This window comes from Phalacrocorax carbo, chromosome 1 (genome assembly GCF_963921805.1).
Source record: "Phalacrocorax carbo chromosome 1, bPhaCar2.1, whole genome shotgun sequence".
NCBI lineage: Eukaryota > Metazoa > Chordata > Aves > Suliformes > Phalacrocoracidae > Phalacrocorax > Phalacrocorax carbo.
In genome coordinates, this window is record NC_087513.1 from 127,262,479 (window position 1) to 127,406,657 (window position 144,179).

The window sequence follows — 144,179 nt, forward strand, 5'->3', positions numbered from 1 at the left end:
GTTGCAGGAAGTCGGTTGTTGTCCCCTCACGTCATGGGACGAGCCAGGGACAGCTGGCCGCCTGGCGTGCCTCGTGGTACGCTCGCCCACTGTCGCTTCCCAGGGCCTGCCTTCGGTTTAGTCACCTGACATGTAGATGTTTCCGTGGCAGGAACGATCATCGGCCTTTTGGGAAAGAATAAAAAGAAAAAAAAAGCCCCGCGGGACCAAACACTCCCCACCCTTGTGGAAGAGGTGGTTCAGGAGCTGCCCGGGAGTCATGCCAGAGCTGGGGCTTCCCTGCCCTAACCAGAGACGTAAGTCATAACTTGATGAATATTTCTCTCAAGGGCGCTCTGCTGGTTGGTTCTCAAGTATCCTGAACCAGCCTTGCAAATTCCTGGCATTGGGGATTATATTTCACCTGATATTTTTCTTCTCTAATTTTACGCCCATTCAGTTAACTCTAGTGACTTGGCAAAGCTGAAGTTGCTTTTGGCGATGTAAATGGGGCTCTTTGCAGAGCACCCCATCTGGAGAGTGCCTAGTGTGACTGTGCCCAGGGTCCAGATCGGTGTGTAGTGCCCCTGTGGCCCGTCCCACAAGGAGGGGGAGGATAATAGATAGACTTTCCAGGCAGATACAGGGGTTTAGAGAAAGCAGGGTCTGAGGAAATGCTGTGGAGAACAACTTGTGTCTTTATGATGATTTGTGAATCCTTTCCCCTACTTAGATTTCTGTATACACTTCGCTTGCTTTATGATGAACAGCTGTGGTGGCAAAAAGCCTTGGTCATCCTTCATCTCTGCAGAAACTGTACCCTAATGGATTGGCTTGGTTGCTGTTCCAAGTAACTGATTTTAACTTTTTTCCCCCCACATCTGTTTCAAATGATTGTTCATAAGCCAAGCAGACATTCTTTTCTCTTTATTTCTTTTTTTTTTTTGACTGATAATGATATATGACTATGAATCTGTTGCTGATCATTATCTTTTCAAACTCTGAAAATTTCAGAGCTACAGTGAGTAGGTAACAAGCTTTGTGTGTGTCCACGCTTCCCAACACTGACACCTCAGGTCGGTGTTGTACCACACAAAGGGCTAGAACAATACTTTATAAAGCAAATCTTAAAAAATACGTGTCATTTTGAAACTTACTTCAGGCTTTACGATTACTTTTTAATGCAACTGTTTGAGAAGTAGACTGCCTGACTTGATCCTGTAGCCCTTTTAAGAAACTCAGGCCCCTGCCAGTAGAAATAACTGTCATCTCTGGTAAAACAGCAACTGCCAGACAAAATTTGCATCCCTTTTTTTGTACAACTGAGGTGAAATATTTGGAATAAGATTATTTTAAAAATATATACGTTGGCCTTACTTATCATACGATTGATTAAATAAAAAGCTACGTGATTTGCATACAAAACATTCTCATCTAATAGTCCATGTATTATAGTATTAAACCAGGAAACCATCAATTAGATTTTTCAAGAGAGTGATAACAAGTTCCTTTTTATTTTCAACTGCAGCAATATTCAACTTACTGAACATGATACCGTGTGCCCTTTACATGTTCTGTCATGTTTTCCCAGTTGATTGCCTTACAGTTCTAGTTCAGATGAAATATATCCTGCGTTTGCCAAGGAGGTTCCCCAGGTATTTGATGGTTCCTTGACAGAGGCTATCTCATGGATAGCAAACGTTTTCCAAACTTCTAACTTTCAGGTCTGCAGCAGTTCTTAGGCGACGCTCACAAGGTGAGCATTTGCACCTCTCTCCAGCAGCACTCTTCTGTCAATGAAGCAAACTCTTAGAAGTGAAAAAATCCAAATAGGTTTATGAACCTGTACAGACAGCTCTGTGAGTGTTGAACAGCTGTGTGCAGGCAGGATCTGTCATGAAAAACAATCTTTGTTACTGAAACGTTATTCTGAGATGTTATTCCATCTGGAAGAGTGACTGATGCAATTTGCATCCCAGTGCAAGAGCCCCTCTTCATGTAGAACTTGAAGAGTGATCACTTGAAGTGATCCCCACCTGCCTACTTAATCTGCTAGAAAAGCAGAGAATGGGCTGGGTGTAACAATGTGCTTTTTTGACTGGCTCTTTTGTAGGTTGCTAGTTAACACCTAGAATTGGATTCCCCCTGCCCCGCTCCAGTGGGAATGAGGCACAAAGCCCTACCATTTGTGAGTCTTTACAGTGTCTGTTTTTTCTAATAAATCCTTAGAATTCTATTCTTGTGAGAGGTTGACTATTTCAGATCCCAGCTATGTGTTTTAGATATCTAGAACTGAGAAGCAATAGTCATTTTTCCTTCTCTTCCTGATCTACGTGGATCAATGGCAATGCTGAGACTCCCTGCAGTCACCCAGGTTGCTAATCTCAGAGCGCTTCCCTGTCCTGCTGCCCTCTTCAAATATACTCTTCCTCACTGGGACTCATGGAATTGGCTTACTCTATTGACAGAGTGCCCACCATTACACGTGATATGATCCAGTTGAGAAAAGGGGTAGAGAAAACAGGGTCTTCCAGAATAGGACATTCGGGGGGGTTGGGGGGTGGTGGTGGTGTGCGTGGGCATCTTGTGCTTGCTTATTTTTCTGATGCAACTTCACAGGAGCCCAATCACTCCCATTGCAAACTGATGTTGACTCTGTCTTACCTGTTGGTAGCAGATTTTGAAAGACCCTGCATGCCAGAGGGTCAGAGGCAAGTGCATCTTGGTCAATGGTCAGATCTTGGATGCCTACACAGGGAAATTCTGGATCTTTTTAATTAGAGCCCAGTGCATCAGCTCTCTCCCCTCAGGAACCTGCTGGCCTGGGATTTATTTTTTTTTTTTTTACGTGCTTAGTAAAAACCTGTCAGCATTGTATGGTGTAACTTGCAGTATAGAAAAACTACTGCAGAAGAGGTGTGAATCAAAGAAAAGGGTTGAGATTCATTAATATGTTGACAAGACTGCCAGAGGCTAATTCTCACTACTAGGGTTATGGAAAATCAGATTATTAGGATCCAAGCCATACACCTTCAGTCCTTGTAGATCAGGGTGGGTGGATACCCTACCTCCTGCAAGGAGACTGATAAATCTTTGGGGGAAACCACTGCTATGGTGTGCCAGACGCCAGCAGCTGGGGTGGGCGAGGGGCTGGGGCAGCCCCTGGAGAGACCCCACGTATGAGCCCAGCTACTGGGGGATCCACGTTGGGCACATGTATGCGTCCAACTGCCCCTAACAGACCTCCGTCCTGATTCACTGGAGAAAGGGTCAGGGTGAGGCCGCTGAAGTTAGCATTCATGTAAATGCTGAGTGTGCCTGCCCCTGTGGATCTGCGTGCCCATCCATACGTATCCGTACTTGTGCGTTGCACCCCTCGGTGTACATGTACCTGTGGGGAACACATGTTCAGCCCTGCTGCTGGTCTGACCTGGGGGCATGGAGCAGCTGCAGCCTCGTCTCCATCAGGCTATGGGGTTTGGAAGCTCTACACTGTGTATGTAGCCGTAGAAATGCACTTTGGAAGGTGCAGTCATTCAGGAGAACATAGCGCATGAACCCCAGGAGACATACCAATGACAACAGAGGAATAGCAGGATGTTATGTTAAATGCGGCTAAGCTATTTAAGTGTATTCTGGTTGTGACACGAATCATCTATCCACCAAGGAGCGAAATACAGATGTTTTCATGAGCTATAAAAATAACCAAGTGTGTGAAATTCCCACGTGGTGTTGCCTGGCTTTAAAAATGAAAGCAGGTTTATTACAGCAATAAATGCAGAGTGTGTAAATGTTTCCCAGTAGTTTTCAAAGCTGTTCCTTAAAACTGGAAGTGAAAGATAACCACTTTGCTCTTTTTCCAGCTCACAAATTCTACTGACATCAAATTGGTTCTATGAGAGAAACTGCTTTGAAAAAAATCCTCTGCCCTGACAAATGAGGGGCCTATTCCTTATCCAGTGGAATAACTTACTCTCTCCCAGAGAAGAATTTGGTCTTGTCTGGGTTTTCCTAACTTCTGCAGATACGCAGACCTTTATCAAGTAGTGCCATTCTTCAGCTGCCAGATTTTTTCTCCTGCCTTTGCCCATTACAAGTAAAGACCTCACTGGCCTCCTGCAAGTCACTGCTCTAATGCTGAATACCTGCTGTGACAGGGATAGGCACACGTGTAATCTAGATAAGCTTATTAAACGTGTCATGACAGTTTCTTATGGGAAGAGGTCACCACTCATGCTGTTCCATTAAGATTCAGAAATCCCAGCACCACCTTGGGCACTGGTTCCTCTCGTGATCTTGGTCACCTCTCAGAGCCTCTGCTTCTCTGTCCCTGATTTTGGGGCAACCAGTCTGAGCTGCCTATTTTGAAACAATGCTGACCCGATATAATAATTTATAGTAATTTAGCTGGCAGCTCAGCCCCACACAGCCGCTCGCTCACTCCCCCACCGGTGGGATGGGGGAGGGAATCAGAAGGGTGACGCTCATGGGTTGGGATAAGAACAGTTTAATAATTAAAATTTAAAAAAAAAAATCAACAACAGAAATGCAATGTAAAGGAGAACGAGAGGCGTGAAACCTGGGGGGGGGGGGGAAGGGGAACGAACCGCTGAAACAAACCGCAGCTGCCCGCCGCCGTGCCGCCCCCGAGCCGCCAACTGCCCCCCCTCAATATACTGGTCACGGTGTCACGTGGTACAGAATGAACCTGCCGTTGGCCGGTCGGGGTCAGCCGCCCCCACCACGGCCCTGCCCCTCCCAGCCCCCCCCCGCCACGTGGCAGAGGCAGCCGCCCCCCCACGGTGAGGAGAATTAACCCCTTCTCAGCCAAAACCAGCACATAGGGTCATATATATATAATATGATGTAGCATCATTAAAGATATCTGGACGTCTGATAGTGCCCGTGTGCTGCCTTAGAGTTGACTTGCCTTTTTTCCATGCCTCGATAGAAGAGAGTATTTTGGAGCTCAGTTCTACAACTGCGTGTGTAGGTCCTGCCAAGGAAGAGAGGATCCGTTTCAGTACACGTTTTGGCAGATTAAGATTTTTAGTAACAGAATGTATGAGAGACTGCAGCTATTTTTATTCATGATATTCAGTATTCAGGTGTGAGAAGAGTTAGATGATGGTGAGGCACATCATGAGTGAAATATGTTCCTTCCTTTGTGTAATTATTATGTAAATATGTGTAAATTAAATAATGTATTCAGGGCAGTGTGATTAACTTTTTATTGGTAGAGGTTACACTTCATGGTTAAAAACACACCTCTTGAAGAGGTGAAAACAGTATAGATATGCAATATTGATTGGGCGCAACACTTAGATGAGACCACAGTTGCAAACAGATTTTCTTACCTGCTTATTTGGAAGGTCTAAACAAGATCTATCACATTAAACCCCATTCAGTTTTTAGCTTCCTAGTTTTGTCCAATTATACTAGTTTGCTTCTTGTATTCACAGACTTCAAAACTATTGAACATTAGCATATCTTTCAGTATTATTATACTGAAAAATCTGCATCTTACAAAGAACGCAGAAATCTTGCTAAAGCTGGGCTTTGCCTGATTGCCGTGGGAAGTTTTGTGACTAGTGGTTGTTCCTTATTGTCACAGTGGAAACGGTGCCTTTATTCGTGTCTAACTCTTCCCTAAGATGAGCTGGTCCTCTAGTTCTAGCAGCCAAGAAAGACCTGCCTCAGAAGAGATAAGTGCATTGCTTCTGGGAGATGAAGGAGTGTTGGAAAGAGAAGTGAGATATTCAGCATGTCCCAAGGCCGCCATCGCTGGCTGGCTGTCAGGGGTGTGCAAAAACTGGCATGCTTTGGCCTCTTACCTCGTGTGTTTCCCAGGCCCCAGCTGCCCAGGGGGCTCCCCCAAAGCAAGAACACAAAAACTGCTGCAAATTTGTGTTTCCTTTCATTTGATGTTGTCCCACAAACTCTCATAGCAAGGGGTGGGGGGGGGGGGGGTTGGGGGGAGGAGTGTGAATGAACATCAAAAATAGAAACAGCAACTGTGTTTTGTGCTAGTGTGCTATTCAGCAAAATCTCTCAGGTCTCTTTCTTTCATTTCCACCCCCCCCACACACACTTCTGTTTGTCAATTAAATACATCTTGATAAGTATCCCATTGTAGAAAAGAGCAAACAAATGCCTATAAAAAAGCCATCACTTTGTACTAATGGACTGCTATGGTATTAAAGATGACCTGCAGTCGATAGGGAAATGACTGGAAGCTGTCCTCATTGACATGCATTGCACTCTAAAAATGAAAACATTCAATCAGCATTATAGCATTTGCTATCAAGAAAGTGTTATTAGTTTCTAGAAATACTTAGCTTGCCTTTTGCTCTTGGCATTACACTTCTGTTGAAGTTTAATTCTCCTTCCCCGCTTCTTTCTTGTTTACTCCTTATTTTTTCATGTTGTCTGTCTGGTACAGTTGTGTGGCTGTTCCAAGTGTTTGTACCGTAGACCAAGTTCAGTGCTAACCTCAGCTTGACAGATGAAGAGTATTTTTATCTCATGATTTCCTCATGTTGTCATCTGTTGAATGAAGAGCTCAGACTCTCTGCTTCTGAAACATTTCTCTCCACTGCCCCAAGTTTGTGTGACTGGCCAACACACTCCTACAGTGGAAGAAGGCTTAGAGGAGATGGGCAAGGACAATGTCCTCTTGAAGCTCAGGGAGGAATGTAGGGGGTGATCACAGCTGTTGTAAAGGATGATGAAATCATCCCAACCCCAAGGGGACCAGTGGGTGGCCCTTGTTGTAAACAAAACGGCTGTATCAGTTGAGTGGGTCAATGGGTTGTATAAATGGCCTTGCCTGTGTTAGTCAGAAAAGCGTGAAGGTCTCCCTGAGCCAGTCAAACCCAGCACAAGGTAAGTGTCTACATGGCTCAGCCAAATACGGAGTATGAAAACTGAACAACCAACAGAACAAACTTTGAAGAGAGCAATGGGCTTGAGCTGGCTTCAAGCCACATATTCTTCCCAGCAACTGGGGATGCCCAGCATCGTGTTGGTGAACGTATGGAGACCATTAATGAGAATCCCCTTTGCATTGTGTTTCAGCCATACATTGCAATTGCTTATTATGCTTGTGTTGTGATTTCAGGGCATTGCTGTATTGTTCTGCTGTATCAAAATCCCATGTAATGTCAAATATCTTCAAGTAAGTCAATTAGGTATTAAAACATTAAATCCTTTTCCTGTGGAATATCTAAAAGAGCCTGGTCAGAGAGTAGCAAATGCTGGCAGTTTGCCGTTGGGCTGTTAGCTACATGGCTGTTCATTACTTCAGCACTAACAAATCCCACTTTTTTCCAAATTTGACTGTTTACTTACTAAACAAAAATGCAAGGCAGGAGCCATCAACTGAAAGAAATAATACATTGGCTGTTCCTGCAGGTAACAAGGGAGTTTTTGCACCTGATTTCAGTATTATTTTGTAATAAATTGCAATTAAACAGCCTTATTTTTTCTCTCTCTCTGGTGTCACCTTGATGCTATGTTCTTCATATTTTTTTTCCCCTACCTGATTGGGTGCACAACGTAATTGAGTTCATTAGTTCAGGGATTATGCTTCTCAGACATGAGCCAACATAAACATTCTGTCAAGAATGTTTATTACCTCTACCAAGAGGTAAAATGGATTTTGGATATATTCTCATACCAAATGTTAATGAAGGTGTAACAAGTATCTTCCAGGCTCCACAGGATCTGTGTTCACAAACATATTCGTTCATGTATAAGGGCATATTTACACTTTAAACAAAAAGAGGTGTAAGAGGATGACCAGAACTAGGGAAGACTGCAGCCCAAAAACTGTGTGTGGACAGGTGCTGGGGGATGGCTGCACCGGTTTCAGCTGTTATGTGCATTTGAGGTTACAACTCAGCAACTGACTGGGAACCAGCTAAGAGTAGTGTACACTGCTTCTGGAGGAACAAAACTTGTGGTAGCATCTTTAACTGATTCTGGCATTTCTGAAATGGTCACCTGAGTGTATCTTCAGTCACAAGGGTCTGTGACCAGGTAGTGATCCACCCGCCAGACCAGTGAGACACAAGAAACCACGCGGGTTTGTGCAGGAAACTTCATGCTCTTTCTCACAGGCGCAGCAATGGGAAGATTGAGGAATGGACAGAAACAAGTAACATGCGTCTGAAGAACAGAGGGTTGGGTTTTGTTTTTTTAAGTAAAGCAAACTAGTGACATTAAAGTTGATGTTTGTCTCACCTGAGCTTAAATAGCCACTTGGCTGAAGTCTGTATCTGAACTACCCGCTTTGGGTCCTCTTTTAATATGGTGAGGAGCCAGCTAAGTGTGTTAGCGTCTCTTGTAAGATAAAACATTTCACCCTAAAAGTGATTCTTTCCCTTTGCACGTGGAAAAACAAGCCACATACTTTTAATCAGATAAGTCCTACCTTAAGACTAACTTACATTCCTGTTATTGTAGGCTGCTGCTTCAAGGCGCGTAGCTGTGCAATACCCCAATTTATTGATGTCCACTTGCAGTGACTGCGGAAATGGAGAACAGAGTGAGGCAGGAGTAGTGGGGGTCCATGTGTATAACTTCTGGGTGCTGGTTTTTGTGTTACCCAAGATCATAAGTACAACTGTTTTCCTATTAAGAACATGAGAACAATAAATCGTTTTCCCTGAATGTGTCAGATAAAGAAATACTGACAGCATAACAACACCAAACTCCTTTACTTGTAGCTGTCTTATCTGGAAACAGTCCTCCTGGGCACGATATATTTTTCTGTGTTCAGTTCTGTAATAGATCTATTGTGAGGTAGAAAAGTGGGGAAAGTAAGATTAAGAACAGCTATATTTGGGGGTTTTTATCTGTTCAAGGGGGAAAGCAAGCAGTCTGTGTCCTCCTGGTTGTCCGACTGCTGTTTTTTAAAAGAAATGTTGCAGAAAGACCACTTTTTAATTACCTCTTCTGTTTTGCTCCAGACACATTGTACATAGGGGCTTTTTTTTTGTGTCTCCAATCAGAAATACATCCAACTTCACCTTCTTTCTGAGCTGCTGGCTGTGGCTCCGAGCTCCCGAGCCGTAACCATTTCATGCATTTTATTGCTAAGACTGGACTTGGGAGACAAGCTCAACTCAGAGCGGGAAAAGAGTGGCTCCGCTTTTTTGCACTAATATGTTGTAGCATATTTTCTTTGGTTTGTCACCATTTGAAAAATCAGAAATGAAAAGTCTGCAGCAGACTAAGACCCTTCATATGCTGCAGGAAGAGATATAATCTAGATTAAGTCTCTAAATGTCACACCATCACTGAAAAACCCCACTACTTTTTTTCCTGCTTTTTATTCATTGTTTAAAAATAAGGTAAGTGGCTTGATGTGCTGCACTAATTCTGAACACCACCGAAAGGTGCACTAATAGTACTAAATCTATATTACTTAGTTTTACCCATCACCTTTGACAGGTAGCATGCTGGTAAAACCCCAGATATTCCTTTAAAATGTACCTCTCAGTCATCAGGTTACGTTTATTCCCACATTGCAGTAGTACAGAATTTCTAACAGGTTAATCCCACAGCCCTTTTCAAAGGTTTCAGCTACTCCCTACAAAGAGCAACTGCATTAATTGAGCACTGGAACAGTGGCCCGTGTCTTCCAGGAGGAGAAGGAGGGAAGGGAGGAGAAGGAGCCAAGACATGAGTTCTGTGAACAGGGGAACAGTTACAGCCTGCTACCCATCCGTCGGGTTTATCACCATGACAGGTTTTGAAAGCAACAAAAATATGAATTAATCTCAAATTATATTGCTGTGATGCACGGACTTCTCACATGTAATGTTTTGCTATTGCTTATCACCTTCCAATTAATAGAGTTTTGCAATTGCTGTGCTGTTCAACTGCAGTTAAGTCATCGACTTTAGCAAAGAAAAACCACTTACAAAGGGAGTATTCATGATACGTTTCCCTGTTTTTGAATGAAACAATAATTTATATTAGCTTTTTCTTTTAAAGTTTAGTATGGTAAATTTTAAAGCTACATAATTTGCTGCATTGTGATTAATCTCTTAAATCCCTCTGAACGAAATCTAAATAAAGGAGACAACAGTTAGAAGGCAGATGTTTAACAAACACGAGGCACACATAAAAGAAAAGAAACACATCATATCAAATGTTTGCAGACATTTTTATTGAACCAAAAATGTCCTGAAGGTAACACCTGTTAAATAAATCAAATTTTAAAATATATATTTCTGGAAGATAAGATAGTGTGTGCGATACTTAGGTGTTGGCTGCAAAATATCCAGGCGTCAGCACATAATCGTGCAAACATAGTAGCGCAACTTGTAGTCAGAAGGCTTATTTTAGACAAGCTGACATTAAGAAGGCTCCCTTCTTTTATGGTTTGCAACGGCTGTATTTTGGTTTAAAAGCACAAAAAACCCTATCACACCTTAACAGCTGTTGCTTTCATTTTCCTTTCACTGTTCTGGTCATTCAGCCCGTGCCCAGGCGCCCAAACCCAGCACCCCCAGCAATAGCATCAGCCTCCGTTTAGAGCCAAGTTGCCTTTTGTGCCAGCCTTTAAAGAGCTGAAAGGGCAGGAGCGGGGCCGGGGGCAGCAGCGCGGCTGCAGCGTCCGCGACCGTGGCCCCTTGTCCAAAGTGCCAGAGGGTCCGAGCCGTCGTTGCCCTGCAAAACCTGCGCAGCTCGTCCCTTCGCGGCGCTGAAGGAGAAAGCAGAAGACAGGCCATGCATCGGCAAGAGCTGCTGCGGGCAGCCGGCAGCTCCAGCCCGCGTCACCAGCTGCACCAGCCAGCTCGTACAAAAGGGGCTTTTTGGAGGCAATGCTCTGATCCTCCAACAAAGGGGAAATCTGACAAGCGATTTGTGAAAACAGCAGATACACTCCCATGTGAAAAGTTAGGAATTACACTGTTACATGCCACAGTGCCTTTTAGACTTGGCTGGGTTTGAAAAGCCGCACAGTGCAGTTCCAAATGGCTGGAAAAATAAAAAATTCAATATTAAAGTTCTACTCCACTGCCTGCACCGGGGAAGGGATTCCAGCATAAAATTAGAAACAAGTTCTACACGTCCTCTGTAATGGTCTCTTTTGCTACTCAGTAAAAAACTGTTTTTCCTGACCCTATGGGTCTGGACGTGATGGCCCTTGCCCCCTCCCATGCTCATACCCTAGTACCATCCACGAAGCTGTCAGCCTAGGCTTGACAACAACATTTCTAAAGCCATGCTTATCACTGGTCTGTGACTCACTAGCTGGTCAAACCCCAGAAAGCTTCGCTTTCTCCCCAAGCTGCTGCCGGTTCCCTGCGGGGACATGCCGCCATCCGCCCGTCCCAGCTCGCCCAGGCACCTTCCCTCTCCCTGCTTACCCTGCCTGGCTGGCAGCGGGGTCTCCCTCGGGCTTCTCTTTCCTTTCAGCCCTCCTGCTGCTCGCTTCAAATAGGAAACAAAGAGAAGCAGGGTCAGGCTTTCATTTTTACCCCTTTCCTTTCCTTCTGATCAGACAGCAGGCATTTAGGTTTATTCATGTATTGCCAGGGGGAGAGGCAGGGAGATGACACCAGTAACATACTAAGCTACCAGGCAGCTTGAATTCTTATATATTTAATATTTGGATAAATATGAGATTGAGAGCCTCATAAGCGAACAAGGTCCCTGGGGAGAGGCTCCATTTGAGCAAAGACAGGCCGCCCGGGTCTGGGCTGAGCACTTTCTCTGCACTCTGAGCACAGAAATGCAACCCTCAGCTCCCTCACCGTGCCAAAGAGCCGGCGCTGCTCCCTTTTTCATTTCACTGTCCACAACGAACTGCGGGACCTAAGTACGTATTGGTAAAAGATTTCTTGTATTGGAAAGGGCTTGCAAGAGGTCCAGAGATTTACTTGGTCAAAGTCATTTAAAGGAATGGAAGGTATCAAAGCCTTTAGGTATTGAAGCCCTAGAGAGTAATTTATACAGTCTGCTCTGCAGCATCACCTGGCTTCTGAAGGTGTCTAACGCTGACCAGCATTTCAACAAGTGCCCATATACATACTCCTACATTCTTAAAAAACAGACAGGTCTGAAAGACGGATGGAAGACGGTGCAAGTGCCTAGAGAAACCTGATGAGTTGATCAATGCGGTGTTTGCATAACGGCCTAAAGATCAGGTAGAAGAGGCTACAGAAACTACACTTATCTCCTTGTGCAGCTCTGTCTGAGAGAAACCAACATTTTGTCCTCTGGAAATTGACTTCTTGTGCTTATAATGTCTGTAGTGTTTGTGTTCCCGGTGTCTGAGACTACAGCGAGTATTAAAAAATCTATCAACCGTACCCAACCAATGCTAAGGCAGTTGCAGTTATATGCTTGCAACACTGAAGTTGCCACTCAGCAAAAGATTTCTGTTCCTAATCGTAAGAAACAAATATAAAAGGGTTAAATTTCTGGAATATGACATAATTCATCTTGATCATGTCATTGCATAAAAGACATTTCGATTCACAGACAGGCAATGGATCTAGCAGGTACAGTGAATGAGGAATCTCAGGCTGACATGCTCATCTTTCTAGTGGTGCAGGGGTTAGTTTCACATAAGCTTTATAAAGATCCATGTCCCACAGCCCCTACGCTGAGCAGACATGCTGATATCATCAGTCCTTCACTAGGTGCAGCAAAATCACCAAGTACAAACATGCTTAGTAGCCCTCTCTTGAGGTCAGTGCTGTGCTGCTAAGTCTCTCGGTAAAGCTGAGATGAGCTGTAGGACAAAGGAACACCGGGAAGGCTTGTCTTTCCCTCTCTTACAACCAAGCCTACAAGACTCATCAAACAGCTCCATTAATCCTATGCTGGGATAATGAAATAGTTACTTTTCTAAGAAAAGAAGCAAAGAAAAATATTTTTGATAAGTTAAACACCTGGCCTCCAAGAGGGCAGCATTGAAGCCAACAGAGTTGAGGTTGTTCAGCCTGGGGAAGAGAAGGCTGCAGGGAGACCTTATTGCAGCCTTTCAGTACTTAAAGGGGGACTACAGGAAGGATGGGGACAATCTCTTTAGCAAGGCCTGTTGTGACAGGACAAGGGGTAATGGTTTTAAAGTAAAGGAGGGTAGATTTAGACTGGCTATAAGGAAAAATTTTTTACTATAGGGGTGGTGAAACGCTGGCACAGGTTTGCCAGAGAGGCTGTAGATGCCCCATCCCTGGAAAAATTCAAGGTCAGGCTGGACGGGGCTCTGAGCAACCTGATCTAGTTGAAGATGTCCCTGCTCACTGCAGGGGGGTTGGACGAGATGTCCTCTAAAGGTCCCTTCCCACCTAAACCATTCTGCGATTCTGACTCTATGACTCTACATTGCCACAATATTATCTGCCAGCAGCACAGTGTTACTGCTCTCCCCACTTCAAGGGTGAACCACAGAAACTTGCACTGTGCCCACAGTTGCACAGCATACACGTAACGCAGCTGGGAGATGGATCCGTACCTCTTACGCACATGGTGTAACCCCAGCCCTGACGTCAGGGGCATCACACAAGGAAATGCCATCACTGTTTTCTTAATCAGTCAAATAAAGCAAAATTTAGCTTACAATACTGTACAATCTTCATTCTTAGCACAAGTTATTAAGACAACTGCTGAAGGAAATAATTGCAAGCAAGTTATAGTATTGGTAAAAAAAAAACAAAACTACATGAACTTTCTAGGTACTGTTAGGAAAATCTACTTTACTGAAAGCCAGTGTAATACAGATTAACTACTTTAAGATTTACATGTGTTAACTTAGAAAAAAAAGGTTCAACGTAGGTAATAAATGCCTTGGAAATTAAGGAAAATATCCTTTGTTACATCAAAATTAGAAACAAACAAAACATATAGCTTTTTTAATGTTGTATCAAGGTAAAAGAAAATAAAACCCTCCCTGTGGACAGATACAATGCATTAGCTGGTCCTTACCAGTTTTAATAAAGTTTAAATAGGTAAATTGAAAGTCTTAAAAAAATACAGACAAGCGATGTAAAAGATGTTTGCCTTCAGTCCATTCAAACCAAGTTAACCCCCACACGGGATCTACACCAACTCGGCCAGAAATAACTGTGAGATTGCTTGGACTGAGGCTGTGTAAAGCAGGCTCAACCAAACTATTATTTTATCACTGTTTAGTGCATGAGTTTATGCTCACAAAAAATCATAACTTAAATATCACACCTGCAGTGGCATCTTTCAGCCTGAAAAAAAGGCATCTTTTGATTTCAGTAAAAATTTTCAGGGTGAAGTACAGGGAGAATGTTTCAAAACTCAGTTACAAAGGAGAAAAGAGCTCCCTTCCTCCAAAACTTCTACCAAAATCCAACAGGCGTGCCCTCTGCGTTACTGCCCCGAATTAGAGCATCTGGGAAAATAAACAGCAATCTCATTTAGTCTGCTTATGAAACAGTGAGGTCTAGATCATCACTTCGTAATAAAAATGGGCCTCAAATGTTATAGCCTACGCGTCCCTACAGCCATTCAAAGGGCAAACGGTATCTGTTTTAAGATCTGTGTTGAAAACAAAAAACAAACCCAGACCTAAACCTAAGAGCTGTGCACAAGGTGCCACCAGAGAAGACAGCTCCAGAGCACCTCCTTGGACTGTTCCTAGCGCCGGGAGCCACAGCGGTAGGTGTTACCAGCCTTGATGCCATAAGGTACCTAAGCATCTGCCTGTAAGGGTACAGCCACTGCAAGAGAAGGTGCACCCACAGCTCGTGTAGACGTAACCCTGCAGCTGGCCGGGGTCCTGGCAACTGCACCTGGGTGCTGAAGCAGAGAGGCACAGCAGTAAGGAATTGAGCTTGACTTGTCTGCTATGTTCAAGAAGCTGCCCCTGAATTAGTACAGGGGAAACCAAGACCTGGCTAAATTTTAAATGAAACTTTTATAGTTCACAGAACATAATCATTCAGTCACAGGCCTCAGAGAAAATACTTCTATTCCTTTCTGTCTGTGGGTTTCATCCTGTAAGGTGCAGGTGTCTTTCATCTTCCCAGGGAGTGTAGGGGCAGCTGGGAAACTCAGCACCTCGCAGAGGTGGGCTGGCTGATGCAGGATGATCCACTGAAAAAAAGAAACAATGCCAGGCATCAGCCCTTAACAGGGCAACCAAGTTGGTTTAGACATCCTTCTTTTTTCACTGCTCTTTTCTCATTGATTTTTTTTGTCATCTGAAGATATCTGAATTTATCACATTCATGTAACTGCGTAAAACGGTGTAGATCCACATAACGCAAGTAAAGCATTTACTGAGAACTACCCAGTACTGATTTTGATGTATGACAACTCTTAACATACTTTACAAGATTATTTATGAGAATGCAATAACTGTGGTGTCCAGCGTTCGATGTTCAATGTGCAAACTTCTGAATTATAGTACTGAAAGAGATGACAATGGAGAATAAAAAGGTATTAGACTGGAAGATATAGTTTTATTTATTTATAGAAGCCAATTTTATTTTACAGGAAAATATGGAATAAATCAGCTCTAACACTAGTGTAATTTCTTATTTCCAGCACTAGAACACCTTTGCAATAACGGAAACTCACTGAAGGGTATTAACGGAAAAAGCCTCTTTGGTGTTATGTACTCAGTTCTCCTTTCAGTAAGAAAAAGCATTTTTGTGTCCACATCTTCCACAGAGTTCAGTGCATCCTTTTCAATCTATTTATTATGTGTTTTGACAGTTCGGGCTATATATGTGGAGGAAGGTAGGGTAGACATAAGTCCAGGCACAACAGAGGATGAACAGCAAAATTTGGTGCCAAAACACGGAGGTTACGGTATCTAGTAAAAGTGATGACAAGGCATATAGAACAAGGCTGAATAACATCAAAGTAAATAGCAAATACCTAGCAGTCCATTTATTTTCTCTTTCTTCCTATCAGAAGTAATTACTGTTTAAAGATCCCCACCTGAATACCTATCATCTCTAGGAAAGATCAACAGAAATAATCACATCCTTCAAAACTGACAAGAAATAAAACTGTACCAGTTAAATTTTCCCCATTTTGTCTGGTAAAAACTGTCAATCATGTAAGATACAGCAAACAACTCTCTGATTAAAAGAGCAGAAGCAGCATATTTTTTTTTCCCCAATGAGAGAGCAGAAAAAAATCCACAGCAGATTCTATGTAAAATACAGCAATTAGACACTGGACGAACACAAAAAATGCTGTGGTTGAGTTTCAGGACCACTGGAACTCTGTTTCTTTTACTGCAGTTTACAGAATTACTAAAGCAGACACCCAGCACAAAGCCTTTTCATAATTCCCTGTCAACAGGGAAAGTTCAAATTAAATGTATTTCTTTTTCCTCAAAATTAAGCCTCTACACCATATCTCATATCTATTAACTAGGACTCCAAAACCTGAAATAAAACCAGCTGAATAAATCATAGATACCATGCTATTTTTAACACTCTGTTCATCTTCTACCAGGTAAAAAGACAGACAAATAAGGACTAAACCACCGGTAGCAGGATTATTGTTTTGATCCAATCTTCACAAGTCACCGAAATAACCCAGAATTCATTTAGCCAATTTAGTCTTCCTTTATTCACAGGACGCAGCAGGAGCTATTTGCTGGTACCTTATCAGGTACGCCCAAGCAGTGTGAGGGGTTTGGCCCACTGCAACGCTGCACAGCCTTTCCCAGCACATTCCCCTTAACCTCATTCACGCAGTCAGCACTGCTAGTAAATACAATATGAAATGTCAAGGCTTACATGTGAAATTCCCTAAACAGTTCTTTTTTTCTCCCAACACAAGCATTTGATCTGTATTGAGGAAAAAGGGCTTTCTGGAGCAATTTATCATGATGTCAGTAGGCTATTAAAGGAAAAACTGAAAGGAAAGTTGTGAAGCTGAGCTGGGTAGAAGAATTAATTTGGGGATTTCCTTGTTCTTTATGTCCTACTGTGTATTTAATATTCAAAGAAGATACCTTCTTCCCCAAGAAGCAATAGAAAATATAAGGAAAACCAGAGGATGTAGTTAGAGAAAAAGTGTAGTCATGAAACAGAGAGGGAAAAGAAAAACTGGCACTGAAGTGAACAAGAGCTATTGAAAGAGAAAAAGGGAGAGAGAAATTCTTTTTTCTGAGGAAGAAAGAATACATTTAAAGTGTAATTAAACAGAAGGCTGGCTGGCAATCTAATGCAGGTAAGGTGTCAAATAAACATTGCACAACAGTAAGGTATTTTGGCTTAGCCAAGCTGATGGATGAAATAAAGACAGTATGTCCCAACTCTTAACATCACCAGAAATGAAGATGTAGCTGAATTGCCGATACCACTAGGAATAAAGTTACTACTTACACTCTCGTCCTAGAGGCTTGCCTGAACATCTACCACACTCCTTTCCTAGCTGAAGGCTTTGCATTACATTGCACTACTGGCTGTGTTGTCCAGAACGCCAAAAGTAATGCTTTTTAATATTTTTGTGCCTTGAAGCAATAAAGAAACTCTAGTAAGTGCACCAAAAAAAAAAAGGGCAAGGCCAAGCATATGCACATTAACTCCACCTCACTTTGGGCAATTTGGTGTCCGGCTAAGCCAGCAGCCTTGTGGTCCGTCCCCCTCCGCTAACCAGGTTGCCGCCCTGCGGGGGAATGCGAGGCGAGTCCCGATGCTAACTCAGACCACGTAAGATCCCGACTGCGCTCCAGCCGTGGCTTTCTGTGCTGAATACAGATGGGGCCCAGGGCAACAGGGTCAGAGCTGTGAAACTTCAGAGTACCTAAACTGGGGGCATGACAGAGCTGCAAAAGAGAATACTTCCCACGCGGTACCTTGAAGACCTTTCAGTATGTTTTGGCTAGAGACCGTGATACTTGCGTGCAAGAACGTCCTTGTTTGGAGAAGGAAACCAGGAGGATTCAGTACCTAGTGCAGAACTGTCAGGCTCACAAGGGTTGACCCCATAACTGCTGCTAGCACAGGGCTGCACATTGTCCTTGGCCGGCGGGTCTGCACGGGGGACCGACGAGTGAACCACCCAAGCCCCGAAAGCACACACACAAACGCGGAGGTTAGGAAGTTTGTCGGGGAGGGGAGATTTTTAGCCACCAAGGTGGTATTTGATCGGCATGTTTTCTTTTACAGCATCTCCAGTTAGTCTAGAATTTATTTATACCGGAGTCCAACATGTAAATGCCATGGGTTTAACATAAAATTGTAATAAGGATGATCATAAATCAGCTAGCGGGGTAACGTTGGGTAACGATTAACTGAAAAGCTGAAATAATAGGACTTAATAAAAGCTTTGTCTTAGGGTGGAGGAAAACCCTTCATTTTCAAACAGAAAGGACTATGTGCGAGCCCTCACAGAGAGTAATAGAAACTGCAGTTTGTTGTCTGGCAGCTGGAACTGTTCTTCCTTACATACTACGTGGAACTAATGGTTTTCCAAAAATAAACAGCCGCTGTGACCTTGAGTAACAAATACGTAGCTTTTGAGGGTGGTAAAAGTCCTTAACTTTTCAGGGTTCTACTTAATTCAGTAATGACCTGCTAGTGCCTTTCAAAGGATAAATGTAAAAATCAATACTGAGTTACAGAAATTTTTGGTACCTTTCCCATTATTGATTAAAACACTTTTAGAACTGAGGGCAATGAAGCTTTTATTACTTTTTTGAATTCTTTTTTTCCTGAAAAATTCTTACTCCAGTTTTGCTGTCCTGTCTTTGCATTTACTGATTTTGCTTTGCTTCAGGCCCTTTGTATTTCAAAGAGTCTGTGATGTGAGGTACACACCAAGATTTTTGCTATTTAAATTTGTTCTATGTATTTTACTAAGTCTCCTAAAAGGACAATTGTTTAAAGGTTTACTGTGCTGGATCTGCATATTTGTCCTCTTGCCTTCATGACTTTTGGGTGAAAATTAGTAACTTTAACAATCTTAGGGGAATTTCTGTAAACAGGAATTACCACACCTCTTGTTTTTCTGTTTTATTATGAAAGAGCTCGCCGTCTTTCCTCATGTGTGTTTGGTACTATACATTTGCTGCAAACTAGTTTGGCAGTTCTGATTTACAGCATGTAAATGAACTGTTCATATGCTGATGTTATCTTTGTTTCTATTGTAAGGTAGTACAGCACGAATATTTAAATTACGATTTCAACATCTTCCTTTCGAGAATACTGTGCCAAATGCTGATGTGATAGCTTCAACAGACGCTACTTTGAAAAGCAAGTGGGAGTAACTGATTTTCCGTTTTTTAAAATGAAGCTATCACAAAATCTTCCAATAGTTTCAGGTGTTCAAGGATATTCTGTAAGCCAGTATCGTCCTACTGTTATGACCTTCAACCATCCTGTTGCTTGTCATATTGATCTACTGTTGCGTTACACTGGGTTCTGACCTGCTAAAATTCTGGTATGGCTTTTTTCCTACCTTTCCTAAGTGCTTACCTCACACACCAAATAATAAAACCATACCTGCATATTCCAACATACAACGTGCCTCATTTGCACATCAGTTGGGACTCGGCGTTTCACATGCTCATGAATAAACAAGTAGCCTGTTTCAAGATTAGCAAATAAAATCTTTCAGCACTATTATATGTTTAATTTAATTAATTAATATGAATTTTACTTAACGTTTAGAAGTTTGACAACCCTTGCACTGTATATGCTTGTTTGTTGGTGTAATATCAGCAGTCAAACAGAAAGACTGGTAACAATCAAAGAAATGGTCACATGATCTGAAATCTGTTGCCTGGTATGACAGCCATTGGTAACTTTTGAGTCGGAAGTTCATCAGTGAGCTGAAACCCAAACCCAGGTAAGGAACAATTTGTTTACTTTAAGGCTTGTGTATTAGCGGGTCACAGAGTAGAGGCATTATGTTGCACAGGAAGTGGTTTGCACCTTGTTGAAGACTAACCAGTACAAATAAGAATAGCTTGTGTTGGTAATACAAACCTATTTCCTGGGGAGAGTGTCTTAAAGAGACTTAAAAATAGGTGTCTTGAAGTTTAACTGAGACACAACAATCATTACTTAGAGAACAAGATTAAAGTTATAATACTGTGTTTTGCTTCACGATGAAGACAGGGTTCTTGCACATTCCAGATGGGTCATTCTCCCCGCTTTTCCCCTTCTTCCTTAAAAAAACGAACAAACAAACAAAAAGCTTGGGAGAATATCTGATGCCTCCAGCATTTGTAGTGTATGGGGTCTAGAAGCTTTTCTTGTCAAAGCAGTTTCTTCTGCTGAAGGGTCAATTCTTCAGAATCGTACAACTGAAGAATCAATTCTCCTTGAAAAATCAAGGTTGAGAAGCAGCACTGTCACATTCATTTCCAGAAAGTGCTGCCCACAAAAGACTGGGAGTTAGATTGTACTTATAAGCAGATAGAGATTGAAGATGATCACATAGTTTTTCAAGTAACCTTCCTTCATAATGGGGCAGCCCTTGGCTTTAGTATTTCTGGAAGAAAGAGATGTTGCTCCTGAAACGTCATGTAGAGGAGGGCATGAACATTTGCATTATGCCCAGTCTCTACTGTAAGCTGACTCCTGTTGTTGGACACGGAGTGGTAATACAGAAGGGATTTCTGTGCTAATAAACACCGATGAATCTTGAGTTCCTCTGTGTCAAACAGTATGCTCCATGGCAGGTTGTCAGTAATCTGATCCCCTGCAAGGAAGATGGATAGGACTGATGTAGTTAGAAAACTTAGCAAAAAATAAGTAGCTTAAGTGATATACTCAAAATTCCTGAAACTGTTTATGAAGTAGTATAGGAAATGTGGGTGCCGTTGAGCACGCTGACTAACCCATCCTGTTGTCAAAACAAATGGAAGACAACTCCAAGGGCTTTAGAGCTGGGAGGGAAAACACTTGTTCTAGACAGCGACAACCGATCACCAAAGCTGTTCCGTCTGTGAGCTCTTTTCTAGTTGCACAGGACCCGACAAGTGTATCAGGCGATCAGGACGCTGGAGCTGGTGGCGCGTCAGTTCTCAGAGCGCTCCATCCCTGCAGAACTGAAAAGTAACGACGCAGGTGATCCTTCCAACTGAAGCGAATGTACTTTCAAGGAAAGTCAGGAAAGGAACCCCCAGATCAGCAGCCCATGGATTTAAAGAACAAACACTACAGACAAAAAGAAGCGACCTCCAAACCGAGGTCTTCCCATTATAAAATTTAATGAGATCATATTTTCAGGTTTTGCTAACTACAATTCAACTGTGGTCTCTTTGGAATCACATTATGCCATGCTTGCCTTCTGGGCTGCCTCGAAGCACCTGGTGGTATAATTCCCTATGAAAAATGGGGTATTAGACTAAAGCAATCAGGAATCTAAAAATCAGCCATGGTGCTTAAACTCCCACTAGCAACTGCTTAAAAGATTATCTCTCAAAACTAAAGCAAGTAAGATAATAAGCCCACACAATAGGGCTGACTCTTCCAAAACAAATACGTGCCTAGGGTAACATACTAGTAACTCCAGCTGAATAATGTTGAAATACAAGACTGGGTGAAAACTGATTCATATAAGGCAGATTGGTTCTGTCCAAATAAACTAGCATTTCCTTTTCCCTGGCCTTTATCATTAGCTGGCCCAAGCCTTCAGCCTGTGCTGGAGGGAAGCTGTGGCTGACCTAACCAGACGCACAGACTGCCTGAGGCAGGGGGGCACCGCTGATCGCCTTGTCCAGCCCCCTGCTCAGAGCAGGGTCAGCGAGAGCAGGGCTGCATCCCATTGGGTTTTGAGTATCTTGAAGGATGGGGACTCCACAACCTCTCTGAGCAAACCGCTCCTGTGTGTGACCACCCTCAGAGTAAAAACTATTTTTTCTTGTGTTTGAATGGAATTTCCTGTGTTTCTGTTTGTGGCCTTTCATCCTGTCACCGGGCTCTGCAGGGAAGGGTCTGGCTCCTTTGCCTTTACTCCCTGGACTGGGTATTTACATCTGAGCTCTCTGCAAGCTGAGCAGTCCCAGATCTCTCAGCTTCTCCCCCATGACAGGTGCTCCAATCCTTTAACCACCCTTGTGGGCTGTTGCAGGACTCACTCTGGTATGTCCGTGTCTCTCATACTGGCGACCCCAGAGCTGGACCTGGCACCCAGGTGTGTCTCACCAGGGCTGATTAGAGGGGAAGGGTCACCCTCCTTGGCCTGCTGGTGACGCCCTGCTTGATACAGCCCAGGGTGCTGTTGGCCTCTTCCTTGCAATCGCTGCTGTCCACCAGGACCCCCAGGACCTTTTCTGCAAAGCCACTTCCCAGCAGGTTGGCCTCCAGCAAGTCCTGGTGCCTGAGACCGCTCCTCCCAGGGGCAGGACTTCACACTTCCCCTTGTTGAACTTCACGAGGTTCCCCTCAGCCCGTTCCTCCAGCCTGCTGAGGTCCCTCTGGACAGCACAGGAAATTCATTCCAGCTCTGTTCTTTTGCCATTTCCTGGCTTTAAAGTGCTGCTACTCATTTGCCTGCCCCTATCTCCAGGAGTGATGAGGCCTGCTTCCCTAAATGCCAGTCAGTTCTAATAATTAAAAAAAAAAAAAACCCGAACATATTGGGCTTGTATTACAGGTCTTAATGGGATGGAGTTCTAATAGCTACAGATCTGGGATTCTTTAGATGGAAAGATTACATCTTGGATGCTGATCTGGACATTGAGAAGCTTGTTTGTACAGAGATCCAATAACAGACTAGACATTGCATTAGTTTTCATTGAACAAAAATTCTTTATACATATAAAAACTCTGGTACTAACAACATTAATAAGTAAGTTCTCATCTGATAATATTTCAGCTTGATGAGTCATGAAATTTGGGTATGCTCTTATGCAGCGCAGCTAAGAGCAAGGCTGCAATTTTGCCATGTGAAAGGAAGACTCTCGAGTCTCAGGAGCAGAGGGAGAAGTCCGGTACTGCATGAGTACGTTACCTAAGGTTTCTGTGCTGCTCTGGTGTTTAAACGCCTTTTTCTCTCAAGGGGTGGGGGGTGTTTCTGAGTCACATGGCTGATTTCGATATAGGGGACTACAGACTTCGTAAAGACTATGGGTGGAGGCTATATCCTCGGCTTAATTACGCAGCCCTAGATGTGTGGGATACAACTGGGAGCTACACAGAGAGAGAACAAAGAGGAATGTGGCAGGCGCACTCCCTACATGCACCCTCCACATACACACACTCCCCCACACTTCTTTCTTAAAATAACAGAAATACCTTATGCTCCTGGATAGTGCCCCCAGCAACGTCTTCTATTCCATCAACATTTTCTTCCCCCAACGGCTTTTGAATCTGTAGCAATTACCAGGCCACAGTATAAGAGCAAAAACCGCTTGGCCTGTTGGCCCCATCAAGCAATGTTGTTTGAGACCTTTGGACCAGACCTGTATTACGACCGTGTTCTTTTCATCATCCTACCCATGTTTTCCTGCTTCTTCCTGAATACGGAGGAACTTGAGGAAATGTCAATTCTAATCCAGCCCTTGAAACCGGATGAATCACCGAAAAGCAGACCGCAGTACTGCATGCGTTTGAGCCACGCGCCTGAGCGACTTAAATCACGTGTCTGTGATACCTGTAGAAGGCGCTCTCTTGTTAAACATGTGCCAATGTGTGCTGATGCCTCACACAAAAAACATTAATGCAAATGTGTCTGAAAGATAATGGGCAAGAATAAAATGACAGCTTACATCAATTTATTTTCAGTATTTTAATAACAAGTTAACACATTTCTCAAGTAAGAATTTATAAATCTGGTAGTTTATAGAAAAAAAATAAACCAGTTTCACCAAAAGCTAACTTTCAACAGTTTGTCCCCTCCCCACTAACACGCAGTTTACAATATATTTCAGCTATGCTTGTAGAAAGTTAACAGTTGTGTGAAAACCCTAAAAAAATATTTGCAACGGCAATTGAAAAGAAAATAATGATTTTTTTTTTACTCACTGAAAAAGTAATAGGAACCGTGTTTCCCAGTAAAACTTAACTCAGAAAAGCAGCAACACCCCCCCCACCCCTTACTATGCACTACCTTTCCCCCTGCCACACACGTTGTTGGCAAAGGCAACACGTCAGCATTCATCGCTCCCAGGCTCAGTATGTCAGTGGTTTTGGCAAGAAATCATACTGGGAAGCCCAGGGCCTGAGGTGTGTGCTGCTGCCCTGGCCCCGTGTGCGCCAGAGGCCGCTGCTGCTCGTGTTCCTTGGGGCAAGGTGGGATCAGCAACAGCCTCGAGTAAAGGTAAGGGGTACAGAGACTTTTCTTCTATGGGTTCATGTTCATTTTTCACTCTTTCTTTACCTCTCCAACATAAACTGGAAAGCCCAGAAATTTTACTTGTCACACCTCACATTTGAGTATCTATAGGAGACAGGGGATTTGAATGATGTTGTGTTTTCACCTGTGCCCAAAAATCCCCTGTTGGATTTATATATGCAACCATGGGACGAAAAATGTTCCTCCTCTAACTTCTTAATTAAAAGTCACATTTTCAAAGGTCATTGCACTTGATAATAAAAAGGCAATTGATATGCATTTGATATTAAATATATTGTAGAGACCTGAACTTCTGTGCAATCCATTGCTTCAGACACACATATCTTTAACAACTTTTTAAAAACTAAGCCTCTAATCATAATTTAACTAAGAAAACCAAACTTTGTTAAAGACTATTTCTTTAAAGACAAAAATCTTTAAGAACAAACGCACACATAAAACCGTTCCCTTTAACTCCTAGTGCATTTAAACACATCTTCAAAATTCTCTGTGTTGTTCCCACATTTAACCTCGCTATCATTCTCTGCGGATCTAATGACACTATACAAGAACACCTTCTCTCTGACCGAACCAATACGGCTGGCATTGGTCACGCTGTTGGTACAAATGGCAAAGCTGAAGGTAAGATTATTGCCTCACTCCTTTACCTGTGGAGGACAAAAAGTTTCAGAGCAGACGCAACCCAGCTGTCACGCACGTTGCCCGTGAATGCCAGTGGCCCATTTCAGGTGCCAAGTGCTTACTCTTCCAAGTCAGGGTTTTGGGTTGTCCCAGCATATTTTGCGACAACTTGCTGTTAGAACTATGGACATGGAAACCGAAAGGGAGATTTTGGTCCCTGAGATATATTAAATGAGATCAAGAATGAAAGCACTGGTATTTAACTTGGAGTGGACCCTCTTTAAGGAAAACTAAGTTAGCTTCAACTTTCAAAAGTTTCACAAATAGTCACTAAAATATCCTTAAGCGGGATGACAGAATGTATGCCAATATATTTATTCTTGACCAGTATAAGTATCGGTCAAGAAAAGTGCATTGTACAGAGCAGTTTTAAGGGATATCGGTTGCTGAGGACCGAGAAGCTGTCCTGTCAATAGCACGTCTTTCGGAACTAACACAAAAGCACAAGAACAGGAAACGAGGCCTTAACCAAAAAGCCTATTTACTCCTAACTCTTTAAAGGTACAGCTACAGGCCTCAGCCTCTTAAATATTTATAACGGGCAAACTGACTACATACGCCAAAAGCCAAAGCAAACTTTTCTAACTTTGTAATTGATCATTTCAACAGTACCCTCTGGACCATATCAGCAACCTCTTTGTTGCCAAACTGGTGGCGATGTGTGCTACTGAGAACACGTTTTGAGCTAGTGTTTAAAAGGTTTGTACCGTTGAAGGTGTTTCAGACCAGTGGCCACTACAATAAAACATCTTTGGCAATCGTAGACATATGAAAGGTAATTCACAGCAGCTGGAAGAATGGTAAGATGTTTACAAAGTTCTATAGTGCATCATTAACTTTCTGTAGCGTGTTGTATAAAGTGCCAAAACCCTGACAAGGATAGCTAAACATCTGATGCTACCTCAGAAGTTGCAGGGTTTTTTTATACCAACTTTCTCAGACAAAGCTAGGGCTTGTGAAATTTTAGAGGATGATGTGAGATAGTCCACGCAAAGGCCTCCTGTGCAGTTGGAGTTGACGGGGAAGGGAGCAGAGTAATGAAGGGCCGAAGCCTTTAGTTTCAGTGCACCACTGGGAGGTTACTCAGGGACTGGCAACAGGTGGATTCAGTCACACAAGCAGTATAATCACATTGGTGGTGGAATCTCTTCAGACGACAAAACAAAACGAAACAAAAAAAAAAAAATCAGCTGCATCCAGAGAGTTCACTAAGTAGTCTCATTTACCAGTACCTTAAATAAGAAAGATCGTGCGTTAGTAACACAGCATTTACTCTAAAACATCAATAACACTCTATAAATCAGCTGAGCTACAAGAGGAATTCAGTATAACTGTCTTTGGTTTTCAAGTAATGCTGTTATAGATTAGATGTATCTTGTGACACCAGGTAAGCCATCACTTAAGTGCGCGGGATGTGCATACCGTAGGAGAGAAGAGACAACACTATTAAGACGGGTAAATTTTTAACAAGTAGAAGAATTGAAGGAAGGTACTCTAAGCTTATTTTTTTTGTGAATATGAGCTCAGCTTTCAGAAATTTGGGAAATATTATTGCAATTAACTTGCAGAACTGTGCATTGATTCCTAGATGTAAATTAGTATGTAATTCAGCAGTAACTATCACAACACAAGAAACTAAAAAGGAAAAACAGAATCTTAAGAAAAACCCCAAAGGGTATTTCAGCAGGGAGAATATAGTATTACTATCAGCACTGACACCTTATTCTGTGAGAACAGTCAAAGAACTTTATACCCCAGATGTCACATAAGATCCTGTATACGGCCAGTCCCCACGTATACCTCACTTGAGAGGTGCCAATTTAAGCATGCGAAGGCATTTCTTTCAATGTGAGTCTAATAAAATATAGTATCACTTTCAGTTAACTCCCACCCCCAAAAAAGTACAGCTACAGAAAACATTGAAAACTCTCAGATGTCTACTCCCAGAACCAGTGCGAAAAACCTAACAGAATCTTAGCATAAGGACTCCAGTTGCTACACACAACTTTCTTTAACAGTGAAATAAAACAAAATATTGGCCCTTTCTCCCCTAGGGGAGAAGAATAATAAAGATCATAAACCTGATTTTTATGAAAGTATGAAATGATATAATGAAATACAGTATTGTTCTTCATATTCAGTCATCAGGTGCTGCATGAAAAGGCAGCTAGTTTAGCAGTTCTTAAATAGGTTTTTACCACGTTAGTGTTCTCTACTCTGCCACAGCAGATTCTTCCTTTGCATTTCAGTAGCTGTAAAATCATGTCCCTGCCCTCATGTTCAACAACAGCACTGTTGCCATGCAAGACTTACTGCTGCTTCAGCACGTGAAGGATGAATTCAATCCTCAGTAGATTCAGTCCTCAAACCTACTATACTCATGACTGCGTTGGAGTTCCAGTGTTTCATTAAAAGATAAAATGTAACAAATTAATTAATGGAGTTCCTGTACTGAATTAGAAGGAAAGTCTGGTCAGCTAGTTCCGGCTTTTAAAAGCAAAAGGATATTTACCAGAGTAAATATCTAAATGTCTAAGGGGGAAGCAGCCCTGCTCCAATCAACAACACAAATTCTGTATGTATGTTCTATCCTAACACAGTGCAGCAAAACTACAACCTGTACATATCATCTCTGATGCTATTTCTTATTAGACATCATAATTTTTAAAACAAATGAGAGCTGGAAGTTTCTTGCAGCTTCTCCTGTCCCCAAGCTTACCATGTAAATAATATACCAATATATTGGTGTATAAAGTAACTATATTGGTATATATAGCAACTCTATATAGTAGCAGTAACTGTATCAATAGTTACTTTTATCTGAAAACGAGGGCAAAAATGGGTTCTGAAGGCTGGAGTGAGTTGAGATGAATATGTTTTCCACTTGTGGGTCAGAAAGGCACCGACAAGCTTAGGGAAGGGAGAAAAAAAAAACTTTATGAGTTCCAGCAGTGCAAGTTTAGATATTTATATATAGGTTACTGATTAGTTGTTTTTAAAAAGCAATAAACCCAGAATTTAAGTTGCATATATGCCCACTTAACATTGATCTTCATATAGTTTTAGGTATCCTCCATGTGGTGGAGAACCTGACTTGCAATTAATATTCAAGTTGCTTAGTTCAGCTTGTTAAAAATTTACCCATTTATTCAAAGCCGATTTTATTTTGTTCTTTATAATCGAGTTTGTCTCATTCACAGATACATTCCAGAGTCAGTAAATCAATGGCAATCCATTTTTCAGTTTGATTTTTGCCTAGTGTTTGTTTAGTTTGATTTTAGTTCCGCAAGCTCAGACGGTCTCTTCCATGCAAGGAAAATTACAACGGAGTAGTTAATTCAGGCTGATTGTGTAGAAACAAAATACAAGCACATCATCACAGGAGCCTGTGAGTCCTCAATTGTCCATTTAACTACCCCCCCCCCCCCCGCCCATCCTGCCAAAACCAAAACAAAGAAAGAAAACTAAACGACCACCCCCAAAAAGCTTACTAAGCAGCAACAGCAGCTATACTGTAAAATATTTTCTTTGGAATGAACTTGTGCAACACAACAATAAAAATGATATCACCATATAAACTTCTTTTTCTTACCATAAGAGTATCTTAATGAAATGTCTTACTTCTGGCATAAGTAACTAACACCATCATCCATATTAAGAGCTTTCTTTTAAAATAAAACATATATTAATAAGTCGAAGATGCGTCTTCATTGAATATGCACACAGTCCCTTTCCCCAGTTTTGCAGATAGGCCTTTCAGGGTCTCTTCTCTTTACACAAAATGAATTCACTTATCCATCAAGAGCAAAGTACAAAAAGAATATTCTACAGATTTAGGAGATGAAGATTTCTAACCACACAATAGTTCCAAGGGGAGCAGAAAAAAGAAAGGGGTGCATGAAGCCTTTCAGGGACAGAAGAAAAGTCTTCCCTTTATTCAAACAAGATCCTCAAAATAATTTTAAACATTATGAGAAGAAATATAGGATAGAGAATGGAACCTTATTCTAACTGCAATGCACACTGTAATGCAGGCAATGCAAAACTCTGTTTGTTAGGCTACCCCAAACTATATCCCTTTTATAAACTGTGGGTACAGTCTGCACAGCTAGACGAAGGGAGGGGAGAGTTCAAGGTTTCATGTGCATCCAACAACTATGAATTTCACAGCACATGAGGATGAATTTGAGATGGCATTCACTTGGTTCCCTTGGGTACCATATGTCTAATTTGCACCCTCAAACACTCGTGTGCATGAACAACAAGAAGCATCAGTCATTTTTGCTAAAAATAAACAGATGAAGTACAAAAAAACCCAACACTTAAACTAGCGTAGATAGCTTTTAAAGTGATCTAGTTTAAATAATAACTAACCTGAGACATACTTTGCTCCGATTAACATTATCATGCTACTCATAATAAAAAAACCCAAAGGCAGACTACAGAAGATACTAGTGTCACCTGATGTCATCCAGGGGAGGGTGTTTCCAGTCAAGCAAATCAAAAGAGAAATATATATATATAAATTGCAATATATGTGTTAAAAATCACACGAACAGCAAAAAGTAACAAATGTTGTGACATTTGCAGAAAAGTCAAAAAGATCATGCAAAACCCCCACAATAATGCAGTACAGGCTCTCAATATAAGAGTTCAAATCTAAATTCCACTGTTAGCACTACCTAGGTTGAGTCCATTTCTAGTATTCTTCTATCTTAAATACTCCTAGCAGGCAGAAGACAAAGTTTCAAAGCAAGAACTAAGGAAAATAACACTTTACCCCTGCTCAGTGTTAAACGAGATAATCACTGAGGGTAAGTTTTGATAAACATATTCCTTTTCACTTGAGCTGAAGAACAAGCTTTAGTTTTATTTTCTGCAAGGCAGAGTTTTCTATCCTTCAAAAGGAAATAAAGATTCTTAAGGAAGATACACACCAAGCACTTGGGATTTTAGGATACATAACAAAGAGTTTAGCTGTAAGGCTACTAAATCATAATGGACAATACTGAAGTGAATCCTGTTACTCGTGCTAAGTTACCTACTTCCCTTCCAAATAGCCTTGACAGAATAGTTCGTATAACCATGGTCTTAAGTAAAATACTTAAACCAATATATAGGATGGTAAAAGGAAAATTTTAGCTTTAGCTTTCAAGAATGAAGTAAGAGACTTCATGCAGCTTGAGGGCTACAACTGTGGATTATGAGGGGAGGTTTTTGAGGATTCTTCACGTAATATTTTTCATTCTAATAGTTTTTCCAACAAAAGGGAAATGAAAGGAAGGTAAAGCTCATAAATGATATGTTGTAGGATGATTTGGGACTAAAAACTTATCCTGAAATAGTGCTGAAATACAAATTCAAATTATAGATCACAGAAGACTGCAGTTTTTATTTAATTCAAACCTGACAGATGAAAAAGCCCTCTACTTCAAAAGAAAGATCTTGTTCAGTCCTCAAAAGTGTTTGTATATTGTCTGGGTATGAACAATAGGCCTATGCAATTCTTCACTGTATGATAACTTCTTGCTCTTAGCCCTTGTGCATCAAACAGATTTTGATGTGGCTATCAATCCCTCCTTCCTATACAGCAAATAATAAAGGCAAGATATAGCAAGAAAAGTCACAGGATGAAACTTTTCTCTTTTGCAACATGAGGTTATAGTATAAGAAACTTTACAGAAGCCCTGCACTGTCTTAGAACTGCACTGCATCTCTTCTTCTAGGTAAGATTATTTTCTTTTGTATAACAATGCTATTCTGCAAAACCTGCAGTTAGTCTTGATTTCACGTCCTCCATTTTTAGAGCCCTACAGGATACTGCTTGTGCCCTCCTTTCAGGAGGAAGACCCATCTATTTTCTTGCTTTGTTTCCACAGTGGTTTTAAGTAATAATTTTTAAATCACTGGAATAATCCAGAGATGATATGGACAGAAAAGGTCACCAAACTCAAGATTAACTACCTAGGCTAACTGGCTAATTAATAACACTTGACCTCCATTAATTTCTGGTTTACCATTTGGAGGAGCTTCAGATGTCTCCCAGCCCATAGATTTCATCACAGCTTTCTTCCATCTGGCATAGCGAAATTCACTTTCTGAAATTGAGAAATCAGCAAACAGAAAAGCCTCTCATTGCATATGAATACAAGTATTTAAGAAGCAAAGACTACAATATTAGCTTTTCACTCTTTTGCGCAGTATACTTTGCACAGAACAGATATTACAAAATGTTGTTTTGAATACAAAACCCCAACCAAAACCCAAAACAAAACAACCCAAAACCCCACAGTTATGCACAGTAAGGAGGAATAAGCCTTAAAAACAATTTTCTGCAATAAGATTTACAAGCAGGACAAAATGAAGAAATTGTTATTCATGTCGAGGCCCCTCAGTGTTGAAAATACTGTCTTGAAGTAGGGATTATAGCAGTAATCGTAATGGAAATGGTAATTCTGTACCAAAAATTCAGAAATAATTGAAAAGACCAAAAAGCATTTGTCTTGCAAATGGATTAATTATATCAAGTGTATGCTCTCCATCCCTAGAAGCACTAAAGAACTGATGAAAAAGATAGTTAGCTAAAAAGCAATGATTATTGTAAGCTTTTTAAAGCCAGGTGAAAAGTCTCCCCAAAACAGTCAGTCTGTCCTTTCTACATCTGTGAAAACTCACAAATGCACAGGAGCTTTAGGAGACATATTCCTCACTAAAAACTTTCAAGGTTTCTTTTATTCTACTTGCTATAAATCAAAAGCTACTAACTGCAATGCCCATTGCCAAACTTCTTTCAAAAGGAAAAAAAGAAAAAAAAAACCCAACGCATTCCCCTGCGGAGTTATGTTGTTTGAACCATTTTCCAATCTTACCAGTCGATAAATGGACAAAGCAGCAAGTGCAACGCACTTTTCCCTAAACCAGTATTACAAATCTGATCTTCAACATTTGTGAGGATATTCATATATAGCTGGTTTTATATCAGTATGTTAGACTGCAATAAAGAAAAAGCCCGACCTACTGGACATAAAATATTAAGCTTGCAACTTCTTAGATAACATGAAAGGGTTTTACCCTCCGGGTTGATCTGTGGTTCAAATCGTTCACATGTCACTGCTGTCAAATCTCCAGGATTCAGGCTCCAAATTCCAACTCCTTCTGCAGCTCCTGCTGCCATAGCAGCTCCTAGAGCTGTTGTTTCAGGCATTGATGGCTTTACTGAAGTAAATCAAAGAGAAGGCCATGATGATTTTTAATGAAGGTCACCTTGATGACATCAGAATTGAAGATTTTTATATATATATACATCTAGAACAATATGTATTTTCTACAACTGCTATATGCTTCCTTTATCAACTGCAAACCTCATTTTATTGCCGTTCACATGGTTATGAGGCTAACTTCACCTATGAGTTGTCCAAGTCTTTGAGATCTCAGATCACTACTTCCCTCAAGACTGAATCACACAATTGCCCATTTTCATACACATGCAGGGCTGCTGACCTCAACCATCAGTTTTCTTAGAGTACTCCTGTTAATAATACACTATTTTTTGTCTGATTTTATCAATCATATCCTTTCATCTACTAACTACGCATCTGCACTGAGAGCATGAGCCTTGTGTATTATGTATTATTGAGGGCAAGCTATAATATCTCTAGAGTTAAAAACTTTCCACCTAAGTGTCTCACATTTATGCATAAGAAACAACAAGATATTTTTCTAACTTGTTTTCTAGAAGCTGCATATTAGGCAATATTATTACATTTATAATAATAGTGGGCGTTGGACAAGATGATATCTAGAGGTCCCTTACAACCCCTACCATTCTGTGATTTATGCAGCAAATCATCAGTCTTCAGTATAGACGAAGATGTATAATATACTGATGTTACTCAGAGACACACTGCATCCTTAAGAATGCAAATGTATAGCTTATACTACTTGGCAGCTTGGGTTCTGCTACAGGTGTTAAAACATGTCTTTAGAAAGATGCACCCTTTTCACTGGTGCTGAAATGCTCCAGGTTTCAAGTGAGGTCTTTGAAGAGCTTTAGCGTATTGAAATTAATCCTTCAAAAACTAAAAAACATTTTTATTATTCTAGGGGGCTTCTGTGAAAGAAGTGTTACATGACCATTTCTAAAATGGCTGCATTTCTGCTGGATCAGAATAACAGTATTGTAAATTTTCATTTTCCTCAGAGAGGAACAACTCCATTTGGGTTTGTATTTCATATTATGCATGCCAAGAAAACTGGTTGCAAGATTCCCACTGTTGTTGTAACCTCTATTCCCTTCTTCGTTGCTGCTGTGGGAGGAAACAGAATGGACAATGTGTTTTGTGGGTCTTCTTTTATTTTGTAAATTAAATCAAAGGTTTGTGCAGGCAAAGGGAACAGAAAAAAGGGTATTTGCTATTTGCTGAAATGCAAGAGCAAAACATAAGCAGTGGAGACACAAATTTCTGATTGATCTCTGAGGAAGATTCTCAGGGCCAACATGTTGCAGGAAAGCATTAATCTCACTGGTTTTAAAATTGCTGGATGTTTAGAAATTGATAAGACAACTTTAAAGTTCAATATCATCATAGTGCTGTAATATTTCAACTCAAGAAATAAGTCAGTGGTTCTCTATGAAAGGGAATCTCAAAACTGGATGCAAGATCTAAAAACTTTTTTGGAAAAAAACCCCAACATTCTCAAGCAGTAGCAAAAGACCAGCAACAACAACAAAGCAAGCCGTCCAATTTGTCCTCAGCCATTACAAACCAATGTTGTTTTCAGCTTTAAAAAGAAAATAGGAGTTGTAGTTTCATCTTACCTACTGGAATACAGAGGATGTCCGATTGCAGTTGCATGAGGACTTTGTTATTGGTCATTCCTCCGTCTACTTGTAATTGAGTTAGTGGTATCCCACAGTCTTTGTTCATGGCATCTAAAATCTTAAGTGAGAGTAACATATGTTATGATTTAATTGCAGAGAAAACCATGATACCCATTGTGGAATAATTACTGGGGGTGAAATTATTGAGGTTGAAATTATTGAGGTTAAAGTTATATCCACATTTCATAAGTTAACTTCCAGGGCGAAATACAGTTGGCACGCTGGAAATTGGTTCAGTGATTGTCCCTAAGCAGCACCACCTGCACTCTTAGATGTTGGCAACACTAGGGGAGCTTGGTGTACTAGCTCTAAGAGAGATAATTGGAGGAGGCAGTGGAGCAAAGGCTCCATGGCCAAACTCATCCACAAATGACTGCAGGTCTGGCAACTAGAAGGAACCATGGAACCATGCCCTGGTCAGCACCACACACTTGCAAAGTCATGCCCTGTGGATGAAATTCACTCATTATAATACCAAAACACACACCTCCACCCCAGAGTTACCTGCCTCCAAGGAACAAACACCCCTCATTAAGCGTGCGCTCTGAATTTCTCTTAGTCTATACCTTTAAAGCAAAGTGAGGTATTTCTACACCGATCAGTAACGAAGGTATGTACGACTAGAGTCACTCAAACTCCACCTAAACGTAAAGTAGTATAAAATGACCTCAAGAAAAAGGGATGTTAGGGAAGATATCATTGCAGACTACTGGGATCAGTCCACAGGCTGAACCCCTCTTCCCATCCCTCCCACCCCCCACAACAGGGATGCCTGTTGGGTAAGACTTGAACACTTGATCATATCGAGTGATTCCCCAGGAAATGTAGAGAACAGGCTTGTTATTTTGTGTTTCAGTGCTTTTATACTTGCATGTGCTTTGCAGACAGTGCATTTATCACCAGCAATCTGATAAGAACCTGTATTTCTGTTGCTTCAATAAACTGCACTATTAGTGCATCTGGCTGTGAAGAGTCACTGAGCACGACTAGACCAATAGTGATTGTACTGTTAGTGCATCCCACGACTGGACTGACAGTGCTAAATCGGGTACCACTCAGGATCTAAGCCCAGCTGCCCCCAGCCCCTCTGACATCTGAGGACCAGCTGGACCACAAGCGGGTTTTTATTTTCTGCCAAATTTCTCCACCTATTAACACAACACCCATGAGTGTAAAATACTGACAGTGAGAGTTACATGAGTATAAAAGACTGATAACTCAGCATTTGCTGAAGAGTATTAAGTAGATAATTCCCATCCCCTATATATCAAGAGGACAAAACAGAGGTAGTGACAATACGATTTTGTTTAATATACAGCAAATGCATTCTATTTGTTACTGAAATCCTAGTGCAGGAGACTTTTCTCCTCTGATGCTCTGTATCTAGCCTATGTGTTGCTTATGTGGTCTGAGAAGAATAATTTTGAAGAAAAGCTGATGACAACTACAACATTTGTCAAAGCTAATAAAGGAAAAAGTAATACTAAATGAAGTCCTCGAGCTGATTACAGTTTGTCTAGATACCTTCTCTAATTTGATGCATTAAAGAATTGAAAAATTAAAATGTTTGAACTGGCAATCTGGAAGACACTTCAGTAGGAACTGCTGAACGTTGAACTGTTTCAAAAGAGCAGCCTCTTCCAATATTTTCAATTAATTGTTGAAAAGTGAGAACTTTACATTACATGAGATAGACTGCAAAAATAAACGGTTAGTGTAATTTTTTGTAAAGTTATGTTTCCTACTCTTGGGCACATGGAAAGCTGAAAATATATCAAAGTGCTAAACTGTTTGCAAGGGATAATTAACTAAGAGTGGAATATTTAATTCACTGATACCTGTCAATATACTTTTTAGAGAGTTTCCAAAAAATGGAAGATTTGCCTCAAACCTTATCTACTGTAACACCATGGCATTAGCTTACAAGCACCTACTGAATGCAGAATAGTGGGTTTTCTAGGGTTTTGCAAAAGCAGTCAATTAAATGTCTCATTTACATTTTTTAAAGCTAGTGTGTCATTTTTGTTGACAAAATTAGGCATTAACTAGTGCAGAATGATTTTTTCTTTTTAATTTTCCAATTTATTTGAATAAAAAAAGAGGTGTGCTCTTCTCAGCTTTAAATGATAAAGCAACATAGACCACAAAAAACCCCAAAACTGCAATGCATTCTGTGCTGTTCTGTAGTTCAGGAAGTACACAGTTTTAGAATCCTTACTGGGAAAAGTCAACATGTTTTTTTTTAAAAAAGAACAAAAAATTTGTAGGTTTGTAAGGTAGTAAAAACTACATGGAGTTGTCCAGTAGATTCTACCCGTTCCCAGAAAGTAAGTCAGCAAGGTCCCTTACCAGGAAATCTTCAAAGGAACTAAAAGAACTGCCACAGGATAAATGATGGTTAAAAATTAGAGGGTAAGAGTAAAAGGCTGGTTTTCATGGTGGCAGCATCTGACCACGGGCCTGCATTGTTCAACACATTAGAAATAACCTGGAAAAGAAGATTCATAGCACAGCAGCAAAGGCTGCTGGCATTACTAAGCTGGTACTGCTGCCCACCACTTATTTCCTTCCCGTGCAGCATTTTACATTTGACTATACTGATTTCACCTGCCTTTTTTACCATTCAGAACTTCAGCTGTGCCTCATAATCTCATCTTTACATACACATGCTGTTGGAGGCTCAGGCTTTGTTTACCACTGTTCAAGAGGGTGTTGGATCACAGCGTGCACTCAGTAGAGGTTATAAAATTGAAAAGAATGCTAGAAATCAGGAAAGGATGAAGGAACAAAACAAATCATGATCATTCCTCTGCTATCTCTATTGTGCGGAGGTTGGATGAAGAGCAGGGTACCCACTTATGTAAGCTTTGCCTAATGACAGCATTGTACAGCTCTGGGAACTGAAAAATGGAGTATTTTTCCATAACGCCTTCTGGAAGAAAAAAAAACGTAACAAGTGTCATCTGTCTGTGCAATGAAGGAGCTTTTTGGGTAACAAAGAACAGAGACCTAGGAGGATAGGATGGCATGATAAAGCAAGCAAAAACTCCAGTGAACAAGAAACTTGAGGGTTTTCCTGAAGGATGAAAAAGACTTCCATTTTAAGTGGAATTAAAACAAAAGAACTTTGTTTCTGACAAGACAGACCCAACAATGTATCTTTGAAAAATGTACATATATTTTATCTGTGTCACTAGCGCTTAATCTGTTAATTTAAGCATGTCCACATACCTAATCAGGCACTCCCGTCATTGTGATAAAACCATGTTAACTAAAGTACGAGGAAGTATTAGATCTGTGCCAACAGTTAACTTCTACCCTCACTCAGTCTGAGGGCTTTATTCCCCTCCCTCCTACTCCCAGGCACATGCCATGTCTCTTGTTCTGACATTTGCTATGCTCCTCTGCGAGGCAGCTGAGGTCATTAATTCAGCAGAAAAATAGCCCAGCAAAAAGAGGGATAATTTTCTGCTGGAAAGTTCATTGAGCTGTCACATGAAAGGGAATGGATGGGAAGAGAGACAAGGAAAGAGAGGAGCAGGCAACAAACTACCAGTTCAGTACCCTGCAACTTTACCCTGACTTCTAGTACCAGAATTAGAGATACATGCTACTTCCAAGCTCCTTCACAACTTTCTGAGGACTCAGAGGCTGTTAGCATAGCTTCAAAAGCAGATGCCTGGGTGAAATTTCTGGCTGTCTTTTTCCACCTGAGTACTTCTCACTCTATTCTACGCCACTACAGAAACAGCAAGCTGTTTTCCTCCTCTCACACAGTTTTAGCTGGGAGTTATTTTAAAACTCAATATGTTTAAATAACAGCAGTTTAAAAACATGTAATCAAATTAAGGTTTGACTGTTTCCCTTTGGGATCTAGGAACTGCATTACCCCCATATTTGTATGGAACACAAGAAGTGTAAATTAATAGTAGCTGGTAATATAAAGATTCTAATGCTCAGAACACAGTGATATCAACTCCTTCAATTTGGTTGCAGGATTCATTTCTTCTGTAAGAATTTAGGTTTGCTGTTGCAGAATGCTAGCTAAGGCAACACAAGATGTAATGGGCTGGAAGAGAATCCAGATTTCCATTGGTATGTTTGCTGCTGTCTTGCTTTAACTCATTTTTGTTCTTGTGTGCCAAATGCCACTTGAGCCATCTCCAGCACAGCAGACAACATAAAATGTAGTCTCCTATGTTGTAGCACTAATGCAACTTTTTAGTTATGGCACTGGCTTTGTAATTTTAATGTTCCTATGGTCTGTCTTTCAAAATATTCACAAAATACGTTCACCTTATTTTAAGTGCTCATAAAAAGCAGGATTGCCACCCCAAAATAATGTACTACCCAACCAGATCATTGTAGCTAAGTCCACAAGAACAGTTTTTCAATGTTAGCAACAGGTAAAGAGAATAATAGCATGCACGTACAATATAAAGCATATGATTAAACTTCATTAATTTTTTTCAATCATCTCTTTTCCCAAAGAACTACAGTCCCTGTTATCACACTAATTTACAATTAATTTAGGACCCAATTTGCCTTTACCTCTCGTGTTTGAAAGCAGACTGCTTCTAATGCCGCAAAGGCGATGTGGTTTTTATTTGTAAACTGAGTAAGGCCACAGATAATACTGTTGAAGAGAAAAAAAACCCACAGTTAGAACATACTTCTTTCCCAGACATACACTGTTACTTCAGACATAGGCCTTCTAATTCAAAGCTAAAACAGTTCCTTTGTATGAGGACTGCTTTTCAATGTTAAAAAGATTTTTGTCTCTTTAATCGAAACTCTCTCATCTGTTTTCCTGACAAACATGCTTTCAGCGTCCAGTCAATACAATTGCCAGAAATTAAAATTTTATTGCCAATCTGCATGCAAACGGATGTATATACCCACAACCACAGAGCCCCCCCCCCCCCCCCCCCAAATTCTAGTCTTCCTTTAATAAAAGGAAATATATGATCAAGGCTGTTTTTTCTTTAAAAAATAATCACCTACCATTAAACTCTTAATAAATTCTCTAGTGCTTTCCATTCTTAAGGAAAAGCCCAGTTGGGTCAGTCTGTACTCTAAAAGCTTAAAATTGTTTTCAGATCTATTCTGATCATTAGTGGCATCTGCACCTTTGAAGAGGTTTTTGGATATGGAAATTACGCTACACCTAACCATGAGTAAGCTGAATTCTGTCAATGTATTCTGAAATGCAGAGCAAATAATCATCTTTTTATTCTATTTCAACATCTGAGAAATAGTAGCATACTACACAGAAATACTACACATTTGGTGCTGGATACATGCAAGTTCAAAGATATTAAAGGACCTTTTTAGTTGTTGTCATTCCAAAGATCAGCTTTTAACAGTTAAAAAGTTAAGTGCTGTGATCTGAAAAACTGCAAAAACCATCTAATTCAAAGATTTTTTTTTTTCTTTCTTATGTACAAAAAGCATCTAAATTCTAAAGATGCAACTACTCGAAACCTTGGGAACTAGATATTCTTTAAAATCTCTTTTTCACTTTAGGAAAGTTATTTTATATTTAAATTTGTTATGCTTTTGTGACTCCCGTGGCAGGTTGTGATTCCAGCAACAGTAAGCACGCTCACAATAACAGAAAAGATAAACAGAAGGTTATTGTTTGAACCAGTAGTTCTAAATAGCACCAAGTTAATAGGACTAAGTTAAGTCTTAACAACCAGGAAAGGGACTGGAAGGAGAGGAGAAAAAGAGTGTTCAACAGACTGGAAAGAAAGCTGGACATAAGGGGAAGGAGAGGGAGGAAAAGTGGGGAGGAATTAAGTAGCCTGTATCATTTGACATAGTGAATGCAGCCGCCATGGGAATCTGAGCACTAAATTCTTCACCTCACTTTTGTTGCCTGACAGCTCACAGGTATGCAGATCTCCTCTTTCTCTTTAGTGAGATAAAAATCCTTCCAGAACCAGAAACACGTGAAGAAAAAAAGCTGGCCCTGCTCGAACTATCTTGTATTTGTCCTCTGAAATGCACAACCCAGCCCAAATGTTTTCTCTGCTCCCCACCTCCTTTTTTTTTTTTGAGAGGGGAGGGAGAGGAGGGTGAGTAGCTGAGATAGCTAATCCTTTTTCTCCCAGTAGCAGTTGCTGTTTCAAACATTAAATACAAAAGACAAACACAGTAGTTGCTTGAAGATACCACAGAGAATGATGTATCCAGATGCATCAAAGGAACAAAAACAATTTCACATACCTGAAGGACTAGTGATAGTATTCGTAAAATCAGTAAATTCCCTGCAAATGCAGTATTTAGTCAGATCCTTACCCCCTTGCACTGGGTTCCCAGTATGGCGCATACAGTCCTGAAAACGCTGGCACAAAGTAGCAGCCATAAGAAGTCCCCACTTCCGCGGCCAGTTTTTCTAATGCACACACACAAATAGCCTTCACTTAGCTTTTTGCAACTGTACCAAGACTTAAATATGACAATTCAAGCCACATACAATTAGAAAATACAACTAACTCTGGCACTCTGCTCCTCAGTAACTAGTTTTCATTTGCAACAATATGAATGGAAGCCGGGGCATAGGGCATTGTGGGAAATGTAAAATGAAAAATAAAAACAGAAAACCAAAACTGTGTACTCAGTATTCTGACCTAGATTCTGTGAGGTTTTCAAAGGGTACCCTGTGAGTAAAGAATGCAACCTTCAAAACAGTCCAAAAGGTCACACTTCACTTGCATTTAAGTCAAGGCAAGCAAGTGAAACTGGATCACCACCAAAGGGAGTTAAGAACTAAATTACCATTAATTTCAAATGGATTTAGAGTTCTAAATTCCCAGCTTGCGTATATAATCACAAGGGCAGCTACAAGGAAATCAGAAGTTTCTTAACATCTGAGTAATAACGCTGGATACCTGAACTCCCCAACATTCAAGTATTTCTAATTTTTAAAATTATATTGGAACATCTAGAACTGCCAAGGAAGTAATGTTAATGTGCAGCTCCTTCCTATAACAAGACAGGAAAGTATTTTTTTTTCTGCTTTTGTAAATTTCTCCTGTATTCAAAACATCTTTTTTAAATGGTACTTTCATACAGGCTCCCCTTAAAAAAGGAGTGAAGGCAGAAGGAAGACGGAAGGACATGTTCAGGGAAACAGGAAGAGATTATGAAGTCTCACATCACTTTAACAACATTGACAGATTGAAGTTCCCAAAACTCAAACCTTCCAAAGGTCTAGTCAAACTTTTGAAGCCAACAGGTACTGTAGTGTTTCAACAGCTGGCTAATTCATGTGACAGTAGGTTATATCTGTATGATCTGCAAAGCTTTGAATTTTAATTTTTCCCTCCTTTGAATAAGATATCGAATTATTAAAAATATGTAATTGCTTTTTAATCCTAAATCTCATTAAATCAGTCACTTTAAAACTGTTATATTTGCATGCTTCTGACATTTTCTCCTTTTTCTAAGTTTGATATATTCCTTGTTTCTATGTCACACATCAACTTGTTTCAGTTCAGCTCAAGCAGAAAACATCGGCTACCCAAATGCTTAAGGACTAATGTATTCTTAGCCAAAATGGATCACCATCCTCCACAATTCCTTTAAGAGGCAGCTTTGCAAACTGAGGTCCCTAACTCAATGGATATGAAGCCTTTTACATAAATTGTTGCATACTTAGGGCCTCAGGTTCTCATGTTTATGGCAGGAATGAATATGTAGGTTTAGGATCAAATATTCTCTAGGTTCTGTAATAAAGACTTAAATACTCTTGGCTCTGGAAAACTCAATATTATATGAAATGAGGAAACACACTGTGGGTATAGTGTCTTCCTGAGTATCTGCTTGCTAGGGAAACTACTAAAAAGCACAGACTGCAATAGAACAAAGTGACAAGGGGTTTCAAAGACTGTATTGATATGCTGTATGAAATACATATATCAATGAACAGTGATTTCATGGATGCAAAACAAATTGTTCAAACACAGCCAAATATATGGATCTTCCAGCTTTTCTTTACTCAAATATTTTGAGCTTTCATTCAACATTAAAGACATCAAGACATGGGAAAAGAAGACTTAAAAAACTGAACAGCTCCAAATTGTGAATACTCACCAACTTCCTGTGCAGTCTTAACAATACCTAGATTGTCCCTCAGCCAACGAACAACAGCACCAGCTATTGCAACAGATCCCTGAAGGAAACAAAATCACTGCAAAGTTAGGAGCCTACAACTGGTAGCTTTGTGTTCCTTCTTACAAGACTGGAGAGGAAGGGTAGTTCCAGCCTCCAACTTCAGGCTGACAGTCACAGCTTAAAGCACTCCCAAAAATGCTCACAAACAAACCATAAGATTCTTATCAGCTGGAAACTGCCATGTAAAAATGGCAGCCTGTTACAGAGGCTCCATGTCGAAAAGGTGCACATTGCATTATTTTTTTGCATAGAGGGGAGTTACCTTGACATTTCCTAAGCAGCCGTCTTGTCTAATTTAGCTATGAGGTCCAGTAGCCTCAGCCTTCTTTTTCTGACAAATTAAGATTTTTATGCTTTCATTTAAAAAAACAAGACTGATTAAAGTCTAAACACAAATGCCCAGACAGAAAATTTAGGCACTTGCATTTGCCAGCAAAATTCCTCTGTTACCTCAGCAAATGGCAAATGGCCCTGAACGGCTCCATCACACCATAGATGAATGGCATAGCTCCCGTCTCACTCCAAAGTCCAAATGGCTTTCTCCACAAGGCAGTCTCAAGTCTACTAGACTAAGCTTCAAGTAAAACAAGCATTACACTTTCATTCAAAGCCATTGCTAGAAGGAGCAGGGTGTTTTCTAACCAGCTAGCTCTTACAGTTACAAGATATGGGTTTGATTAAAAGAAAAGGCTGAATCCACATTTCTTGCCTCTCTGGGAAGTGTCTCAACCAGCAGATTGTAGATGATTCTAGCATGGATACAGGAGAAAGAACACTTAATATCTTCTGTTGATGTCATTTCTGCAGACAATATTATTAAAGACTTGGAGATGAGGAAGAAGCACAGTACGCATGCATATGTTTCAGCATGCAGAAATACAAATCACTCTCAAGACAGTTCCAGTTCTTGCTTTAAGAACATGGGTTAAAACTAAAACAAACATCTCACACACCTGCATGCAATTAAAACTCCAAAGTTTGCTAGAACATGGCAAATGCAAGATCAGCTTTCCTTAGGGAAGGAAAAGGAAATGAACACAGCCTCCCACGTCCCAGTAAAGTACTGTAAGCTACAAACTATTCTCCCAGTGAAGAACATCCTGCATGTTGTCTCTGTCTGTTTCACATGGAAAATATAGGCTCTACAAAAGCTCAATGGCAGCAGAGAATCCAGTATGGGTGCTTTGAGAATAACGATTAGATCAAGCTCACTAAGCAACATAGATGGAATAATAATCACTCTTTTGAACCCGATGAAGCTCTGGTGCCAAATAGGTGCTCAGCTGATCTGTACTTCAGAAGCAGAGCTTTAGAACAGTGAACCCTGAAGCTACAGTAAAAATCCAATTTTCTACAGAATTTGGACGTCCTCAGAGTTGTGTGGAGAACTGAGGAACTAAATTCTGGAAGTAGGCACCTAAAAGAGGTAAAAATCCCTCAATTGTTAGAAAATTTTTGTCTCAGAAATCTGATTCAGATTTTTAAAAGTTAGAATGAAATAAAAACCAAAGACATTTAGTCATGCCTTTCATTGTGAGAGGATACTGAAACACTAGCACTTTTTTCTCCTTTTTAAATGCATTTTTTGTACAAACATTTTCCTTTTTTATTTATTTCTAACGTTTATTAAAGATTTGAAAGACTGTGTAACAGAAAAATTGTTTTAGCCATCATGCTCTGAAAATATAAATGATGCAATGTAGAAATATTTTTATTAGATTACATGATACAGATTGGAGATAGAGATAACCAAAGCTACACATAAGCCTTGAAGCACACAAGCTATAGCACAAAGCTACTTTGAAATCCATGCAAGTGAAGATAACATAAGGATACTAGAAAACAGATGTAAGCAAGAATTCACTATCATTACAAGAAGGAAGAAATTACTGTACTTACCTCTAGTGCATAACAAACAGATTTGTCTCTGCCCAGTTTGTAAGCTATTGTGGTTAGAAGACCATGCTCAGAAAACACAGACTAAATGGGGAAATGGGAAAGAAAAGGTAAAGCATGAACAGAGGCAGAAAATATTTAAATAAATATACTGAAATTACAATAAACAAGAGACAAAACCTTCACTGCAAGAAAACCTAAATATGGAAAGTTTAAACAAAGTAAATTATCAGTTACTCTAAATAAACACCTAAGATAGAACCCTCAGATCACTGGTGTTAATTCTCATTTCCACAAGCTGCCTCAGATCTTTCTAGCCTACTTATAGCAAAGAGTTAGGGGTCTTTAGAAGGAGATGTGAATGAGAAGGAAGCCAAAGCTTTGCACCATTTATTCAACTACAAAGGAACAGTGAGAGAAAATGAAGGGAAGAAATAAAATAGCCAAGACAAGGAGAAAAGCATGTGGTTAAGTAACACAACACTCAGCACTTCTGGCTAAGGTTAAGAAACACGTACAAGGAAGGAGAAAGAAACTTGCTGTGAAAAGTCCATTTCAGAAACTTAAGGAGCTAGGAAATGGAGTCTTACTGAAACACCTTGAATAAATTATTACTTTCTATTATTTCAGATTTCAGTATGCCCTTTTCCATATCTCTAGTAATATAATTGTTGCTAATAAGTTTAAGAAACTAATATATAGTTGTACTCAAGAATTTAAATAAAGACTGTAAAAAAATGCAACTGACCTTCTGACCTGTATTGCACAGCAAGAAACATCCTGTTCCATACCTAGCATGAAAGCAAAGAAAAGTTAAAAACAGATAACCTGTAACTGCAATTCATGAATCCAGCTCCCCTGTGAAGAATCAGGGCACCACTTTTTGACCCTTGAAAGTTATGTTACCATTAACTGATGATAAAATCATTGTCAAAAAGTTGATTTAAAGGCAGCCTGCAGCTGAAAAATCTAGTCCCACACCTCTCTCTCTGATTATTTATGTATAATATTTGATCAAGGAGCAGATATGGCTGAGAACTCTGTGTGAATTCCTCTTTGGTGACAGTGTTTACCTACTGCAATTTAAGCCGCTTATGAAAGCTACTTTATAAAATAATTTGACAACATAAATTCAAGCTTTTAAAGGTGGAAATTTAAGAAACTTTGTTACTGTCACAAAGAGGGTATTCTTTAAATATGTTAAGTTTAAAAAATTCTAAAAATGGCATGTTTCTCATTTGAAGACCACATTACATGTATGTGTGCATATGCACACATACAAGGACACAGTTTAATAAAAGAAGTACAAAATACTTATAATTGACTCTAACTTATTCTAAAAAATTATGAGTTCCCTACCTTTTTAATAACCTGAAAATTCATAGTTTAACATAGTACTGAGAAAGTCTTCAGTTATATTTGGATAGAAAAAGGGTAAAGCAATAACACAAATAGGTTAAAAAAAAAAATATCTCATTTTTACCTTTTGGTTTAGCCGGATTTTTTTCAAAAGGTCTCTTGTGTTATAAAAGTATTTCTTATAAAAATGCTTAGTGACAATATTACTTAGAACCATGTTTGTTTTACTAAGATACAAGGCCACTAACCATTAAATTTGTGTATAAATCGAAAAGATAAAGTGAAGTTTAATTAACAACAAATATAGATAAATGTGTAATTAAATCTGTGAAAGTCCAATACTGCGTATGTACCTACATGCTCAGTTAAGCACATTGTTGCAAATGGAACAGCAAGTCATTTATGCAGAGAGCTTTTCCTGAAATTAATGTTTTATTACACCAGTTGCCTGATTTAACTGATTAGCTGTTTTAAATGAGGGCCACTAAAAGGCTAAGAAACATCCTGCCACACAGATATTTCCTCATGGCAACTTCATTCCAAAATGTAACTGACAAACCATTTAACTTTAATATCTTCACTATTTTATACAAAAGTCAGGACACTGTTTACTTTGTAGGTCAACACAGTCAAAAGGTAGAGCTGTAGTTATGTGGTAACTACAAAAGCATTTGGCAGCATGAGAGAGAACATCATACTAAATTCAAAACAGAACAGTGATGGACTGTTTATCTTACAACTATCGTTAACAACTTACGTATTTTTTGCCTGCCCATCTTGAAAACACATTTGCCCAACAAGAGCAGCAGACTGGTCACCCAAGCACTGAAAAGAGAGAGGTTTTTTTTGATTTGGGGTTTTTTTTTTTAGCAAATGTCTGCCCATGAATCACATGCATGAAAAAGGAAGATGAATAGATACATTTAACTATAACTCTAATCCATTAGGCGCATGCAGGGAAAATCTATAGAGACAGCCTGTGCTTTTTATTACTCCTGCCTTCACAAGAACTGCAAATGAAATGTGTCGTGCTATTCATGGTGAACAATTTAAGGAAATAAAAATTTACTATCTTTGTGCATGTTCTATTGGAAAAAGCTAAGAATCTGCCCAGCACTTCTGGATTATGTATATACTGAACTTCTTTTACATATAAAGCAGAGCTTGCTTCCATTTTTTAATATTACTCATTTACTTAGAGATTCTAAATTTCCAGCAGCACTACCCACATGCATTAAAGCTGTCAGCTGTATTTCACAGCCAGAACTTGATAATGAAGAACCCAGTCAACTAATAATTCAACTTCAAAAGTTTACTTCATGTTCAACATGAAATAACAAGCCATCAACTTAATTTGTAGCAGGAGTTACCCATCTTAAAGCTTTTCTCAGTGAAGATGTGTTCATGCTGCATCAGGTTCTCATGCCAGAATCTGAGCTGAAGTAGGACTTACCCCAGAAATTGGTACACCTGTCAAGGCTCCAGATTTCTGATTTGCAAAAAGAGAAAGAAAAGCTCCAAATTAGCTTTCCATGACTACAATTTAAGGCAATGAAAAAGAAGCTAAACTTGTAATACTCAAAGGACAATGAAGGGTCACGTAAGCAACACAGTTCTGTTCAGGTGTACATTGGACTTCAGCTTAATGCAGCTCATGCCTAAAACACTAAAAAATTAAGAGCAGGAAATTTACAAGTATATTTCATGCCACCTCAAGAGTTCTTAACATAAATTTTGTTGAACTCACAGTATATAGAAAATTAGGCTCAGTGTAACCTGTGCAGTCAGTGCCACGTGTAAAATGCAAAAGTGCAAAAATGGTAAAGTGAATAGAAAAAAATGTGAATGTGATGACAGACTAAGCAAAGACAGATACCTCACTTTAAGACACAGTATTGTAAGTCTCGTATAGAATTTCTTCCAAACACTACCATGTTTCAGATTTTCAGTTGCATTCTTGCAATAGGTAACATAAAAAATTTCTATCCTGACAATTTTTACTTCTTTCTTTAAACTGTTCCTTTGTGCAATTGTGAAAACACATTTTCAGTGAAGCCATGCTAGTGCATTTCCAAAGTGAATCTTTTTTTTCTTTAATCCTCATTTTAATTAACTGGATTTAAGGTAATTGAGTTTATAAATGCACTAAAAAACCCTGAATGAATCTGATGTTCCACTATAATAGAATGAATATTTGTAGACAGAACGGCCCACTTTTCTCATTTAAAAATGAGACAGTAGCTGTATTTTTTAGTTCACTATAAAATGAAATATTCAACAGCCTGCAAATTAAGGCAAACGCAGACATCAAGATTACATTTTAGAAACAATTTTGGCATGAACTCTAATTATAATATCTCAGATTTTGAAATATCCACCAAATTTATTGGTCTAGAAAGTGTGCTTTTACTAATCCTTAAACCAATGGAAATGCACAGCATCTCAACAGACTGTACAAGATACAGGTGGTCAGCCTAATGGAAGCCTTTACTCACCAGGCTAGGAGAGATTTTCTAGAGTCAGCAAAAGGAAGAAAAAATAAAAAAATGGAAGGAAAGGGGAAGAGAAACAAAAGTTCACATTTAAAGTGACCAGCTATTCTGTTTCAGTTGCCAGGTAGTACCTTTTTCCATTTACCTCACTCATTTAGCTTAATACAACTCACTCTCCCCTGACCTTCACATTAATAAAAGTCAGCAAAGACTTCTAGTGCCATCTCCATTAACAGATTAGCAAAAACACATTTCAGGCAAGTTAGAGGTGTATTTTAAATAAAAATCTCGTAACTTGTGTTAATTACAAAATGCCTGTATGTTCGTAGTAAACAATAGGGCAAACCACCAGGAAAAAGAATGCAAAATCACAACATCCACTTTATCCGATTCTAAAGCTTTTAAGAATAAAGTAGATGTCACCGTATCAAAAAAGTCGGTGCTGCATCAAAGTAACTTGAAACCTCAGCCCCATGATAACAATTAATGACTTACTCCTAAGTCATGTTCACAGCTTCACTGGAAGCAGTGTGATTGAAAAGACATCACAATACTTTTTTTACCAAGTGCTATGTAAATATAGGCAGCAAGAGGAGTTTGTTTTTCAGTCATTTCCGGTTTTCCAGTTCACAGGTACTGACTAATCTTGTCTTCAGTTATGGGGAAATAAGACATTACACATCTTGTCTGGTCTTCTTAGATCATGAAGACTAAGCAACTTTCTAGCAACTTTCATGTTTTCAACTGTACATGAAGTAAAAATATTGTGCTCTAATAACAGCAGTCTCATTCTTTTAATCTACTGATTACACATTGCATTCTGATGGGTAGTTTCTAAATGAATAAGTAACTGTAATAAAAAAAAATATCAAAATTTTATCCTTATCAGAATCCTCTCCCTTTTTCTTTTGTCTGTTTGACACTGAAAAGAGGAAACACAGATATTCAACTTCATATAAAATTACACAACAGTAGATGATGACACACTAATCATAAATGAAACAACAGTGGTCTAGAAAAAGCCATTAGTCTTAATCTATGGAAATTGTGCAAAATTTATATTGATATATTTTCACAAGATTAACTTCATGCACACACAAGAAACATACCATCAGGCCATAAATCTCAGAGGAGCTTCGTACTTTTGGAAGTATTTCCATAGGAATATCAAAGAACCTGAACACAATACAAAACAATTTATATATATGGTCAGTGCTAAATCAGAAAGCATTTTGCATTTATTTTCTTAAATAAATTTAACCTGTAAAGAAGAAAAAAACATAAAAGGAACTTCGATTTCTAGGGTTTAATTCATCACTATGTGTTTTTCCACTTGTTACAGTACGTGACACTGAATTATGGAGTAAAACAGCATATATTTGAATATTTTTAAGACATATCCAACTCTTGCCTGTAGGAAGTCAGTCCTCTTCCAACAATATCTTTGTAACATTGGTTTTAATAAATTTAAATTGAGACACTGCCATTGTAACTGCCTTACAAATTTGATTAAGAAATAATGAAACTATTAAATGTCATTGCTTCCATGAACCAGTCTTCCACCTACAGAAAAAATCAAGGCTTTCCTACTTTTATTTAATCCAGGCAGTTGTAATTTGGACATCTGGAGAACAATGAATCTTAATTATTAATGTTAACAGTAAATACAACAGTAATTGCTGAACTTAGTCTAGATAAGAGATTCTTACTATTAATTGAGTCTCTTTACATATCGCTTTATAGAATCTATTTAAATAACAATATTACTGAAAAACTGAGCTTACTGGCAGAGCTCAGGATCCCATTCCAAGGAATGAATGTTGAACAACATTGTTCTACTGGCATTGGTTACATCTGTACAGTGAACACCACCATTCTTTCCACCTGTCAAACTCTGAACAAAAAAAGTATCAACAGTATTTGCCAAGAAAAGATATGTTTACTTTAACAAATTACAAAAAAAAAAGTTTCTACATTCACAGAGCTTTCAGCTTGGGACTGGGAACTCTGATATTTCTGCAACAACTAAAGAGGCAGACCTGATATAGTGGAAAAAAGGCATGAGTGTAGAAATAAGGGTACAGTAGCACCCCCTGGATTCTTATATTGCAAAGGTGGCTAACACATCTTTCTGAAGTTGAAGATTTTTCTAAAAGCGTAAGCAAAATTTTACAGAAATGTATAAATGGTACCACAAAAAGGAAAAAAAAGCGATCCAGGGACAATAAAAGTTCATCTTGCAAGGAACTTGAATGCAATTTCTTTAGTGGCTTGTATTGACTTCACTGTGTGATCAGTGGGCATCGCATTGCATGGTACTTTGCACAGCAATCTGCATGATATGGAAATTCATTTTTAAAAGAGAGATAATAAACTCACAAATACATACCCATATAAGCCATGAATCAATAGTCCCAAACATAGCTCTTCCATCATCAACTGCTTGCCTAATCTCTTCCACATTATCCAAAAGCCATCGAAGTTTCACTGCACTAAAATAAGTGCTAAGTGGAAGACCAGTCCTGAACTGTAAAATAAAATAAAATAAAATAAAATCATTTAAAGACCGTGCAAGTAATTTCTATGAATACTGTAATTCCATATAAAAATGGTGATAAAAAGTGAAAAAACAAAGCAAAAAACTCAGAGTAATGACACAAGCTTGTTATTTAAATAAGTACTAAGCATACAGTACACAGGTCTAAAAAATCAAAATCAAATGACTGGTGCATTAATGGACAAAGATCAAAGCTGATCTAAATGCAGTTCAAAGACCATTTACGTGGAAATAGTTGTTTGCCAAAGACCTGTCTTATCTAGGATATCTCCATATGACTACACAGAAAGTAATGAAAACAAAAACGAGCAGCACGGCATAGGAAAGATGGAATTAGTTTTAATTTTAATTAAATTTAATTTGAATTGAGTTCTACTAGAACTTAAAAATCAAATAATTTTTTAAGCTTTTGACATCCATTTCCTGGCTATAGGAAAATACATAATATATAAAATATATAATATTTGTACAATCAATCAAGGAAAATTATGACACCTTTTTGCAAGCATTTTTTCCAAATAGTTAAATATATACCCACATAAAAGAAAGAACTAATTTGCTCTTTATAAAATATCTTTCCAGTTCTCAGATTGGTTGCAATTAATTTCAATATTAAGGCATAAGATGAGAAAGGATAATATATTTCACATCAATAAACCATTTTCCAAAATGTTTCTTTCTACTTGCTCGTAATTTTTGTGTGTAATGTTTACTTATCATTGGATAGGTAGCACATGATTAGGTCTCACTAACGATTACTCATTTAACTTCTCTAGTGAGGTATGTAAGGAGTGTTAACCGCTTATTTTGAGGAAAAAAAACATTTTCCAGTCTCAGATCTGTAGTATAGTATTATGCACATTTTTTATTATTTAACAAGCTAAGAAGGGACTAGAAGCTACAACTGACTGACTTTGTTTTGGGGAATTTTGAGCACACATCTCCAAAACATTATATGCTGTGGCAATAAGAGTTCAGCTACTATTTAAATATTCTCTGAAATACCTCTCACCTTAAAAAAGGCTTTGTTTTTTCCTGGAATTCTTTTAAGAAGCCGTTCAACTGTTGACTGGGTTCTCAGGTCAAGCCACACTAAAAACACAAATAGAATTAACTGATCACCTGATTTAGTACACAGAAAGTGACATATACAAGCTTCTACAAAACTAGAGTTCTTGCCAGTAAATTCATGTCTTCAATTTTAGCTTTTCATGTAGTCAAAAGAATATTGTATTGCCATTCTATTTTTAATGCACTGCTGTAAAAATTAAAAGTGGTTAGATAAAATCATTTGATTTAGAAGAACAAATGATTTAAGAAATCAAGCAGGATTTTCCACATAATAGGATATATACTTTTCTCTACCAGAGCGTGAGCAAATGACTAATACTACTTTGTTTACAGCAGATGACTGTCATTAAACTAGGAGGTTAAAACAAATTGCAGGTTGATTATTTACTATTACTACAAAAACTTTGAACTTCAGTGCTATGTCAGAGTTATCAAGGTATAGCTGGGCTTAAGACAAAGCTGTAAACAACATATATTTGAATATAGAAGAGCCCTGGTTCTTCAGCTAAACTAAATCTAGCACTTGACATGGCCTAAAAGAGTAAATCTAGACAACTACCATTTCTCAGCTGACAATCTGAAAAGCCAAGGTAAGTTAAAAATAAAACTCCAAATCAGTAAGCATTCATTAAACCTACTTAACATGTTTTTTCCTTTAAAATGAAATCAAAAGCATCCTGAAAATTTCATAAGCTCCTTCATTTAAAAGGAAGTGATTGGGTGTAAGTCGGAGCTTCATTACATGCCAGGGATGTACAAAACCACTCAGGAAGGCTGGTTTTTTTGTGTTGTTTTTTTTTTTTAAAGCCCATAAAGCAATTTATTAACAACTAAGTAATAATTTTAACAGAATAGGCTTTTTTAATTGCACTGGTGTATACAAACCCACAGCTTACCACACAGATATCAAAAAATCAAAGAAGGTAGTAGGCTAGGCCACAATGAGATCTGCACAAGAAACAAGGAAAGCACATTTCTACAACAAGCGCATTTTATGACATTAGATATTCAGAAAGAATAGTAGTTACCAATAGCATTATAAAGAGGTTCTCCAGTTGTCTTGTCCCAAACCACTGTTGTTTCTCTCTGATTGCTGACTCCAATGGCTTCAGGATAAAATAGAAAGAAGTATCCTTTTCAGAAGGTTTGTTTTGCCTTTTCAGGGTGTGAGGGAAGGAAGGGAGAGTTGGAAAGGAAGAGGAGGGAGGAACAGGTAAGGAGAAGAGGAAAGTAAATGGGAAATAAAAAGCTTCCAAATTTTTCATGTTATAATTTAGAAATATTACTTGTAAGAACTCATCATTCAACTGCTGCTGCTTAACCTGTGTGCTCTAAATTTCTTTTTTTTCCCCACAAATTGAGACAGCAACAACACTGATAGGGAAACTAGCTTTTCCCAGTAAGTCCTAACATAAACTTCAGATTTTCTTTATTCATCACTTGTCTCTGAGATTTTGCAAGATTAGGTTAAGTCTGCTTTGTAGATTTTGCATTGTTAATATTACACGAAGGACTTTTCTCATTATTCCTCCCAAACAAACTGCTATCAATTCCAATTCAACATTTTCCTTGAGACCAGCACATGCTGCTACCTTTCTATTTGACTTAAAAACTAGAGAACCTGACTCGCTCAAACGTGAGTATGTTAAAGTCCACCATTACCCTTAAGCATGTACCTTTTATGTTAGTGATGTCTATGTTCAGTTGTTGCAGTTTCTCACAGGTTCTTTCCACACATTCATGGACAGACTTCAATATTTCCTTTGGATCTTGTTCCACCCATCTTTAACAAACAGTAAACACCGGTTAATAAAAAGGCGAAAAATTTAAAAATACATTTAGGGGAAAAAAGCAATTCTAGTATGAAAAAACAGCTGAGCATTTTTACACAATCATAACTACAAGTATGTTTTACATATCTAGAAAAACTGTAATGAATTTCAAAACCTTTTTAAACAGTAAGCTGTATTTTCACACCAAATCTATCTGCAGAAAAGAAAGAATTTTGTTTTGTTTAATTCTATACAGAAGGCTTTGGCAATACATGGTAGGTCAGTTAAGAACAAACAATCAAAACACACCTCAGAGAACAAACTAAGCAGCTTCTATGGGCTAAACTGAAGACTAGGATTAAATTGTAAAAATTACCAGCTTTACCACTTTAAATGAGACTTCAAGTCTCATTTAAACTTTAGTTTTAAACTTTAAAGGTTAAACTTCAAATACGTTAATGAGTGGTCAGAGTAAAACACTAAGTATTTTTAGGTTACATAACTCAGAGCACATACTGGATATCCAATGTGGGGTTTTTATGCCATTTTTCCTACCACACAGTCTTTTATAGCAGATACTATGCTCTTAATAATTATTAATAAACTTCAGTTTTGATCATTCATACATAAAAATAGATAAGCTCTACCAAAATGTACACAAAGAAATAAAAAACCACAGAAAATTCATACCCCTCTTTAGGGAATTTCTGCTGTATCTCAACTTGATGGTGACTCAAGAGCTCTGCTGTTTTCGCATTAAAAACCTGCAAATAAATTACACAATGAAATTTTCTATGAACACAGAAGTTTAAACAAAACATTAACATTTATTCTTTTGAACAAAACAATGGGTGATAATTGATAGCAATGTTCTATCAGCAACCCAAATATCCATATAACGTGCGTTCAGATATATTAATTTTTGTGATTAAGGTGAGCAGAGAATATTCTGGTAAGCTTTGCTGTCAATTATAACTGGGTTTTTTTCTTGATGGATTGGGGAAGAACCATATTTTTTCTTGTGGAGATTGTAGAAATTAAACTAAAGATGCATTTTAGAATATACCTCTCAGTAGAATACACACTGCTAGTCGTCATAACATATTTTTAGTTCCTGATCTGATACTTTAATGCCAGAGCTATGCCTTTTCTTGGGTTAGCTCAATTTTAGGAAGAGTGATTTTGAGAGACAGATGATCACATGTAGTTTAGAAATCACAGAAGGGACCAAACTGTGAAGAAAGAAAAAGCACCATGCAGAACCCAGTTTTTTTCCAAACAAACTACAAATACAGAGCTCATGAAAAATCTGACAAGAAAAGAATGTCACTGCAGCAACACAATACATTAAAAAAGAGAAGAACATGCAGAAAAATGACTTATATTTGGATATACTGCAATAAAAAAGAGCAGAGCAGAGAATCCTGAGGGCTATACTAATGGCTGTTCTTAAGGAATACGCTCTGCCTTGCAGTGGAAGCTCAGCTAGAATACACAACGATCTTCATTAACCATCAGCGGCCTGCTTCCAAAAGTAATCTACTGTGGCCAAGCTAAGATGAAATCCAGTAAAACATCCAACTTAATTGTACAATGAGTAAGCCAGCATAACTGACTGGGCTGACACTCCTGTGAAAACGTCTCTTTCTCACTAGCACTATGCAGAATTGTTTGCTTGAAGAACATTCAGGGACCTTGAAAATAAAATCTAACAGCAGACTCCAGCGAACTGCATAACACACCAGCAGGACACCACCCTATCTTTTTATGGCAAGCAGACGAGGGTCAGATTTAGAAATCACTCCTGTCCTACAGGTACAAAATTCAGTTATACCCATCCACTTTGTAGGAAACAACTGAATCTCTTCCAGACTTCCTTGGTAACGCTCTCTTCTAATTCCACGAGTTTTAGGAGTTTCTCTCAATGCTTTTAGTCCATAAACTCTTGATTTCATTTAGATAGTACAGTTTACTCTGAAATTATTAGAAGAACTCTGACAAAGAGCAGATGAAGTTCTGATTCTCCAGTTTCTTTGAAACCTTAAAGTGTATCTTTAGAGTAAAACTTTGAAGTTTAGAAACATTCTAGTTACATATTAGAATCATAGAATAATTAGGCTGAAAGGGACCTTGAGAGATCTCTAGTACAACCTCCTGCTCAAAGCAGGGTCAGGTATGAGATTAGACCAGGTTACTCAAGGAGTTCATCTAGGCAGGTCTGGAAAACCTCCAAGGACTGAAACAGCACAACCTCTCCAGAAAACACTAAAAGCTATTTTTTCCCCTCCACTCCCCAGAAAAGAAGTCTTTAAAAGGTACGTTTGTCCTTAGTTGGAAAGATTACACAGAAAAAGCACCATTGTATTCCTTTACCATATTTACTTATCTGTGTTTCATCTACCAGCTCATGCTTGACTTGAAGCTATCCTTTTAGAAAGTTAAGCTCTGTCAGTACTGCGTGTCTGGGAGGAACTACTATAATGGGATACAGGTCTTAAAATGTCCATTTTGCAAATAGTTAACAGGAGAGATTAAGTTTTGCATATATGTAGCAAGAGGTTTTTTTTACTGTAAACTGCTTTTCTGCCAAAAGCATAGTAGCATTTACTAAGTTTTTATAATAGACATAGAAAGAGAGAAGACTTTTTATTGAACCTGTATGTATCTGACCTACTAACAATGTTAAATATCATTCAGTAATCATTCACGCTTAATCATTCAGTGTTCCCTGAGACAGAATGCAGTGCATAAGGATTCCTACTGTTAGCAGGAAATAATTACAGATTCAATTAGACAAGGTCATGCATTGAACCTGGAGCATGCGACCCGCAGGTAATAGAGTGAAGCTCTAGCACAGCAAGCTTTTTGCTTCCTTTTAAACAAACTGTTCTAACGGCAATAAATTTTAACAGAAGGAATAACACTACAAATGCACAGATTTTTCATGCCCATAGAGAAGAACTAGGTAAACACTCTCTCCTAATCCATGACAAACAAAACTGCAAGTTTCTGACATCCTCAACAAAGGCAGCAGACACTCCCTGTACCTCAGGGCAAGGGATTAAAAAGTTTCACTGAGAACAATACCATGTTCCACAGTGATAAACAGAATTCAGACACACGAAAGGATGCCAAACATAAATGAGTCATCACATTTAAACCTAGACCATGATAAACAAAGTAGGTACTAAACAGAACAAATGAGACCTCCCTTCCTTCCCTGTCCCCTCCCCCATCCCTCCCTCCCCCCCCACCAAAAAAACACAAACAAACAACCCACCCTGTTGCCAGAAAAACCCCAAAACGGTCCTTGTTTCTCTCTGACAGTGGTGAGAGAAATAGGTGACAATAAGTATCAGTAATTCAGATAAGGTCAATACATTCCTGCTGAAACAGGTTTGAAGTGTATTTCTGCCACTGCTCTTTTTCCTTTCATATTCATTAAGAACTGGTTCCAGTTTATGATACTGATGCCTCATTTTTTGTTGGGTGGGGAAAAAAAAGTCAAAGTCAGTTTGCCCTAATGGTATCAGCAATAGTCACAGGCTATTTGGACATGTAGAGCTATCTTAAACAGAGGTGATTTGATGAAAGATAGTGAGAACTGTACTGAATTCTCAGGTGAGAGATTAAAGAAAAGGAATCAGTAACACTCTCCTTCCACACCCAATAAATTATCACACAAAGAATTAGAGCTTGAGCCTTGAATCTCAGAAAAACCTACTTGGCTATGCTCTATGTAAGCAAGCAGACAAACACAAGGGTTGACCACTTAATTCAAGCTCTTCATAGGATCTCTAATATAATGCATGACATCATATGAAGGGGTGCAAACAGTTGCATGGTATGAGTCTTTATCATATTAGTGGAAAAGAATTGAGATCAATCAGTTGTAACAATTTTCAAAGAATGAAAACTAATATGAGACGATCAGAAACACGAGGCTTATGGAAGTGATGCAAGAAGCTGCACAGCTGAAAAGATAACAGTGAAAACAGATTTTAGAAGTAACTTTTTGTGACTCTCAAGCTTTGTCACATAACTCTGCCTGCAGAAAAGCTACCTCTGTTAACCTATGCTGGATCTTCATGAGTTTCCGTTGAAGTTGCAGAGTTATAGCTTTGCAGGCAAGTCAGGTCAGAGCTGGAGTTCTGAAATTGCATTGAAATCAACCTAACTGGGGGAAGGACGGCAGATGAACAATCACTCCATCCATAGCATTTAACTAGGATTAGCAAGCAGGCAGTCAGAATTTATGTATAAGCACAGTTTTAACGTGTCACCTAGAAATTGTCTTGCTTGGAAGGCTCCTGATGAACAGGCCTCCCTCCCTCCCCCTCAAGGAGGTGCTTACGATTATGGGAATGAAAAGCAAAACTACAACATAATTCAAGTGATAAAAGCTAAGAGTTAGGGAAAAATTAAAATTGCAATATTTTTAACCTTTCTGTTAACTACACAATCTAGTCATGTTGCTTCAGTAGAGGGGTGAAAGGGATTCCCCTCTGAAGGGTAAGCTCAATGAGTACTAAGTCTTCCTTATCTAAAACCGGTTTTTGTTTACTGAAAAGAATGGTTACAGTGTGACATAGCTTTATTTGAATGTTTTTTCTGGAAATGAAGTAAAGGAAAAAAGAAATAATCCACTGAGGTGAAAAAAAAGAAGTCTGTGCCTGACTGACAAACCTAGAACTTGAAGTACTGTATATGTACTTCACTTTATAAGTACTTCACTGAATAGTTTGATTTTTGCTGTTCCTAGATAGAATGCCAGAAAGACTTTACCCAGCAAATACCTTTCAAGAGATCAGGCAGTCGTTCAGCCAGTCATTAGCTCCTGATTCCAATGCTTTTAGCAAAAGAAGTTGCAATGGATTTTTATTATATGATTCTTGAATAAAATAAAATGGAACATGAGAAATGCAAACACTAGATGCTTTGCCAAATATTTTCATCAAGACCAGACTTCAGTCATCTGGGTACCCTTGTTTAGCCTACTTAATTTATTTTCTTGCTTGATATCTTTATCAAATGCACTGGTACTCAAAGGACTGCACTCCCCCTGGTAAGTCTGAATCTGTTATCCAGGTTCAACCCAACTTAACAGAAGAGTTGAGATCTCAAAAAACAATTACAGCTTATTTTAAAATAGTAGCTTAGCAAAGAAAAGATCCAAACTAGGGTCCCCAGAGGGTAAAACTACAGCATAACCTAAAACTGTATGTGTAGTGTTTGTGAGAAGCAAGGATAAATAGGGAGTAACAGAAATAAACCTAAGTTCTGGTGCTTCTTTATTGTGTATGCTCATACAGCCTCATTCACATAAGCAGGAGAATATCTCAAAACTTGTGTCCATACACAGAATAATTAACTCTGGAAGGAATCTCTGGAGGTCTGTAGCCCAGTCCACCGCTCAGGTAAGCTTAATGTTAGACCAAGCTGTTCAGGGCCTCTTGTAATCAGGTGTTGAGTATCTGCAAGGATGGAAATTCCACAGGCTTTCTGGGCCTCTAATCCAGAGCCCCTTATAGTGAAACATTTCTTCCTTACATCTATCTGAAATTCCCCTTGCTGCAACTTGTGTTCATTGCCTGTTGTCTTTTTCTGTGCATATCTGAGAAAAGACTGGTTCTGACTTCTCTACAAACTGTCATTAGATAGCTGAAGATAGCCCTTAGACTTCCCTGTGACAAAAAAAAACCCTGATCTCCCAATCTCTCCTTGCATGCCTTGTGCTGCAGCACACTGCTCATGTTAGTGACCCTCTGCCAGACAAAACAGTTCTTCAGACTCTCTTCCTGTGGGGGGACCATAACCAGGCACGGTGTTCTCAATACTGCCTCCTAAGGGCCACACAGATGGCAATAATTACTTTCTTTGATCCACAGTTTGCACTTTTCTTAATGTGGTTAATCTTCACCACCACAAGGACACACAGCTCACTTATGTTCAACTTGCTGTCCAGCAGGAAGCCAGGTTCTTTTCCACCAGGCTGCTTCTTAGCCTTCTGTCCCAAGTGCTAAACTTTGTTGAACTTCAGGAAGCTTCTGCCAGGCCCCTTCTCCAACTGGAATTCCAGTCGACTCCTCCCCTGTTTCCGTGGTCATCTGCAAACTTGGGAGGGCATTCCAACCCATACTCCAGGCTGTTGATGAAAATACTATGGGGTATCAGCCCTTGACACTGACTGCTGTGGACCACCACTTGTAAATTGGCCACCTATAATCATAAATTGGCCACCTGTAATCGCAAATTTAGACTCTGAACTGTTGAACCTTTGGTCTCAAAGGACCAGCCAGCTTTTCACCCAGACATTTTTAACCTGGTCAAAACAGTATGTCTTCAGTCTTAAAAAACTAGGTAACAGTTGCATTGTACTACTGAATAGACATGTGCAAAGTAACTAACACCAACAATTTCATTTTGATTGGTGACTTGATGAAGATGAAAGTGTTTGGAAGCACTACAGGGGGAAAAAAAAAAACATGTACAGAGAGATCAGTGAGAAAGGTATGCAAAACAAGTAATACAGTAAAAGATCTAGAGGTAATAAAAGAGCCGAGAAAACAACTCAGGCAGAAGGAACACCCCATTACACTTTGGCTTAAAATATTTAAAAGCAAAGTCTCTCTTCTACCTATAGCAGAATTCTCCAGATAGATGTGTTATTATCTGAATGACTGATGCGACTGGTAGCAGATCCCTGCATACTTTGCCCTGTTCTTCCCCTACACCCCATGTTCTGATTTAATTTAGTGATGATGTATCTTCTTTGCTCAAATCCACATAACTTTAGTATCGTAACAGTTTGATCACACTGCCAAGTTTAAAATAAGGCTGTATTTGAAATTAATTGAGAGAAACTGAGATGGATACAAGAAGAATTGAAAAAAATAACAGACACAATACACTTAAAAAAATTAAGGGAAGAATTATGGCCTCTTATTTGTTTGTGTGAGCACCTGAATCCTCTAACAGGGGAAACGTACCTCATGTAGACAGAAAAAAACCCTGACTATGTAAAAAAAAAAAATTGATGAATGCGTTAGTGTAAGAAATACCTCATTAGAAAGAACTTGTAAGAAGAGCTTGAGTATAAATTTAAAGCTTGCAGTGTCTCTTTTAGGTCTACTAGTGTTATCCTTTTCGGCTAAGAAAAAAGCCGGTGTTACAGGGAACTTTTCCAAATTATTTTCCAAAAAGGACTCCTGACTAGCATTCAAGATAGCCCACTGGTGTCATTTGTCCGTTTGAACTTTCTCTCCACCCGCAGATCTGCATTTTGTCATTTGACAATCCCATGAAGGTCGTGCTATTGAGTAATAACGGTAACACAGGTCAAGAAGATATTCTAGTCTCCTGCTTCATGAAATAACATTCCACATGGGGGAAGCATTAAAAAACCCTAAAAACACAAGGGCAAGCCAAAACATTCACCTTCCCAGTTCAACATTGTGCACATTTGACATTTTTTATCTAGTCGTTATCTCTATTTCTCTTCCACAGTGGAAATTATCACTGGGATCTAAGTCAAATTGCCATGACTTACTGGCTAGGCAACAGGACGTTTGCACAGATTTGCAAGCAGGAAGTTTATACAGTAAGTTTCATATATAATAACTTTACTTACTGTCTGTTGCATAACATGGAAATAACTAGATCCTTAGACTACAGGACTTATATATATGATTACTATACTAATCATCCCATCCTTAAACAAGCTATCTTCCTCCAGCTTGTTTAAAAACAAGCCCATCTTTTATAAGGTGTACAAGCTCAGTAAACCGGAATACCTACAGTGCACAGGATACACTGACATGAGGGTTGCAGCCTCCAGAACAGGCCTAAGTAGGTTTTAGAAAACACAGCAGAGTCATTGCTTTAACACCAGCTACTCACAGTCACCGAATCCACACGGATCTACTTCTCCGGCGCCCGAGCACCTTGCCCATGTGACTTCATTCAGGGCGAGATACTCAACAGATTTAAAACGAAAACAGCTCGAAGCAGTGGGATTTTGCAGCCCCCTCAAACACCAGCCCGAAATGCTGGCCTCCGGCTTGCTCCGGGGCCGAGAGGGCACTACTGGCGGCCCGGCTCGTTCCCCGCGGGGCGGGCAGCACTGCTCGCCCGCCAGGGCGGCGGGAGGGTCCGACCGGCGGGGGACACCGCCGGCCGCCAGCTCCGCCGCCCCCGCCTCCACCGGCGTCCGCTTCCCCCCGCGGCGCGGCAGCCCGGACCCGCCGGAGGGTAGAGAGGTGCCAGTCCCGGGCGGGAGACCGGAGCTGAGGCAGCAGCAGCGCGGGCCTGCGCGGCCCGCTCCCCCACCCTCCAAGGGCGAAGCGGAGGCCGGCGACGAGGTAAGGAGCAGAAGAAGCGGCTCCCTCCGGGCGCGGGGCCGCCGCCCGCTCCGCCCGCCTCAGCGCCCGGGGACGCGCTCACCAGGAAGCGAGTGGAGCTGGTGCCCTGATCGATGGAGCCCACCAGCGGCCCCAGCACCATCCGGTCCGACGCGGCCATGAGCCCCGCTGCGCTGCGCGTTGCTGGGTCCCCTCAGCGGTCGGTCTCTCCCTCAGCAGATAACGGCCGCACCGAGTCCACCCTGGCAGCTCGCTGCCGGCGGCGCGTGGCTGCCGGGCTGATGCCGCCGGCGGGGCGGGGCGGGGGGCGCTGCCGCGCGCATTGTCAGCCCGCAGCCAACCAGCACTCAGGGCGGGGGGGGGCGGGGCGGCGGGGCGGGGTCGCGAGGCGCAGGAAGTGCGCCGGGGTTGGGGTAACCGGGGGAAGGTCACATGACGGGCGGCGCGCGCTCGGGGTCCCACCCCGCCCCCGTCATCCCACCCTGTCCCCGTCATCCCACCCTGTCCCCGAGAGCCGTTGCCGTGAGGGGAGCTGTTGGCCGGGGGCGAGGCGCGGGAAACCTGAGGTGATCCCTGAGGGAAGCCCGTGTCGCTTGGTGAGGGGCTTCGGAGGGCTGTGCGAGGCTTCCCGGTGAGCCTGCCGGACGAGGTTCCAGGGACCCGCTCGTTGGTGTCCGGCGGCGGCGGCGGCGTTCCCCGGGAGGAAACCTGTTTCGCTTGTCATCGGGGATAGCGGAGAGAAACCCCTCGCGAGCCCGGGCGGCTTCCCCGGCGGCGCTGCCGCTCCGAGGCGGGATCCAGCCGCAGAGGGTGAGCGCTCGGGAGCTGCCAAACCGAGATGTCCGATGGAAATTTTGTGCTCAGAGCGAGTATTGGCGAGGAGGTGTTCTGAACCGAGTCACCATCGCCATGGCATTGGCTGGAAAACGTTAGCAGCCCCAAAGGGGCTTGTTTCATCTTTCAAAGCTTGCTCAGTGTGAAGCAGAAATATTCATTAATGATCCCAAAATAGGATCTTGATCTTCCTTGCTCCATGTTGGTAGCTAGTGCTTCAAGAGAAACTGCTGGTGTTGCAAGATGTGATAGAATTGCAAAAGCTAATAAAGCTGACTAACGCCCATGAGAAGTTATTTAGTGACACATGTTGCTAGTAAGTCAGCCCCCACGGACACCGCTAGATAGATTTGTCTTTGTTGTAACTCCCCATTAGTGGTAGTTGTCCAAACTCGTGGTTTGTCGACATTGCTGCCCGATAGGCAAAATCTGATTGCTGTTGCTCAGTAATGTTTAGCATGACATCTTGCCCAACACTTCCAACATACCCTTCTTTGACTGTTGGTACTTCAGCTAGCATCTAGGAGCCTTGGTTGGGATGTGAATAGCGCTGTCTGCTAATGTGTAATAGTTAGCAAGGGATTTAATTGCAGCCCACAATTACAAAATCTGAAATGAGACATACAGTTTTAGTAATAAGATCCATATTTTCAAGAGTGAGCATAATGAAACACTGGAACCACTTACCAAATATTATGAAGGATTCTCTATTATTCTAAAATGCTATAATCAAGACTAGTATTTTTTTCTTAAAAAAGTAAGCTGTAGTTCAGAGATCAATATGTGGGGGGACACGCTGCAACCCATAGAGAAGGATCCACAGCACGTCATAACGATCCCTGCCAGCTTTGCAAGCGACCCTCCCCTCTACATCCTTCAGTTGTCACAGCGTAGGCTGCAGGCAGCTTCTACTCTAAAGCCACGAGCAACAACCACAGTTGACTTGAAAAGTTTATGCAGGAATACAGCATCTCCATGCTGATGAATATTTCAAGGAAATAACCTCATGGGATCTTAGCTAAGTCTGAATTTATTAGTATAATAAATTAATGAAAAGTGTGGGTTTTTTGTTATTTCTTTTGTTTCTTCTAAAAACTGCTGTATCGTGTTTTGAACTTATTTAACTCAAGATAAGACATTACTATTTTCAGCAAAGATTGAAGTGTCAGGATCCAAAAAGGGAGGAAGCAATATCATGACTGATATATTTTTGTAAAACATGAAATACTACTGTACCTATGTAAAATTTACAAAGAACACTGGGTTACAGAAATTTTCTAGGACGTGCAGGTCTACCATTTTCTTGGGTATTGTTTATCAGTGCCTGTGCATTTTCACAGACCAGGAACAAGAGGGGTTGCAATGATAAACTGTGCCATTCCTTTAACCTGCAGCCAACAGGCAAGCAAGAGAGACAGAAGGGGGAAGAATTTTGTCAGAAACTAGAAAATATAAAGTCATCATCGAGAACAGCTTATTCTTCCTAGCTCATTCAACAGCGCACTCTCCCTTCGTTTACATTTCTATTCAGTGTTTGAAGAGAACATTTTTTTTCCTGTGGTATTTATTATACAATACCTGAGCATTACTATTGGCAGAGTTACTGGTACAGATAGTGGGCACTGTCCCAAGGAAGCTGCCTGCAGGGGAAGAAAGGGTGGAGCTGTGGCCATACCTCCGTGGTAAGATGGTGTGAGGCCGCACAGTGCCGAGGTAGTTTTAGAGGGGTTAGCTTCCTTTAAATGAAGGAGTATGGATATCTGTGTGGACTAATTTCTTCTGCTTCTGGCTCAGATCTCACCGAGGCAAGTCTACACAATGCAGCTGAAGTTGTTAGCTATTCTGTTCCCCTACTGGAGAATGTACAAAATGGAGGGGGGGGGGAAATTAAGCTCATACCTAGCAAGAGCTAGTTTGGAGCCTTGTATGTATTTATTACTCATGACGGAGAGATTTTGGAGGTTAGATATACTTTCTAAAACATTCTCAAGCCTGGCAGAAATAATGGAGGCTCCCACTGATTTTGGAAAACTTAATTACAACAAAGTTGAATTCGGTTCCCCCAAATATTACAATTAGAAAGATGGTGCTTGTTTTCAAACACCTGTGCAATGCGGATTCCTGTAAATGGTGCTCTTGTTCCACATTGTCATTCTCTGTTCCCGGATTGTTATCCACAGTGAGACAGATTTTGTCTGTTAACGTGCTTCACTGATGAGATGCCAAGCAGTTAACATACACCATGATTTTATTACATTTTCCACTGTCCTTAAGCAAGTTATTTTAACCTATATAGTAAGCCCAATACATAGTAAGATAGAAATTGCTAGAGCAAGATATGTGAGATTGGGGGAAAGGGAATATGACTGGTTCAATGTTCAAGTAGTCCGCGGCAAGGTCAAAGGTGATGGGGGTCTCGGATCAGATGAGAGGGAGCTCCACCAAGTTACTCCCATGCTCCGATTTTATAGCTGGTGTGAGCCCCTAGTCCCCACATATCTTTGTACCCAGAGTCTTAATCACCGCAGCACACCCCACTACAACTCGTGGAGCTGAACCTGGGCTGTTTGGGTAGATAAATGAGAGACGAGGAGGGAGGAAGGCCTCATGGGTCAGTGAAAATGTTCGCTCTTCTATAATTTAAAGGAGCCACACAACTAAACCCTCAACCACAAGTTGTGCTTGTGATGAGTATTTAGTTGCGAGTGGGTGACGGCTTCTTGATTTGGTTTAAATACTTCCCCCAGGGTGTTCTGTTAGAAACTGTCTAGGCTCTTGACATAAGTTTAGGCCTAATATTCTGGCAGCTGATAAGCAGTGTAGGGAGTAGCTGAGGCCTGTAATTGGAGTCTGCACAGTTGCGGCCGTGGGCTAAGCAAGGAGCGACCACCAAGTCTTCACCTAGTTCTGTCCCTCACCTCAGCCTCATCATGGTGCTCCCCTCTTCAGCAGACCCCCAACATTAGTCCAGTCCCAGGGTCGGGACCCTACACACATGCAGTTTTTTGACCTCTTGCTCTGCAGACTGAACTCAAATGGAAATTTTTTCCACCTCTGAATATAGCCCCACTGGTATTTTTGATATTTTAAGGTAGTGAACACATTTGAAACACATTCAATAAGCACATAAATATTTACAATGCATTTTTCAGAAACAACATAATTTGGTTCCTAAAGAACTATTTTCAATAGCAAATAAACCCAGTTGTTTGCTTTTGGTTTGAGTTTTTTGGGTTTGGTTTGTTTTCTTTATTTTTTCCATCGCAGCAGAATGGCAGGACGTCGGCAATTAAATTCTACTCTTTTTGGCTGGTCCTTATTTATTGACCTACAGTTAAGGACAAAATGTGACTGTGTCAGGCTACTCCAAGCATGTGACAGAGTGTGAATTGAAGAGTGGATGCCAGACATGCACGTCTTTTCTTTCTGCCTCTTAGTGACAGAGAGGGCTTGGCAGTCAAATCCTGCGCTTCCTTACTGGTGGCTGAATCATAGAATCGTGGAATCATTAATGTTGGAAAAGACCTTTAAGATCATCAAGTTCAACTGTCAACCCAACACCACCATGCCTCCTAAACCATGCCCTGAAGTGCCACGTCTACACATTTTTTTGAACACTCCCAGGGATGATGACTCTACCACCTCTCTGGGCAGCCTGTTCCAGTGCCTGACCCCTCTTTCAGTAAAGAAATGTTTCCTAATATCCAATCTTTGTGGTCCCCCAGGAGGAGCTGAAGGCAAGTGTTTTGAACTAGCCTGGAACAGGTGTAGGTATAAAGCATACAGTGTGCCAGGATAACGAGTCACGCTGTCTCTTACACCCTTTTGCCTACTGGGAAGACGAGCAGTTCTGTGTGAGAGTGCATATGCTTGCACACGTGGATAAATTCAGTCCCTCTCACTGGCTCAGGGAGCAAACAAACAGATCGTGGCCTGTGCTGCCAATTCCCTTAGATAGGTCGCCTGCAGCACCTGTGTGCAGGGAACCTTTTCATAGATTTGGAGGAAGGAGATTAGAATGAACAACTCTACGTTCTGTCTCCTCGGTTTGTTTTGGAAGGTGTCCACATACAGTACTCTGTCACCATTTGGCAAGAACAGTTTTATTGTGAAGCCATGACTGCAGTGATGCAATGAAATGTCTCGCAGGGTGTGTTTTACTTCTGACCTGATATTAGACAATATTTTTCCCTGAATTACATTTTATATTTAGAATCACTTTCACACTGTTCAAATCCTGTGCAGTTGTTGATGCAGTTGCTGTCTTTCTGGTGGACAAAAATAAAACTTAGATTAAATAAATTCACATTTTAAAGGCAACTAATAGTAAGCACTTTGAAAAGTAGCTACTAAGCCAATAACTTTACATGCATAATATTACTCAAATCAAAATGAGAAAATCAGAAAAAAAACCACCCAAGAATTTTGTATAGATAAAAATAAGCATTCTTGGGAATTAAAAAGGATAATACAGAGAAACAGAAGTATTCATTAGTGATACAGTGGATACTCTGTGCTTCAAAATCCATAACTCTGAGATACTTGGTCTTATATCTTCCATACAGAAATGTGGCAACTCACTGCAAAATATACTCCTGAAGGAGAACACACACTGCAATGAAGGGAAGCGTTAAAACTGGGTTAGTTTTCTACTGGTTTCGTAGCAGCTGTATTTTGCTAGCTTTTTTTTGTGTTGTGTTTTTTTTTTAATTATATGTGTCAAATTAATTAATCTAGTTCATGGTCCAGAAACAGATGCTATGACCAGTTCTCATAGCCGCATTCTGTTCTTTACTTTTGCTTTCAAGTTAGCAGAGGCAAGGCAACTACTGCTCAAACAGGGTGTCTTTTCACACGTATCTTTTTTGCACTTTTTTGTTTCGGTTGGTTATTGCACACTGAATTGCTGGGCAGCATCCTCAGAAAGGGCACTGAGAATTTAGCACTGATCGTTATATTGTGGTCAAATCATTTACTCTAGGTAATGAGATGGCCCCAGGATCCTTACTTTTCTTTGTCTATGAACTTCAAAAGATTTTGATGTATTATCTCTACAAAACCTCTTGTGGAAGTGTAATGCTTCTAGCATTTTTTTACAGACGTGGAGAAAGGCTCAGAGCAGCTAAATTACTGGCAGGTGGTCCTGGAGCAATTCCTTAGCAGAGCAGAGGTAAAGGGCAGCTTTCCCTCAGGTCCGAAGGCACTGCATTCCTTAGCCACTGCCTTTCTCAGGAATCAGTAACTGCATTCCGGCTGACCTCAGAGAGCACAGGACTGAATTATCTAATAATAACCAGCAGAGGCAGGATTCCACAGGGTAACTTGATCTAGCCACACCTAGGTCCTAAAAGACGTTGGTTTTACCACTGCCATCCTGACACTGGCTGTGCACAGTTTCTGCTTGTTGTGCAATGGGTCTGGTTTTGTTGCAACCCTTCTTGAGTTGTCTGAGCTCATTAATATAGCAGAAAACATACCCAGACAAAATAAAAGCAGATTGTTTTCCGCCAAGAAGCTGAATTGAATCACTTACGGTAATGAGTGCCAGAGCTGGTGCAAAAGCAGAGCTTTCCACAGCTAGGAGCATGGGAAAGGTTAAGAATAAGTCAGAGGCAGTGTGGAGGAGACTAGGGACAGCACAAAATATCCAGCAACTGCAACATCTTAGATTGCCTCAGCTGCTAACGGACCTTCATCCTCCTTATCATCAAATCAAACGTTAGTTATCTGTTGGGAAATTCTGGAGATATTAATGGCTACACTATTGTCATGAAGACTGAACTATATACTGTCTGTTTTTAAGAATAACTTTAATACATTGCTGTTTTTAATTTTACATCACAAAACTAGCATATCTCTCATAAAACTGATGGGAAAGCTCAGCTATACAGAGGTCTTCTGGAGATTCTTTATGCTCTGATTCTATCCTAAGGCAGAATGATGTTAGTTATCAGCAGTTGGAGTTCTTGGGGACTGGTAGATAATGTACGAAGACTGCCTGAGAGAGCCGTGTTTGCTCAGCTGTAAGAAGAGAAGCCCTAGGGGACATCTTACTGCTGCCTGTAGCTACCTAGTGGGAGGATATAGACGAGATGGGCCCAGTCCCTTCTCAGAGGTGCATGGTGACAGGACAGGAGAGAAGAGACACTAGTCGGAACACATGTAATTCTGTTTAAATGCAAGGAATGGTTAGAAATAAGCCACTTTTTTTTTTGTTTTTTAGCTTCCTTCCCTGACAGTCAGAGTTGTCAAACACTGGAGCAGATGCCCAGAGAGGCTGTAAAATCTCCATCCTTCAGGGTACTTAAAATGCAGATGGGCAAGGCCCAACCAACCTGCTCTAACTGGGCCTGCTTTGAAGAGAAGGTGGGACCAGTTGGCCTCCAGAGGTTCCTTCCAGCATACATGATTCTGTGGTTCTGTGACTTTTTCTGAGGGTAAGTGCAACGAACACTCAGTACTGGGTACCTGTAGCCGTGCTCCAGCTCTGTTCCCTTTAACTCCATGACAAGTCTGTAGGTAGACATCGGCCACATGCTTTCAGTTCCTCTCCATTTGTAATCTAGAGACAAGTTGGAATATGAAATTGACACAGGGGAGAGCATGAAGCTGGTGTACTTGTGGCTTACAGTTCTCAAGAAACTTAAGCTGCAGCCAAACAACCTCTTTTCTTTCCTTCGGAAGTACTGCATGCCAGTTTCTGTGTGACATGTCTCTGAGCAGAATCTGAAACAATAAAAGTGCTTTGAGCAAACAATGACCTCAGGACTGCTGCCACTATCTGCACCGTTTCCAAATGCTTTAGCAGTTGTGTGGTGCTTCATAGTCTATATTGGTTTAATAAAGAAGCTATAGGGGGCCATCCTACAGATTTTGAAGATGGAGACAGTGCCGAGATCATTCCAAGATAGACATTCACTGATGTCAGCTTTGCTCTAAATACCCTAATCAAAAATACCTCTGTGGGGCTGGGTGTTAGCAATAGGGTGAATGATATTGGAGAGCATCTGAAAGTTTTGAAATACAAAAAGGCAGATTCCCATGGACATTCAAGGAGTACAGTGATTCTTCCATTTTAGAGACTGGAGCGCTAGGAAAGCATACAATTTCAGTTAATCTGCTACTAAATTTGGCTACATTCTTACACAGAAGCATGACAGGTATGTGAAGGGATACCCCATCAGAAAAATGGGCTTGTTGGGATGATCTTCTCTAAGTACCTCAATGTCACCTACATCACAAGTGGAACTGCTGCTAACTACGATGGTTACTTCCATGCCCAGGCCTTCAAGGACTCAGAAGTAATGCAAATCCCTACCTCAGATTTCACAGCGTCAAGGGATTTCTTGCCAGAAGAGGAGCATGGGACAAGCCTTTGCTTCAGTTTTTAACTTTTGCATCAGTTTTTAACAGCTGAAGAATGGGTAGAAACTGCTACTAGGTTAATAGTTAAACAGATATATAACCTACCTGGACGGTTCAAAGTACAGGAATGAAGACCTGGGAGCAACGCTTGATATGGTAATTGGATAACCCAGACTTAAGAGTTGCTGCCAGATTAAAACTTTTTCCCTGTTTTTATGGCTCTAATCTTTTTATGTATTTTTGAGTTTTCTATCTATTTGCCTAAACAAAAGAAGAGGGTGGGTGTTGCAACAAAAACTCTGTAGTCCCAGCAAGGGCTTGATATTTACAGTCCTCTACTTCTGCGGAAGATCACTGAGTAGGTAAGAAGAGTCCAGTGGGGCCTGATTTATAGGTGAAGACATTCTGGAGAGATTGGGTGTTGGATATTGTCCTATAAACTTTGTTCAGTGTTGCTGACTCCTCCAGTAATACTGTAACATTTGGAAATACCTTCCGCAAGAGATTATGAAAATACCCTGAATTTATGTTGTGAATCTAGATGTTCTGTATGTAGGGTGAGAAATCCTTTTTAACTGGTATTGGAGAGAAATGAGCTATTTCCATTAAAAAAAGCAGTATTTAGAAGTCCAGAAGAATTCTGGGCTTCATGGAATCCAGGACTGATCCGCACTTCTGTCTTTTCTTTCATCTTGTCTCATCTTGTCTTGTCTCTTTTCATCTTCCTCCTTCCCTTCCCTTCCCTTCCCTTCCCTTCCCTTCCCTTCCCTTCCCTTCCCTTCCCTTCCCTTCCCTTCCCTTCCCTTCCCTTCCCTTCCCTTCCCTTCCCTTCCCTTCCCTTCCCTTCCCTTCCCTTCCCTTCCCTTCCCTTCCCTTCCCTTCCCTTCCCTTCCCTTCCCTTCCCTTCCCTTCCCTTCCCTTCCCTTCCCTTCCCTTCCCTTCCCTTCCCCTTCCCCTTCCCCTTCCCCTTCCCCTTCCCCTTCCCCTTCCCCCTCCCCTTTCCCTTTCCCCTTTCCTTTCCACAGTTCTGGGGGCTCACTCAAGCCATGCATTAGACCTTCTTTTCTTCTTTTATTTCTCCTTCAAGGTCTTGCCCTTATTGGCAAAGGGCTTTGAAGCCAAGCCTAGAACCTCCTGAACTGGCAACCGGATATTAAGCTCCTTAGACATGTTCAGTCAACAGTCAAGAATTGGGAGAAGTTGTGGAAGGAGATGTCAGTTGAGGAGGGAGGTCTCAGTTTGACCAGGATACGAAAGGACTGATCCAGAGTAACAGATCTTTTCTGATGGCAAGGTCTGACACTGATGTGATGGCACACATCAGCAGGAGCTCTTCCTGAAGCTTGTGCTCTCTATTTTGGTGTGTTCTAGGTTCAGAGGAATAGAGACAGAAAACACGTATAATACACAAGTTTCTTCCCAAGTCAGAAAAGTAATTTGCTGTGTAAGCTGGCAAATATAGCTCAGTGGAGACACCAGAATGAACACCAACATTTTTAAGCCTCATAAAAGATGCCTTGCTGTGTTGGATTGGGAATTATTCAATTCAAACCCAGTTCAGGATTTGAAATTAATTTGGAAGGTAGTGCATATTTTTCTTTCTAGGATTGCCAAAGCAGAACCCCAAAGCTACGCATATGGGAGAAAACAACAACAACCCACCTCTAGAGAGAGAAGAAACTCTCAGATGAATTAACTAAGAAAAACTACAAGAAAAAGACAGGAAGGAAGCTAACCTAGCTATCAATGAACATCTCAGTGAAGCTGCCCAAGACAGAAGTGCTCTTCAGCAGCAGAAAATAACAGATTGTGAGGTAAAAAAACCCTGTAGAATATCCTGAGGAGAGCATCAGAAAGTTGAAACATATCTAGTAGATATCATTAGGGCAAAAAGCCCAGTCACCCAAAGAGAAAGTGGATGTGTGGACTCAACTTCAAAGGCTGCATTTGACATTTTGATAATTTATTGTGTGCTTTCTGAGCATCTGCGGAGTCTACATATCTTAAGCATTACTTAGGAGAGCTAATCTGAAGACTGCACTTTCCTGGTGCAATGGTGGAGGAGCATGACACGCAAAAAGAAGAAAATTGCTTGTCTGAAACAGTGGCCGTTTCAGCTATTCTTGCCCGCCACCTGGAAGGGGAGGATGAACTGCTCACCACACAGTCCTGACCTAGCACAGGAACCAGCCTGCTGCAGTCCAGGAAACCCAGGGTAATGCGAGTGTTAATACCCACTTCTGTCAGAGCTACCTGGATTACATCCAAGCCTGGAGGGCAGGGCGCTGGACCAGAGGCACACTGTAAGGTAACACTTAAATATGTAGTGTTGCAGGCAACCAGAGCAGTCAGATTTGCATACTGGATTCTGAAGCACAGGCGGTTGTGCAACAGGAGGTGTTTGTTACAGACATGTATATGCAACGTAAAGATGGCTCCACCTATGCTATTGGTGATGGCTGTTTCAGTAGGTTGTTATGCAGTTCTGTACGTGGTCAGATGATGTGAATCTTATACAGTGGCTGAATGTTTTTCCAACAGCAGGTTCCTGTTTTTTCTTTAATATACCTCAAAACTTAGTTTCCCGCTCATGTTTCCCGACGTAAGTTCCTGATAACTGCAGCAGACTGTAGTCATGTTACTGCCCCATATTCCATGGCCTTTGATATTTCAGCCTACCCAGCAGGGTTTCACTAACAGAATGTACTTATATATTCATATTGCAGCTACTTGTTATTAACTTCTGTCTGATTCCAGTGATGCCTTCGGTCCGTTATCAGAACAGCTTACTCACGGGCATTTTGTTCTCTCCAGGTTGCAATGCTCTTCTTGCAGGAGCAGAAGGTCCTTAGGGGCAGAGTTGAGACCTAGGGTGGAAACGGCTCCAGCTGCCTTGTATGAGTCATCCCTATGAGTACATTAACTCCTGGCAGGTCACTTGATTCTTCTACGCAATTTAATAACATTCTAATGACTACAAAGGAGTGATTTGTCTGTATGTACTCCTTATTGAGGCTGTTAGGACAAAAGATAATAGGGGCATAGATAGAATCATAAGGCTAGACATTCAGATCATGAACACCAGTGTAGCGGTGGTAAAATTAATCTACTTATTGCAGAAGTAGAAAAATTACCTTTCTAACGACATTATAAGGTTCCTATTATTCTAGAGATAAATTCATAGCTGACTGTTCATTCTGTAGGAGATTATAATTTTGGTATAATAATACAAAGAAATTTAATTGCTAACTTTAGCCTCTTTTATGCGTTAATTTCTACCATATTGTTTGAGACGGGGAGTTAGCCTGAGGCAACACTCTGCTCAGTCTGATTTCATATGCTATAGATGTAGATTTTCTTTCTGTTCTATGCAGAAATAGTCATCTGGCTAACGCCCAAGGCACTGCACAGTGAGTACAGCACAGCTCAATGTTTCAAAAATACTTTAGGAAAATTCTTGCTCCCCCTGCAGTCAAAGGAAGATTTTGCAGTGAATTTAAGAAGGAAAGATGTGCATTTCTCCTGTGCGTGCCACCTAAAATGTGCTTGATATGTGTGTGTGTGTTTGTTTGCTTTGTTTTGTTTGTCACCGCTTACTTAAGAAAGAAACTAGATTAGAATTTTAACATCAAAATAAATTTCTCTTGGATATCTTTGCTTACTATCTTTGTTTGCTGTACTTCTGTAAACAAGATAAACAGAAAGTAAACAGAAAAACCTACTTCCATGGTGTATTTTGTACAAAGTTCTCAGATGATTAATGGTGGAGCATGTGAATCTGCTAAACAAAAGAGGACAGAGGCTATGAGAAATTGCAGAAGCATTTGAAATATAAGGAAGTGCAGTTCTAATTAATTCACAACAATATTTTAAAGCATAACATGAACTTTGAAAAGAAATGTTATTAACACTAAATAATTATAATTATTAAATATTTATAGAATCTGTATGATTTAGTAAATGTCTTCTTATATAAATGTAATATAAGTATATATAAAGTTTTGTGTAATAATATAATACTTCCAGATAGTATATTAAAATACTACCGCAACATACATTAAATGGCATAAAGTAGTAAGTGGTTTTCTGAGAGTTTAGTGCCTTTAATATTAATAGAATAATTTAGATTTGGAGGGAACTCAGAAGGTTACCTCATTACCCTCTTCTAAGATTAAAAAAACCACTTTTTTTTTTTCCTCTAGAGATTGTTATGCTATTCCTTAAGTTCCCAGAGGACACAACATCCAAATACAAGGATTTTTTTTTTGTACCTTCTCCTGCAAGGACTGATTCTTATTTTCTTTTTCCCTCTTCCTCTTTAAAATTTTGTAGTAATTAGAAGCCTGATATAAAACAGAGAGCTGTTCTGTGGCTGAAATGCTATGTTTCCCTTATACTGGTCAGCAGAAGGTTTTATTTTTTATCATTTTTACAACTGAGACAGCGTATGTGAAACAGGTGATCCCAGCTAACAAAGCACGTTTCTCATGACACCTTGCTGGGCAGGAGAGGAAGGATTTAAGAACTCCGTAACAGAATTACGCACTGAACATTTCAGATGCTTTAAAGTCAGTTCAGAGCTATACGTTTTGGCAAATAAAGGAGATTTTTTTTTTTTCATCAAAATGGATTAACTCTGATAAGTTATTTTTAGCCCTGAATATTAGCTTTATTCTCCAGGCCAGTCCCATAAAAATTGAAGGTTAGATTTATACCATTATAGAGAAAATATCTCTTGAAAGAAACACCCTGCACACTATCTTTTGGCTGTGCAAAAAGCCCTCATCAGGTAAACTTTAAATAGCCAGCCTCCCAAAGAAATCTGATACACAGACACTCACTGAAGAAGAGGTTGTTGTGGAAGAAAGGTGAGAAGCTATTTTCCCTGAATGTGTTGTGTCCTTCTGCATATAGAGCGGCTGGTGTGTGAGTACTGTATTTGTTACACAGTCACTCTGCTTCTCTTTTTTTGACTCGAATTCAGAGACTATCTTGTTTATAACAAATTTCACTGGTCATGGGAAAGTTCATTCTGCAATTTTATGAGCAGCGCTCAGTTCATTTACCTCAGGAGGCAAAGAACAAGGAACTGGAATGTGCTCTCCCAAAGAAGCGGTTCAAGGGTGGAGTGTCCATTTCTTAGCAAAACTTATAAAATATGTCTTATCTCACTAATGCAAATCTCAAGAGGCCCAAACTCTTCCTCTTACTTTTGTGCCTTTAAACATGAGCCATGTCACCTGCAGCAGGAGAATCCAATAATCATCTGTGGTTGTGGGCGTGAGGACTGGAGAAGTGAAACAGAAGTGTAAAAGGATGATTTCTTCCAGTCTGCAGGTAAAAGAGCTTCTCAATTCCCAAATGGTTTCATAACAATCTTTTTTTTTTTTAGAGGACAGGACAAAGGTCTGCCCCGCACACTACAAAGACACCCACCGTTCCTCATTTCAGCCTGGTGTTCATTGCATTAACAAATGCTTCACCATTTGAGAGATATGTCCAATCTCCTAATCATAAGGAATTCAGTTTATTGCTTAGAAGAGCAAAGGGAATAACTTAGACACTTTAAGGCAGATTCTTCTCTCCTCTCCTCCCCTCCCCTCCCCTCCCCTTCCCTCCATTATTTCATATAGCCTACCAGTACAGGTTGGATCAATCTGTAGCTGCCAGGGTTATGAATTGGGCTGTTAGTAGTTTTTCCTCTTTCCTGGGCTGCTCTAAGAGCTGTGTATGGGATGGGAAGTGCCCCTCAATCACTATGCAGAGCTGGTCAGACCTGCTCAGTTCATCCCAGAGGTCACATTGCTTGGCAGGAAAGCAATTACCTCTTCTCTGTCCTGTCATTAGCCACAGCTGAAAGGCAGCAAGGCAGTGACCAAGTAGCATCTGCTCTTCAGGAGAGCTTGTGCTCCATGCTAGAGATACAGTGGGGTCTGTGGAAAAGTGGGATGGAATTGGGGAGGTATGGAGAGGTGGCCCCCTCCCAGTCTTTTCTTCAGACTGATGTAGCTGATTCAAACACTTTGGTTAAAAAAGCAGTCCAACCCTTCAGGATAGTCGTCAGAGTCCAGGTCTTTCGTTCATACAGTTGACCTTAGCAGTCATACTCTAGAGCTCCTCAGGGCTACCAGAGAACAACATCTGTAATATGACCACTTTTCTCTGCAATCCACAGTCTGTGAGTGATAAGCAAATGACCTGCTTTAAAGGCAGCAAGCAGCCTCAATCCTGAGTCTTGCCTAGACATAATGATACCTGGTTCAAAGTACTGTGCTCTGGTACAAGGCTAAATACCAATTTCTGTGACCACCGATTGCATCATGTATCACACGTGGGTGAGTCAGGCGTGTTGTGAAATATTTCCTAGTTACTTGTAACAGTGAATACATAGCAGAATATGAGTTATGCTCCGATGCTAAGCGCCCTTATCTTATCACAGCATCTGGGTGTGTATGATTATTTTACATACTTCTATTATTTTGTCTTGCCTCGGATGACTTAGCATGAATGGCTCCTCAGTTTGGTGATGATAGAGATGTCTGCAGGGTCACTGTAATTTTTAAGTTACAATTCCGCTGTTGTAAGTAATGATGTTTGTGCAGCTTGGTGTGATACAAGACAAAAAGATTAGAAATGCTGCAAATACTGAACATCTCTAATTTCTGATGATTTATCCAGTTCTTTCCTAATAAATATCTTTTCCAAGTCATTAAAGATGCCAACTACCTAACACAAAACAAGAGATAAACAATTTAAAGAAGAAAAAAAAGGAAATAACGAACTGTGCCTGACAGCACAGGCCTACAGTTTTCAACATTTCTAGAATGCCCAGAAAGATACAAACATTCCTTAATACTGACTTAGGAGTTAAACTTTTCAGTTTAGAAAGTGCTATTCCTACCCTTCCTGGTTTCATAATTGCCCTTTTAAAACAAAGAAACAAAGAAAAGCCAGTGTCATCCAAATTGTCCTGAACTCTAAGCTTCCTACCTCTTGTTGACTTTCAAAAATCTCCCTGCTTTTTTGGGATTCTCGATGCCAGCATTCAAACTTATTCCAGTAATATCTTTTACTATGGAAATGTAGTTGCTTGGCCTGTGGCTGCCTCATTTGGCTAGCTTTCTCTTAGTTTCCAGTTTTGCTTAGTGGTTGCTGAAATCACTTGAACTTGTTTCCCTTTTGTGTAACCAAATCCACGAAATTGTCTTGTCTTCCTGAAAGTGTTATGTAAACTAGTGCTTGCTGTTAAGTGATTTGACGAGTTGAGAGAATTAGTCATGTCATATTTACAGATCTCACTCAGAAACAGAGGATGTTGACAGCGTTCGCAATATAGCCCAAATTGTCAAATACCAAAAGCTGCTTTGAGTACAAAAACCCTTTTTTTACCTTTAGTCTTCATTTTTCTCCTTTGTGGATATGTTGTTACCTCTTCGTCTAGTTTCATACCCGGCTTTTATCTGTTGTGTCATGGTGCTTACAGTCACACATTTGTATTGTATTGTACTGATCTGTTTTCACACATCACTGTTATTTTATGTTGCAGTAGCAACAAACATTCGCAGAGAAATATTTGTTGTCTTTTGTACCAAATACTACTTTTTCTACCTCCCTCCTATTTAGAATCACAGACCAGCTGAGGCAGGAAGGCACCTATGAAGATCACCTGGTCCAAACATCTGCTCAGAGCAGAGTCAGTGAGAACAGGTTGCTCAGAGCTGTGTCTAGTTGGGTTTTGAGTACCTTCAAGGATGGAGACTTCACAGCCTCTCTGAGCAACCTGTTCCTGTGTTGGACTGTCTTCACAGTAAAAAAGTGTGTTCCATTTACATGAAATTTCTTGTGTTTCAGTTTGTGCCTTTTGCCTCTTGTCCTGTCACTGGGCACCACTGAGAAGAACCTGCCTCTGTTGTCTTTACTTCCCCCATCAGGTATTTATGCACATGAATAAATCCCCCTGAGCCTTGTCTTCTCCAGGCTGAGCAGTCCCAGCTCTCTCTGCCTTTCCTTGTAGGTCAGGTACTGCAGTCACTTAATCACCTTTGTGGCCCTGCACTGGACTCGTTCCTGTATGTCCGTGTCTCCTAGTGGGGAGCCCAGCACTGGACCCAGCACTCCAGACGTGTCTCATCAGGGGAAGGATCACCTCCCGCAATCTGCTGGCAGTGGTCTGCCTAACGCAGCACTTTCTGCAAGGACACATTGGTGACTCATAATTGTAATTGTTTATTTTAAAATGTTCTACCTTATTCCTAAACGGAATCACAGAATGGTAGGGGCTGGAAGGGACCTCTGGAGATCATCTTGTCCAACCCCCCTGCTTGAGCAGGCACACCTACAGCAGGGGGCACAGGAGCACGTCCAGGTGGGGTTTGAATGTCTCCAGGGAAGGAGACTCCACAGCCTCCCTGGGCAGCCTGTGCCACTGCTCTGGCACCCTTTGTATTGTTTCTGTCCCAGTCTTCCTGAATATGTGTATGTATCTTCAGTAAATCCTCCAAGCACCACATCAACCATACTCGTTTAATTAACTCACTGAGGTCCACCTTAAAACAAATATATTTGTTTTCAGAAACCACACTGGATCCATTTTTCTTAAATTGTTTTCCTCTTATTTATGTAACTAAATAGACTTTTGCTATCAGTTTTCCTTGCAAAATCTGTTTCTGAAAAGCTGTCCATGGCACCATTCCTCCCTCTATCCCCCTCTGCCAGCTCTCATGCCCCTGGATACTGCTTCAGCAGCAAACTGCGATGAGCATCATTTCTTTGTTAGCAGACAGAACAGATGATTTGTCTGTGGTCATTCCAGCCTGTAATATTTGCTGCTTTCCCTTTTTTTGTTTGTTCATGGCATGGTTGACCAGGAATACCTAGCCCAAAGAAAACCACAGGCAGTGGTTTGCTGGCATCTGGTTTGTACGGATCAAAGTGCAGGAGCATTTTCTATTATTATCTTGGTAAAAGTACTCAGAGGATCAACTGCTTTTTCTGTTGTTGCTTCCAGATTTCCTCAGTGATCTCCACTGGAAACTTCCTGAAGCCAGTGCCTGAATTTACACACAATTTTCAATTGAGTGTTACTGACAGAGAATTTGGGATAGCTGAAGAGGTTGGTAGCTGGAAAGGTGTAAGAATAAGAAGTAAGGGATGTGGAAATCAAAGTCAAAATAAAAGCCAGTACTTGAGAAAAAAGATACAGGAAATTTGGCCAGTTACCACTGGATGGCTCTGCACAGGAATTACAGACCTGTGCCAACACAACTAATGTAACCAGACCTCTGTAATATCTCTCGGGTTTCTGCAATTTTTGTGGTATTTTGATACACTGTCAAAAGGAATTCCTTCGTAGTAGCCTGAGCGTGACTGCCTTCACTTTTATTACGTGACACTGAGGTATAGTAGAAAACTGAAAAACGAGATGTGCTGGTTTGGGCTGGGCTAGAGTTAATTTTCTTCACAGTAGCTAGTATGGGGCTGTGTTTTGGATTTGTGCTGGAAACAGTGTTGATAACACAGGGATGTTTTCGTTACAGCTGAGCAGTGCTTACACAGAGTTAAGGGCTTTTCTGCCCCTCACCCCACCCCACCAGCGGTCAGGCTGGGGGTGCACAAGGTGCTGGGAGGGGGCACAGCTGGGACAGCTGACCCCAACTGACCAAAGGGATATCCCACACCACATGATGTCATGCTCATATAAATCTGGGGAAGAAGAAGGAAGCAGGGGAGTTCAGAGTGATGGCATTTGTCTTCCCAAGTAACCGTTACACGTGATGGAGCCCTGCTGTCCTGCAGGTGGCTGAACATCTGCCTGCCCGTGGGAAGGAGTGAATGAATTCCTGGCTTTGCTTTGCTTGTGTGCGTGGCTTTTGCTTTTCCTGTTAAACTGTCTTTATCTCAACCCACGAGTTTTCTCACTTTTACCCTTCTGATTCTCTCCCCCATCCCACTGAGGGGGGAGTGAGCAAGCAGCTGCGTGGGGCTTGGTTGATGGCTGGGGTTAAACCACAACAGGAGAAAAACCCTATCTATTGCACAATCCTGTTTCCAGTTAAAAGGCCTTTGCCTTACATCTTAAAGCCTCACCACTAGTGACTGTCACTGAACCGAGAGGTACATTAGCAGCATGATGCATGATTTATTTTTAACAAAGACTCAATGCAAGCATTGCAGTTAGAGTGGGCATCATGTGGCAGGATTTTATACAGGTAGGCAGTGTTCCAGCCAGTCTTCATTGCCTTTGGAAACAGTATTTGAAACTTTTATAATATAATTAGCTAGTTCCTCCTTTGGAATCACACAGAAAATCTTGGCTTATCCCAGAGACAAGTGGGAATCTAACAGAAAGCCAGGGGGAAAACTGCTGGTATGGTACGGAGCTAGTCCTGCAGAGCTGAATAGTCTTCCTTGTCCTCAGGATGCAGACAGGTGAAACAACAAGCTCCTTCTCTTGTCAGCTGGGATTTGCTGAGGCTTAGAGCTTATTAAATCTGGAGACCTGCTGACAAGGGGATCCAGGCTCACCCAGAGGTGAAAAAACAGAAGAAGGTTCTTGGGGGGAGAAAGCCAAGGCGAGGAGAGAAAGGCAGGTGACACCCTGCTCTGCCAACATTGGTAAAACAACTTCAGGCTCTGTTGCCCTCTTCCTAGGCCGGTGCTGTGGGCTGCTGGAGTCTCCGCACTAGATACCGTATCTGTACAGACGACTCCTTTGATAAAAGGTGAAACTACTTTCCAAGGAGCAAAAATATTTCATGCCAGACCTACTGGTTAGTCTTATCACGACTCCAGTGATGTGCCTTTCTATCTGGTACATAGGATGTAATTAGCTGTTACTTAATTAAGTGAGCATATGTGAGTAATCATTTCAGACTTGTGAAGAAAAGAACGCATTTTAACATCCCTGCGGGATTTCTGTGGTAGGAAGTGATCTAAGATAGGGGCTCAAGCACTTTTTATTCTGCAGGAGATCTTTGAAATGCAGGGATTTGGGGTGGCTGCTTTATTTACTTGCCACCTGAAATACTAATTTTGATCACTTCTGTTTGCTGTGCACACTCAGGTTTACAAATAAACATAATAATAAAGATTTTTTCATATTGTTTGCTGAAATGATTTATATTAATTTCAAGCATTTAAAAAGTTTTCAATGTATGATAACCATTAAATAAAACTAAAACCAGGAGAAACCACCAACACTTCAGGTTATATATACATATTTTGTAAGTTTAGGTACTTAAAAAGGAATGATGCATCTTGGCAAAAAAATCCAGAAAAAATTAGTCACTGCTAAATTTCTTCTTTGAAAGTAGACTTTTAAGGAAATGGACAAGGTCTACCACAACACAAATGCTATGAAAAGAGCAGAACTGGTGTCTTTGCATACTGGAAAGCTTAAAAATGACCCCAGAAGACTCCCTAAAAAGATGTAGAAGGTGGAAACATCAGCAGGGTTATAGGTGCTGATAAACCCTTTATCTGAGCTGGCTGGTAAGATGGGGAAGAATACACTTAGTTGCTTAAAGACTAGTTGCTCTTTGCACGCTACCCAGCATACTGCAGTTTCAAGCTCCTCCTGCTGCTGACTGAAATGCATCATATCCTGAGGTATTTCAGTCAGCAGCAGAGAGAAAGCTGTATGCAGTATCTACAGTGTGTAGAAGTATTTCAGTAAATATAGATCTCTGTATCTGTACATAGAATCATAGAATAGAATCATAGAATCACAGAATGGTTTGGGTTGGAAGGGACCTTTAGAGGACATCTATTCCAACCCCCCTGCAGTGAGCAGGGACGTCTTCAGCTAGATCAGGTTGCTCAGAGCCCCGTCCAGCCTGACCTTGAATGTTTCCAGGGATGGGGCATCTGCCACCTCTCTGGGAAACCTGTGGCAGTGTTTCCCCACCCTTACTGTAAAACATTTCTTCCTTATATCTAGTCTGAATCCACCTCCTTTTAGTTTAAAACCAGTACCCGCTGTCACATCACTACAGGCCCTGCTAAAAAGCCTGTCCCTATCTTTCTTATAAGACCCGTTTATATATTGAACAGTCACAATATGGGACCACCTTCTATCCTTTTATTATTTGAGGCTAGACGGGTGTTAAAAAGTAGGTGACATTTAGATGTTTTTGTTTATTTGTTTAAAACCATCAAGTTCCAAGTTATCATGCTACTAGTTAAAAAAAAAAAAAAAAAACCAGAAAAAAAGAAAAGTTTTTGGCTTTTGGCCTGACATTGACAGTGGAAAGAGGGCAGCCCGCCCAGCACACTGCCTCCTGATGCTTTACAGGCCACTTGTGATTCATGCACTGCAGGATGAATAACAGTGCTTATATGTTTATGTGCCCATATGTGGTTATGCACAGAAACCACAATATACTCCCTGCCATCAAGGGGATCACTTGTACAGTAAGGTACTTTATTCAGACTACATTGGTGCAGCATTCTTTATGACCTTCATTAAAAAAATATGGGCAGAGCAGTTTGACCACTAAAGGTAAATAAAGGATTATGAATGAAGAGAGGTTGAGATTGAAGGGAAAGATCTCTCAACTGTGACAGGACCAGTCTCCTAGTTCATGTAAATGAGTGAGAGGAGAAAAGGACATGAACTGAGAAGTCTTCATTAACTGGCTATTCATTACAAGAAAAGACTAATGCTGGCAATGTAATGTAGAACAGCTTCCATATGCTGTGTCCAATACTGCCGTCTGTTCTCATAGAAAACGCCCTTTGGCCTTGGAGATTTTATCAGCGGGTGCAATGGTCTTGCTTATAATTTTCTCATATCAAAGGCCTTCCTTTTTGTCTTTGATTTTCACATTGATTAAACCTGTAAAGATGACTGGATATAACTGAAATATTCATGTGAACCACAAAACAGAAATTAAATTTAACGTGAGAATAAATTGCATATTTTATTGACTGGAAGGAGCATGTAAGGCAGCAAATGTTCCCTATTACATTGTCACTTGAAGTACAAAAGAATATTATAATGCAACAAGAAATCAGGAAATTAATGGCCCTTGCCTTTATAGATAACTAAAAGATTTAGTGGTCATTTGTATGATGGAATGAGTATTTCATGCTGAAGTATCAAACTCTGGGTGCAAAATTTGATCAGTTTAGCCTTGTGGAAGGTGCTTTGCTCCCTGACTTGGGTTCCTGGAGATAAGGCTCTGGGCCCCAAGCATAGCCAGACTTCTCGGTGCTGCGTGGGCAGTCACTGGCCATGGGCAGCTGGAAACAGAAAATACAGGTGGGCACCAAAACTCCCCCACCTTTTCCAGAGCGGCAGGGCTCTCTGTGCATCCATGCCCTTTTTTTCTTCTCGGAAATGCGTGACCAACAGGAGAACGATGCCACAACCACCTTTCTTCCATGGACAGGCAGAAGGCTGGAGTAATTCATCCAGGAGACTCCCTTCAGCCTCAAAACAAGACTTGCCTGGCACTCATTTGGAAGATGGGAATCCCCGCATTTTACCTAGAAAATTATATTAATCTATTTTCTGCTACCAGCAATGATGAAAGAGGAAAGAAAACTGTGTACGATGGAGGTTTATTCCCTGTTTAAAGGCTGATGTTTTACTCAAATAATTTATTATCCTGGTGTAATTAATGCATTGGAAACTGAGCTTCAGGCTCTAATCAAGTGTGGCATATTGGGAAGCTTGAAATATAACTGATTTTGATTCATAATTGTTCTTTATGATGAAGTACTGGATAACGTGCTTATCTCATTCCTATAGCCTCTTCCCGTCCAAAGACCAAAGGGATTAAAAATATCCCCTTTGTCATATTGCACAAAGTAATTAGAAACCAGGTGATAATCTTAAAGTGCTATCTTTAACCTTTTGAATTTCAAAATTCCTAGTTAATGGTATAGACATACTAAGTGGGATAGAGCTAAAATTGTTTCATAACCTCATAGAGCTTACTGCGTACATACTGGCTTGAATATATGTACAGGAAAGTTGATTTGTTTTCTGCACTTATTCCTACTGCTAATTTTAACAAAAAGCTATGGAATATTTGTCCTCTCAAAGGCTCCCAATTTATAATTTCTAGAATATGAACATTTCACCTACAAGTGACAGGCAGCTGCCTTTGCACTGTTTGACAAAACAGGCCCAGGCTAAGCCCAGATTTGTTGATACTGAATCTCTGTGGTAGAGCCCGTAGCTGTACAGCAGGAACTTCAGCCTTCTCTTCCGTTTATGGCAGTGTGGCATTATCAGTTACAACATACTGAGACAGACTAGTTGGATGGCATCAGTGGGCAAGGGTTACTCAGTGAAGAAATGATAAATTGTCTAGTACTGTTCTATAGAGGAGTCCCTTGAGAGCATTTTTCTGCTCTGCTTACATCAGCCAGTAATGCATCACATTCAGAGCAGATGTGGACAGCGATACAGCTGATGCTGAAACCCTGCCTCCATGGTACGCGTGTTCTGTGGAGGCTATTTTGGACTAGCTCCACTGTGGTCCCATAAAAACCCATGAGGAAACTTGCCCATGGCAAATTTCAAGTATCGTCCTAGTGTGTCCTCCTGCTGAGTTTCATCCAAAAGGAATCTGCTCCATGTGCTTCAAGAGGCAAACTGAAGCACAGTGAGGGCATACAACAGGCAGATTTGTTTTGAAAATAAACTCAAACAGAAATAGAAAGCTAAGATAGATGTACTTAGGGTCAAAATTAAAAAGGCTTCCTAGAGGAAACTCCCTGGGAGTAGAAGGAACGTGGCAGAGAAAGAAATAGGAAACCGTGCAACTTGAAATCTTTTTCTTCTCTTCTTTGGGGGAGGGGATAACACATTCTTGATGCATTGGACTTGCTGTAGCAAAGTGCACTGACAAAAATTAGTTGCCATGGCTCAGACAATCTGAGCTACCTCTACAGATAAAGAGACTGACTGAGTGACTCCCTAAGGTGCTGAAGCTTTCCCTCTCCTCTCACACCTATTCCACTGGGTGTGGGAGGCACAGCACATGTGGGGATCGTTGCGAAAGGGGTCAGGTGCCGCTATGTTGTATAGTCTCCCAACTCATTCAGCTCTGAATCTGGCCCTCAGAGTGCTACACTCAGAGCAGTTGATAAGTCACAATGTAAAAATTCATATAGGATAATGCTTCTTAGCTGAGGATAACCCGTCCAAGGTCATGAGTGAATGTGGAGAAGGTCACTAGAATAAACGAGTGTCCCCAAAGCCTAGACTGTCAGGATGTTAATGTGCAATTTATGTGACAAAAAATGACAGCTCTGCATCTCCCTTCCACAGGTGCATGTAGCTACTGTGCAGAAATAGTGTGTTTGACTTCCTCTAGAGCATTAAAAACATTACATGTGCGTGACTGGGGAAAAAAATGGCCACTTATTTTTCCCAAATCTAGGTGCCTGAAGGTAAGTCTTAAATCCATATTTAGGTATTTCTGTGAAAGTAGATTGTTTTTTCTGTGGTTCTGGATAGGTGTGCTATTCTGGCTGTGGAAGCACTTTTTAACTTTCAAAAATCTATCCGTTTGTATCTTGCTGTTTTAACATGGATTTAGATGATTTAAAATATATTTTGAAAACTCTCTGAGGACCTTTACAGAAATGCTTTTTTATACTACGGAAATAATCTCCCAACAATCTAACTGGAAATATTGAGCTCCTGTGTATGTAGAGCTCTCTGGATCTACAAAAGAGGTAAAACTTCCTAGTGATTTGTTTCTTGCTCCCCTCAATACTGTTTCAAGCAGATAAGGAAACACCAAAAAAGTGTTGGACTGGGATAAATTGACAAGGCCTGAGGTTGGTCCATAGTACTGACGAATGATCAGAGAAAAAAATACAGTAATGTTAATATTAATGTTAATGTTAAGCATAAAAGTGCTGTCCGTTACTACAGTAGCTTTGTTTCCACGGGGAGAATTTTATAGCAAAGGTACCTGTTGAGATTTGCATTAAACTACCAATTTTGTCCAGTTTTTATGCTTTTTAGATGCTGTTGGTCCTAGCACAGCATATGATTGGATACAGTCATTATTTGATTAAAGTGTTGTATGAATTAGCTAGGGATGTGGAGGTAGGGCCAGACTGACTACTTTTTCCATGCCTATGACTAAGAAGGCTTTGGATACTTGTACTGATCATATATCATATGACAGCAAATATTTAGCAAAATTATGTTAATAGAAGCATTGTACTACAGCATATTTTCTGGCTGGCAGAGTTGGAGGCTTCTGAGAAAAAGGAAAAAAAGTCCTCAATAAGGAAGTTGAAATACACTGAGAATGAGAATAAATTTCTCACATTATTGCGATGTATGGATGCCTGATGGTGCCTCTTTAAGCAAATTCTGTACATCCTACTGGGATGAATTCAAACAGTCCGCTTACATCTTTCAAATACTACTTGTCCTCTGTCCTTTAAGGAATACACCAACACCAATCTGAAAGCCTTGTTCACCGTCCATAAACCTCAAGCTTGGAAGGTGAACTCCCAGTGGCCGAAGGTATTTTCGTATGCTGCCCTGCTAAGACAAGCTGCCTGCCTGGGTATGGCAGGCGCTGGGGTACTGAGTGCACCTCGAGTCTAACTTTCCTCGTGACAGGTTTTGCAGATGCCAGGCAAAACCTGACAAACCAGCTGAGCTCTGCTGTTTGCTGGAAGCTGAGATGTATAAGGGTCTGCAAACAACAAAGTAGACCTGCCATGAAATGCATTTCTGCTTTGGCATCTCTCTCTTCCTACCTGTTTGGCATGACAGTCTTGACATGTCTAGATGTCTTGCTCTGTCAATTAAAAGGAGAATGATAGATAGTGGTTGAAATGGGATACAGCAGAAGTTGCCAGTTTCTCTAAGATTGTTCTAGCTGTTCAATTCACCAGGCTTTTTTTGTATAACAGTTAATAAAGAGAAGTCCATCTGCCTGGACTGAGTCTGTTGCAATCATCTATTTTAACAGCGCACAGTTTCACAAGGAAGTTTCATTTAGACATAAAAGAGGAAGCAAGTTCAGCAAGTTGCAGTTCAGTCAGTTATAAAACCCCCTCATCTCCTAAGGGACTTTCTTTCTATACTTCTGTGCTATAGAGGTTTAGAAATATAGCACATGTCATCTTAGAAGTGTATTTAAAAAGGAAATAAAAACAGAACGTTGCATTTTGGGGTAGGACAGACTCACAGGAGGAAGACAACAAATTTTCTGTACCAGGTCAGCTGCTTTATCTTTGGAGGTAAGAACTAAAATATACTATGCATTATATAAATGTATGAAAATGTTGCTCTTGCTTATCAAAGTCGCTCAGTTCTGTTTGTGTGGGATCACAGCTGGTAGCTGGTCAAAAGAAGATGTACTTTTTCTGTTTTGACTGCATGTCTCAGCCATTGTCCACATGCAGTTTCTGCTGCCTAAAGAAGTGATGAGACTATTTTAAAAGTGCCATTATCACAACTGTGACTGATCATGATTACAATGCAACTTCAAAATGCAAAAAAGATTGTTCCTCTGATATTTCTAAAGTATTTCATAAAATCATGCTAAAATGTTTTTCAGAATACTTTTAAAGGCAGTCTTACCAGGTGTGTTGCTTTTATTGTAATTATGGTACTTTCACTGATCTTTCTGTGCACGTTAGTATACTGTCTAAATAACACCTTCAAATCGGAGTACTCTATTTGTAGATCAGAAATAAAAACAGTTACAAGATAATAGATAAACATCAGCATCATATTACAAAAAGGTTCATAGAAAAAAAGCTGAGACTTCTCTGAAAACAAGTTTATGTTAAAAAGGATAACCAAAGAAGCTTTATTGTTCTATTTTCCTGATTCACAGTGAATTTCCTGGTTTGCCGCTAATTCACAGCTTGACATGGGTGTACACACAGAACACGCACCCTCCCTCCCCTTTTTTACACTCTACAGCAGATGTGACTAACGCTTCAATGCTTGATAGTGCACCATTTCCCTCACTCCTCCTGGGAAACCCCTTCAGCCTTTTCTGTCTTTCTTGCTTTAGCATTTATTCTTTTCAATTCTAGAAGGTGTGTTCTCTTCTATAAGTAGGCATATAAATTTATTTCCCCCTTACTTCAGCTGCTTAGATACAAAGTACTGCAGTCCGTATAGTTCAGTCATGACCACAACCAACAAGTCATTAAAATAGATGCAGAAATCCAGACATGAAATGATTTCCACCCCAGAAAGACATAAAAGCACAGTGCAGAAGTATCATGTTGTCAAGTCATCCTTATGAATGTGGAGCCCGATCCTTTCCTGCTTCACATTTCATGTTGTTGCTTGCAGCTGTGTATATGAGATGTAAAATGCTATCAAGCCAAGTTGATGGTATCCTAAACCAACTTTGTATGGGTATAGATGATCAAGAAAAGTGTGGAAAATTATGAACCAGGCTTGCTCTGTATGAAGTTTCGTGGAACTTGAACTGATAGAACAGACTTGTGTGGGAAATTATTTGAGAGCTCAAGAAGATGTATTCACCCACATACTGTTTTCATTGTATTTTCATAGAAGCCTGTCCCCACAAACACCACTTAAAGATACAACAGCACTCAAGTGTACAGTAAGAATGTATTTTTTTCTAAATGAAAGAAACCAGCTGCTCCAGAAGTTCACTGCCAACCATTTAGCATGATTAAAAATGGGTGGACACTTGTATAACAAGAACATTTAATGGTACAATAGACATATAAAGTATAATGTGTTGCTGGGGAAGATGTCTCTCCTCACTCGCTTCCTTCAGCCTGTCCTTCAAGGAGATTCCCTCATAATCTTGAAATAAAGTATTATTATCCTCTCAAACCTACTCTACTTGTTCCCCTCAGGACAGCCCATATTTCCCCATGGGACAGGTTCTCCTAGATTTCCTGTATCTCTTGAACTGGTCCAGCTTTTCATGGGAAAGGGAGCCTAGATGAGATTATCTAGCATCCTGTCCAATCGCATCTTGAAAACCTCCAGTGATGGAGATTCCACCACATCCTTGTGGATGTTGTTGCAGTCATTGATTGTTATTATTGTAAAAAATTTCTTTCTTAGATTGAGATGAAACCTTTCCCAAAGCAACTTGTACCCATTGCCCCTTGTCTTCTCCATGTGGCTCCTAGTGAAGAAAGAGCCTGTGTCCTCTTTGTAGCTGCCCTTTAAGTACTGGAGTACTGTGATGAGGTCTCCCTCCCAGCCTTCTTTTCTCTAGGGAGGACTCCTAACTCCTTCCAGCTTTCCTCATAGGGCAGGTTCTCCAGCTCTTTGATCATCCTCATGGCGCTCTTTTGGACTCTCTCCAGTCTGTCCCCATCTTGAATTGTGAGGACCAGAACAGGACACTTGAAGAGTGGCCTGACAAGCGCTGAGTAGAGTGGGATGATCACATCTCTGTCTCTGCTAGTAGTGACCCTATGGTGCAGCCCAGGGCCCGATTCACCTTTGCTGGTGCAGCAGTGCACTGCTGAGCCATGTTCAGCTTGTTGTCCACCAGGACCCCCAGGTCCCTTTCAGCAAGGCTGCTCCCCAGCCACATCAGATCCTGGCTTGTACTGGCCTCTTTGGTTATGTCGTCCCAGCTGCAGGACCTTCCACTTGTCTTTGTTAAACTTCATACAGTTCTTGCTGGCCCACTCTTCCAGCCTGTCCAAGTCCCTCTGTAAGATGGCTCTCCCTTCTGATGCGTCCACCTCACCAGTTTAGTGTCATCACCATTACCTTTACCCAAGCCAGCCCTGAGCACTGGAGACAGCCCTTATTAAATGGCGTTCAGATACCAAAGATCTGTTAAGGAAAGGCTATACTCATCCATATGCACAGTTCATTATGGTACCTTCTTCACTGTCCTGATTTCCCTGTGTTGGCTGCACTGAGGTTTCCTGGGAGCTGTTTCACACCAGCCCCAGTGGAAGGTGAGATATGGGTACCGCAACATATGCAGGCTCGTTCTCCAGCCTATCCTGCTTGCCAGGTGAACTCTTGCACGCACATCCTGCAATCTGAGGTAGATCCCAAACCTCACTGAAGGGATCTGTCCGTATTTCCACAGCCTGGAAAAGGGTATCTTAAAATGGGGAAAAGAGCTGAATCCACAGGATATGGGTTCCCTTGAGACAGGGAGACTTTGTCATCTGGGATCCCGTCTAGTAAGTCAGCTAGAATGTAAGGTATACCCTGTGATAAAACTTGAAACCAACTACCAGCAGCACAACTTTAGTGCCATTCAGAGCTTTGCTCAGGGGTCTGAAAGACAGACATATTCAAAACAAGCTTGTCTCTTCTAAGAGTTTCCATCCCCTCCTTTTGCAATGGAAAAGAATGTCCCTTTCCTCACTGAGCTGTGATCCCAGCTGGCAACACGTTCTTTCCGTTCTCCCTAGCAACTTTTCATCTTGCTCAGGTTTTTATGTAGGACACAATTTATCATATCTCTTTGTGTATGCTTCTCAGGCTTTCATTAAGCGTTTTCTTATCCTGAGCCAAGAACTCCCATTCTGTTTGCCTGCTCCCAGACTCTAATCTGAGGTCTGTATGCAAACATTGGCACCATCTCCAAGCATTATAACCCAGCAGATTTGCTGCCATTCAGAAAATACTGGCAACACCACTGGGTTCTCCACGTGGCTTGAAACATTCATCCTGCCTTTAGGCTTTTCTTCTATGGAAGAACTGAGCCCCAGGGAAGACATACGAGATTTTAAGATCATCCTGACAGTAATGAAGACTATGTCAGATAGCAAAGACAGTGTAAACTAGACATTCTTCTCCCTCTGCCTCCACTGTGATCCAGGCTTACAGAGAATGTAGTCAGGTCCCATTGCCAGGACAGTAGTCATGCAAGGAAAAATCTCTGTTCACCTCATATGCAAAATGCATCAGATCAGAATTCTAAAACGGACTGTTTTTCCCTGTATGATGAAAGTCATGAAGTTATTTTCAGGAAAAGGGAAGTGAAATCTGAATTTAAGGAGCATGAAACCCAAAATATTGAAGATGTTAGATCCCTGTTTACATTGAAGCCTGGTGCATATGTGGTATGGGAAGGGGATTAAGAGAACTGGCATGAGAAAGTGGAATTAATGACAACTGTCATCCTCCTCAGGTGTAAAATGCAAGAATTGAAGGTGACCCAATTGCATGACCAGCCGCTGGTAGTGATGGAATAACAACATGACAGGGGTATATATTATGTTAAGTTCTAGGACCAGAGATATATGCACCTCTCTTTTGCAGTCAGGATCTCAACACTGCCTTCAAAACTTCAATCAGATTTCCTTGTAGAGCTGGGAATACTGTCAGATTAGTGCAACAGCCCTTGCCAACTTCAGAGGGTAAGCTTCATTCAGCAAAACACACATTCAGCAAAACACACAACTCTGAGCGTGATGGGAGCCTAATCCTTTTGCATTTGCCAGTTCTTTTGTTTCTACTCCTGTCTCAGACAGTGTGCTCTAAAATGCTTAAAATAAGTATTGCAGAATGCAGTGCAAAGAAATGAAACCAACAGTTTCATTTCCCTAATGTATCACCTTATGACAGAAACAACATACATCTGGGCAGTAGGAAAGACAGAAGTGTCACATGCTACCTGAACACAACTGGCTCTGCGTATGTTGGTTGAGCAGTGAACAGGCCATATGTTATATTTCCACTCATTTCTCAGAATCCACATTAAAAATAAGCATAGGACTAAGTGTGTAACAATTCCTGATTCATGCTAGCCAAAGTTAGCGGTGACTTTGCAGTAAAGCCATCTGGCCATGGGTGAGTGGGGGAAGGGAACAGCCTTCGCACTGCAAAAGGGGGGGGAAAGAAGCAGAAGTGTGTGTGTGTGTAGTTGATAACCTGAGTAGCTCTAGCATTTGGCTAAGATTTCTGTGGTGGTACCTGAGTCGCAGCTAAAACCTAAAGCAACACAACAGCAACATACTGCAGGGAATCCCAAGCCCCAAACATTTTTGGTTTTCCCCTCTCATGTAAATAGAATCATAGAATGGTTTAGGTTGGATATATCACTTTTCATTAAATGTCACCTGCCTGTGGGAGATCTCACAGCTTGCAGCAGCAGAGGGGATCCAGGGTCACCAAGTGTTTGGACACATTTAATTTCCATGAATATTTCCTTCTGAAGGAAGTAATTTTCCCTCCAGCCTCCTCCTTCGTAGTGTGAAAGTGATTTTCCACCCCCGCGAGGAAAGTCTTTTCTCAAGCTGTCTTCTTCCCAACATCTGCCTAAAGTCTATATCCATGATTAGATAGGATTTTGCCAACACTTATTATTAGTGCAGCATTTTGCAGTAGCAACTGTGAGACATGAAATACTTTACTAAGAGAGTCCTTCCACTCTTGGAAAAGATAAGTCGAGCAGTTGACAGCAGCATGGGGTAGTACAGCGTGTGCCAGAGAAATACCACCTCCCCATTCACAGTTTGGGGAAAAATATTCCTGATCTGGTGCTCCGTCACAGCGGGTGTTTGGAAATAGACAGTCAAACCGTCAGATAAATGGGGTGTATGTTTGTATCTGCGGAGACAATATCCATAAGGACTAAAATTATATAGTTGGATTAAACAGTAAATGAAGAAAAGTACTCGCTGTTAAAGAGAAGTTATTTGTTCCTCTATCATACAAGATTTTTTTACTATAGAAAGAAAAAGGCAATTTTAATTTTAATTTATTTTTACTTAAGATTTTCTTTTTCTTCGCTGGACCACACAAGGACATCTTTCCCATTGATCATCTACTTGACATCTGTTAAAAAAAAGACACAGAGGTTGACTTAAGAACAATTACATGTCAGTGGAGCTGCTAAAGCTTGGGCAGAACATTTACTGATGTGCAGGCGCATGTGTGTCCTTGCTAGTGAGTCCTGATTTCATTGCTAACATGTCTATGCAGCTTTTGAGACTGAGCTGCCTGCTCACAGAGCAGAAAGAGTTAGTGACTGCTGGAACCTGATCATGCCTTTGTAGAAACACAATGGAAACTGATTTCAGAGCTGGTGATACAACTAATCCAACAGTGGAGGAGCTGGAGTATTTCTGAAGTGTGCACTTTCCTATGCATTGCACTGAAATATGTCTCTTCAAAAGTACACTGTAGGTTTCTACATCTAGGGTAGTCAGTTTAAATCCTTTTATAGTAACCGGAGAGTGATAAGCAAATCTAGGGCACAATTCATCTCATTTTGATTTAGGTGTCCAAAACAGGCCAGATGAATCATGCCTCCCAAAAGCCTTGCTTTTTCCACTGACATTTTCACGTCTACAAGTTAGAGACAATTAATTCCATCCTGCTTGGCATGGAGAAGTGCTAAGTGCTAATTTAATGATCTGAGATCTTTTTTTTAAATGGAAAGGAACCACACCTACAGTGATTTGAATGGAACAGAAGGGGTGACACTCTCAATATGAATCTCAGATCAACATAGTTCAGAGGCAGCTGACAAATGACATACAACAAAAATTGCTTCAAAGTGTATGAGAAAAAGGGGGAAACCCCTTGGCTTCTTAATGAAGTCAAAGGCAAAAATATACATATTGAACTGTAAGCTGTTACAGCAGCTATTACCACAACAAACCACTTCTTGTTCTTCTCTTCCTACCGCACTTGTTGGATGTATTCCACATGCCGTACGTTATGGTGTACAGAATATACTTGGATGTGATTAAGCTAACAGCACAGCAGGGAGACTAGCTGATCACTTGACTCACTGACACAAGTCCTCTAGAAAGAGACACTCTTTGTCATGTCCAAATTGGAAACATCTCTCCTCAGCTAGTAACAGACTTGTGAACGTAATCACCACTCAATGGTTTTGTAATGAACTAATGGTTTCTTCTTGTCATTTTTCTATCTGCTGATGGTTCCTTTCCTTTGGTGAAGGATGCTGTCAGAAGGTTACCTTTATGGAATTGCCTACCTTTGTGAAGACCTGAACCCTGAGCTCTACAGCAAGAGTTCAGCTGAGGAAGTGGTATATGAAATGAGGTCCATTAATTATTCTTCTATGGAAGAAGCACAAGGAAAAAACCTCCTTCAGAGATACAGATCTGCTGGCAAGTGCATTTCCTCAGTCTGTTCTAGAGGTAGCAGGCACAGCAGAAGGCAGAAGGATAATCTCCTACAGTCTGCACAGCACCCAGCACCCAAAGAGCAGCCGCCTCCAGCTACGCATGTCTGTGAAGGGCTGACGAGAAAAGACACCTACCTGGTTCCATCTTCCTGCAAAAGCATTTGCAAGAACTACAATGATTTGCATATAGCTGGGGACTATGTGGTGCCGATTAGCTCGGTCACGACAGATTTTACCTGTGACAGTGGCATAGGCCCCTTCTTGGAGTCCTCAGAGATTCCTCCCCCCATGGAGTCTGTGAGGGTACCCCCCAGTGACACCAGCCGCAAGCCAGTCCAAGGCTACTCCTCGTGCTGGCGGCTGGCAAGCTTGGTGCCCCACCAGCAACCTCTCTCCGACTCAGCCCTGAACGACTACCTTGAACAGAAGCTGGTGGAACTCTATAAGCAGTACATCATGGATAGCACAGCAAACAGGGCATCCCCCACTCAGATCCTGGCCTCGGAGCTTATCATGACTAACGTAGATCAAATCAGCATGCAGATATCACGGGAGAGGAATATGGAGACCACCAAGGCCAAAGACATTGTCATTAGCCGCTTCTTACAGATAGCCAGTGGAAAAATATCATCCGAAATTAGCACACCTAGCCTGCACATTTCCCAGTATAGCCACACTAATGCGTAGTATTTGAATGACTGCTGTTAGACAGCTGGTATGTTCTGCAAAGTCAGGTTTTAGTTTCTTAGGACATTTTTCTGCTTCATAAAAATGCATTTACCACCTACCACTTAAATTAAACCTTCCAGTACATATTCAATAAGTAAAAATATTGGTACTGTACAGCCCCTATCGTGGACCAGATGATTTATTGCTTTGGTTTTTTTAAAGAAGTTTTTTCCCCAAAGGCTTATTTTAGTGAGCCTCAGCCATTAAAAAAGTTTTGTAGAAAAATGACTAAGAGGATATGACAGTATTCCAGGAGCTGAGGTGCTTGCATTCTTCCCATGTGCTTGACAATTCATTTCAACTTTCCTCTGTCTGGAGTCTACCATCCTACCCCTGGGTCTACGTGAAGCCAAGGCTTACACCCATGCAAGCACAAGCACAGTCATCACAGAGCCACAGAAACGCAGGATTCAGGACATCATCTAGTTCGTCTCCGTGCCCCACACGGCTTTACTTACGACATGCCTCACAGAAATTTTTGTAATTTGTTCTTAAAGATATCAAGGGATAGACACTTTATGGTTTCTTCTACACTAACCCTAATTACATCATTGGTGTCTTCCTGTTCAAAAGTTACCATCCATTTTTGTGAGGCAAAAACTGTTTCCAAACAGACTTCATCAGCAGGAGTGTGCGTGCATACCTGTGTGCGTTGCACCCCACTGAACTTTTACAGTGGGTGCTGGCGACTTGTGATCACCACCTTTGCCAGCTGCCTGCAGACCTGCAGCTGTGGAACGGTCGTGCAGGGACAGTGACTATAATAAAGGGGGAAGAGGAAGAGGGATTCACCTCTGTTAAGAGAATTGCACATTGAAAAATAAGGGCTAATCCAAAGCCCATTTGATTAATGCAGACAGGAAAGCTGAAATGGACTGCTCAGCAGCATGGCTAACCCCTTCTTTTGTTAGGATCATTGCTGTGTCTCGTAGGTCAAGGTAATTTGAACCTGATGCATTTCTAATAGGAAAGTCCTTTTTTGTAAAATTTCACTAAGTCTTAATAAAGAAGAAGAAAAAAAATAGCTGCCGTATGGGCAAGGATGGTTACCTACTTTGAGCCTGTATAACATATAACACATTGCCAATGACAATCCATTATTGGTTGAGATTCTAAGGATATGATTAATATAAATACTAATTTATAATAAATATTCATTAAATGTTTTCAAGTTATTGATTCCATGGTGTTGTTTTGGCCTTCGTGGTTTCCTTTTTTCTTTTCCTTTTTTTTTTTTTTTTTTAAATGTAAGGCATGTTTTTATGTATCTTTCAAAAACAAATGTAAAGTAGTAAACATGTCAGTTTATTCTGCTGCTGCTGCTCTCTTTCCAGAGATTACTGGGATAGCTCAGTATATTTTCCCGCTTGTGCAACGAAGAGGTATACGAAAAACTGTTGCCATAAGAACCTTTGATGTCTGAATCCAGAGACTGTACATCTGTTGCCATAGCAGCCTACTGAAATACTATTATTCAGCAATTCAGGATAGATAATTTCTGGCATATAATATTTCCAGACTGTGATCAAATGCAATTTACAAAGAGGAAAAAAAATGCTATTTTTAAGAGAAAATAACATTCATGGTAATGCATAGGCACACGTGTGTTCTGCATGCAAAATCCATTACCAGTAGGTCTCTTGAATCTCTTGAAACTCTCCCAGAATAAAAAGATACACTAGAATCTATGAAAATGGCCTGCAGAGGACAGCAAAAATGAGGAAATAGAGTAATTTTTATGTCCTACAAATACAGAATCAGGATTTTCAAAACATGGGGGTTTTCTTCATTCCTATTGGCATTCACATCACTGAATTTTAGTAGCAGAAGATTAGTGGAAAGCAACTTGCAGAGCTGAATGAATAAATCAGTACCCTCGCTGAAAGATCTGGCACCTTCATCAGAGAACGTAATCGATTACCCACTCAACTCTACCCCTTCCACAGACCGTGCACTGCGTGAACAAAACAGCATTTTATCATCTGTTACTCAGAAATCCAGTTCTTGGTTTTCCCCCCAGCCAGTAGGGCTGTGACCGAGACCCACAGGCAGAATCTGCTCACCACAACCTCCCTTCTCAGCAGAGCCACAGGAAACAGCCACGGCAGCTGGAGAACGGGCTGAGAGGTCTGCCCAGACCCACGTAGAAACGTCCTCTCGTTTACTGGGCCCACTCCATAGCTGCTGTGTCAGAGGGCTGCAATGAGAACTGGGGGCTCAGTATTCAGAGGACAGTGCTATTATCGCAATGCACTACAGGGTAGTGGAGAAAACGAATCTTAAATGTACAAAAGTGGCCAGCAGGTCGAGGAAGGCGATTCTTCCCCTCTACTCCACCCTTCTGAGACCCCACCGGGAGTGCTGTGTTCAGCTCTGGGGTCCCCAGCATGGGAAAGACACGGACCTGTTGGAGCGGGTCCAGAGGAGGGCCACAAAAATGATCCGAGGGCTGGAGCCCCTCTTCTACGAGGACAGGCTGAGAGAGTTGGGGTTGTTCAGCCTGGGGAAGAGAAGGCTGCGGGGAGACCTTATTGCAGCCTTTCAGTATTTAAAAGGGGACTATAAGAAAGATGGGGACAGGCTTTTTAGCAGGACCTGTTGTGACAGGACACAGGGTAATGGTTTTAAACTAGAGGAGGGCACATTTAGACTGGATATAAGGGAAAAAAAAATTTTACCATGAGGATGGTGAAACGCTGGCACAGGTCGCCCAGAGAGGTGGCAGATACCCCATCCCTGGAAACATGCAAGGTCAGGCTGGACAGGGCTCTGAGCAACCTGATCTAGTTGAAGATGTCCCTGCTCACTGCAGGGGGTTGGACTAGGTAACCTCTAAAGGTCCCTTCCAACCCAACCCATTCTGTGATTCTATGAAAGCACAGCTAGTGTATGTAGAGGGCATGTTTGATTCTCACATTTGATTGATCAATCACCTATAAATCATTCCACTCTTATGCAGCTTTCTCCCAAGAAAATTACTTAATACAATCATACTTACTCTCAAGTAGAGGTCTTACTTTGTAAGGCTGACATTCATGAATTTTATTTTTTGAAAGAATTATCACAGAAGTTGATCTATTTGGGTAAAGCCAACATCAACCACTTCTTTCCCCACATATGAATGTTATCTTTCCCCTGCCTAAACATAAATTCCCATTTCATTTTGAGCCCTGTAGCGTACCTACTTCTCACATGATTTACATACCAGCCACAGCCCATCATCTGATCAGTACCAGCCAGCTCTTGGCTTTAAGGCAGTTTCCACATAAACAAAGAACTTACTTTCCACTGTGCTCAGCTGAAAGTTCATTTATATCCCTGTCCTTCCTCCATTTAAAACTAATCTCCCTCTGCACAGGTGCCGCTCAAGGTGTGGCTGTTTCCTGCCAAATGCACCTGGATAACAATTAGGCTGCTATTAGCATGAGTCAGGGTGTTACCTAAAGCCATTATTATCTTCTCTCCCTTCTCCCTCCCTCCCCTCTTCTTCTGCCTCAGGGTCAAACGTTTAAAGAAAGAGATCCCAATTTTTTAGTAGCTCTGTTAAATAACTAATTTTTAGCCAGGGGCACATCTTTTCTCGACAGGAGCTTATGAAAATGCTGACGGAGTCCCGGTGACTGGGGAGCGCGTGCTGGAGAGGAGAGTTTCAGTTCTGCCCTCACAATAATACGGCTATTATAGTAAGACTAAGATCACTTAAGAAGGCAAAGAAAATTGTAATCAATATTTCAGTAACTGGTTGATATTTTAACCAACTCAAGAAACTGATCTTAGAAGGATAGTTTATAACCACCTTCAGCATACTCGAGCAGCTTCCTTAGGCTTTTTTACAGAACCTATTACTCATTGCTGATAACATTATAGCAGCTGGGAGTTTTATCGTTTATATGTAGTGTGACTGTGCCCCCAAGAGTCTGAGCCCATCGCTGTGGCAGATGAATGCTACCTGTGTGCCTCCAGGAAGGCTGGGTGTGCAGTGTGATGAGAAAAATCCTTGGTAGGGGTAGAAAAGAGAGGGAAAAGGAAGTTGTCAGATTTGTTGCAACCTTCAGCCCCTGCATGTGTGTTTAATCCCTTGCTGGCTCTGATTTCTTGTCCATACCAAGAAGCGGAAGGGGAAGGAAAAGGAATATAAAGTACAGGCTGGGCTTTGTGCTGAACATGAAAGTGAGCATTTCATGCTCCGATTGCTGTGTTTGGACGAAGACAAAAAGTTAAGCACCTAAAACTGAAATAAATGAAGTTCTCTGTTGGCTCCAGCTGGGCGTATTGCTGGGGTTTCACCTCGGGGCAGCTGCTGCAGGGCAGGAGCAGGCTGCAACCTCCTGGATTTGATGGAGCACTCTGTTGTACAGCTTCTTCCTATTGCTACTGTCCTTTCAAGGACATTTCAAGCAATGTGGAGTTATTTTGGCCCGTCCCTCCCCTGAAGTTCTTTCTAATATGACTTTCAGAGGTAGGGCCTGCTGAGGGTGTAACCAGCTGCCAGTATAAACAGCTTGGGTGGGAGGACGGTAAAGGGACTGCAGGTTTTGTTACCATGTTTATCAGAATTGCTGTAAAATATCTTTGTTATTGATGTGGGCAGGGGAAGCGTCCCTTTTCCTCACAGATTCAAGAGGGACAATTACCGATTTAGGGAGATCACCAGGTGAGGAACTGACTACAGATTTGAAACCAATATCGAGATATGAAAGGCCTGCTGCACTTTTGCTAACTGCTGAAGTCAGTTACTTGCCACAAATCTAGTTAAATGCAGCCCGTTGGACTCAGAAAGGCAGCTGTGTGCCTGTGACAGCTGGTGTGTGTCCACTTGGCGTGTCCATGATGTTAGCAGAAGCAAATTGCCTCTGACAGACTGATATGGCTATGGATGGCGCTCAGAAGGGGCGGGAATTTCTCCAGCTGCATTAATTACACGCAGCGTGGACACACGAGGTGGCTTAAATCAGTGTATTTACACCTGCAGGTGTAAATGGGCAGGACTGGCCTCTGGTCAGTGGAGCCATGGCAACTCACATGGACCAAGACCTGGTTCCCAGGATGTAGTGTGCCAGATAAAACCATCATTGCCTGAGCAGACCATTTAAGGTTACGAAAGCATAGCAAAAAAAAAAAGACTAGCTTGCAGAGGAACAGAATTTTAGGTGAAAACAGAATTATTCGATGTGTTGCAGCATTACTTCTGCTTCTGCTGTACTAGGAAGAACTGGCTTCCCTTCTCCCCAGTATTAATGCTGACAGGATTAGGGTGACTTTAAGAATATTAAACAGGCTTTCTAAGGGCTGAAGGGAACAATGTTCCCGAGGCTCATTCTCAGACCTTCTTACATCTCTTTCAAAGCAAATGTTGGATGAACTACCTTGCCTGAAGTGGAAATCCCCCCAAGGAATATTAGCAGTGCCTCATTTTGAATTAACATCTGATTATTACTGAACTCTGTGCTGCCATTTCCCCCAGCATTACCCTCCTGCTTTATCTTTCCACAAGGCTGCTCGCTGCAGGCTCCTGTCATGTCAAAACCTCCAGCACTCCCCCAAGGTTTCCCTCCCTCCTCCTGGATGCTACCCCTGTTTGGTGGTTTTACATGCCACAATTGGCCGGCTCCTGTACTCTCTAACCTCCCCTCGCCCCTCTAACCTTCCTGGCAGAAGATGACCCTGCCTCCCCTGACGACCAGGAGAAGGACTGATAGGATGGCACAGCCAGATAGTGAGCATCTGGAGGGAAGCACTGGCAAAGGGTGAGGATGATGGGGAGACGTCAGGAGGGCTGGGGGTAGCTGCAGAGTTCCTGTGTCAGTGGCAAGGGTCCCCTGTGGAGGTGGAGAAAGCCCTTGCAAAGCTGCGTTTGTGAAACATGCTGGGAGGCAGCAAGGAGTTGACGAAAGAGATTTCACAATTTTTCCAGTGAAGACAAGTCTGAGGGGCAGCAACATTTCCAGCCACTCCCTGGCTGGAAGGAGCACCTCCATATTTAAAAGACAGCAAGCTCACCAGCTCCACCCATGGCATTTTTCAAGCTTAAAGAGTTGTAGCACCCAACTTGGGGCTTCATTCATGCCCTCTGCAGCCACAGCTGAGCAGAGGACATGGGGGGCCTATGGCCAGACCGATGCCCTACCCAGCTGCACCAGACAGCTGTATGCCAGCACAGGCTCCCTCTCACCGGGGGTGACAGCAGGGACCAGAGGCCAGGTGAGCTGCCATCACTGCAGCTGGAGCAGCAGCCGCCCAGTCACTCTGCAACCCTCCTCCAGACCCCCGTGCCAGCTGGCTCAGCTCTGACTGCCAAATATTTGGCTCCTTTGCTGAACTTTGCTTGCTAAACATGAAGTGGAATCGGAGAGCTCTTTTAAGAGCAAAAAATAGGAATGGAAAAAGGCATGAGGCACAGCGCCAGGCCATGCAGCAGCTTTTTTGCAGATTCATTTTTGTGTAACCAGAGCTAGAACGATGAGAATAAAATCATAGATGCAGGTGGACTTTGGTATTTTCGTTGATGCAGGTTCTCCAGTTTTCATCTTCGCATGCAAACTCCCTTGCCTAAAAGTGGATCCTGCTTGGAGGGTAGGGGTAGAACAGAAAAAAACAGTAATCATTAGAACAGCACCATTCTAACACAGGTAACAAACTCCAATGCATTTCTACAGAGAAACTGTTTATCAAAAGAAAGAAACATATTAAACATGTTAGAGATAGGCTTAGCCACAGTAGGATCTCCAGTTTGAAGAAAGAGAGGTTAGAGGTTGTCAGTTCTGGCACTTTAAACCAATTAATCTCAAGGTGTTATTGACCTCTTTAGCAAAAGCTGGATGAAGTGTCACTTCAGAAACACAATGCTTGACTAAAGAGGTACAGCTGAGAAGTTAAAAAAAAAATCTACTGAGCAGTCAGATTTTCCATTAATAAGGTCATATTAAAAATGCACAGCCAAGCTCTCTAAAGTCTGGAGAAATCAAGCAGAAATTTGATTATTTGATTATATGCACCTAGAATTTATTATTTTAAAAAAGCATAATCTAACAGGTAAGGAAAGGTTAGTCTATCAAAAGACACTTTCGAAATATCAGCCCAGAAAAGACCAGCAACTGATCCTGAGAGGACCTAGGCAATCACAAATCAATGTGAAATAATTATTTAGCATCAGAATGTATGTAGTATTGTTTCAAAAGTGGCCCCTGCTTTTGCATCCATCCTTGGGAAAGAAAAGTGAATCAGGAGATGGTGGAGGGGGTAACAGCTCTTACTGTGCCTCAGTGATTAATTTTTGCTGCATCACAGATGAGAAACATTTAAACTGCACATCTAGAAGCATTCATCCCTAACTTCTACTTTAAGAAATGAAAGAAAAGTTCCTTATTTTGGCAGTGTGTGGTTGCTATCATCCCTTTGGTGTTCACAGACCACAGCCAGTTTTTGGTACTGAGCCCCTGTGCTGGTGGCTCACTCAAGCACGCCTAACAGAGAGGCTTCTCGGGGTGCTGTGTCCTCCCTTGCCTGTGTGCGTCACTGGAAGTCCGTGTGGACTTGTGGAGCTTGCTCTGTGCATGCTCCCCTTGTGCTCCATCCTTCATCCTGGCTGCCCTGCCCTGTGCACGCAGCCCCTTTCCCTCTACGTGCTTTGCCACCTTAGCAGTCCCGGTTGTTGGGAAATACTGATGGCTGTGGTTCTTTGCCCCAGCAATCCTGAACCTTTCTAAAAAAAAACCCATCAGTTGCCACAAGATTCTTGGTATATTCCTGAAAAGCGCATCATGCTGGTTGTCTGTGGCTCCCAAACTGAGATGGGTTTAACGATAAATAAGGAAGGAACTGGTGGCAGCAGCCAAGAGGCAGGATAAGCTGGCAGATGCAAACAGCTGGTGAGACAAAAACTCATGTGGCCTTAATCAGCATTACCTCTACATTCTCTCCAGCACATTCTGACTGTCTTATTATCCTGCTTTTTGGGTAGACATCCAATGTCCCCAAATCTTCTTCTTTATAACTAGGTCCATGATCCTAGTGAAATTCCAGGTTCCTGCTTCAAGTGTCTCTTCCCAGATGACTCTTATCCATCTTCTAGACATCTTAACATCTTCTGAACTCAAGGAGAAATTTCCATACATGACATAACCATGGCTCAGGACAACTTCTCTCTAATATTCCCAGCTCACACTTACCAGACACTGCACATATCACTACTACATGCCCTTATCCTTGCTACTCCATGCATGTATCAGAAAGGCTTCACCTTGCTCTGCAGAGAATTTGGACCGCTCCACCGTCAGTCTCACAGTAGCCAATTTTATCCAGACCTATTCCAGCCCATGTCACGAAAACTGTACAGTCAAGGCCATATGCTAATTATTTGAAGGTAGGCAACTCAAATTGCTATTAGGATATTCAACTTCATATGAGGCTGTGCAGTTCATAACAGACAGCTCTGAGACTGAGATTGGGTGGAATGGTAGAGAGGCATTTATTAGCAGAAAAAAGAACTAGGGGAGGTTATTTTTAATTCACACGACTACTTTTGTTTTGCTTCAAACTATGTTCTAAAACCCGTAGCAACAAGCTTATAGTTTCAAATCCAGTGAGGCTACCAGCTCTTAGAAAACATTTGCTTTATCAACATCTCTTAGCAGCCTTTATCTGTGAGCATTTATTTAGTTTAATTTTATTTCCTCTGGCCTTGCCATTTTTGTCTTCTTTTACTTTGTCCTTCGGATATACCCCTTTGGCCTTGGCAACTTTTAACGTGCTCTTCTTTGAAATAACGATATCACAAGCACGTTAGACAATTGAATCAATGGTGATATAACAAGCAGCCCTAAGATAGCTTTTTGTTTTCCTTCTTCCTTCTTTAAATTCAGGCCTTGACCAGCTAAACTTAGAAAAGAAGCTAGAGATTTAGTCATTGGAAAACCAATTAAAATGATCAATTAGGACAACATATGGTTCTTAGAATACGTATGGGGAAGCTTCTTTATTTCTGTTAGCCTGCGGTCTATTGCAAAAAACATTTCCAGTCTGGGCACATAGTCCAGAGGACCCCTATGGAAAACAAAAGGTCTGGTAAGAAATACACTTCTGAAGACTGGAGCAAAATATAATGATACCTGCTAGAATCGCATTCATTAAATCAACTTGAAATGATTAAAATAGTAGATACAACCTTTTGCAAAATAATACATTACCTTCCAGGCAGGAACATTATGATTTCCTAATGATTTCATCATATATCTGAGGTACTTCTGTAGAAGTCAATTAATCTGATGTCAGTTGTCATTACATACACTATAAGGGTTATGGAACCATTTATGTATACAAAATATTGTATTGCATTTAAAGATGAAAGGCAGTTGTAAGAAGATAAACCAGTTTGAGATTACATTCAGTTTGCATGCCAATTGTCATATATTGAGAAATGAAGTTCATTGGTGACCTGTTTATTCGTCTCACAACATGATCAGCAGCATATTGGAAAAACCCATGATACATATTCTTGTATCTAATGAAGCCATACAGCTTCTGATCCTTGTCTATTAGATGTGACCAATATATTTTAAACTATATTTTAAAGTAAAGCAAAAGAGGAGGAAAAAGAATGTGTGATCTTTTTGAACATAAATTAAAAAAAATATTGAAAAGACAAATTTTGTTAAAAGCAAGTTGTATCATCTTTACTCCAATTAAATAGCACTTTTCATTGCAAGTCATTAGCTCAATGGACTGAGTCATGAAACAAAATATTATTCAGTTTAAGTAAGGGCATCAGATGCAAGCCTTTAATACAGAAAATTTGTCAAAATATATGAACAGTTCCTTCAGTGACGTGATCTTAACTTGGAGAGATGCTATGTGTTCAGGTGCTCCTGCTTTGACTGAGGTTCCCAAAATGAGACATCAACATCTGATAATTCTGGAGGTAGCATGTTTTCATGCATCTGCTGTTGTTATTATTAATTGATTTATTTATTTTGTTTTTGATAGATGGGATAAGGTTAGGCTGTGAGGAGGTGTGACCCTATCTATTTTTATTCATGTTTGATGACATGGAGGTGGGATAGCAACAGAGGGATGAAGAGAGAATAATGATGTGGTTAAAGCAAGGAATTAGTAAAACAATCTTCTTAGAAGGGTGGGGAAGGTTGGCCTGAATTTGTCAAGGATGTTGTAGTGCTTGAGAATGCAGAAGCTGAGAACTTGAGCAAGAGACATCTGTATCTGTTGATGGACAGCTGTTGTAAATGGCATGCAGAATATACTTATGGTAAAAGGAGAAGTGAAATATGTAGTTGTTGGGAAAACAGAATTGAAGGGTTTTTTTAATTGTTGTTTAGACAGAAGAGAATAAAAGTTCTTTGTACTGTGAAGGTAAAGGTGCAGAGATGTTCAGGAGAAATGCAAAAGGAATTATATTGGGGACAAGAAGCCATGGAGACAAACAGAGGAGATCAAATGAAAAAAGGAAAAATTGTAGGAGAACAATGAGAGCAAGAAAAGGTATAGTGTCCTGGAACTGAAAGGTTGAAATGTAATTTTAATTTGGGGTGCGTAGCATTTCTTTTAGGAAGAAAAAAAATGGAGGGGTAAATAGGAAAAAGTGTGATAGCAAGTAAAAGATGTGAAAGAGTCTGGAGCTGTGGTCAACTGAGTTGCAAAAGTAGAGTCATTTATCTAGGAAGACTGAGGAGCCATGACTGAAGCACAGGGAAGATCAACAATTATGCTCATATGAGAAAGGAAAGAGGGTGGGAAGGAGATATCTTAAGATGAAAAAATGTAATTGAACTGGAAGAATGCGGTGGCCATACAAAAGGTTGTGCTACTGTTGGCTAGGGACAAGTGACAAAAAAGCCCAGGCAATGACTAGATTGGAAAAACACAAGTGCAAGAGATCAGAGGAGAACCAGTGTTTGGTGAAAACAGCTCTAAAGAGCTGACTGGGGCTGCTGAATGGTGTGGTGAAATGTACAGCAAAGGGGTTGTGTGAATAATTACCATGGGAGCTGTAGTTAGGGATGAGACATTGCCAAGAAAAAAGTGAAACTAGAATGAAATTGGAGAAAAAGACTGATGGGTTCAGATCACAGAAATCGGTACGCATGAGGAGAGAACAGCCTAAAAAGTTGCATTCAGATGAAGAGAAAGAGTACAGAGACTGGAAATGTTGAATAAAGAGAGAAACCTGAGAGGCCCAGGAAGCACATTGGTCCAAGATGCACAATGTAAATCTGCAAGGAAAGGCAGCTACATGAGTAGGACCAATTTTCAAGACATAATTCCTTGAGACAGCTAGGAGCTGAAGGAAATGTCTAGAGGCTTCAGATGCATACTAACTTTTATAAATGAAGTGGTCATTCCACAGATGGTAAGAGAACAGGAGGAAATAGAAATGAAGAGATGTAATGGTTCCAATATAACTTGTCATTCCACACATACAGCTTCCACTTTCTGCTAAAATGCAGATTACCACCTTTCAATATTTCCTCTAGAGATTTCTCTAGAGATTTTCCTACTGTGGAGTCCAAATATCAGAGAGACTTAAAGAAAGTAGAATAAAGAGGAGGTTATGATAGTGTGCCAAGACTCTCCTGAGCTACCTAAGACATGAAGTCATACTTTCAATTTTCGTCTTGAAAATGAATCAATGAATCACAGAATGGTAGGGGTTGGAAGGGACCTCTGGAGATCATCTTGTCCAACTCTGTGCTTGAGCAGGGACACTTACAGCAGGGGGCACAGGATTGCATCCAGGTGGATTTTGAATGTCTCCAGAGAAGGAGACTCCACAGCCTCCCTGGGCAGCCTGTGCCACTGCTCTGGCACCCTCACAGGAAAGAAGTTTTTCTCATATTCAGGTGGAACTTCCTGTGTTCCAACTTGTGCCCATCGCCCCTTGTCCTGTCATTGGGCACTCTTGAAAAGAGCCTGGTCCCATCATCCTGACACCCACCCTTTTGATATTTATAGGTATTGATGAAATCCCCGCTTAGTTTTCTGTTCTTCAGCTAAACAAACCCAAATGTCTCAACCTTTCCTCATAAGGGAGATGCTCCAGCCTCCTGATCATCTCTGTAGCTCTCTGCTGGACTTGCTCAAGGAGTTCCACATCCTTCTTAAACTGGGGGGCCCAAAACTGGACACAGTACTCCAAATGTGGTCTCACTAGGGCAGAGTAGAGGAGGAGGATAACCTCTCTCGACCTGCTGGCCACACTCCTTTTAATGTCTCCCAGGATACCGTTGGCCTTCTTGGCCACAAGGGCAAATTGCTGGCTCATGGTCAACCTGCTGTCCACCATCACTCCCAGGTCCTTCTCAACAGATCCACTTTCCACCATGTCTGACCCCAGCCTGTACTGGTGCATGGGGTTGTTCCTTCCCAGGTGCAGGGGACCTTGCACTTGCCCTTGTTGAATTTCATGAGGTTCCCCTCGGCCCAGCTCTCCAGCCTGTCCAGGCCTCACTGGATGGCAGCACAGCCTTCTGGTGTATCAGCCACTCCTCCCAGCTTGGTATCATCAGCAGTCTTGCTGAGGGTACACTCTGTCCCTTTGTCCAGGTCACTGATGCACATGTTGACCAGGACTGGACCCAACACAGACCCCTGGGGAACACCGCTAGTGACAGGCCTCCATCCAGGCCCTGCTCCATTGATCACGACCTCCTGAATTCTGTTGATGAGCCAGTTGTCTATCCACCTCACTGTCTACTCATCCAACCCACACTTCCTTGGCTTGCCTGTGGGGCTGCTATGGGAGACAGTGTTAATGCCTTACTGAAGTCAAGATAGACAACATCCACAGCTCTCCCTTCGTTGACTCAGCCAGTCTTGCCATCACAGAAGGCTATCAGGTTGGTCAAGCATGATGTTCCGTTGGTGAATCCATGTTGACTGTTTCTGATAACGTTCTTTTCCTCTACATGCCTGGAGATGACCTCCAGGATGAACTGCTCTATCACCTTTCCGGGGATGGAGGTGAGGCTGACTGGCCTATACTTTCCCAGGTCCTCCTTCTTGCCCTTTTTGAAGATTGGAGTGACATTGGCTTTCCTCCAGTCCTCGGGAACCTCTCCTGTCCTCCATGGCTTTTCAAAGTGATGGCGAGTGGCTTGGCAAGGACATCCATCAGCTCCCTCAGCACTCGTGAGTGCATACCATCGCGGCCCATGGATTTGCGAGGATCCAGTTTGCCTAGGTGATCTCTGACCCAGTCCTTCTCAACTGATGGTAGGTCTTCCTTTCTCCAGATTTTCTATCTCTCCTCTGGGGGCTGGGATGCCTGAGGGCCAGCCTTAGCAGTAAAGACTGAAGTAAAGAAGGCATTCAGTAACTCTGCCTTCTCTGCATCCTGCGTCACCAGAGCACCCACCTTGTTCAGCAGCCGGCCCACAGTTTCCCCAGTCTTCCTTTTACTGCTGATGTATTTGAAGAAGCCCTACTTGTTATCTTTGACATGCACTGCCAGATTTAATTCCAAGTGGGCCTTGGCCTTCCTCCTTGCATCTCTGCACACCCTGACATCATTCCTATATTCTTCCCAAGTGGCCAGTCCCTTTTTTCACATACTGTGAACCTCCCTCTTCCGTTTGAGTTTCTCTAGAAGCTCTTTGCTCATCAGATGGAGAAGAGAACAGAAATAGCTAGTAATTTCTCATTCCTTACTCACACTTAAAAGAGAACAGTCACGCTGATCAGAAAGCTTTTCCTAGTCAGAATGCCCTGGAACTATTTCTAACAAGTTGGAATTACTTAAATTTCTTTTACGTGTGCTACATTCCACACCTGACTTGTCCGCTTCTCCATTATCTCACTCTGGCCTACCTTGTCCCACTGAACACAGCTGTAGTATTGCTTGCATCTGCTGTAGTGGGAGCCAGAACTATGAATGCTTTTGAAAATCAGGCCTCTGGATTTCAGCTGGCTGTGGGAGTGGGACACAGCAAAACAACCAACCAACCAACCAAAAATGCTTCAGAGCAGCTTGTCCCGATTAAAGGCATGCTACCACAGAGGTCTTGGTATCCAATTTCATGGAACCTAATCCAGCACACCACAGTCCTTACAGCCTACTGTAGCTGCATGCTGTTTTTCAGCCTTTGAAGGAATAGATTTATTCAAAGCATAGATTTTGTATTTGTCTTCATTTCTACATTATAGACATCTGTAGCAATGCAGTCTGGAGGCAACAAAATGACAGGCACTACGTCCAGATCCATTTGCAAAAGGAGGAATTGAGTTTGCTTGTAAGGTAGAGAGAATTGAAGACTCTCTGACACTATATTCTTTCATTGTTCAGACTAAGTGATGAGTTAACCTAATCTTGAGATTTCACAGCACTTGATAAATAAAGATCCATATCTTTGACAGAAAGAAAGGTCATAATTTTGGTGTTCCTTGCATGGCAAGCCTTGTAAGGGGAACAGATATTCTGCTGAGTACTTCTCAATTTTAATAAAACTAGAAGCCATGGTTGCTCTCGACCTTGGCAAATACCTTATATAGATACTGAAGAAGGAAAACAAGATAGTTCATTGCTTTTGAGCTGCGAGCTCTAAGGGAAAAGAATAGGTATGCAGCACTGTAGGCAGAAAGCATGTAGAAGTTACTGAATCCTGCCTTTTTTTCTCCCTGATCTGAATTTGTAGCTGGATGCATTTCTATAGAAGCTCCAGAAAAGCTATATAATATGAACAATATTTTGAAGGCATGTTTAGTACTGTTCCTTCTCCATGTGTTGACCAAAGGCTTATTTTTGAAGTCTTCCTGATGCACATCATTAGAAATAATTTGAAGCAATTTTGTATCCTCATGCAGTTTGTATGTAAATTAAAAGAGGAAAGGCCTACTACATCTAGCATGACATATTTTGATGAATGCAAAATGTCAGCTGGAAAGCTCCTCAATTCTTCAAAGAGGAGTTCACTGTTCAAAAATACACTATAGAAACAGAAGACCTATTAGAGTGTCTATAGGAACAAGTAGGAACTCAGACTGATCCCTAGCACCTTGGGGAATAAAAAGATTTCGGGTCACTGAACTGTCACCTCTTAATTGTATATTCCAGTTCCAGATCTCCCTATGGAAAAAATAGATAACTCTTCATTAAAAAATAATTATTTTAGAAGTATCAGTTAATATCTTCATACAAGTGAAATACGAGTTGGTATGGGAATGGAAGAGCACTTTGACAGCCTTCCATTCTGTTAAGCAATTCTTCCGAAGTGTATTGCAGTATGGAGAAGCAGATAGTTTAAATTGACTGGCCTCCATATTTTTTCTGCCTCTCATTAAATTTAGACATGACTGCAGTTTTCTTTTACAAGAGATAAGGAGGGACAACAATCTGAAAAAATGATTATAAGGTGAAGATTGTGGGTGGGCAATAAACACTAAGCATTTTTGTGCCTAATCACGGAAACGAAAACAGGATCAAATGCTCAAATGAAACTAAAAGTGAGGGATATTTAAGTCATGCAAAGGAAACACAGTTGGGAAAAAAAACCCTAGCAAGTTGCCTTCAGAACCCCTCCACTTGCAGATTAAGCAAAAAATTATCTGCTTGAACTTTTCCATCTTACATGTTGCATTTATCTTCCATTCTCAAGAGGGAAAACACAGACTCTACCATTATTTGCAAACAGCTAGACTAATTGTTAAGCTGATGTGCAAAGGATGCTTGAAAGCATGAGAAATATTTTATTTGATTGTGATTATTTATTGGCAGTAAACTGTGTGTATACCTTTCAGACACAGGTGAATTTTGAAGCAAATATTGCAAGTGAAATGAGAGATGGAAGCTGAATTTTATATCTACTGCAACTGTACAAACAAGGACTAAAATAACCTGCAAAGATTAGACCTTTAAATTGTATTATTTGAGTAAAGAGTTTTTAGAGAAGTTGACACATTTTCTTTGACAGCATTCAGTACCTGAACCAATAAAAATGTATCCCATAATCACCATCAGTAATTAGTTTGCTGATTCCTGTTTTTGTTTATGCTTGCAGAAAATCCAGGGAGGATAATGTTATGTTCTTGCATTTATTCCTTTGCAAATATATCCTCATGAATTCCTATTGGCTTTTATTCCTTTTTGAATTGACTCTGAACAGCACACTGTGAGTACTTGGCTGAGGTTCAAGCTGTGCATGCCTGTTGACCATATATATGGAGTCAGGTAGCATTGATTTCTTGCCCTGATTGGAGGCTTTCCATAAGCTACTGGGACATCAAATCACTCAGAAAGAGGTAGCAGCTAGAATGGATTAGGCAAGTTTAGAAAATTTCAAACCTCTCCTGGCCACACAAGCCTGTGCGGAGCATCTTTCCTAGAAAGAAACAAATTAGAGTCAAGAGTTATCAGTTGGATGCAAAGTTTAGGTTTTATTTTCCCCTGTCCCTTCCACCCAAAGGAAAGGAATTCCTGTAGCAGTGGCTGGGCTGCTCCAGGAGCAAATGCTTCCTCCTCTGGGCTCTCCAGCTTGAACACCACCTTAAACGCAAGCAGCCTACTCAACATCTTCAGTGAATCAGGCGTGAGAGGCTGGGATAAAGAGTGCAATTTAACCATCCAGGGCTTTGGAGGTTTGGAAACTGTCCTAAGCAGTGTCCTGTATCATACCGGTTGTGTTCTTTCTTATGGGAGTGAAGAACATAGGAACATGCAACTCGCTTTCCACAAATATTTGTGTGAAAAACATTGATATTTGCAGAAAACTAAAATAAAAAGGATCAAGCTCAGGCAATGTGAGATATTTTTAAAGCTGAGCAAATGGGAGCTTTTGAGTTAGTTTCTCATCTTCTAGTAGATATTAGCTCTGAAATAAATAAATTCTCAATGAAAGCTTTATCTTCATGAAGATTTTCATTACTAGTGAACAACTATATGTTAAGAAATCTGTGAATGGAAAATATGGTGCTAAATATGAACTCTAGCACAGAAGCTAAACAGCATGAATGACCTTTGAAAGATTGGTAGGTCCAATAGACACATCTCATTTGTTCAATTGCTTCCGCTTCCTTTTGATTGCATTTGGTGTCCATAAGCTGTAGAGAGAGTCTTCACCTGCTATACACCTGCTTCACCTGCAAGTAAAAAATGCCTAAATTTGCATCAAAAAAGCGAGGTTTTGATTAAGTTTTAATTCAGTACACTGTTGCAATGGTAGAGGTATCATTGCACACGAGACATCAAGCAACTGAGTTCTGTGTAAAAATCTAAATAACAATCATTAAAAGAAACACAAAAGCGAAACAGTTATTTATCTTTTCCATTTTGTGAGTGACTGGGGAACTAGTGAGCATTTAGTCTGTGAAAGATTGAAGGTTGATCAAAGCAAAATGAAAAGTCTTTTCACATCAGATTATTTAAAAGAGTTTGGTTTTAGTCTTTTAACTTCTGTGCCTGGTGTATGCCTTGAACAAAGGGCATTAATGTTAATAAGAAGAAAAGGTATTTGGGTACTTCTTAGAAATGGAAAAAATATATTTAAGGGATTTTAGCATTAATATATGCAACAGCCACCATTGAATTTGAGAGCCAAATGACTAATTCTGAGGAAATATGTAAATAGTCTGCCGCAGATGAACAGTCTGATTTAATATTGTGGTTGTATTTAGGGTAGTGAAAATATATCTCAATGCATAGCTAAAAATTTATTAGTTTTCATGGTTCAAGCAATTTGATTTTAAATTCTCTTTATAAGGTTTAAGCCATAATGCACTTAGGAACACATTAGCTAAATTGACCTGTGCAGTGGTAATGTTAGTCCACAGCTACTGTAATGGAAACGCATTGCATAACGTGGTTCTAAAGATGGAATATTTCTTGGCTTAGACGTGTCCTGATTGTAAGATCTGATTCAAAGCAATTTCCTTCGGGAGCTTTAGTTTCAGATGGATCGCAGTTTTAAAACAAACCTCTCGTCCTCCCAAAGAACCAAGTGAATTTGACATATCTCTTCATTATGCACAAGTTCATAAAGTACAGGAATGGGCATGCTGCTATGATTTATTTATTGATTAATGTGCAAGTTTAACTGAGGCTAAAATAAATGTTTCAAAATGAGCAGCGAATGGTTGAAGTGAACGTAGAGCTAGAGACACAGGAACAAGTTTTAGCCTCTGATGTGATCATGCAAGAATTACAGCTAGCTGATCAAAAAAGTAAATTTTTTGTACGACATGGTTGCAAAGGAAAGTCTGAAAGTGGATGAGATCATTACGAGTATTTTCTTATCTCTCTGAGTCTGGAAAGAGTCTGAAACAATGGCTCCAAGCAAAGAAGCCAGCGTTATGCTTGCCAAGTATAAGCCATTTCCAAATCTTGTTTTTGATGTGTAGAACAGAAAAAGAGAGGAGGAAAGAGGCCAGCAAAACCAAATCTCCTCTGTTGCCATTTCAAACCAGAAGCCAGCTCAGCTTCAGTGCTGCAGACGCTACGTGGGGTTCAGGCAGTATCTTCACCTGCTGCCGTAGTCCACATTTCCAATCTCTTCAGCAGCATATCCACCTTCATTTCGTATTGGTTTCACCTCATCAAGTGCCAAGTGATGCACAACATTACTTCTTTTACCACCAGCAGAAGGGTGTTCAACCAGCACATTCTGAGTGGTCATCCTGGTGTGGCAGGCAAGGTGAGTTCATAAACAGGAATGGCTGAATGTAAGGGGGTGGAAATGGAGAGGAAAAAAAGTGCTCATTACATTTTGAACAATTTCTCTGTCCCACTTCAAGATGAGAAATTGGAGCCCGTGCCATCTGGTTACCTTCCAGATGCTAATTCCACCCAGGATAATTTTCTGGAGCTTTTCCTGTGGCTGTGTTTTGATGGGAGGATTTCTGAGCTCTAGCAGCTCTTAATTCTAGTTCAAATATTAGTGCCAGGCAGCCCATGGAGAGGAAAGTTCTCATTATTTTTTGTTAGGGTTCCACGTTTGGCAGGAGCTGTAGCAAATGAATTGTAAAAGGCTGGTAAAAGGGTGCATCATCATCCTGACATGCAGTTCACACATTGCTTATGTTAAAATGCCATCACTTCTCAAAGGAGTTTTACTAGGCAGACAGATTTTGGAGGCTTTCTGAGTGGATGACACACACTCTCACTGATGCCTGAAGCTTTCAACTTCCAGATATTTCCAAAACCAGACCTCCCTGAACCCCTGGTTTATGTGGTGGAGCGCTGTTCTCAGGACTGAAGTGTCTGCAAATCAAAAGATAGGTAACCCAAGGAAGCAAAGGGTCAGAAGAAACAGACGGAATTGGGTACTTTTCAGAAAAGGGAAAAAAATATTTAGAAGGTTTTAGAAGATTCAGGATTTCTATATCTACTCTTGTTTTTAAGGTGGTAAAACACTGAAAATGCCACAGATGTAGTTCACAGCAGGGCCAAAGGGAGATTAAATTAATCTCCAATCTCACAACAGGGACAGTTAATTCTGATTTGTGAGCTGTGAAAGTGCCAGATTTTATTCATTCCTAGGACACAAACAGAAGGTGAGAACAAAGGAAGAAAGGAAGACTTATTAGGTTTTTTTCTGATGTAGAAATTAATGTTCATCAATGCACTTTCTCTAATGACTCATTGAGACAGCAGAAAGAAAAAACATCTTGTTTGCTCTGCAGATCAGACCATAAATATTCTATCTCCATGCCACTGTAAGAAAAAGGCATTGCATATCTCTTTTTTGGAGTTGCCTGGCTGTTCTACTCTGCATAAGTGTAATAACTGTTATTTTCTGTAATTTTACAGCATTTTTGTATTCTTTTAAACATGGGCATGCAAGCAGTTAAGCTCCGTTATTTCTACTGCAAGTGCAAACCCAGAAATCTTCACTGAAGTCAGTGACCTGGTGTAAACCAAGATGAATACATAACATACACAACTTAAAGACCCAGGATATGGGGTGCTACCAAATGGCAATAAAGCACACGTACAATGACCTTGGAAAATCTCGCTTGCCTGTGAGTTTTGTAGCACTGCTGTATGCAGGAAACATTCCAGCACCTAGGAAAGCTGGGATGCAGGTGGCACAAGAGTGGGCATAAACAAGCAGGAGGTGAGAAGAAGCGTGGCTGTGATGAGCCTGCCCTTGGCTCTTCTGCACCTATACAAGAACTAGCAAAGCAGAGGTATAACTGAGGACTGGTTTAGTCTTTATCTGCAGAGCAAGTTTACAGGGACTAAAAATGGGAGATGTAAATTGTCACATCTTTGCCCCGTTGACCAGCAGTACCACTCCTTCAGACAAGAAAGCTCCCAGCAACACTCTACCTATTGGCCCTGTGTTGGTGATTAGGTGTAGGATGCCCCATGGCAGGCTATGAAGTTTGAAGGGTGGGAGACGTGGCTGAGCACGTGCCAAGGCCTATACTGTGGCCCTGAGCACTGCGCGAAGGTGGTATTTTGGTTTAAAGTATGTTAGACAAGCTCTGTGATTTTTCAGATGTGCACTGCCCACAGCAGCAATCACTTAATGCATCATTAGATTCTGCAGTAATTGGCTAGTACGGGCTCCTTTACAAGGGGAGAAGCGACTTGCCTGGCATCACATTTTGTATAAGTGCACAATTAGTCATATGCCATTGCCGGTGTATTTGACTTGTTTGCTGTCTAATGTTTGAGGTGAATACAATTTATGATTTATTTTGCAATTTTCACCATGCCAGTGTAAAACATATAATTTCTTGCCATCAGGTTGGAAAAAAATTACCTCTTGATGCAAAAAGCGTGTCAAGATTTGAAACTTCACAGTGATAAATGACAGAGGCACCAAATATACCTTGTTCCTGTATATCACTTCTTTGACTATGATGTGCTTTTTATATAACATTGTGGGTTTCATTCTTGTCCCCAGAATACCCTTGGAACTGAGGAGTGCTGTCCCAGCAATGTTATTATGCTGACAAAAAGATTTTAATTTTTAGACAGTTATAAAATATATGAATGCAGGCATAATGTTTTAGTTGCATAATGTAATACCAGGTATAGCTCACCAGTCATGTTAATCAGATCATCATTCACTCAAAATCCCAATAATTTGCAGCATACCTTGTCTAAATGGAGGTCAGAGAAGAAGACACTATTAAGGTCAGCAATTAGTGCTGATACTGAAAGCTGGCACTCAGTGGATGGGACAGTATTTACAAACTGTATAAAACTTGAAATATTTTACATGAATGGCTGCTACAGTCTTGGGGTCTTTTTTGGTTCCTATGAATTCTCACGCACTGACACTCATTAAAGCTTTCCGATTTGAACAGATCTACAAATTAAAGGAAGAGCTGTCTTCAAATCATTAGCTCTCCAGTCTCTTTGAGTTAATATAGTTGATATAAAGTCACTGTTTTCAAACATTCCAAAGTCTGATCAGAGCTCTGAAATGACATTGTACCACACCTGTTCCATTCAGTTACGCCCATTTAAAATAATTACAATAGAAATTCCTCCTTGCTGAGAAAACTCTGGACATCTGGAGTCTTCCCTTTAACCTGCATAAAACTAACAGGCATCACACCTTTCTTGTTAGCAATTCTGCATAATATTTCTCCTGCCAATGCTATTTAAAGCACCTGGTTGCCTGAAGTAAGGTCAGCAAGATTGAAAAGAGGAACAAGTATGCTGTGTGCCTTTCTAATAATACAAATATATTAAACAAATGAAAATGTTTATTTCTTCACTGCAAGAATAATTGCAGAACTAACTTTGAGATTTGCTATATTCTTGAATAACTATTGTCTAAATTATTCCCATCATTGGAAAGATGCTTACAAATGCTGTAAACATCAAGAACAATTTTAGGTTAAAGATCTAAGAAAAAATGGTAGCTGAAAAGTTAGCTCATCGATAATTCAAAACAGTTCTGGGGAATGTATCTATTTATTGGCAATGCTTTAGCTAAAACTGTGGCTGTAATGGTTTGATTGCTCTCCTGTGCCACAAGGTGTCATTGTTTTACCAATATTGGCTTTTAAAAGCTAATAGGAAAATATGCAAAAAATCCTTTGCCTGGCGTTTGAAGAACTTGGAAACGTACACAGATAATTATCTAGTTTTTAGGTGGCTGAGGGATGTAGAAAATGGCAACTTGTCAATGACTAAATCAGAAAGATCTCCTTGACACCTATTAATGTACCAGAAAGATTTCAAGGTCTTCGGGCTGGTTTGTTTTTTCCTTCCTTGTGTACAGGGATGCCATGTGGCCATTCGATTCCCTTACCTCGATATATGGTAGGGAATATTATTTGAATTCTATTTTTATGGCTTGAAGGATGACAGGTGGCATTTTGACAAACCCAGGTTTCTGTCCCCCTCAGGCAAAGGTCAGGTTCACAGCCACTGGCTCCTTCCCTGCCTGGCTGCGTGCCCTGGGAGGGCTGCCCTGACTCTTACTTGATGCCAGGACCTGTGCAGTTGTACTGGTATTATTAATGCAGCACCTCATATGACACTGAGCCTGTTATGCAGACATCAAGCAGGACAGATACTGTAAAGAAGAAATTCTACTATTAAGCATCTATAGAAAGCAAACGGGCTACAACATTTTCTGCATGTGCATCAGCCAAATTAAACCCCAAGTTTATTTATCCATTCAGATTTTCCAGATAGATACCTAGCTGGTAAAACATTTCTTAGAGAAAGCCTGTGGGGGGGTATCCATCACCTCTGCAGGGCTTGTCTGGGAGCTGGCTGCTCAGCTCGGATTTCTGCTTTCTTCTGAATGTGAACCACAAAGGGAGCTGCTCAGCCATTACACTGTTTGCTCTGTGCTCAACGTGGCCAGAAACACTATTTCAAAATGAGATCATTATGTAAAAACCTTCAGAAAACCTCGGGGATGGAAGAGAGGGGAAAGGAGGGAGCAAGATGAGTTGGCTCACAGATGCAGTGGGAGAGACCGGGCACTTACTTGCAAGGCTGGAAGAAGTGCTGGGAAAGGGGTTGTAGCAAGGGCGTTGTAGGGGAATGTTGTGCAGTGGACGAGGAGGTATTGCGTGGGATTTTCTGCCCAGGTACCTACGACCTTGGAGGGGACATCTGAGTTTTCTAACATGAGATGGTCGAATAGGAAGCTTTGATAAGTTAATAGGATCATGTTGGTATATTATACAGGCATTTTCTGTTGAGTCCAAGGATGATAAGCTGTGAGTTAGGAAGGCCAGATACAGCCACCCTATGTATATCCATAGATTATAAAGCTATTATAAAGCTAGCAACCTATTGCTGTAATAAAATAAAATAAACTAAACCCCCAGATATTCTAGGCATTAAATCATATCACTGTCAGCTGAAAATGGATGATAAAGATAATGAGTAGATCCTTCATTTTGTAATCTGTCTTGGAAATCTCAGTGGGCTTTCCAAAACTTCAAAAACATTGGAAATGTTTCGTCATCCTAGGATGAAGATTACTGACGGAACGGCATGTGAAAAGCTTGTTGGAAATTGCTGTCTAAATCATTACCCTTTCTGTGCATAAAAAGTGACACTCTGAAGAGCGTTCAAGTACAGAAAAGACAGAATTTGTCTACAGGAGTTTGCTGAATTATAGAAAGACATTAGGCTATGTTCTCAATATCAGTCAGATTGCCATATGGAGAGGAAAACCATGGCTCTGTTGCCTCAACTTTTCTTGTAAATTTTAGCCCTGGTTGGAGATACATTTTATTGCGCAGCCAGAGAGCTAAACTCTTACTGAGGATCCTTTCTGTAATTCAGTGTTGATAGTAAAAAAGTCAGTAGTAAAAATCACAGAGATTCTTCTCTCTGGGACTCTTGCTTTGCTTTTCTTACCAGTGAATGTACCAAACATATTTTTTTTGTCTTTGATTTCACACACACAACACCCACACTTCTTTATGCAATGTCCCTTATCAGGAGCTTCTGCGGGTGTTGTCACACAGTGTTTGTTGGCAGCAGCGGCTCGCAGCGTGGCATCCATCTCACCTGGTCCTGCTTTCAGCTCACACAGGTGCACATCTTCTCAGGCAGGTTTCTGTGTGTTTAGCTATTTTACCCTGCTTTTATTTCTGCTTTCATTAACCAGCATATGTATACTATTACGTATTTCACTGAAAATCAGTCTTCACAAAAACAGTGTTTACAGTAGCGATAGTTAAATCTCATACTGGCAGACAGAGCATGACTCATGTATCTGGGATGGGAGGTAACACAGGATCTTTCTGAGCTGTGTAAAATCTTTTCCCCAGGCTGTCAAGGGTGCCTATAACCTTGGCTAATGAGTCTCCAAATGTCACTGTGTTAATGATCTCTTTTCAGCTCAAACCATAAGCCATGGCCGTCTATTTCCCATGACATAGATAGATAGCTTGGTGTATAGACTGCACCTCAAACCAAACGGGAAATAGCAAATAGTAATAACAATTATAGTGGAAACTATCTTCCACAAAAAGGCTCAAAACATCATGTAATAGTTACAAAGATAAGCCGCAACAATTATTAAAAAACCCCACCAAACCAGGAGCTTGTACCATGCACTTTATTTGTTCAACCTAGGAAGAGGTAAAACTTCAGCCTTCTCTTTTGCCTCCTTGTGTGCCTGTGCAGTAGCAGTGGCTCTGGCCACCACTTGCAGCTGTGGCTGTGACCATGTGGTGGGGATTTGTGGAGTGGGACCTCAGAGAGCCACCCTTCCTGATGACACTGCCTGCTGCTGGCTGTGTGGCCACTCTTCGTCTGCAACCCTGGAGAGAACCGCCCAAGTGCCCAAGCCTGCTTCAGCCTCACTGGAAACATTTCTCTAGTGTTCAGCGCAGCAAGGCAAAGAAATGCTTATACTCCTTTCAGGGCTTGACAAGCTTAATTTCGTAAAGGCTTTTTGCATTTGCCAGATTTACAGTAGCTGATCAGGAGCTGTTTATGCAGGCGCAGCTTGGTCCCCGAATACCTTCCAGGCAGTGTGCTATCATGTACTTGCTTTGTATAGCATGCTTTTTACACAGTGGGTATTCAGTAGATTCACTGAGTACAGTCAAGCTGTCACGCATCAAAGAAAGGGACAAAAACCCCAAAAACCTCTGTCTTTTCAGAGTCCTTCCAAGCTAAAGAGGCTGCCCCCCGTAGCACACAATGGCAACACTCAATGCCGAGTCAGATCTTGCTCTTGAAATATGTATCTGTGTACAATTACCACTGTCCACGGCAAGGGCTGGCATGAGTCACGCTGACACGATGACAGAAATATCGGGGCAGATAGTCTGCCCAGTGTTGGTGCTCCCTTCATTAAGTTGTGCAAAACATTAGCAGAGAGCTGTGTGGATGCTGAATGCAGAAACTGGTGGGATACAAGTTGACATCAACATGGGGAAGAGAAAGTCAATAAGATTAGAGGGGACTGCCCTAATAATCAAGCTTTTCACTCACTAGGTTTAACCTGCTTTTTCAGCTCCAACCAGACTGTATTGCTTAACTGGACAGGTGATTCAAGGGGATGACTGTAATCTGTGGGAAAAATAAAGAGAAAATGCAGTGACCTCTTAGAATAACTCATCTCAGTATACAGAGGCTGTTTCTGAAGATCACTTAAGAAACAGGTGTCTAGTGACCAAAGTATTTTTCCTTCTTTCCCACTCTCATGTTAACCAAAAGAAATACAGATGCTCATCTACCAACCTCTCATTAATGTTCAAAGGCACTTAACTCCTGTTTTTGCCTTTGAAAATCTTCCCCCCCCAATAGCTAATACATTTCCAGCATTCCTTCATGCTCAGCATTTATCACATACCCAGTAAGCCATATCTTCTCCAGCTTCTGTGCTGACAAGTGTTAGCCCTATATTTCAAAAAATTAATAACCACAAAGACACATTTCAACTTAACAGAAGCTGAGGATTGTCTTGGTTTCCCACAGCAACCATGAGGAATCCTGGAAGAAAATGGGTCAAATTAAAACAATATATGGCAAAATAGTAAGTAGAAGTATCATTGTCTTATTTCTGGAAGATGGCTGCACAGTTGTTAAGATGGGATGTGTTTTACCCACCAATTCCTCTAAACCATACTAATTAAGAAAAAAAAAATCATACTCCAGGAACACTTGACCCATTTTGGATAGAAAGCAAAATTAATGGGTCAAAAGAAACTAGTGTGCACTTTCACTCCTGCATGGCACTTTACTGATGCATTTTCTAGAAAGTTATGCAAAAAACTAATTCTGTTTTTCCCGATTGGGGCATTGTCAAAAAGATTATACATGCAACAGTTAAAACAATCTATGGTGCAGATAACAGCAAAATATTGATCTAGGCACAACAGGAATTTAATAGGTCAGCTTTCTTTAACACTATTCTTGGCTAGTAACATGAATACCTTACAGCTTTCTATTGCTTTTATGGCTGCTACTTGTTATTTCCTCACAGGATTGTTTGGGAGAACCTGTGATGCTCTAAAGAACTACTGTAAAGAATACAGACAGCAGAGAAGATTTTTCAAGAACCTTACGGTCCTTCCCCAAAGACAATCTGTTCTTTGCAGAGGATAAGCGAAGTACATTAACGAATGATGCTAACTTTTGAGAAAGTGTGAAACCAAACAGGGTTTAAATAGATCAGGTGCTTGGACAGAAAATAAAGTAGGACTAAATTTAGCAATACTTAGATTAATAAATCAAGAGAAAATCCCAAATTTTCAATAAAGTAGATCAAGCTTGAGAAAATATACAGGTTTTACATTACCACCTTATTTTGAGTAGGAATTGATCACAATCTATTGAATTCAATGAGGAGAGCAAATGTCCCTCTTGATAAGCTAACAAATTGAATTTCAGAACGTAGCTGCTATCTTTATAAGCTCAGGAGAGCAAAACTCTTCTCTCCCTATAGTATATTATATTGCTTTGGTTTTGCTCCAAACACTTACCAGGGAAGAACACAACCAAATCCAAACGCCCTCTGTAGAGTTTCTCATTTTGGATAGGCTAGATGCTTCTGTGTTCACTGGACTGAATAGTGTGAAGCATTATCAAAGAACGGTTTGGGTTTGTTGTGGTTTTTTTTGTTGTTGTTGGTTGGTTGGTTTTTTTGTTTGTTTGTTTGTTTTTGTGGAATGCATCATAATACCCAAGTCTTTTATTTCCAGTTATGTGCATTATTGAAACAAAGCCAAAGATGACCTCTTTCTTCTGCTGGTTCTGTTCAAAATCATTGCTAGAGAAATGTGGCACTGAAATTTTATATTTGCTTATTTTGGTTTTGCTAAATGCTTCCTCCATCCTTTCTATGCTTTTCTGTCCTCCAATGACAAACGCTAATTACTGCCTACAGGGTTCTTCCTCTTCCCCTTTGGCTGGGGCCTGGCTTAAAATCTCTTTGCCACCAGGGAGCAGTCTGGACTGAGCAGTCCTCTCTTACGGCACTGAGCAACTCGTGCCATAAGGCACATCTCTCTGCATCACTGGGACCTGCTCAGCCACCACCCCAACTCCATAGAAATATTCCCATAGGCCTGAGTAGAGGTGGATGAAACCTCTTGCCTCTCACAGACTCTCATCCGGACTGTCCTCGTATCCTGTATCACAGAGATCTTTTTCTGATCCATGTCTTACAGGCATATGAACTTCAGGTTAGTCTCTATGCATAATTTAATACAAAGAGCATGGTATTCTGCTTTCACAAATAAACAGGAAAGAAATTAAACATTAGGTACTGGCTGTTGAACTTACCATCAGCTATTTTTGGAACAATCTCTGACTAAAACTATGTAACAAGGGAACTTGCATAATGGAATTTACTTTACTCTGCATTATAATATAAATCGCCATCTTATAACTCCAGCCACAGCATTTTGTATCAAAATAGCTGATGATGCAAACCAGATTTCACTACTGCTGAGACCTTACTCTCTGATCTTTCTTCCGTTCATTTGGAAAAAAAAAATATACAATTTCCTTCCAAATGTCTCCCCCAGAAGCTTTTAAGAGATAAACATTTCCCCTTCCTTTATTCTAATGTAAACTTGAACCCATAAAATTTCGTTAGAAGAGTGTAAATCTTTCCCCCCCCAGAAGTTATCTGCCATGTTTCTTCTTATCCTTTGGATGACTGCAGTAATTTTTATACTATGCTGTCGGGAGTGTAATGTTAAGTGCTTCATTAATGATGATTTGTGCCATTGAAAAGCTTAAAATGGGCAGATCCTGGCAAGAGCCTGACATTATTTATTTTCATTCTTTGTATTAAACTCGGCAAAGAGCATTTTAAGAGCAGTTTTGCTTCTACTTGGCAATGCTACAAGCAATATTTCACATGCCATTGCCTCAGAGACAACATTAATCAGGAGAACAATAATAATGGCTGCACACATTGCTAATAAATATTTGCATTTATTTGTAATAAAAGGGATACATTTCACCGTGTGAAAGGAAGGAGATAAGTAAAGAGATGCTTGTCTGCATTTGGAAATTATGATGATTCCAGATATTTGCTGCTTGAAGGGTTAAGAAATGATAATTGGACCTCAAGGACCCAGGCCCGACAGAGCATGGTGCAGCAGTGCAGCGGAAAGCAAATATAAGTGGAAGCTAGGGGATATGCTGGGGCTCCCTGGCATACCCCACTTCAAAAGAAAACCAGGGGATCACACTTTGGAGGTGGGGAGGGATAGGGAGGAGCAGGAGGTGGGAGGGGATGCCTCGATGCTCTGAGGTGCAGATGGATTTAGTTCCTGACCTGGCTCCTGGCTTGGGACCTGGTCCTGGATTTGGGGGTGTCTACCTTGTTACCTGCCTGGAGACTGAACCAGGGGCTGGAACTCATGCTAAAATACAGATGGGATAAAACAGTCGCAGCACAACTTAATGTACGAAAACTGAAAGACTTTTTTAACATTTCACTGTCTATTTGAATAGTAACTTTTTCTTTTTATTCTCCCCACAGTGTATTGTAATATAAGAGGAAACAGGCTCATTTGCTAAGCAAAATTCTTTGTACTAAGACCAACACAAGGTGGTATAAAATGCATATGCTTTTGTTGCTTAACTACAATTTTTGCAAGATGTTGTAAAAATATGAAATTTATTGGAAACAAATCGGGAAGAAGCGTATCTTTTTGTCTATTTGATATATAAATAGAGATTTTACTACAGCTCAAATATCACATGACATCATTTAAACACCATGCATAGGGAATATCAAATGCTAGGTAATTTTATTTTTGTGTTTTACTTGACTCTGACTACATTGCTCTAGGCAGACTGGGGCTTAAGTGTGTATGTTAGTAAACTGGAGAGAATTACTTCTGAAGATTTGAGGCTCTTGTCAGTGAACTCCAAGACGGCTTCTGGAGTCAAAGAATGGGAATAAGCTGCCTTTCACAGTCAGAAAAAAAAAAAGGTTAAAAGTGCAGTGACCCAAAAATCAGTTTTAGGAGCAGTATTAAATAACTTTGCAGAACAGGAAAGGAAAGGTCAAACACAGTATTAAAAGGCTCTGAATTAAATACCCGAGAGAAATTAAATTGTTAATAAAGACTGTTACAACCCCTTTATCAACAGTGTTTCTTGGAACTTTGAAGAGACCAGATTGCCTCTGCAATGTAAAATGTCACCGGAAAAATATTTATGTAATCAGCATGGATTAAAATATATGAATCTTTGCCTGGCTCAACTCAGCAGCAATAATTTTCCAGCACACATCTGCAGCAGTCAGATACCAGCCTAGCTGGGTCTGTAGTTCATAGTTCTGTCATTCATTGGTTCCCCTGTACTGGAAAAAAACCCAGCAATCTGGTTTAGAGAGTGAAATTCTACAGAAGTTACAGTTCCCACAATAGAAGTACTAACACAAGGCGAGATGTAAGGGGCCCTCACCAATTTCAGTGGCCAGACTGCTATTTATTTCAGTATGACTGGGGAAAAAACACACACACACAAATGGGCTAACGACAGAGGAATTATTTACTACAGATTGTATTTAATTTTACACTTAATGAACACAAGTTATTTAATTTAGCAGTAGAGAAACAGAGTGAACAAGGAGGTACTTGCTGCAGGAGCGGGAAGTGACCCCAGGAGGAGAGGAGTCTGCAGGAGGGAAGGGGAAGGAGGGAAGTCCAGCTGGAAGAGCATACCAGTGCCAGTGCCTGCGAAGGAGATAGAAGCTGGGATCCCCCACAGCTACCACACTTCTCCTGTCAAGAAATAGATTAACTTCTCACTCTGTTTGCAGGATGCAGCAACCTTGACATACTGCTAGTCCGTGGGATGATATGAAAGAACAATAAAAGAAAGGAATGTGTTCACTCTAATTGTCAGGGAAAAAAAGCTAGGAAAAAGCAAAGATATTTTGTGAACTAAAGCTTGTCAGGGAACAGGCCCACCTTAAGAGTTGTCCTGGTGGTGCTATTCCCAACAAATCCAATTGATCTGAAGTATTGACATTTATATCCAATATTATGATGACCTCACGTCAGCAACAATTTGCCAGCAGTGTTAACAATGGCAGAACTGATACTCAGAAACTCCCAAAACATTTAAAGCAACACAGATGTCATACATCTACCCCCAGTTACCAGTACAAGACATTAACAAGCTCAATGATCAGTTTAAAAGTTTTATAAAGCCTATATATATATCCATTTGCCTCTTGACTAATGAAACTGCCTCGTGGGTTCATTTTCCCCTCCCATTTTCTCCACCTAAAAGTAGCAGTTTAGGAGTCTTATTTCCATTACAGATGCTGTTGGTGCATAAAGTGAGAGTGCCTGTGGAGAAAGCTCTGGATTAGATGTGCTCCCTGTGGAGTGCTCAAAAACCATTTCTGATAAAACATGCTATTTGAATTATTTCTTCTTTGTAAAGAATCTTATGCGAAACTGTGCTGCAGTTTGGTCACAGTACACGAAGTCTGCAGTGCCCAACGCTTGGCATACTAAGAGAAGCTACAGCAGTGCTGGGTAAAGGCCCAAGTACAGGGTCTGCTCAGGAAACTGCACAATCACAAACGGAGATCTGTGGAATTTCTCAAATGAATAAATTACTCTTGTGAAAGGTATCTATATAGGAATCAATATAATTCGTCAATGTGTGCTGAATTTCATAAGTAGTTTAGCCTTCCACACCTTCCCTCCTCCCCAACTAGTATGCCAAATTGCAAGTTTTTTAAACCATATTTTTACCTGGTTCTTCTCCCACCATAAACCTGGATCTCTTTGCGTATTTCAGATTGACCATGCTGTGGAAATCTCTGTTTTAACATATCAGGGAGCTGGGTAGATAAGGAAGATCCTGTACAGGCCCACTATGAAAAAAGGTTGAAGTAAATACTCAGTTCATGTAAAGTATCTGAGGCTCCACACACAGAGAAAACACGATGAATGTCCCAAAGCAGGGAAACGTTTCAGGGGGAGTTAATGCCTCATCACCTTAGTCACCAGAGACTCAGCTATAAGAAATTAATCCTTTGGAAACCAAATTTCATTAGTTCCAGTCCTCACAGCACTCGAATCTAACTAAAACTCCCTGTCTTTTATGTGTCAAATGAGGTTTTGAGATTAAATGGATGTCTCCCTCTCTCACCGCCCCCCATATACACCACAGGTAAATACCCTGAAAATTAAAGATAATGTTTAATCTCAAATGCAATCTTCCTTACTTTAGGAAGAACACTGAAAAATAGTTCTTTAGTCTTCTTTAGGGTCACCCGACTCTATTTTTTTCCCATCCTTTATTTCTTTACCATGATTTAAAGTATTTTACTTTCAGAGTTTCACCCAGAAGCTGGAGTTCCATCTGCTTTGCCATGGTTTGTGCAGAACAGCACGAGTGGTAAAACCCGTCTTTTATTTTGTGTAGTGTCTGTAAAGAAATACCCATTTCCTCCCATGACACCAGACCAGAACTGCTCCTTCTTACTGGATCCCATGATCCAGAAGATGTGGGAGCACAGCATTACTTCATGTGGAGTCTTCAAATTTGGGCAGGACTGGAACTGGTTAGAGCTGTTCTGCCAGACTCGCCTCCTGTTGTCTGGCAGAGGAGGCGATACACTTCAAAACTGCTGTGTGACCAGAGAAATAGGAAGAGGCTGAAGGAAGACAGAATACTCTGCCTTTAACTCTGGTAAGAAAAAGAGAAAGGAAACTACAAATAGTATTGGCGATGTGCTGTTTTAAACCCCTTCAAAAGCTAGTAATAGAAATAATGAGGCCTTTTGGTTCCTATATTTTTTGCAGATAACAGATCGTGGCCTTGTACAGGTAGACAAAAGGGTGCTCTGAAAATGCTCTCTGTAGCCTGGGAACTGTGTGGCTACAGCAGGTCCACCAGTGCCTTTGAACTAACAAGCCTCTCTGCTGGAAGGGTCACTGCCACACTGATGGCTGCATGAAGGTGACAGATGATACAGCTTTTGGCTTATGACAAAAAATGGGCAAAGTAACATCATGCCTGTCTGCAAAATCTGTGTCCTTTGTCACATACATGCAGGCATCATATATCAGTCTTGAAAATCACGAGGGTTTTTTGTCCTTATCAACAACGGGAATGTTACCAGGGTCTCAGCACTCTGGAAAAGCGGGAGGAGAGCAAACAGGTAAAGCAGAAAAAAATGGGAAGTAATCATGAAAACAGAACAGGGGGAAATGTCATCCTCATCTGAGAGGAAGAACTTGGAGAAGCTGAGAAAGCATGACACAGTGCTGAATGGTGGGCAATGTAGATGTAGGTGTTTCTCCTGTACAAGAAGAAACTTTGGGAGGTGACCTTTATCTCACAAAGTTGTTTAGAGGCATCAAAGCAATAAAAGAACAAAAAGCACTGTGCTGTAATGTGGCCTAAATCGGGTATACAATTTTTTTAAGGTATTTCTGAAATTTTATTTCCTAATCATGGAACGTCATGGTTCCCTGGCAAATCCATTAAATATGGGTTTGCCAAGATCAGTAATGATTTCAATAGATAGACTGAAAGCTTTTATTCATATATTAAAGGGAAGGAAGTTTATTAAAGGAATTTTTCTTCCAACATTTTTATTTAGTCAACATAAATCCAATGATTTGTCGCAGTCTCAATAAAAAAGCCATATACTGTATGAATCGAACTAATTTTCTCTTTCAAACACTGTTTTTCTTATGACAAGTATATCTGTGAAGCCTGCATACTTTTCCACACTTTGACTACAGAAAATGAAGAAAGCCATACAGATCCGGAATATCAACACACCACACATGAAATGACTGTGTGTCTACTTTAGTATTTTAGTTTGAACCAGGATTGCATTTTTGTCTGCACTTACTGCACCTCACATCAGAGAATTGTCTTGGAGGACAATTGAACTAGGTTCCTTGATGAAAGCCAACTTGCACATGCTGTCCTGGAGTGTACATAAGGCACTTCAGCTGCTAATGCGCAATTAATCCATAAAGCTAGGGTAAAGGTAGTCCGGCATAACCCCCTCTGAAATGCTTATGATATGTATGACAGGTGCTCAGCATCAGCTGCTTCAATCAGCAGATCTGCTCCCATTGTTTTGCACTACTTGCTAAGACATAGCTTAAATGTGCCAGCACCCTACGCTTGAGGGAACACCTAACCCATGGGGCTAAAGTGCATTTCCCTGTTCTTCGCTCTGTACGCCCACCGTGGCCCTGTTTGGTTTGTGTGCCATGGTGACACCTTAGTATGCAACATAGCGGGGAGATCTGGACCCATGGCCAGGGACTGATGTATGGTGTATCTCAACAAATACCTGGGTTGGAAAACTCAGGAGTCAATACGGTTGGGAATACTATGCTAATAGAGGCCACCTGACCCGAAGCGTAGCCACAGATGATAAGAAATAACTGTTCCTATGCTTAGTTGGAGGCACAGAGGATGAGTTATTTGGGGCCAGAAAGTTTGTCTTTATGCAAAAATATGTCTCCTGAGCATCCCACATGTTATTCTCTATGGTTTCTGGCTGACAAATGTAAAGCTCTGCCTGATGCTTTTCAGAAGTCACAGCTGCCTTAGACGATATCTGTTCTGAATATACATCAATCATTCCTATAAACTCTGCTTTAAATTCAAATTAAATAGATAATGTATGAGAAGCCATAAGTTACTGGTCGTGTGTACAAGAATGTTGTACTTTCTTCAAGGCAATCACTAAATTAAGGAAAAATACAACAGAGAATACAGGGAAGACCCCAATTTACTAAAATAATCTTTTCTTTTTTTCACTCAATAAGAAGTCTGCCTTCTCAGGTGTAAGGCCTCATTCCAAGGGCTTTATTTTTAATGAAAAGAAAACACCTCAAGGTTAGCCTTGAAAAAACACATTGTAGTATATAATCGCACTAGACAGACAGCTTTGTTAAATGATTTTTCCCTTCATAGATTTCTCAGGCTTCTTATACTGTGTGTGTGAGCAATACAACACATAGAGAAAACACTTTCATTCTGGACACATAAAAAGAGGTAGGAATGCATATCACCATATAGACATTTGTACTCACTCATAAACGTACATGTATACTCACATATGCTGCCAAATAATCTTAAGCATATCTCTTTTGCCATTCTAGTGTGCATACAGCTACAGAAGTATCTGTTCCTATATAATTTTGCCCATCTATATTTCTTTCTATGAATGATAAATAATTAGTGGTGTAGCTATAAAGCTTATGTATTTGTAGCCAATGACATCTTCAAGGTCCCTCTGCTGCCTACTGCTTGACCTTGGTTTAAAAGCACACAGAATGAAAACCTTGAAACCAAGATCAGCAGGATTCATTTTGACAGAAAACAGATGCAGCACAATAGAGAAAAACACACATTTAATTTTAATCTTTTTTTAAACAGCCTATTACCAGTTCTTAAAAAAATCCTAAGGTACAGGCTGTCCTTCACACAAGTAGCAGACGTTTTAATACTCCAACTACATTTGGACTGGATAGCATTGTAACGACAATAACTATAGTCCTGTCTACATTATTCCTCCCTTTAGACATGGTAGCAGGAGAACATATATGTACCTGCAGAAGTAACATAACAAAGGGCTATGGCCTTAAGACGAGCCTTCTTAATCAAAGATTCCCAGCTTCATAAAAGTACAATAAGAAGCATTTGTTTTCATAATACTTGGACAGGGAGGTTATGAGACTGCAATATAGACAGATGATACACAGTGATGTGAGCTTAAAGATACTGCTTTTGTCTTACATTACTTTTCAATTTTATGTTCTGTCTCAAGCCAGCTAATCTTAGGTAGGGCTTAACAGGCTCCTTGTTTTCTGAAAGGGAATGAAAACAATTACTTTACAAAGTGGGGAACAGATTTTGAGATCATGTCACATAACACCGCTGCGGGTCCGTATGAAACGGTCAAAATCATGCTTGGCACTCCAGCTCCCACTTGTCCATGGGAACTGATCACTGAATAGAAGTCTGTCTCAAGTCTTCCCGCTGGGATGACTGCTTGCCCCTCTGCTATTCAGTGCTTTTATGAGGAAGAAAATATAAACCTTTGCTGATATTGGTTGTCAATGTCACAAGATGAAAGCCGTGCTTAAATAATAGAAAGAGTCAGATCATTTGTACAAAGTGGCCTGGATTGCTTAAGCTGCTCGTGACCAGAGAAGGAATGTCTTAATACTGCTAGAGCATAGGAACAACGAATATAGGACAGTGTTTACGAGGTTATCCTAGAAAGCAGCAACGCTTAAAAGAATTCATTTAGAATAATGGTAAAAAGGACTAGCATTGTATTTGGATTAAAAAAGAGGGAGGTATTAAGGAGTAGGAAAAGATACCTATAATGGTATTTGTAGGAAAAATACAGGGAGACAGTGTACATATCCAAAGTCTGTTTTTCATAAGAGTATGTGAGGATGGTTTGTAAAGACAGGAAGGTCCTGAAGACCTTTCTAATGATTTGGGTAATTTAAAGAATCGTAACATGAGCATCTGATTTTTGGAGGCACATGAAAATTAACTACATTACACAAATAGTTGAAGACTCAATATAACAATAATTATTGATCCTACTTTGACAAAGTAAAGATGGTTAACAAATTTTAAAAATGAGTGGAGTAGATTGCTTTGACAATTGAATCTTTCTTTCTGTCATGCCAGAAGACATTTCTGTAGCGGAGAGACCTATTCCTTCCTCTTACACAGGTAAGCATTGTAGAATCTGTTAATCCATGACTCAACCTTTCTCAATTTATGTCTATATAGCCATTTTTCAGCACACATGCACAACCTTTTAGAAATTTCATGTATGCAGATGGTTAAAGAATTTCTGAACTTGTACCCTTCTGTGAATCACACAGAACCAGCACATGGGCTTCCAGAGGTTTCTTCATCACACATTAAATATCATGCCATTCTCTTTTCTGCAGTGGACATCTTCATGGACCTCAAATCGCTGATATAGTCTCTTTTCAAACCCTTTCTCAATTTTTCTATTTATCCAATTCAGTGCTAGCCTGATGACAGTCTTAGCCCTATAATTCAGCCCAATACCTGCAAATGCAAGAACAGCCTGATGTTTTGTTCTTCCTCCTGGTGTTTTCAGGCATCACCACGTCATGGCCGGTCTCCCAGTTCAGCACAGAACAAACTTCTCTTTTGCCTTTTAATAGGAAAACAGAAACTTTAATTCTCCATTTCCTTAGGCATCACTGTCTCCAGGTATAGCCAGAGAGTCTTTGTCACACCTATTTTAGTAAGCTGTTTTTCATCTTTGTTTCCATTCCTGTGTATACACACACACAACATACATTCACACCCATACCTGGGTATTTCTGAAGCTCAAAAATTTTTAATTGCAAAGCTAAGTAAAGTTTAAGAAAGAAAGTGCTTAGTTTATTCTAGGAATATGGTTATGTATAGTTTAATAGGAGGCTTGTCTGTGTATATATATAAAATATACATATAAAATATACATATAATGTTGTACATTAATGTTTTACTATACACAGCCCTTTTTTATTTCTATTTTATTCCTTATGCATTGAACTTCTCTGTGAGAAGAAGTGCAGATAATAATGAGAGCTTTAAGCACAAACTGTCTGATAACGACAAGAACAATAAGAAGAGAAGCAAGACAGATAAGAGAATAAAGACATTGGAAGAAAGGCAGAAAAAATCCTGGAAATCTGCACACAGGCCTGGGAGCATATTATTGAATCTGAACCATAAACTATATTTAACGTAATTTTATCCGTTGTACCTAACTACAAGGGTGAGCGCAGGCAGAGGTAGGAAATATTTCTATGAATTGTTATGCTTACTGTTTCTCTCTTCTATTTCATTTTATTATTAACCACTTTAAACTAAATTAACTTTTAGTTAAGACCTTTTTGTCTATAAAGCTATAAAGCCCTATAGCATGTTTTTGAAGGCAAAATAAGCTCCTAACCTGAGAGATGAGTAAGAGGAGCCTGAGGTCTTTTCATCAAAGCAGCCTAAAAATGGTGCATTGCGGACTTCAGCTAAGATAGTGCAGTTAAAGGGAAAGTCAACTAATCATAGGAGGAGAAGAACAAAGATCAACATTTTTTATAAATTAGATTTCTAAATTATTGTGTGGGATTCACAGTTCACAGTTCTGGGAAAAGGTTAAAGCAAGAGATTTTATTATGCAAGAACAAATATCTCTTGGGAAATTCGTTGCTGTTTAAAAGATCCTCTGACAAGTTTTCCACCATTAGGCTGCTGGAACAAAGGCTGCGGACCAGTCTCCTCGCCTATAGTTATCATCATGTTGGTTACGATTACTTCTGCCTGTACTGAAGCACCATAAATTAGCTAGCATGTGATGTATTTCACCCTTTAAAACAATTGAATCAGGTGTTACAGATTATTTCCCCCCTCCCCCCCCCCCCCAACTGGTCTTCACGGGCTTATGCACTTGGCAAAACCTTTGATTTGTATTTTACTTTTAGAGTGCTTCTTTAAGCTACTTAATCATAAGTAGAAATTTCCCCTTGGAAGCTGCTTATGTTGTTTCTGAAGAACTGTTCATGAATAGGGCAGGTGTCAACTTCTTATCTTTTGAAGTGGTGTAACTCAGAGAGACTGTTTCAGTTTTGAATTAACCTGCAGCTCTTGTAGGCAAACACAAAGCACTGACAACTCTATAAATACAATAAAGACAACTCTATAAATAAAGACAACTCTATAAATAAAGAGAGACCAAGTATTCATACACTCCAAAATGTGTACTGATCACTGAAAAATAAGAAACGGACTTCAGAACATTGAAATACATAGGAGACACTTTTAAATAGATTCTTGTAGCAGTTTAGAGCTTAGAAGAACATTCTCAAAAGGCTTGATTCGAAAGGAAAAGATCAATACCTCTGATTTTTGAAGTAACACTGACAGCTTCATTTTACTGACATCATCTAGATTATAATTTAGTAACAGGTTGGTTTTTTATTTTTTAAATGAGGGTCTATGGTAAGTCCTACATTACGGTGAAATAAAATGAGACAGTAGCTTTGGCTTTGTTTCAGATCTTAAGACAGAATTTGTTATATTTATGATTTATCTTGAGACTAATATGTTCAAACTATCTCAACATTATTTAATATTAACTTTTCTTCCAAAATAATACAATTTATGTAATATCTGAAATTATGGAGCAGAGCGTGAGGCTCCTGCTTATCGGCTGAGTTAAGCTGTTCAGCGAGGTAGACTTCAAGCACTTAGAGATTTTTAATAAATTAACAACCCGAATCTGTACTTCCCACTCATATGTTTCTATGGGCTTTGCCATACCTCTTTACTGATAGTGGAACTGTGCTGAAACTGTAACGGCAGCTGAGTTAGAAACTGCATGGAGGCTGACTGAAAGCTACTGAGCCAGCTTGTTGCAAAGAACAGAGCCCCCTTCCCTCCTTCTCTCTGCCTGGCCCGTGGTGACGTCTCTGCTGGTCCTTGGCAGGCAGCTCCTGGACTCCAGCACGTGAGTCGTACTACAGAGCCCTTACACTGCTTGAGAGCTTTATTGCTTGTGTCTCCAGTAAGCTTTATTATGGTGTCAGACACGCCTCTGGACATTCCTAGCCATGAAACACTACCAGTTCAGTTTCCAAAGATGTTCTGTGTAATAATGGCCTGAGACAGAACCAGCATTAGAGAGCTTCGGAGACCTCAGGCAGCTGCCTCCTTTGTCAGGTGCTTACCTCCAACCAGGTAATAAAGTGACTTGAGACCTGAGAATCTATAGTTAACTGTAGCATTACATTTGTTCTATATTTATACAATAATCATAAGTCACTTCGGGCAGTCCATTTTCAGGAGATGACTGCCTTGCTCCCCAGACTGAAATCTCTATTCCCTCAGCCTTGTGACTCATAATGCACCTTTAGTCATATTTTAACCTTCAGCACTGTACTCTCTGTCACATCTTATTGCTTAATACATGCTGTTGAGCGCAGCGACATCACACCACCAGATAAACCTCAGTGACTTCTGTATGAAAAGCAAGTTGACTCGCCTGGTTTTTAGTAAGAGTTCTCCGTTAATATGAATGCTTAATATGAATGTTCCCCTTTAATATGAATGTTGCGTGCATGCCCTTGACATACTTGCTAGATAATAATAACAATAATGTCTGTATACACAAGGGTAAAACAGGGTACTTTTTGCCATATTATAAACCCACGCTGCTTTAGTGGTTTCATCTCATTAGATGTAATAATTCTTTTTTCAGAGTGACTTGAGCTATAAAGCACAATAGATTTGGGGGTGTTTCAGGAATTACTGAATTTCTTTACCTTCAGAGGCACCTCCCCTACCTTCTACATACTTTGTATGGAATCTAGTGGAATAACAGTAGCTGAGGAGAGACAAAGGAGCCCTGAAATGCAGTTGGTATTTCAGATGTATCAATAGTTCAGTCTATGGCTTTACAAACCATATGGCTTTACAAAATTGTATTCCATGGTAAACAAAATGTCCTATGCTATTTCAAAGACGAGAAGCTATTGAGGAATATGCTATGGGGTTGCTAATCCTCATCAAATATTACATTAATAAAAAGATAATGGGAATTTACCTTATATAATCTTTAAAGACAAATTTTTTTTCCAAATTCTTATTTTGTTGTTTTCACCCCTTGGAAGGAACCTATTTGTTTTCAGAAGGGTATAAAAGTCCTGGGATCACTATTTGGACTCTACCATGCACGGGCAATAAGAGACCTTGCTGTTTATTACTCAGTGAGATCTCCTTTTTCTTTCACCGTTCCCTGATGTGTGAGGAGCTGTGACTTTCATTACCTGCTGCCCCTCTGGCTGGGATGCAGAGGTGACCCATTCACAGCTTTTTCTTGGAGACCTTGTTTTCTCACACATCTTGCTGCTACATTCGCTTGTGACCATGCCAGTGCTGTCAGGGAGCTTCCAGCTCCCACCAACTCCTTCAAGGCAGTGGCTGCCGCTCACTGTCCATGGCAAGCCCTGCCCGCCACTGCTCATTCCCCTTCCTGCATAGCTCTGCTATGGACACCTCCAAATTCCTCTGACCCCCCATTTGCCTCTCATGTGGTCACTAAGAGGGTTTTTCGCACCAACCAACTTAAGGCATCTAGCATGGCGTGCTCTCCTTAGGCTCCTCAGAGAGCAACTGCTGCCTCACCTACAGAGATTAGGGAGCTGTGCCTCCAGTGCAGCTGGATACAGGAGGTGCCTAAAACTATTAGAAGGAACAGCTGTCTTTATTAGTTTCTGAGATCTTAGACTACATTATTTCAATTTATCCGACATATGAACATTGCTCTTATTGCTATTATGGCTGCAAGTGTATTGATCATAATAACTGTATAATTTTAATTATCGCAATAATAAGAGTATATAGCAATAACAACAATATTAGTTATTTTTTCCATTTAAGTGAAAGACTTTCTATTCTAAATATGGTAATATTTACTTTTCTACCACAGAAGAATGGATTGCTTTCAATATAGGCCAAGATTGTTTCCTAGTTAAACCCCTCAATACATTTTTAGGAACACAATTACCGATTCTTGCTACTCTTAACTTCTGACAATAGGTTCATTTACGTGCTTACAAGGAGAAAATTTTTATAAATCTTGGTTTTCATTTTTAATGATGGCATAACTATCTCAAATTCATCATAAAAAATTAAAATATAATTTTCTGTTTATAGAGTGCAAGCCATACATTTTCCTCAAATGAACATTAAATGTATCACAGCTTTTACTGAAGTGTGACAGAATGCCACTGTGCAGTAAAATTTATGGTTAAATAAATAACAAACAGCACTGGATAGGGGAAAATGAGCAAGACAATCCAAATAGTTCATTCCAGGGGCACTGCTTTTTTTCTAGATAAGAATTTCTTCTACTTCATACTGATAATCTTTATGCATAGTATTTCACTAATGCAAAGAGAGATATTAGAAACAGTCTTTCAACTGCATTAACCTTTCATTACACAAGGAAACTGTATATCGTATCCAGAAAAACAGCAGAAGATGCTATTGGCCAAAGACCCATTCAGATCTTCAGATTACTAATAAAGGAGAGACACAGATTCAACAACAAGTTAAAAATTAATAGAATGTACCTTGCCCCTTTTTTAATACTTTGTTTTAGGCATTCCTAATGGAGAATAAAAATATCTGTTGTATTTGTTTTTTCTGTTGTATGCTGGCGAGGGTGTGGCAAGGCTGGTAAGAATATTCAGTGACAAACACAGCCCTAGCGGGTGGCCAGTGCAGTCCAACTTTCGGCCTTTGGGAAGATAAAGGTAGGGCCACATTCTCTACACTTCCCCATATTCTTCCAGGAAATAAAATGCTTTGTTCAGTGTTCACCTCAAGTATAATTCCACTCAGATTTCAGACCCTGCTTATAAGGTTTTAAGTCAATTAATTGGAAAACCTTCTCCCTGAGAGTTATGGAAGTGAGGACCTCATTGAGATGATACGCTTTACTCATATCCTAGTGAGCGACAATGAGAGACTGAGTGGGATACTAGCAAGCACAGGCTTATCTTTGCAACAGCAGCCAAGGAAAAACATCATTAAATTCTCTAGCCTTTGCTTCATTAGTAGGTAGTACTTGTATTGACCACCTATAATAATAGCCAGGAATGGGAGCTTGGCCAAACCTCTGTAGAAGTGGGCTGTGATGTGGGAAGCACGGATCACATTGCCGCTTCACGGGTTTCCCTGCAGACACAGCTCCCTCAGCTGCATTTTGTTTCAGTGGTCTTTCTTGCAAGTCCAAATGAGAGGATCCTGAGGAAAATGGTAACAGAGGCAAAGAACTGTTTTCCTGCTAACTCAGGTTGTATCTCGGCTTGAAGCACAAACCTCAGCCATTAAAGTTAAAACCAAGTGGCTGGCAGAGACGGCGCCATCCCTTTTAGGATGGGCTACAGCATGACTACATACGCCTAAACTGAGTTACTAAGCCCTTCGATTAATCAGAAGATTTGCAAATAGCTTTCTTAGCTTTGATCTGATTGCTTTTATCCTTTTCTTGCTGCTTTGATGGATTGCCCAGACAGGATAAGCAAGTGACAAGACAAATACTTTCAGAGGTGGGAAAGTAACAAGTTCGCAGTGCAGAAGATGCCTGTCCTTTAGTGCTGCAGTCTAAATTTTAATTTAGGAACTCTTTTTTCTGGGAAAGAGCAAAAGGATGTCACCTTTCATCTGGACTACTGGATGTGTTTAAATTAGCATTTTAATTTGGATCTAGAGTAAACTTTTGAAGCAACTCAACCCTTCTTGCTTGTGGTTCTTTGGTGTGCACCATGGGACAGTCACAGGGTGTGTGGACTGGATTTCCTTCAGCTGGAACCAAACCCCCAGGAGTGATCCAGGAGCACACCTACTGTGCTTCAACCACTAACAGGCATTAATGGGGTCAGCTACAGTTAGACTGAAGAAAGGACACTCTGCCCTCAGAGGGTGAATGCCAAGTCTCCAGCTGTAATGGTTTCACTCTATGAGAAGGTTCCTATTGCCCTATTTGACTTGCTATGTGGTCGTAAGCAGATACAACATTTGTGAATAGTTCAAAGCCCAGACAGAGTAAGCAGTTCTTATTTACACTGCAATAGAGCTGTCGTGCTGCTTCAGTGTATATATATAGAGAGAGCACAAATATATAGAGGCACCTCAGGCTGGAGCTGCTTCTATCAAAGACAGACTTCCGTAAGACCAAAAAAATTCTGAAACAAAGAGGAAATCAGGATTCCTGCATGGGGAGAGCAAATCTACTTTGCTTTCCTTGTTTGGAAGTGAGTTGCGTTATTATCAGTTAGACAGGCAGACCTATGCTATTTTCTAGGTGCATCCAAAGACTGCATATAGGCACCAACAGAAAAATCACATTGCTAGAAAGTGATCCCATCTGCTGCTGCAGATTTCACATAACAAACAGAAAGTCAGACTGAAGATCTAGAGCTTGAAATCATGTCAAGTGTGGAGGAGCAGAGGAAGACACTGAAAGTGGAAGTTCAATGGCTTACGAGGGTAAGACATCCAGATGGTAAAACAGAACATTGTGACACTGAGGCACGCAGGAGCTACAGGGCCTTGAGCAGCATTCAGGGAGGCACTGACAGACATTGACAGATGAAAAGATGATCAGGGTTGCTGCAATTGTCTTTAGCAGAAGTACCAGAAGTACCTGTAGCATTGCTCAGACTAGGAGAAGTGTCAACAGCTGACACACATTTCTGTGACTGGTAATGACAAGAGTAACATCCATCTGCTTCTCAATCGGGGGAGACTCCTGTTTGAAATCTGAACTTACGCTGTCTGCCTGTTTTTTTTATCTTGGGCCAAGATAATGGAAAGAGATGTAAAGGAGAAACGACAAAATATCAGCTTCCTCTGAATACGGTTAATGTGGCAAACGGCTACTCTATGTAAAACTTGATTTACAAGCTCCCTGAGAAGGTGGTAACAAGATCAGTGTGCATGTCTTGAGCCATCAAAGAAGAGATTGTGAAATTTTGCCCAGCTCCTCTTTAGATCCACAAGACGTGCGAGTGCTCAGCACCTTTCTGAAGTCCAGAGGGGATGACACAACCTGCTGTAGACGATTAAATACAAATATGTAAAGTCACTATAAAATGCTTTCCAAAATCTACTTTTACAGTCTTAATAGTTCTGTTCAAGGCTGAAAATAACTCCTGCTCTTTCATACGAAATTCATTAAGATGCTAATTAACAAATCAAACATAGTTCATTTAACAAGGACACAGTAAATTTTATTTTATTCAAAGTTTCACCTTGGAAAAAACCAACAATCTGCTCAAATCACACAGGACTTGCAAGTACTGGAAAATATGATACAAAAGAACTTGTGAAAATCACACAGCTGTACTGTTTCACCACATGCCTTCCCTAACTAGAAAAAAGAGGGTAGAAATTAAGAGTCCTGTTTTCTCTGCCAGTATTAAACAAGGACTGATGACAAATATTATTGAACTGGATAATAAACAGCACTCTCTGTAATCTTAAAAATAACTACTACAATGTGGTAAAACATTGTGGCTTTATTAAAGAATTATTTGAAAAAAAGCTTATTTTCTTTTAATTCTATGGGATTTTTCTAAAAGGTGAAACTATTTTTATACTATTTAATACACTTCAGAGAAAAATTATTCTTTCTCAACAGAAATTTCAGGGGACTAAAAGCTATTCAAACATTAATCTTTCATATCATGCATCATTAGCAGGGCTCAAAACTCTCACATTCTACAAGGTTTTGGAGCACAGCTGTAGAATACCCAGAGCACACCTTCCAGTAGCAGAAATTAAGTAAGCGGTTGCATGGTTTCATAGAGATCTCAGCTCTATTATGCAAAAGGTTGCTCTCTAGAACAGAATTTTCACCCTTTCTGTTCTAGACATCAGCAGATCAGGTAAGCAAACACTCGCTTTAAACCTGTGCTGGCATTGTTTGCTGGATCAGGACTGTAGCTGTGGTGCTTGATCTCTAGCAGAGCATTTCTGCTCAGAGGCACATGGAGATTCAGACAGGGTTGCCAGTGAAGTAGTACTGATTTTGTACCAGCTGTATTTATTTAAAAAAAAAAAGCTGTTAAACTCTTCTGTCATCTTTGAAAAAAAAAAAATCAAGGAACTCCCCCCAAGAGCCTTTTTCTTTGTAGCTCTGGGTACTCTGATTTGAAATAGAGTTTTACTAATGTACTCATCATAGAGAATTCTGAGTATTCCACTGGACATATATAAATAAATAGACAAAAATGTTCCTGTTAGACAATGAGACTTTAAAGACACAAAGAGCATTCAGGACTTTTTATAAGGCTGAGGAAGAAATATGTGAAGGAAAATGCCTACCATGTAACTGGTTTTTCATAGGTCAGAATAACCTCCTGAGTCTTAAATAATTGCTTGCGCAACTGTGTAGCCTGCTTGTGATGGAGGAGAGGGGAAAATGAGGGAACTGGCTGATTCCCTCTTTTTTTTCTCTAGAACTTGCTTACCACACAATCCTAAAATAAACTAAGATGAAAGGGACCTCTGGAGATCACCTGGTCCAGACTCCTGCTTAAAGCAGACTAGTTTTGATGCTAGATCAGGTTCCTCAAGCTTTGTCCAGTCCAATTGTGAGTAGCTGTTTCACCACATCCCTGGGCACCCACCTACCAGCAGCACCAGCACTCGGCCTCTGTTAACCATAGCCCCAGGCTGAGTCTGAAGGAGCCTCTCAGGAAATGTATATCCCCTTTTCTCAAAGGATCAGAGAAGTTTAATTCTCCATCCCTTGAAACTCCATGTAGGATAGCTCCCCTGTCTCTGCTGGCTATGTGAAACAGAGATTTGGAGATGCTCAACCTCTTCCCATCCAATACAGTGAGGACCCTGTCCTGCCGCTCGCACACAGACACATTCTTGCTAGCTCAGGTAGCATAGTTTGAAGTGGTAAAAAAATGCGGTCTCCAATGCAGTCATGTCAGCAGGACTTCCTTACACAGCCAAAACTGCATTTTAGAAACATACCTTCCATTCCCCAAAATTCATGGCTTTATTGTGCTGGCTTTTCTAACAGAAACAATCCACAGACCTACCAGTATAACTGCAACTGTTTTCTGCCAGGGGAGGCACCTCCTAAGATAGCTTCCCTAAGATAAAGAGGACAATTTATTCTAGGAAAAGAATGCATACATGAAAATGACACTGATGCAACTGTACAGAGGGAGCAATAAGTTTCCTCAGGACCGATTCTTCATGGTACTTTCAAGACTGGTTGCCTGAAGTTAGATCCCTAAATCTATTTACTGGCACATAGACAAGTGACCTGATTTTCAGGAGTACTTAGCACTCAGCAGATTCCCTAGGAAAGAGTTTACTTTTTAGTCACTACTGCCACTTTCAGAAATACTGCAACACAGACAAATCTGGGTTGCAGAGTTTCCTCCAACTATTTACATATGGTAATATTTTTCTCTGCTCATCTTGCCTAAAAACAGAATAAATGCTACCAGTTTCATTGATTTTCATTCCCTTAACTGAAAAAAACCCATCATGCTTAAACAGCATCCCACAGTATGACTCTTCTCTAGCATCTGGGAAATTGTACAATCACAATCCTATCCCATGCAATATATGACTCCTCCAGGGAAAGAAAGTCAAGACCACAGGTAATACATTCTTCTTTTCTAGCTATTATAGACATTATTTAGTGCTGCATGCAACTTTTTGTTCAAGTATTTATAAATGGCTTTGACATGGTTGGGGTCACCAATTTGCTCTTCAGTTGCTAACATGACAGAGCATATACATGTCACTCTTCATTTAGGATTTCTGGCACTGTCACAGATTAGTCCTAATAAAATATGAAAACAGTGCATTGTAGATTGTTACTGCACGGAGGTTTTTGGAATGGTATATTAATATCTTTTCATATAGTTTTACTTGCTGCTACTTGAACACGATGAATAAGTCTGCCTGCTCTAGTAGGCATTTGTTGTGGTTTTTTTTAAAGTAATTTCTGACCTTGTTCGTGTTGGGTTTTTTTAGCGTCCTTGAGCTTAGCTTTAATCTTAAATAAAAGCACAAGAACTGCTACATTTTCAAAGACAGAGCTGAAAAACCATTGACAACAAATATTGTAATATTTTTATTCCACTTTACTGAAGTCTTCTACTTGTTAGGAGCTCTGATTCAACCAAGCTAACAAGGTTATCAGATTATATGTCTATTGTCTTGTTATGATTTCCTTGGCTGAGTTCCTGCAGTAAACAATGCTGATGTGATGCTTTGTTCAAGTAGCAGAACTAGAGGGAGCTGATGGGAGGGAACGGTGTGGGGATGAGGGTCACGGAGCTGTCAAGGCCTCCCCAGCTGTGCTGCGGCAGGGAGTGCTACCTGTGGTCAATATTAATCAGTCTTTTGCTACATGTGCTCTAGATGTGACTTCTACATGTGACTGCCAGTCCATAACAGCTGGGAAGTCAGGTCTGGGAACCTGCAAAACATCCTCGCAGGGTAACAGAGACGCAAGAAAGCAGGACATTGCAGACATTATTTATCCAAGCAGACACATGCCAAAAACCTTTAAAGAGAGGTAATTAAAACCATTTAAAGGCATTAAACCTATGTATTAACTTAAAAATACATTTCCACTCACCTCATCATATGCCAGAGTGCTCAAGGTACAAAACCAACCGTTTAAATTACCAGTAAAAAGGAAACAACATTGCACACTACCTTTTCTGCTCTTCTGTATAAATGTCATGTGCATTCAGATTTCTTCTAAGCACTGTCATAAACTTGCTGTCTCCCTGCTGGTGTAATTAATATATGCAACTGTTGCTATCTAAATAACAGAGGATGCCAGGGCAGCAGCTGCACAGTTGGAGAGCTCACATTAGCATCATGCCAGTTGGCTTGTCATTCTGGTCGCTTTTGGACTGTCATGATACTTTGAGAAACAGAAAAAATATTAACTCTTTCTACAGTGTCAGCTGGTAATATGGAAGTAACAGGAGTACTTCATGGGACTATGGCAGGATTTACTGCATTCGGTATTTAATTTTTTCTGGAACTGTGTATGTGGAAGCACATGAGCCATCATGAAAAACCTGGATCCCCTTTCCCCTTCTTCCTGCTCCCAGCAACTTTCAAGCAGCTGATGTTACTGTTCATATTCTTGCTGGTAATTAGTAATTAGTTGAAGACTCCAGGGGGTCCCCTGCCAGTATCAAAAAGAGATAGGAGGCCTTGAAAATTTTTAGAAGTATTATTCAACACCTATAAATGCTAAAATTTGGGGTGTTTCTTTGAACTTGTTATGACTGAAAGACAAAAAACTCACTGTGTTCAGCTCCACACTGACAAGTAAGTTGTGGCCAGCATCCTGCTTCTGGATGGGATTGTTCAGAAACTGTATTCAAACATGATCACAGTTTTAACACACCCGTATTACTGCTGCCTGTGGGAAAAAATGTATGCTGACTAAGACCAACAGCACCATGACTTGAACTGTGTGTGAAGCAATTAGCTTCAGTGGGATTTTAGCAGGTGTGAGGGCAGTGCCTGGCCCCAGCGCCTTGTTCCGTAAGAGTGTGGGCCTATGGCCGTGACCCCAGCACCGTCCCCTCCACCTTTCTCCCCTGTTTCTCCTCCACTGGTGGCTGCTACTTGCCTCAGGGGCGCCTGCCTGGCCCCCTGTGCTCCCTAGTGGGTGCTGGCTGCCCCTCCTGTTCTCGGAGCCAGCTGGAATGGGCTGGGATCAGCACAGGGATGGCTCACAGCTTTCTCCTGCCTGGGGACCCCGCAGACCCCAGCTGGCCCTGCTGCCCCATGGGCACATGCAAACTGTGCCATGTGCCTTAGTGTTTTAGCTCCTCTTTCCTCTTTCTTTTTATATATGTGCTGATTTCCTGTAAGTTACCAACATTTTTCTTCACTGGCCTCATTTTCTGAATTATCTTTATCCCTTTTGTAAATGCTTTTTCCAGGGGACACTGCCTCAGTTTGAGCTTGTGACTGCTACAGTCTTTACATCCTCTGTGGACATTGTTCCTCACTCTTTTAATTAAATTATAGCTCAGACCCCACTTACTCTCTCACATCACTATAGCTCTTGGCTTCCTTTAAAATAAAAAGAACCAAAACAAAAACCTGACGTTTAATTTTGGTTGGGTGCTTTCAGAGGGAGCATAACCTGGGAGAGGCAGGGAGCATGAACAGCCCTGCTGCGTGCTGCCCGCAGACCTCTGCTGCATGCCAACGCACCTCAGAGCTGCTGCCAGAGCACCTGAACAAAAAAACGCCAGCGATTTACCAAAATAAATTACTTCAGTGCCTTCAGTACCAGGGGCAGGCTGGTGTACTCCACACCCGTTCCACTTCTCTGTTGCGTGGTAAGTTTGGAGGCCGAAGGCGGAGTGAACCCAAGGGAAAGGAGGGTTGATTCCTGCTGCCCTACCACCCACAGGGCGCCCTCCTGGGGTGGCACCTGGCCGTCCTCCCCACTTCCCCCAGACAGGACCCATCTCCTGCCCATCCCCTTCTCTCCCTGTGCCTGGGAAAGAGTCACCTGTGCTGGAGCGGTCCACGTCCTCATCCAGGCATGCCTCTTGTTCTCCAGTTAGTATTTTAAAAAAGCCTGCTGTAAAATGCTAATGAGGGCACTTCCAGACTTCTTTTTTGCATAGCAAGGCTCTCACTGTGTGCATACCTTGCACAAGAATAGCTTCATAATTTCAAAAAAATCCTCTGGCT

General features: G+C 40.7%; 2 protein-coding genes and 2 long non-coding RNA genes across 31 annotated transcripts; 2 read left to right on the top strand and 2 right to left on the bottom strand.

Moving 5' to 3' along the window:
• Positions 1-13,515: 13,515 nt before the first annotated feature.
• GK (glycerol kinase) lies at positions 13,516-61,814 on the bottom strand. Of its 9 annotated transcripts, none has more exons than XM_064473708.1 (21): positions 61,582-61,814; positions 53,830-53,903; positions 53,044-53,150; positions 52,396-52,473; positions 51,309-51,388; positions 50,129-50,266; positions 49,524-49,633; positions 48,849-48,915; positions 46,701-46,736; positions 46,005-46,072; positions 44,637-44,679; positions 43,892-43,972; positions 41,912-41,990; positions 40,115-40,211; positions 38,363-38,447; positions 33,749-33,869; positions 32,002-32,145; positions 30,948-31,028; positions 29,305-29,391; positions 27,244-27,314; positions 23,652-26,077 (listed from the first exon to the last, which is right to left on the bottom strand). In XM_064473708.1, the coding sequence occupies exons 1-20, from the start codon at positions 61,657-61,659 to the stop codon at positions 27,271-27,273; spliced, it is 1,698 nt and encodes a 565-aa protein (XP_064329778.1). In that variant the 5' UTR covers positions 61,660-61,814; the 3' UTR covers positions 23,652-26,077; positions 27,244-27,270. The 9 variants fall into 9 exon arrangements, with proteins under 9 accessions (XP_064329795.1, XP_064329778.1, XP_064329777.1 ...); XM_064473707.1 differs by having other exon boundaries at positions 23,652-26,162; XM_064473715.1 differs by lacking the exon at positions 27,244-27,314.
• Positions 61,815-64,229: 2,415 nt separating this feature from the next.
• LOC135317478 (uncharacterized) lies at positions 64,230-75,958 on the bottom strand. Of its 14 annotated transcripts, none has more exons than XR_010376351.1 (5): positions 75,337-75,958; positions 73,421-73,479; positions 72,493-72,713; positions 68,669-69,059; positions 64,230-66,601 (listed from the first exon to the last, which is right to left on the bottom strand). It is a non-coding gene; the product is annotated as an uncharacterized LOC135317478 (long non-coding RNA). The 14 variants fall into 14 exon arrangements; XR_010376353.1 differs by lacking the exon at positions 64,230-66,601 and adding an exon at positions 66,757-66,945; XR_010376349.1 differs by lacking the exon at positions 64,230-66,601 and adding an exon at positions 74,909-74,985 and having other exon boundaries at positions 66,757-69,059; positions 72,493-72,565.
• LOC135317526 (uncharacterized) lies at positions 69,840-80,451 on the top strand. Of its 7 annotated transcripts, none has more exons than XR_010376371.1 (3): positions 69,840-70,060; positions 77,550-77,629; positions 77,713-80,451. It is a non-coding gene; the product is annotated as an uncharacterized LOC135317526 (long non-coding RNA). The 7 variants fall into 7 exon arrangements; XR_010376368.1 differs by lacking the exon at positions 69,840-70,060 and adding an exon at positions 71,053-72,300; XR_010376362.1 differs by lacking the exon at positions 69,840-70,060 and adding an exon at positions 71,053-72,006.
• A 6,332-nt stretch (positions 80,452-86,783) lies between these two features.
• On the top strand, positions 86,784-95,601 carry TASL (TLR adaptor interacting with endolysosomal SLC15A4). The gene is made up of 2 exons (XM_009510680.2): positions 86,784-86,924; positions 93,580-95,601. The coding sequence occupies exon 2, from the start codon at positions 93,581-93,583 to the stop codon at positions 94,454-94,456; it is 876 nt and encodes a 291-aa protein (XP_009508975.1). The 5' UTR covers positions 86,784-86,924; position 93,580; the 3' UTR covers positions 94,457-95,601.
• The last annotated feature ends 48,578 nt before the right edge of the window (positions 95,602-144,179 follow it).

Excerpts from the sequence above, each read along its gene's own strand:
- TASL (XM_009510680.2), top strand. The coding sequence starts at position 93,581 with ATGCTGTCAGAAGGTTACCTTTATGGAATTGCCTACCTTTGTGAAGAC.
- GK (XM_064473708.1), bottom strand. The coding sequence starts at position 61,659 with ATGGCCGCGTCGGACCGGATGGTGCTGGGGCCGCTGGTGGGCTCCATC. Across the intron at positions 44,680-46,004 it reads GATGGGCAGGCAAAAAATAC|GTATGGAACAGGATGTTTCT; the intron begins GTAAGTTGTTAA and ends CTTTCATGCTAG. Across the intron at positions 29,392-30,947 it reads ATCTGAAGCTCCTCCAAATG|GTGACACTAGTATCTTCTGT; the intron begins GTAAACCAGAAA and ends GGATGACATCAG.